The 144179-nt window shown below is 31.6% G+C and overlaps 9 protein-coding genes across 12 annotated transcripts; 7 read left to right on the top strand and 2 right to left on the bottom strand.

The window, feature by feature from the left end:
- Positions 1-947: 947 nt before the first annotated feature.
- LOC118045746 (subtilisin-like protease SBT1.7) lies at positions 948-4354 on the bottom strand. Of its 2 annotated transcripts, none has more exons than XM_073409437.1 (2): positions 4008-4354; positions 948-3861 (listed from the first exon to the last, which is right to left on the bottom strand). In XM_073409437.1, the coding sequence occupies exon 2, from the start codon at positions 3598-3600 to the stop codon at positions 1300-1302; it is 2301 nt and encodes a 766-aa protein (XP_073265538.1). In that variant the 5' UTR covers positions 3601-3861; positions 4008-4354; the 3' UTR covers positions 948-1299. The 2 variants fall into 2 exon arrangements, with proteins under 2 accessions (XP_073265538.1, XP_034910339.1); XM_035054448.2 differs by having other exon boundaries at positions 3963-4354.
- A 5176-nt stretch (positions 4355-9530) lies between these two features.
- LOC118045747 (uncharacterized) lies at positions 9531-13729 on the bottom strand. Of its 2 annotated transcripts, none has more exons than XM_035054449.2 (7): positions 13386-13729; positions 11989-12226; positions 11669-11859; positions 11172-11407; positions 10577-10820; positions 10321-10428; positions 9531-9873 (listed from the first exon to the last, which is right to left on the bottom strand). In XM_035054449.2, the coding sequence occupies exons 1-7, from the start codon at positions 13602-13604 to the stop codon at positions 9754-9756; spliced, it is 1356 nt and encodes a 451-aa protein (XP_034910340.1). In that variant the 5' UTR covers positions 13605-13729; the 3' UTR covers positions 9531-9753. The 2 variants fall into 2 exon arrangements, with proteins under 2 accessions (XP_034910340.1, XP_034910341.1); XM_035054450.2 differs by lacking the exon at positions 13386-13729 and adding an exon at positions 12541-13299.
- Positions 13730-21691: 7962 nt separating this feature from the next.
- On the top strand, positions 21692-23010 carry LOC118045748 (LOB domain-containing protein 37). The gene is made up of 2 exons (XM_035054451.2): positions 21692-22060; positions 22165-23010. Exons 1-2 carry the CDS (start codon positions 21877-21879, stop codon positions 22713-22715), a joined length of 735 nt encoding a protein of 244 aa, XP_034910342.1. The 5' UTR covers positions 21692-21876; the 3' UTR covers positions 22716-23010.
- A 24408-nt stretch (positions 23011-47418) lies between these two features.
- Positions 47419-48356, top strand: LOC118045749 (putative scarecrow-like protein 16). Its single transcript, XM_035054452.2, has one exon. The coding sequence runs from the start codon at positions 47419-47421 to the stop codon at positions 48262-48264; it is 846 nt and encodes a 281-aa protein (XP_034910343.2). The 3' UTR covers positions 48265-48356.
- A 4133-nt stretch (positions 48357-52489) lies between these two features.
- LOC140955623 (uncharacterized) lies at positions 52490-61107 on the top strand. The gene is made up of 9 exons (XM_073409401.1): positions 52490-52698; positions 52840-52911; positions 57580-57736; positions 57811-57952; positions 58184-58452; positions 58534-59493; positions 59627-59717; positions 59816-60086; positions 60225-61107. Exons 1-9 carry the CDS (start codon positions 52490-52492, stop codon positions 61105-61107), a joined length of 3054 nt encoding a protein of 1017 aa, XP_073265502.1.
- Positions 61108-66690: 5583 nt separating this feature from the next.
- On the top strand, positions 66691-69164 carry LOC118045750 (uncharacterized). 2 transcript variants are annotated; one of them, XM_035054453.2, is made up of 3 exons: positions 66691-67069; positions 68086-68316; positions 68404-69164. In XM_035054453.2, exons 2-3 carry the CDS (start codon positions 68236-68238, stop codon positions 68968-68970), a joined length of 648 nt encoding a protein of 215 aa, XP_034910344.1. In that variant the 5' UTR covers positions 66691-67069; positions 68086-68235; the 3' UTR covers positions 68971-69164. The 2 variants fall into 2 exon arrangements, with proteins under 2 accessions (XP_034910344.1, XP_034910345.1); XM_035054454.2 differs by lacking the exon at positions 66691-67069 and having other exon boundaries at positions 67702-68316.
- A 3247-nt stretch (positions 69165-72411) lies between these two features.
- On the top strand, positions 72412-77319 carry LOC118045752 (casein kinase II subunit alpha-2). Its single transcript, XM_035054455.2, has 10 exons — positions 72412-72679; positions 73813-73942; positions 74075-74269; positions 74637-74794; positions 75448-75538; positions 75659-75724; positions 75861-75943; positions 76104-76167; positions 76269-76337; positions 76974-77319. The coding sequence occupies exons 1-10, from the start codon at positions 72594-72596 to the stop codon at positions 77031-77033; spliced, it is 1002 nt and encodes a 333-aa protein (XP_034910346.1). The 5' UTR covers positions 72412-72593; the 3' UTR covers positions 77034-77319.
- Positions 77320-83323: 6004 nt separating this feature from the next.
- LOC118045753 (casein kinase II subunit alpha) lies at positions 83324-88878 on the top strand. Its single transcript, XM_035054456.2, has 10 exons — positions 83324-83918; positions 84155-84284; positions 85157-85351; positions 86078-86235; positions 86941-87031; positions 87338-87403; positions 87967-88049; positions 88137-88200; positions 88291-88359; positions 88566-88878. Exons 1-10 carry the CDS (start codon positions 83500-83502, stop codon positions 88620-88622), a joined length of 1332 nt encoding a protein of 443 aa, XP_034910347.1. The 5' UTR covers positions 83324-83499; the 3' UTR covers positions 88623-88878.
- Positions 88879-106298: 17420 nt separating this feature from the next.
- On the top strand, positions 106299-108832 carry LOC118045754 (probable N-acetyltransferase HLS1-like). The gene is made up of 3 exons (XM_035054458.2): positions 106299-107037; positions 107277-107449; positions 107830-108832. Exons 1-3 carry the CDS (start codon positions 106870-106872, stop codon positions 108692-108694), a joined length of 1206 nt encoding a protein of 401 aa, XP_034910349.1. The 5' UTR covers positions 106299-106869; the 3' UTR covers positions 108695-108832.
- Positions 108833-144179: the final 35347 nt, after the last annotated feature.

The following is a 144179-nucleotide window of genomic DNA, read 5'->3' on the forward strand; positions in this document are numbered from 1 at the left end:
TCAATTGTTTTCCATCTTTCCATGTCAACTAGCTCAATGATTAGCTCAATGAATCTAACTAATGATCAATTTTAGTTTTATTTTTCTTGTTTGGTAGTAAACAACTATTGATCTTTTTTTCAAAAAAAAAAAAAAGGTCATCTAGAAACTAAAAAGAAAGGCCAATCCCGCATATACAATTTTTTTTATATAGCTTTATGCAATTTATTATTATTTTGTTTATTGCAATTTATAGTTTTCTTTTACAACTTTACTTTACAACATTCTTTCTTTGCAAGATTTTTGAAATAGTTATTTTCTTTTGTTTTTATCTATTTTTTTAGATTTTTCTAGTATTACTCTTTAACCTTTTGACTAGTTAAATCATATTAAAAACTTCATACTCAATTTGCTATACAAGATTATTAACGATCTCTACTCAAAATTACATAGATGGATTAACAAATTGGCAATCATATCAAGACAATTATGTTATTATACCAATGGTTTATCAAATCGATCAACACAATTAGTCTAGTACATGCTTATCTACTATCTAATCTAGTCCAATTTAATCTATTTCTATTTTTATTGTACACTCTAGTAAGCATACCAAACACATCTTGAATATTCTTATGAAAAATAATGTGTAGAATAATTGAAGAAAAAGAATAATCAAAAGTTGTTGAAAATGGAACACGTATTGGACCTGGTAACCATCCATGAGACCAAATATTTCTTTGCTAGTTTCCCTTTGTTTCTTCTCTTTAACTTGTACATGCTGCAAACTTGACTTGTTAGTTTTCCTGTCTAGATTTCTTTTTTATTTTTAAGTCATACTTATATTTTGATGAAAAAAAAATGTTTCCTTGCCAGTGAATTGGCAAAGAGAAGTAAAAATTTTCTTGTTTGTTCATCTAAATGCTAATGCCATAAAATATAAGCTATGTAAAATTTAGAAAATCACGTAACAAAATAAATATTAAAGGATAGGAGTTCTTGATATATAATGTTGTTTTTTTCCAATAAATAGCTATCCACTAGGCAAGCATACACATTGTGATAGCCACAAATTGTACATTGAGATGAAAACGCCATATCTGCCTTTGTACGAGTTCTTTCCCTCTTGCTTTCCTTCTCAAATAAGAACATCAAGCACCAGGTCCAGCCTTCCCTTATTTCCTGGGACTACGAAAACACAACATTCGGAGCACAAAAACTAGGATTCGGAGCACAAAAACTAAAAAGCATTGCAATTGTACTCTACTCTTCGAGCGGTACCGAATTTTGATTCTATTAATGAGATGCCATATCATGTTGCTAAGCCCAACTAACTGCTATTGGACTGCCGACAATTTGTTTCCCATCAGACCATTCTATCCGGCCGAAGCTATTAGTACCGGCAGGCATTGAGCTCCCAGTAAAAGTAACCGTGTAAGATTTCTTCTCATTTGCTTGCCGGAAACTCAATGTTTCTGGCTCGACTGCCACCTTCACACCTGGAGATTGCAATGATATCACCACCTTGTACGTCCCCGGCGCGCCCACATTGGTAAGTGTTCGTGAGTGCTTAATTACCGCATCAGCACCACCGCTACCAAAATTGACTGCAAAAGAAGGGTAGTTGAGATCGGTCACACTGTATTTCTTGGAGGCATCGCATGTGAATTTTCTTCTTGCGAGGCTGGTGATTTCTGTTGCAGAGTAGTTCAACGCACACAGGAAATTCAAGTAGTCATCCGCCGTGAGATCATAAACAAGCCCTGGGTTGAGTGCCGAAACCGGATCTACATGGCCGGCCCCATGATCAAACGGCGTCGAATCCTTTCCGGTAGCAACATCTTGCAATTTCTTGCCGTTCTTGTAAGTTACATAAGCTGTGGTCATTAGTGCTGATTTGATAGCTGCCGGGCTCCAGTCAGGATGAGCGGCTTTGATCAATGCAGCGAGGCCGCTCACATGCGGGCAGGACATTGAGGTTCCTGAGATGATGTTGAACTCCACCCGCCTGCCATCGGTAGCCAGCCCGGTAGGACCAACCGAACCCACCCAACCCGCCAAGATGTTGACACCTGGTGCGATCATGTCCGGCTTCAAGATGTCCGGTGTGATCGAATCAGGCCCTCTTGAGCTAAATGCTGCAACAACTGGAGATGGTTGGATCCCAACTTTGGTGCCTTCAAAAAGAATAGTCGCCGTTGGTTTTGGATCTGAAAACAAATAATGCTTGATTTCATCTCCACCTTTTTGACCAACTGCTGTAGCTGGTAGCAAGTGAGCATCAGCAACCAGTTCTTCACCATTGGCGTCAGTATTTGACAAAACCATGCCCAAGCCACCAGCTGCTTTGACTACAGCTCCTTTTTGCACTCTAGGATTCACTCCACGATCACACAGCACTATTTTACCTGCAACTTGTTCAGGGATCAAAGTACCCATCATGCACAAATTACCATTTGTTGCATTACTAGCATTACCAGCATAAACAAATGGCGAAAGCTTTCCTGGTAACATTGCATCCCCCTTGTAAAGAGAAACACCCGAGTAATTTTTCCCATTACCAAGAGTAACAAAAGCAGGGAAGTCACGATCCAAAGTGCCAGCCCCAATAGTAGTTATCCAAGGAGCAACATTGGACAAACTATACGAGCTTGGACCTGCATTCCCAGCTGAGCAAGAGACAAAAATCCCCTTCTCCATAGCTGCAAAAGCTCCAATCGCAACGCTATCTCTATAATAATTAGACATGCTTCCGCCAAGTGACATGGAAAGAACATTAACACCATCATCAATGGCTTTATCCATGGCCGCTAAAATATCAGAACTGAAACAACCACCGACCCAGCACACTTTATAGACAGCCACCCTTGCACGGGCAGCCATCCCACGCGCTGTTCCAGCTGCGTATCCAAATAGGCTTGCATCTGCCACAGACGATCCACCTGCCGTAGAAGAGGTGTGAGTACCATGGCCGTCGTCATCTCTTGGCGATTTTGATTCTTTTGATTCATCAACTGGGCCTAACGTGGCCTCATAGCCTCTAGCAAAGAATCTTGCACCGATTAATTTGCGGTTACAGTTTTTTGTTGTGAAGTTGGTGCCCGATTCACACTCGCCTTTCCAGGAACTTGGAACAGGACCAAAGCCGGTATCAAGAAAGCTCTTGCTCTCTGGCCAAACACCTGTATCCAACACACCAATGATCACTTCACTGACTGAGTCAGACTGGGGTAACAAATCAGCGCTTTTGTCGAGTCCAAGGAACTCTGGTGTACGAGTTGTGTGCAACTCGTATCTCAACTCAAGCATTACAGAGAGAATCCCGGGTTGGCTCTCGAGTAACTTTGCTTCTGCCAGTGTTAACCGAGTGGAAAACCCATGGATTGCATTCTCGTAGGTGTAGAGCATTTGGGCCGAGTCAGAGACCGATTTGAGTGAGGATTCGTACCAGTGAGTGTGGTGTTCAAAACTCGCCGGCATCTCGGGTTTGGACATGTGAACTATGTAAGTTGCTTTTTTCTCCTTGTTCGACGCTTGTGTTGCCCGGGACACGTGGCAAACACCCAGAAGGAGAATACTAAAAAGAGAGATGGTAAATGATTGCATCTTCAATGGCTTCATTTCTTTCAATGTCTGAAGATTTTGAGGACAGGAAGGGGCACGCAATTGCAGGGAGTTAATAGAGAGGAGACCTGGGCGACGCCTCTGGTTTAATAGAGGCCGTGCCTGTGAATCAAATGAGAGAGAGAGAGAGAGAGACACGGTGGATTGTTGTTTGTTTATAATTATGTGAATGAGTACATCAAGACAAAAACAAGAAAAGATGGAAATCAAAAAGGAGGAAAGAGATCAGCCAGTGAATACAGGCATACAGCTACAAACCTGTAAGAAAGAGAAAGGGCAAGAAAATACCAGCTTTCGTCACGTGAATTCTTTATTTTTAGCAATAAATTAATTTTACTTTTGCAGGGAGAAGTGTGAACCTAAAACCCCAATAATACTAATTTGAACACAATCGAGACTGGTACCGGCAAGGAGAAAAGATCTCGGCCCCTGTAATTTGAACACCTACGAGACTAATGGCAAGGAGAATAGATCCTGGCCCCTTGATCCGTCGATGCTCCTCCTATACATGAAGGCTTGATGAATCGCATCATATTTCCATTTCCCACTTCCAAGAATGGCGGATTTGTATTTTTATTATTGTTAATTTCTTGGAGTTAGATAAATGGTGGGTAGCATCGAAAAGACATTGAATCTTTACGTGTTCCGGTTCACGGACACTTGTATCTAGCGAGCACCTAAGGTTAAAGCTTGTTCGCTGAGGTGGTGATGTGTGGAAAGAGAAGGTTTACCCTCCAACCACCTTCCCCTTTTCTTTTCTTTTTTCTTTTTATTTTCTCTCCTATACTAAATATAGATCGGTCCAAATATTTATTTCATCGTGAAATTGAGGAATGCTCCCAATGCATGAGAGGCGTCCAATTTATATTTTAGATCTTTACTTCTGGATTGATGAAATGGTGGGTCATGGGTTCACATGGACCCTTTCGACGGTGGATTTGTATTTTAATTATTTAAGTAATTAATTATGGTTAACCATCATCATCAATCTTTATATAGTGGTCTCTGTTAACCCGAAGGACTACATGATTTTGATTATGCAGGTATTTAATAGTGTGATAATGGTTTTTTTTTAAAAAAGTATTTTTTGTTTAAAAATATATAAAATAATATTTTTTTATTTTAAAAAAATTATTTTTAATATTAATACATCAAAATAATTTTTAAAAATTAAAAAAATATTAATTTAAAATTAAAAAATATATTTTTAATTTTTTTTAAAGAAAACACAAAATCAACCATACCTGTAAAGGCTGTAATGGTACTTGAAAGCACTTACCAACCACCTGATGACAACGATTAATTAAAATTGAAATTGAAATTGAAATTATCCTCATCTATTATTTGTTTTTTCTACTTTGAATACTTACAAAAATATTTGTGAACTGCATGCTTTAAAAAAATATAGGAGAATTAGATTGACTATATTGTAATTAAGTTTTTTTTTTAATTTAATCTTCATTTTTTAAGAAACTATAATCTATATTCTATAGTTTATATGTCATAACAATTTATGTCTTAGTTGATATAAATAAAAAAATAATTACTAAAAAGTTCTTGTACTAGATATTACAACTTTGACATTGAATTGTTTTTTTTTATAAAAAAAAAAAAAAAAAAAACCAAAATAAATTGAAAAAAACACGGCAGGGAAATCTCTCAGGTTTGAACATTATGGGTCTTCCCATACCATTGCATCCCACCCCATCTCAGGAACCATGAAACTCACACTACGGCGAAGCAGATATGGCATCTTTTGCAAATCATCTTCTTTATAAACAATGCCTCCATGGACGGTGAAGAGAGGAGTAGCGGCGGCGGTTGGGAAAAAAGTGAACGGCGAGGAAGGTAAAGCGTCAGCAACAGCAAGGAAGCGGCTGGGATTGGAGGGGGAGGAGGACTGGGCTTTTCCGTGTCCATGTGATGCAAACGACAATTAATCATTCAATTATGATGCAAACGACACTCTAGACTTCCTTATTTAGTGAAAAAAGAAAAAAAAAAAAGTAATTTATATAATGAAGCCAAGCTAGCTCCAACTGGAAAATAGACAAATGGTTTTTGCTGTTTTTGGGTATATCTGCAAGTCAAGAAAGTTGTTCGATCTAGTTGAAGATGAGGTTCCTTCACGCCAGGGTCCCTTCCGCGCGGTGCCATCCATGGAGTGTCGGTGCCTGCATCAAGAAAAACTCTCTTATTATTATTATTATTATTTCGATTTTTAATTGTAAAGAAAATATTTTCATATCAACATTTGCAATTCAAAAAAAAATCTTTTTATATACTTTAGGTAGTCTTTTTTTAGAGATATAGCATGATCCACTAATGTTGTAAACGTTTCCATAAATTTAATTTATTTATTTTCCTTATACGGAAGTGTTTAGAAACTCCTTTATAAACAAGAAAATTAGTATTCTTGTATTTTTAAAAAATATTTTTAGAGGATAACATACTTATGTAATCAAATCAAATCAAATTTGTTTATATTGTAATATATTTAAGTAGCATCATAAATAAAAGGACATTTAAAAACTGAACAATTTCAGTACGCTACAACGTTAAACATTCAAATCGAAATTTTTAACAAAAGAAAAAGGAAAAAAAAACTTAAAAAAACTTATAATAATAATAATAATAATAATACATTTTAGTAGTGAATGCAATCCATTCCGTTTTATTATTTAAAAAAAAAATAGTTTTTCTTGTAAAATCTGTTTCAAGGAAAATAAAAATAAAAAAAAAAGGCTTTTATTTTCTTGTGAAGCTTGTTCAAGCAAAAAAAAAAAAAAAAAGCCATTTGGCGAAAAGAGCCAGCAGAGGATCCCTCGACATAAATTATTTTAAAAAAAAAACGCGTATTGGTGCTTTTTAGGTTAGTTCTGAGCGTTGTGAATCAAAGGGTCCATGTGCCGTTTGCTTACCTTCAAAACTGTCGTTTTGACTTATTCCAAATTCGTGATAGTTATTGGATTACATTTTGAAGATGAAAATGTCGAGTTCTTTCCACCTCATAAGAACAAACGTTGCGTATTGCTCAACTGGATTTCTTTTTTCCTTTTTTCTTCATAAAATGCATATATCCAGGCTGTGTGAAAGATAAACCACACATGCTCTATATAAAGATTTTTTTTTGCTATGTTCATCCCTTGCCCATGCCTTTTTCACATCACCAAAACATGAAAATCTTGCCAAGTGGCAATAGTTTTTAAATTCATAAGAAATTATAAGAAAGCAAGAGTATAGTGATGAAGTTGTAAAAACTTCATTTTAAATTTGTGCTTCTCACAACTATGTTTTGGGCTGAAGTGTTTAGGATGGGTGATTCTATGCTCTACTAGGAGAAAAAATGTTTAATGGTGATTAGCGACAAAGGTCGGCACTCATGGAGAAGACATGTTGACAAGAAATTACCATTGATAAAAAATTAGCAGGAAAGGTTGGTACTCAAAAAGGAAACATGTTGGCAAGAGATAACCATTGGCGAGAAAGGTAAGTCTCGCAATGACAATTCATATATTTGTAAGCATAAGAGATTCTAGTGTCGTATTTATTTCTTGGAAGTCATAACATAACATTGTGGCATGTGCCAATCATTAGGCTTCCTAGAAATTTGTATGAGTTAGGATTTAGTCCTATGATGGTGGGGATGAGGCATAATTTTTTGTTGAGAGCCTAAAGGACAAGGTTTTTATTTGGGTCTGACCCAACTAAAAAAATTGTTTATTTGGTCTGGCCTAAACAGATAAGTTGTCATAAACAAATAGGCATTCTTATCATTTGAAATGAGCCCAAATGACAAGTTATCCATTCTTATTTGTTTGGGTCAAGGCCAAAACAAATGACGAGCTTTAATTTTTATATATCATCACATGCCCCTAATCTTTTAAATACTTATATTTAAAAGACTTAACTACTAGAAGTAAAAAGAAAATAAAACACTTATTGTCTAATATATGTCATGTTGCCTTCTCATGGCTTTTATTTCCATGTCTGCATGCCATAACTTTTTTTTTGGTCAACATTTCAAGCATGATAGATGAGAGTTCTAGCATGCTGGAGAATTTGGCTTATTTGTTCCTCCTAAGGTGGAGAAAATTTTCACTTGAAGTGACATAATTTTAGAGTCTTTTTTATGATATCATTGTATGTGAACCCTATGGATATAGAGATCCATAAACTCATAATCTATTTGATCCTTTCCAATAAAGATAAATCTAGGCTTGTAATTGAACTTGATATAATAATAATAATATATATCAAGCACCAAAACTTTAAATAATCAAACCCTCATTCAACATGAATGAAAAGTATAAAAAATATTACAAAGCTTAGTTAATTCCTTGATAAGTCATAATAGTTTAATGAAAAACCAAAATATAAGAATCCTCTCACAATCACATAATAAAATACTACAATCAATGTATAATCCAACTTTTAAAAAATAATACATTACAAAATAATATTTATACATGAAATAGGTAAACCCTAAATGATCTAATAGGCCAACATTAATCCAAATTAAAATAAGTCTCAAAGTATCTCAAATAAGGCCACAAACATTAATAATAATAAACAATAATGCTAGGTTGCCACGTATGATAAATTAAAAAAACAATTGTTAAATGAAATTCTTGCTTGAAAATAACCCTTAGCTGAAATATGTGTTGTGTTGACTCATGGAATCCAAAACAAATAATAATAAAAAACTCTTGGAATTAATTATTCCTTAACCACTTATATGTCCACACATGATAAAGAATCTTCTCATAACTTGGAATCTATAAAACATATGAAAACAAATAAGCTTATGGTTGTTGAAATTAATTAAGCTTATAAAGTAGATGAACCAGATCCTTTGTGAATGGATTAAATTGATTAAGGTATCTTATTATTACTTATTAAAAAAATATAGCTTTTTTAAAATATATTTTAATTTAAATATTTTAGATAAACCCATTAAATGTATCTTTGATTTTGTAATTGGTCTAACTAAAATTTTTAATGAATCATCTGATATAATCTAGATCGCATCAAATAAATATCCTCGTCTTTTTTTATTAAGCTAGTGCTTATTCTAATTAAATTCAATGATAAATTTATTTTAACAACGGAGCAATTGTGAGGCCCACATGTTTATTTCTTCGTTCACCATTTCTCTCCTTCACCTGAGCTGCCTTTCTTCCACATACTCTATGCATAAAAGCTCTTTTCATTTTGTATACTATAAAATCATTCCCTTCTTAATGCAAAATTTCTGCGAAACCTTAACTTACAAATTAGAGTTCATGTGATGTTAGTTGACATGTTAATGGGTTGGATTGAAGTTAACTCACGTGTGAAGTAATATATGCATATGAATATAAATTAAATTAAAGTAGAAATAAATTGAAATGTAATTTTGTTGAGTTGATGTATTTTGAGTTAAAGACTTTAAGAAGTTTTAATATTAAAAAGAAAATGGAAAAATAGAGAAGAAATTGTAAGTAATTAAATATTGAATTTTGGAAAAGTTGTTTTGATATTTTATTAGCAAAAATTATTTATGATTTGACCTCTTATTATAAAAAGACTGTTTCTTTTAGCTCTCAACATTTGTAATTGCTTCAATTTGAAATTGAAATTAACTCTACTTTGCCTTGAAATATGTTTAGGTAGGTATTTTGAGGGCTAACACATAGTAAGAAAAGTGATTGGAGACAACGATTTGTATACTCGTATAATTATGAGTAATCGATCAAGAATATATACACACACACATATTTTACTCTGCGTTACAAACGCAATAAATAATGGGGTCATGAACAATAAATCCCATTTTTTTCTTTACCAAACATGTAGGAGCTGCGTTTTGAAGATAAGTATTTACTCTATTAAGTGTAAATGGTGTGATGGGTTATTGTTCAGCATATTTGTAGTGGCATACCAAAAGCATAAAATTTAGATAAAATAGATTTAATGCAAAAGGCCAACATCACCTCATGAAATGATGCTCCATGCCTCTTCATTATTACAAAGAGCTGATGAACATAACCCGGACATGGAAGGGTTTGTGCAGCCATGTTTTATCTCATCCATATAGACATTGATATGATTATTAGGCATAAAAGGTTTAGCCAAAACCTTCTGTTTCCATGAAGCACCTGGTTCTGTTCAAGTCATGGCGCTAGGGTTCTTAGTTATGGGCAAGTTTCCATCATAAGTGCACTTTAGCACATCTGGTGTCCTCACCAGTCGGGGCCCAACTGGCACCTTCGTTTTTGGACGAATATCCTGCACAGGGCATCAAACACCATTTCAGAACCCACGAGAAATACAAAGGTGATAAGACCAGCAAACGTAAAGTGATGACATTTTCCTGTCTTCATCAAATGTTTGCTGCTGATAAATACCACTCCTTGCTATTCCTTTTACGAGAATTCTTGTTTGTCCTGAAGATATTTGAGGTTCATGCAGGTTACGTGATTGTTTGAATAGTTAAACAATTCTGTCAACTGAGGCTAGACCAGGTATTAGGGGATGTGGGATTAAGATTATGAATAAATAGCGTAGCTGTTCAATTCAATTCTCCCTTGGGTTCCAGAGAAAAGAAAAGACATTATGTTTGTCAAGCTTCTGGTTGTATGAATATGCATGTGAATTAGGATTATAATAGGCATTTCACTGCCTGAACAGCATAAGCTTTAATTTCTGGAGATAGGATGTGAGTTATTTAACTACCTGGTCAAAGATAGATGTTGGGATTGCAAAGGTGGCAACAGCATTAGGAGAATCGACTATTCCAGAAATCCTTCCTTCACATGGGCAACATGATAGCAGAAGATACATCTGAAAAACATTACCATATCCTCTATATGAGTTAACATCAAATAAACTTGTATTTTATCTCACTTGATGCTTCCTTTTCTGCATGGGCTATGGATATGGCCATTGCCATGCAAGAACGGAAATATTTTGGTGTTGGGAGATCACAAACCTGTTCTTTGGAGTAGCCAAATTTAGAGAGGTAGTCGATGGCATTGAGCACTGCTCGCTTGTATGCAACACTTGCATCAAGGAAGTGCTGCCTTCCGCTCTCATCTACACTGATGCCTTCAAATACCAACCACTCTGAAAATCTTGGCTCCACAGGGCCAATCTCAAAGATTGGGTTCACATGAAGAAGAGTCGGCCCCATTGGGGTAAGGTACTCTTTCATTCCACCCTTTATGATTTCACATCTGATACAGAAATCACAAGTGCTATACAGTATATACATTGGATAAACTTTGAATATACTAAACATATAAGAAATTGAGGACGATAGAACTTCAACGAATTGCCACCCAAAACTGAGTGATGTTAGATAGGATAATAGTAGACCAGGCGTTAACTAGAACATGATCTGCAATAAACGAAAGTAAGTGGTACTTATGTGTGCGTGTGTGTATATCTTGTGATGTTAATTACAAATGTACTTGCATGTTTTGTTGCATAAGCTAAATAGAATAAGATTGAAGAATCATAATACTTGTTCCTAGCAATGTAAGCAAAAAGAGACAAAATCATAGGATAGGTAACAAGAGACGTACTTGAGCTCCAAGAACCCACTCATCTCAATCGCCCCACAGAAGGCAATTTCACCATCGCCCTGAGAGAAGTGCATGTCACCAGTGCTAACATTTGCTCCTTCTATGAATACTGGAAGATACACTTTCGAACCTCTACTAAGATTTTTGATGTCACAATTTCCTCCATTTTCTCTTCCTGGAATTGTTCTTGCTGCCTCAGTAGCAATCTTTTCCCATTCAGGCGTGCCCTTTTGGATCTACACATGACTATCACCAGTTAGAATAGCGACTTTCGGCAAGAAAACATAGTTTAGTTACCACCCTAGCGGTCCATGCTTTGTTAGCATAAAAATACTGATGCAAGTTAACAACAATATCAGCATCGTTGGGCTTTTACTGATCAAAGTTTTAGAAATATTTACTTCTGTAATCTGCTTGGACACCAGAGGCTTTTATAACCAGAAGTCGTTTGTGGTGTTTTACATACCCATAGCATTAATTGATGTCATTATATGTACCTTTCCTAGGTGGCAACCTTTTGTTGATGGTAGATTTGCCAGTGGTCTTGAATGCAAAACTTCGCATAGCTTCAGATGTTTGAGCCCAGTTTCCTCTACTTCTCTCTCCCTTTCATTCCATATGTTCAGGAGTTCCCTTGATGGTGCAGTACCAACTATTCCAGGGTGAGTCAGACCTGGAAACCGAACCCCTGATGTGAAAAAGAAAAACAAAATCATGCAATTACCATATATAGACTACTTTTCATCTTATGGCTCCGGTTGTATAATTTCGTGCCTGGTCTTATGAAGACGGGAGATTTTAAGCCCAGTCCAAATACCTGGTATTTGAGGCGAATAAGCATAGATTCCTTCAAAATACCAAATAGCTTTGGTTGCACAAGGAAAGTGGTCAGTCAAGAAACCACCTCCATTTTCTCTGTCAAATGATGCTGTAAAACCCCATTCATCTCCAGGGAGAGGACCCAAGTTGCATATTTCAACAGCAAGTAGATCACCTGGCTGTGCTGGCTTCCCTTCCTCGTCCAAAACTCTAATTGGGCCACTGAGATAGTGAACCTAAACCAGTTTCCAAGCAAAACGATCATCAAATAAATCTAGTTCACAAAGTGATTGATTAGTCTAATCATGTGGGTTCTTCTAATGAAGTTAATTATTTGCAGTTCCTTAATTTCTACACATGTTTTCTACCAGGCACTAATTTGTTCTCCTGCTTCCTCGTATATAAAAAAACAGAGGTAGGTGACCAATTTTTTATTTTATTATTGTTGTTGTTCATATCTGCTTGAGAATTAGTTTACAGGTGACATTTGTCTGAAATCTAGAGTTAATTAAGAATAATGGAGAAGTTAAGAAAATAGATTCGTACTTACAGATGATAAGTCTATGGTTTTCACATCAATTGCAGAATCATTATCTTTGATCATACCTCCAGTCCAGTCAACCATCTCCACTCTAAACACCTCACCGACTTTAACCTCAGCAACTGGTGGTATTCCTGGATGCCACCGGTTGTGGAGAGGGAGTATCTGCTCCCAAGGCTTCTTCTTCAAGTCTATTGGCACTACTAATCTTGGGGTTGAAGGAGCCATGGTGGAAACGCAGAGAGAGCGCGGGGGAATATGGAATCTTTTGTTGTAAAATTACCTCACTAATGGAAGAGGAGTTAACTAGTACAGTTAGGACCGTTGTTTGTTCATGCTGTGATTTTAAAAAAAATTAATTTTTTTTAGTTTAAATTAAAATTTTTTAGGTTTGTTTTGATGGGATAATGCTAAAAATAAATTAATATATTCCTAAATAAAAAATAATTACGGCTACAATGTCAAAATCGTATTAGTAAATAACAAAGGAGTACAAATTTTTTTCCTATGGTCCCCCGTACTCCTTCCAACAAAGGACGAACAATAAATCATAGCCAAAACCTGACAAACCCAGCTACATGATTCAGGTTCTGCAGCTGCAAAACGATTAAGCGGCGAACCCAGGTCTGTATTTGTTGGCTTGGATTTATGGCCAGTGCTACATATGTTTGAAGTTCATACGTCTGATTACCAATTTCCTCGCATATTGTTGTATCAAAGCGCTATGCATATATATATATATATATATATATATATATGGTTATGGATCCGTAAAGCAGATATTGGAATAGAAAACTAATGAATGATAGCTGGACTGGAACACACAAACAGTAAGGGAGGTAGCTACAACTCACAATAGAGGGATCAGCGTTCTTGATGTCCTCTGCGGAGTATTCTTTCGTGATACGGCCTCCACTGAAGTCCACCATCTCAACTCTGAAAAGCTCTCCGACTGTCACCTCTGCGACCGGCGGTATGTCTGGGTGCCACCGGTTGTGAAGTGGAAGTTTCTGTTCCCATGGCTTCTTTTTGACATCTATGGGAAAGACCAGCCGTGCACCATGTTGTTCCATGCCTCCTTTCTCTCTTAACTTTCAATCTTGATGCAGTTGAAGGGAGAAAAAGAGAGTTATAAATCCTGTATCTTTCTTGGAGTTGTTCATGAAGTAGTGCTGCAGCTTCAACCTTCACTTTCAGTTGAAGCTTGACACCCATGATTGACACCGTAGAGTTTGATTTCTCTTTCTTCCTTTTTAGATGCTTGTTGGTGTGGAGTGGTTGTTTTTTAAATAATTTTTTATATTAAAATATATATTAATGATATTTTTTTTTAGTTTTTAAAAATTATTTTTAATATTAATATATCAAAACGATTCAAAAATATAAATTATATTGAATTTTAGTAAATAAAAAAAAAAATTGAATTTTTTAAGAATATAATTTCACCTCTTTTCCGAACACTACCTTAGTGGGATGGACCACTTCGAGAATTGATTGAGCTTTTGACACATGGACTATTGCTGACTACATGCGTTGTCTCAGAAACATTTACTGAAACAATATATAAATCAAGTTTGTTCTTGGGTGAGGTGATAACAAAAGTTAGCCAATGATATAGAAGTATTGTTTGCTTGGAAATTTTTTTTTTTTTAAAAGTAAATTTTAAGAAGTTAAATTCTGAAAAAATGAAATTATTTTTTGATATTCGATAGTATAATAAAAAATAAGTTGGAAAACACTTTTTCAGTATTTGGTTATGTCATGAAAAATAAGCTGGAAAATAATTTATTAATGTTTTATTTTTTTTCAATTTTATTAAAATAATGAGAAACAAATCTTACAAATCAAAAGGTTGAACAGGAATGAAATTGAAAAAAAATATAATTTTATAAATTATCTCAAATAAAATAAATAATAATCAAAATAATAGAGATCAAATCTAAAAAATAAAAAACAATTGAAAGATGAAGAAATTAAAATAATAATAATTAACATTTCATAAATTATTTCAAATAAAATAAGTAACAATCAAAAGAATGAGAACCAAATTTGATAAATAAAAAATTTCAATTAAAAAATGATAAGGGAAAAGCAAATAATAATTATAAAAATAAAAACCAAAATTTATATATATAATATATACCAAAACATTATAGGGCTCTGGTTTATTTTTTTTATTGCTACAGTGAAACTATCTTTTTATTTTTGAGTTAAAAAAAAAAAGTCTTTAAGATGGGGTGCTTAAGTATTTTTTTTTTTTACTAGCTTATTGGTTATTAAAAATTATTTGAAGTGTTTAGATTTTTTTTTTTTTATTTAGTAAAAATATTTTTTTGACTAAAAAATCAACAATTCTTAAGAGTTATTGATCAAAGGTTTCTTTTTCTTTTCATAAAATTTTAAATGATAAAAATATTTTTTTACCTCGATAACCAAAAAATTCTTATGATGTTGGACAAGGGTTTTTTTAAATTATTTTTCATCATTCGTGTACATTTAAAGTATGTTTTTGGCCTTGAAAAAGATTTAAAAAAAAAAGTCTGTATTTGAGGGTATTTTTATACTTTCTTATCAATTTTTTGGATAATTACCACAATTAGATGAGATGTTTTGGTATTTTTTTCGTTGATTTTTTTTTTTTTTAATCAATAAAAATATTGTTGTGTGCTTAGCAAATAAGTTGCATTTACATCATTCAGGCCGCACGTGACGCTATCTAGTTGTCAAACATGATTTTCCATCATCTTTTTGTGTGTCTTATCGTCTTTTTATCAAATCATATGAAAATCGTGTTGCACTATAAAAAAAAAATTCAAATAAACCCCCTAAACTATCGTTCATCTTAATTTACATCTTTTTGCATATTTCAATTTATACTCCTTTATTAAATCATGTTAATAAGTTTTTGAAAATCACTTGTATAAAGAAAAAAAGAAGTTAAAATAATTGATGGATGAAAAATAAATCACCAAACAATATTTAAACCAAATGAAGGAAGAAATAATTGAAATAAAAATCCTACTCTTTTTAGAATCTCATAACCCAGCAATAAAGAAGAAATCAAATATGATGCAAGTCATTACATAGCCTTTTGTTGTAAAAATAGAAAACACTCATATAAAAAGTTCAAGAATTATCAACTTTAAAAATAAAAATAAAATCAGTTCTCTTTTTCTATTACTTTTTTTTAGGATTCTTATTTCAATTATAATATATTAATACAATTCAAAAATATTAAAAATAAAATAAATAAATTTTAATAAAAAATAAATTAAACTCAATACCAAACATATGTATCTCGTTTTCACCTATCCTTCGCACTTTACAATAGGGACTAAAAGATGCCATTGAATCCGAAAGAACAAGACGACCCCACCTATTATTTAGTGATGGAAAACAGGCTTGAAGCTAATCCAAGTTCCAGGATGCCCCCACAAATTGGAATCTTAGAGATATTGCTTGAATTTCACCATGATTTGAGCTCTTGTTTTTCTTATTATACAAAACTGCTATGGTTATATATTTTTTAAAAAAATTATATGTATTAAAATAATATTTTTTTTATTTTAAAAAAAATTATTTTTAATATCTGTATATTAAAATATTAAAAAAATAAAAATATAATTTTAAATAAAAAATAAAATGAATTTAATTTTTCAAAAAAACTATTTTTAAAACAAAAAATAAACAAATTCTTGATGCAATGGTCCCAACAGCCTTTTTATCATGCTTATCATATTGATAAATTTTGAATATTATTGTCTACCAACCACTATAGTTTTTTTTTTTTTTTGTCTAGGCCACGTGTAGAGGATATTTAAAAATATAGTAGTAATTACTTTTTAAAGTATTTTTTGTCTAAAAATATATTAAAATAAAATTTTATTTTTATTTTTAAAAAATATTTTTGACATCAGCATATTAAATGAATCTAAAAATATAAAAATTTTAAATTTTTATAAAAATAAATTTATATAAAATACGGTGTACAGAACCTGTGGCTAAAATGCTGATATGCTAGTGTAACTGTGTAGTACCGTTTTTGTTGCATCCTTTCTTTAGCATAAAAAGTATAACTGCAAGTACTTATCATTTTATTCAGAAATGCAATACATATGGTAAATGATATTCAAGCACTACCTTACTACTACGATATACTATTCAAGTACTACCTTATTTATTCTCCATAATCTATCTTTATTATTTTGATGGATAAAATACCCCTAGTTATATTTTTTAAAAAATATATATGATTCCTAATGTTAGTTATATAATTACATCTCAAAAATATATCTAAAAATAAAAATTATTTATTCTTATATTTAGAATAATCAAGATTTACCCTTTTTATCGTCACCTATCAATAAATTTAAAATCTTGGGCATTGTTTTTGGGTATTTAATTTTTTTATTTTATTTTGTAATCTGTTGCTAAAAAATTACCAAGAAATTATCAGGGGGTGAAAAATATTATAATGACTTGTTTGGTTGGTTTTTAGATACTTTTTGGAGATGGAATTTCATGAGGATTTAAAGTGAGTGAATATTACTGATTTCCGTATTGATACAAACTGATTAATTGAGGTAGAGAATCAAAGCAAAATAAAAATCCCAAACCACCTAAAATATTTTAAAAAAATCCGGCAAAATAAAATATTGCTAGGGATTTGCAACCAATCCGACGGTTGCAAGTGTGCACGAACACGCACGGGATGCTTGAATTATTACCAATCGTTTTTAACATTCCAAGCGCTAGGTGCCGTTGCCATTTTTACATCCACTTTATATATTGCAAACTTTTTAATACTATGATGATTATTAATATTTATATAAAATTTATTCTTGAAATATGTGAATATATGTTAAAATAGCTTATATATTCTTGTTATTTAAATTCTTTAACAATAATATTTTTTTAATATTTATTAATAGTTCTATCAATTGTCATTTTCATTTTAAAGTTCCACTTATTACCTAATAATTTCTTTCTAGATGGAAGATCTACTAATATATATATATAATTATTTATAATGAATTTAATTTTACTATTAACAACTTTCTTTTAATAGAAAGCTTCTAAATAGGTGGATGACCTTCAAGTCGCTCTAAGATTCATTTTCTAACAAATATGTTGGAAGATTAGAAACAAAAATTATGATTGTTTTCTTCCTTTTACTCTTTATTGACACAATTTCATTATGTTTTAATTGATAAGAGCTACGTTAACATTTCTCATAAATGAATAAATTTCCTATACTTTCTTAAATAGAAATAAATGTTCAAAGAATATGGTATCCTTTATTCCATTATAGTATTATGAATATCTTCAATACTTGATGTCCTAGGGAAACGTTGAATGATGAGTTGGCCTCTTGAGAGGTATTGGGACAAAATTGTTTTTGGATATAATTATAAAATTATGATTATAAGATTCAGGAGTTGTCATCTAGTAATAAAGCTATTAGAAAAAATTGTCTGTGAGAGTCCCGGTAAGGGATTGGTAGTGCAAGAAAAAGATGCATCACCTTTAGTGCACCTTACCTGAGTTAAGATACATTATTATTTGATTATTTTTCTAGGTCAAGTTTCTATTTGTTGGTCTCATTTAATATTCAAAGTAGATCTTCTTTCGTGAAGAAGTTTCTACCTTATCGGGTTAAATACTAACCGTTCTAAAGTCTAAAGTCTAAATTTTAATATTGCATTTATTTTGTACTTTGTATCTTTAATACTTGAGAGTATACTCTATTGTGTAGTTTTACACCCTCCAAGTATTAAAGTTTACAACTAAACCCTAATACTTTAAATATAAAAGTGAACAAAATGATTGGTGAAGGATTTTTATTTTGATCAAACCCTAACGGATAATCATAAACTAGTTACGATATTCATTTTTGCATTTTAAAACATGAAAAAGATGAATTTTTGTTATCATCCCTTAAACATTCTACTTGAAATAGATTGCATTGCTGATTTTGTTTAAAATTGCTAAGAATTTGTTCTTCTCTCTCTCTCTTTTTTCTTCCTATCATGTTCATGTCTCTAGCGTCAGTGAGCCGTACCCACGAATATTTTCAACTTTGGCGTTTGTAAAAACTACACAAACCTAAAAAATTATTATATTCCTGACTCTTATACTAGTGAATAAGCTCATAAAATTTTAAATTTTAATGTAGAAGAAACAATTTTTCTATGCCATTTTATTTTTATTTACCTTTTTAATTATTTACTGTTTTTAGACAAAAATAAATAAATAAATAACATTGCAAAATAGATTAGCATTTAATAGTAATGATCCACAGATTGAGCATATAGTAAAAAAAAAACCACCAAGAAAAAAATAAAACAAAGTGTGAGGGGCCCACAAATAAATCAACAAAAATCTCCAAATATTTCTAAAATTTTATGATATCGAAAAGGAACTTGTTTAACTAGATATCAAAATAGAAGATGAATAAAACACATGGACAAGGTATAAGGGTGCGTTTTGCCGAACACACCCTTAGCCAACACAATTTGGGCCAAAAGTTCATAACCAACCCACTTTTTTTTTTAAACTAGGCTAGATTTAGCTTAGTCATATGAGCTGGACTAGATCCAGCCAACCCGGCCCGACCTAGTTATTGGTTTGACTAGTAGCCTGGCACGCACGCCTGCTACAATAAAGGTTTAATTGAATTAGAGAGGGGAAGTTTCTGTCATGGGTTCCTCTTTTGTACTCTATGTCTTTTCTTTTCTTGTTCCTTTCGCTTCTTGTTTTTCCTTGTCTCTTTATCTCTCTCTCCTCCTCTAGACTTTCTTCCCTGTTTTTTTTCTCCTCTAATCCCCTAGCGATGGTTGCTTTGTTGGGTATTTATAGGGGACCGTGCGTGGTAGTCTTTTAGCCCGCTGCTTCCTTCCTGGGAGGAGGATAAGGCTTCGCTCGGCATTGGTGTTTGACAAGGACTCGGACTCCTAGAGTCCTTTCATTGCAAGGGTCTAGGTGGTGTTGTTTTTCCCGTCTTTATGGTATTTCAGTATTTTCACTTTTTAAACAATCAAATTAAACATGTGCTCCTGAATCTCATAAAAGTAAGTAATTAGGGTTAGGGGTTTTAAGCCTTGTTTTTTGTTGTTGTTAATTATAGGTTTGATTAATGGTAATAACCTAATTTAATAATTTGATAATATTTTTAAATTTGAAAAAACTACTGACATTTTGGGGACGCCACGTAGTTTGGACAGTGTGTGTAGTCGCTTCTGGTGGTAAAAAATAGGCCTTTATTGTATAATTTTATTCCTCGTTATCTTCTTTTCTATTATGAATATTGTGTGTTGTCAATATTATTTTAGCTTTAATTAGCATTATTACATATTTATCATAACAATTTTTTTATATTTTTCTAACTTCATTTTAACTTTAAATATTACTTTTTTTACAAAAAAAAAAAATCCAACCTCACTCGCAGTAAAAAACACGAATACCAATGCTAGCATGCACCTAAATGACTAGCATAAGATGTACAAAGAAGATTCATGTTCATATTTTTGAAAGAATTACGCTCTCCAAAGTTACACCACACTTTTTCATAAAATAAAGTAAAAGAAGAGAAAAACACCTTGCATTTAAATAAAGTTTAGATAATTTTAAGGGATGTAATTCAACTAATCATATTCTAAATTTATTTTCTATAGGTCACTAGTTCGAGTTCCACAAATCTCAGGGTCACTAAATATTTACATAATCATTAACTTTAGAGCTTATAAGATTAGTTGAGATATACGATACTAACTCGAATATTAATATTAATGATAAAAAAAAAAAAGTCTAGATAACCATTTAATATCTCTAATCTATATATAAACAGCACCGCCTAACCATGGGCGTGTTTCCTAATCTTTTGCCAAGATTCTTCTCAATGATTGGTCACTAAAAATAAAAATACCATGTTGTTCTCTGCATTATAAAATATCAGATTAACCCCACAATAACTATACTAATATTTTCCATTTCTCCATACCATGTGCATGCCATGACCAGTGACCGCTGCCCCACGGTAGCAGTACTACTTCTATTAATAAAAATAGAAACACCAACTCTTCTTCTTCACACCATCTTTCTCCTCTATTAAAACTTTGCTTGAACATGCGAGTTAATCTATGAATTTAAAAGAACAAGCTGACTCGAGTAGAGTTTTTAGTCAAGTTAAATAAGATAGTGACCTGGCAAATTTATTTCCAGATTTTTAATAATTTGATCAAATCTAATTCAAACTAAATCAAGTTAACATCTTAAAAAAAATTAAAACATTATCATCCTAATTGACCTAGCGACCTGCAAGTATAGAGAATATTATTACCATGTGAAACAAATTTAATGAGCATACACAAATGATATATTTTCTGTATTCTATAAAAAATCACAACAATTAGAAATTTTCTCTTTATGGCAGGGATATGCATGGATTACAATGAGTATTCATAAATTGAGTTTTTTTATATCTGTATCCTGTACATTACTTATCTGATATAAAATTTAGATATATAAAGTTTTGGATATTCATATAGGTATTTATTATTTGATCATTATTTAATACTTAACAAAAAAATAAAATATTTGAAGTATTTATAGATGTATTAAATGATTATTGTGTGTATCTTGAGTTAGGTTTGAGTTGGGTTTTGAGTCACTTTTAATAATATTTATATTTTATCCATTATCCATCAGTAAAATAGTATTAAAAAAAACTTATTTATTTAAATCGAGTCAGGTCATATCAATTGAGTTTAGATTAAATTATTATCAATAGGGATATATATTACAATTTCATAATCAAAATTATTTTTTTATTACATGATTTAGGTTGTGATTAAGTCATTCAACCATGGATAAAAAACTCGAAGCCAAAGAGAAAAAAAAAAATGATGATGAAAGGAACCATCAATTTGCCCTTTGATGAGCAGAACCTAAGAGCGAAGGAGCAGAACCTAAGAGCAAAGGAGAATCCGACGGTGGAGGATCAGGCATCCGCGGAAACACGGAACCGTTCACGCCCATGTCTTTGGAATCTTACATAACCACGCCCCAACAGCAATCCATTTTACGAACCCGTCAAACTGACTCAACCATAGTTAAAAATAAAACCTCTTCAAACCCAGCTTCTATCTTCTCCCCTCTATTAAATTAATAAATCCGTCCTCCAACATTATATATACCCCCTTCTCCTACCTCTCATAACCTTAGTTTATCCCTTTCCTTCCCTATCTAACATCTATCTGTCTCTACTCTTCTCTCAACACGTTCTTTTATTGCATCCAAAGCAACTAGCTGTGTTCATGTTCATGATTAATAACCAATTAGAGCAAGATGAGTTGCAACGGATGTAGAGTTCTTCGAAAGGGATGCAGTGAGAACTGTATTTTACGTCCGTGTTTACAATGGATTGAAAGCCCTGAAGCACAAGGCCATGCTACTGTCTTCGTTGCCAAGTTTTTTGGCCGTGCTGGTCTTATGTCCTTCATTTCTTCTGTTCCTGAAAACCAACGTCCTTGTTAGTAATCTATTCATTTGTTTCTGTTCTTCTTCTTCTTGTTTTTTTTGCAAATTTTATGATAGTTTCTATAAAAAATTGTTTCTCTCGATTTTGTGTTTCAGCTTTGTTTCAATCTTTGTTATTCGAAGCTTGTGGTAGAACAGTGAATCCAGTAAACGGCGCTGTAGGCCTTTTGTGGACTGGAAATTGGCACTTCTGCCAAGCTGCAGTGGAAACAGTCCTGCGAGGAGGTGCTTTACGGCCGATGCCTGACTTACTTACCGGCGGAGGATCTCCATCTTCATCTCCACCATCAGATGAGGCATCGGAGTTTGAAGTAGCCTGTACGGACATATGGAAGCTGCAGGATCCAAATCCAAATCCAAATCCAAATCATCATTCTAGATTCTCGAATTCGAGATCTAGAGTCTCACCGAAAAGGAAAAGGACGGAGGAGCCGATGGTAGTAAATATGCGGCATAACGATCTTGATCTTCTGTTAACCCCAAGTACTTCCCAAAAAGGGTTTGCCGAAATCTGTCGACCGGGTACTCCTTCCATGAATTCGGAGGAGTCGGTGACTACGAATGCAACTTGCTTCGATAGTGCTGGATTGGGAGATCAGTATGGAAATGGAGGAGGGGAAACAAAGTTATTGAACTTGTTTCTTTAGATTTGTAGCAAGAGAGAGGGGAGAAAGGTGGCGAAGCTCTATGTTCTGTTTAATTTTGAGAATCTGAAGTTCAAATTAATGACGGGAGAGGATAATTTGGTGTTATACAAGACTTCTTCTTCCTTGTACTGGGTTAGTTTTTTTTCTTACACTGAATTGGATTCCGGAGAGATTTTGTAGAAAAAAAATGAAATTGGTAATGAAGTACTGTTTTCTTCTTTCTTTCGTGTCTTCCACTCCATGACTGTATGACAGTGAATAAAACCAATCTAGTTTTCTCTTTTGTTCTACTTAATATTTATTGCTCGCTTTTTCCCCTACTCTCTTTTTCTTTCTGTTGAGCTTTGATAAATGAATATTAATTAGAGCCAGCATCTGTAAAGGGTGAGAACGCTTGGACTTAGTATTTCCTCCACCGAAATCAGTGTTTGTTCCGCCATGGCAACCAGACCCATCGCTGATCGCTCTAGCAGTACCAGAATCAGTGTTCTTGTTTTCACGGTTTCTGCTCTCTGATCTTCATCTCCCTCTTGCTGGAGAGGTCCGCCATATTCTTTTGGTTGTTTGGGCTGTCACCGGGTGCTGCCATACTTGTTTCTATAATTACAGCAACAACACCACCGGTGGTGGTTTGACCATTGAATTTACAGAGATTTTGGGAAACCAAAAGGAAACCTTAATGGATAAATTAGGCAGTAATTACAGATGTGACGTTAGGGATTTTGACTTGAATGATGAAATCATATATAGTAGTATCCAAGGGTTCAAGAGATAGATTATTGTATAGATCAAACATTAACGTATCCATTACGTGGCATTGACAAAGAGGGTAAGCATCCTCCAGATTTCATTGGAGAGAAGCGAGGAAAAGGGGAAGAGGCAGCCTTCGAGTGAGCGGAGAAAATAATAGCATTGGCTGCTCAAGGGCCTGACAGCGTTTCAGTTTTTTCTCCATAGCCATCCACGACTATTTAACAGGCAGTTGTGGGTCCCTCGGTGTCGTGGTAGTGACTGTGTGTAGCCTTTAAGACTTTCTCGGCTTAGCTGTATAATCTTATAATAAGGGTGTTTTTTGGGGGCTCTTGGAGGAGGAAAGAGGCGTATAAATTATGAGGACGGAGAAGGAATCGAGGAGGGCTTGCTTGGATTATGTTTCGAGAATAGTGACGACTAGTCTCTGTTTATTTTATTTTATTTTATTCGGGGCCCACAAGAGTTGCATTTCCTACGTCTCTTTATTGGCCAATGGGGAGCAAGTAGTTCGGCCCATGTCAGCGTCGATTTTGGCTGTCCATCCCTTTACTCTCTCTCTTTGTCCGAACGTTTTCAGGTCTCTCTTTCTCTTCTGTGCTTTTATTTTTTTTCCACCGCTTCGGGGCCATTATCTCCTCCTATCTTGGGGAGCAGTGGGATCCACGTCAAAACATCATTAATTAACAATGATTGAGATAAGGATGATAATTTAGTCTGAGTTTGGTCTCACACGCGGTGATGAATACATAACTCTTCAAAATTAAAAAAAAAGTTACCTAATAATTAACGTAACCTAGAAGTTCTAAAATAAATACTGGTTTTAGAAATTCATGTACTATATTTTAGTTATGTTTAAGAAAACATCAACACCCCTCTTATAATATTATTTCAAATTTTACTATGTATTTTTCTAAATTTATTCTATACATACTATTAATTATCTAAATTTATTTCTAAACTTATTCATGATTTATTTATTTTTTTATAAAAAAATATCATTGGTTCTTAAGAACATGAAACTCATTGATAAATTTGATATCAGTCATTAAAAATTGATGATTTCATCTATTTTAAGAAATTTTTTATATTAATCCCTAAAAAATAAAAGATTTCATAGATATATGATTTTAAAACTGACATTAGACCTAGAAAGATGATGAAAATTGGACTTTAATCCTTTTTTTTTTAATATATCCAAAATAGACTCTAAGAGTACTATTGATGCTCATTAAGTTTATGTGTGGTCACATTGATCTGACTCGGGTCCACTCACAATATTTAAGGATAATATGTTGCAATGCACAAAAATATATTTACAAATAAAGACAATAAAAAGAACATCATAATTTTTTATTTTAAAATCTTGTGTTTTCACTTTGAGAGTGACCATTGGTAAGATAATAATTTATTGTATAATGAAAAAGTAAATCGGCAAGGCATCGCTAAATACACTCTTTAACTCATCAATTCATATTCATGTTTTTTAAAAAAAAAAACACTCGTAATTCATCAAAATAGCAATTACTTTTTATATATTTTTTTTATGTTTTTTCTCTCTTGTTTTATATGAAAATGTACCTACAATTTTTTTTTAAAAAATGAAACAACATTTGTTAAGCACACATTCATACACCAACACATTATGTTGAATAATTAAACATTCATACACAATTATATTCGCATATAAAATTATTGGCACACACACTAATCAAACACGCAAGATCATCCAAACACAGATTCAATATTCTATAACATACTAAAATCATTCAAAAATTCATTTAGGAGGGTTGAATTTAACCTTTGAATGGTTGGGGCTAATTAGAGATAGCTAGAACATAGGATGATAGTGTTGGTAAAACAAACAATATTGACATTTGTGGTCCAAGCATCACCAATATCACCAGCATGTAGAACCACTCGCCATCACTATTTATAGCATTTTTCTTTGGGGATAAGGAGCGTTTTTTTCTCAATTTTTTTTTTTAATTTTTTTTCTCTCCATCCTTCTTTCTATATTTTTTTTCTCCAAAGCAAAACTTTCTCCCTAAAAATCTCTTCTCATCTGTTTCTCTTTCACTTTATTTTTTCTCAAAATTTTGCTCCTCCCTTTAATGGTGGCCAGAGTATTTATTTTGGTACCTCCCCCTTATCTCTAAAAAAATATCTTCTCTATTTATACTATTTCTTTGAGGAATATTTTTATTCTTGATCCTTTATTTTAAGAATATTTTTATTCTATGTTTTTTATCATTCAATTTTTACATGGTTATCATTATACTCATGTAACCTTTTTTCTTCTTTGTCTTTAATTTTCTTCTCTCTCTCTTTTTTTTTTTTGTGTTTTGGAAAATATTTTGGAAATGAAGGTTAAATCTCGGGTTATAACACATAGATCTATTTTTTTTTTAATACATATGTTTTTATAGTAATTATATTTGATGATTAATATTATCAAAACTAGATCTAGAACTTGATAGAGAAGTAAAGTAGTATTTCATAGTGGAGAAATTGGCTTGCGTCTCGCCGCATTTGGGAATTGTGGGCCCCAAATAACCTTCTACCTCGCTTCAATTTTAGGTTCTCCCACTCCCACCTCAGCACTCTTCCACTTGTTGTGGGTCTTTCGTTGTTTTCACCTTGTAAGACCCCACTTCTCATTGGCTCACCTGTAGATATTTTGTGAACAATTCTTAATACCTACCATTCATTTTAACATGCTACAGTTACTATAAATTTGGCATACGCTACAGCTGAGTCTGATTTTACAGTGTGTTTTACTTTGTATTTTAAAAATATTTTTAAAAAAAATTAATTTTTTTTATATTATTTATTTTAAATTAATATTTTTTAATGTTTTGAAATAATTTTGATTTGCTGATATCAAAAATAATTTTTTAAAAATAAAAAATATTATTTTAATATATTTTAGAATAAAAAACACTTTAAAAAATAACACTCACCACATTTTTAATATCAATAAAGTTGTCTTTGTTATAGATTTTTTTATTTTTGACTAAAATAACTGTGTGATTCTAATTTTGAGAATTGAATATTTGTAGTTTGATTCGATATGATATGTTTTTATTAGTTCATTTTGTGATGCTTTTAATATGGGATCCAGCTCCCCGTATTAGTTTTATTTTTGTAGAAATTAAAAATCGATACACGTGTTATTATCTAGTCCAAGTCCTGAAAAATCCAGAAGAATTTTTTTTAAAAAAATTAATGACAAAATTGGAACAGAAAACATTACCCAACTGTAAGCTATGCATGCTGAAGGAAGTGGTAATGAAAAGTTTTCGGAATAAAAAACCATTAATGGTGCTCTTATATGTAATTAATGGAGATCTTTTATATATATATATATATATATATATATATATATGCTACTTTAAGTGGGATGCTGCTGCTGCTGATATTCGTGGAAGGGCAAGAGACGTGATTAATGGTCTAAAAAATAATAAAAAGAGCAGACTACAACAAGAGAGTACTGAATATTATATGAATTTCATGGAGAGTTCAAAGTGCTGAAGATTCTATATGTTTCCGTTGTTCTTTCGGGCATTTTCAGTATAAAGAAAGTAATGGTAGTGTTGTGGACTTCAATAAAAGCTCAGATTGAAGATCCAACAGTTTCTGGGTTGTCGCCTCTTGAAATTGGTTTTTATATTTGTTGTTATTGTTATTGTATTTTTGGAATTGCTTTGAGATATGCCAAACTTTAATGGCGTGTTTAAAATTATGGTGCATGGTACTTTTCAAAATAGTTTTTTACTTGAAAATAGATTAAAATAATTTTTTTTCTGATTTTTTTTAATTTTTAATATTAGCATATTAAAATCATCAGAAAATACTAAAAAAATCATCAATTTAATGTTTAAAAACACCTAAAAGCATAAGCTGCCTAACACCCCCTAAATCGAATTGAAGAGCACAATTCAAGAAGTTACAGTAAAGGATATAAACAACTACCATTAGTTGATGGATGAGATTGAGGTCCTCCTGGAGAACACATCGATGCGCCAAAACTCGCCAATGACAAATGAGGCAGATGCGCCAAGTGAACAATGCAGGTGCACTATCAAGGGCAAAACTATTGTTTCACAGTCCTAACCAGGGCAAAACAATATTTCACTTAGAACAAAGGCATTTAGGTATCTCAAGTCCAAATTTTACTTTTTTAAAATTTATTTTACTAGTATTTGTAATAAAAAAAAATGCTTGTATGTGTCTTAGTGGATGTTTGATTAAACGAAATGTCTACAAGGCACTGTAGCATGTCATACCCGAAAGGCCTAAGATCCCCAGTTGTTTTGAGGAGAAATAATGATTATATCAATGTTCCATGATGGAACTAAGAGGATGGGATTGTAACTTGATTTTGGAGGATTATTTGAGATGAGTGTTGGTCATAATGTTTGTTGTTATTCATTTTTGGGTTCCCACATAAAAATACAATATATATATATATATATATATTCTCAAGAAATCTAAAAAAAGGATGTTAAATGCTCATAAAATAGCTAGAAATTGACTAAGGAGGTTCAAAAATACAAGAATTGAAATTTTACAGTATTTTTGTAATTGGTAAAAGCCTTGTTGACAATGAAAATTTAATTTGAGGAAGAAAAGTCCAAAATCAGATGTTTATCGATTCAATTAAATTTTATCTAAGGTTTAATTGAATTTATGGAGGGTTTGATTGCAAGAAAAATTGATTTTTAAGTAAATTTAGGCTTTTATTAGAAGAAATTAAAGTTTTGGGATCCAATTATAATTTTAAAGAGTTGATTTGGTCAAATCATGAGCTTAATTGCTTAATTATTGAAGTTTGATGGCCAATTAGGGACTAGATTGAAACAATCCGAAACCAAGGACTAAAATCAAGGGATTTAATACAATTTATCCCAGGGCTTGACTACAAAACTACAAAACATCCAATGATCACCAATCGAAAATATTCATTTTGAATTAAAAAACGATGTTGTTTCCTTAACAACTATTCAATGCCTTCTTCAACAACGGTTTCATGCAGCTGGTCGTGAGACATTATAACAGCAATAGTGATGGAGCTAGTGTCACGGTTGCCATCCTTATGCAAACCTTTACCAAGCTAGCCGTTACTAGCACAAGGCATCTAGTCTATACAAGCAGGAGAAAAAAATAGAACAAGAGAGAAAAACAGAGGAAGGGGGAACATAAAGAAGAGAAAAGGACGAGACAGAGAGGGAGGGAGAGAGCTGAAGAAAAAAAGAAAACACAGGGTGGGAAAGAAAAAAAAAATAGAGAGAGAAACCGGGAAAAAGAGTTGGTTGAACGAAGAACAAAGGCACACAGAAGGCAGGAGGAAGAAGAAAAAAATACAAAAAAATCAAAGCAGTGTCCCCTGTTTACCACTGCCCGTCTTCCTCTTCGCTTTAATAGTAGGGATTACTGGACTTATATGATCCTTGTATTTGGGTGGGATGTTGGATTTCAAAATAAAACTTACCTTTTTTATTTTTATTTTTTATAGGAAAACTCTCTTTTAGACACTTAGTTTTCTCGTTATGGTGTATAAGTCCTTTAAGAACTTTGCATAGATAAGAACTTGTTAGATAGAATCCAACAAAGGTATGTTGATATGCATATTTTTGAACAAATTAAAAAATTCATGTTGTTTAGATGAGACGTTAAACTTTTTCAATATTTGTTGTAATAAAGTAGGAACATGACTTTTCTCATTAGTTACATTTTTAATCTCATTTAGAGAGTCTTTTGCAACTTGTATAGGCACTTCAATTGATTCATGAGTTGAATCATTTGAGATGTCAATGGATTCATCTTGCAAGATAATATAGTTGTGAAGCAGAAACTTTTAGCTTCCCTAGGTGTCTTTATGGTTACACTTGATTCCTAATATTATGATTCTGAGTTTAGTTTAATTTAATGTCCAATCCCGAGCGTAGGATTGGAGTCCTTAATTTTTCATTATCAAGTATAATAAACTTAGGAGTACCAAGGTCATTCCACGTACATTATCTTAGAAGAATCCATTTCATTTATTAAAAATAATGTTTTACTTGGATTTTATGTTGATTATATATCAAATATTCAAGACTAATGCAAGCATTGAAATGCATATGAAAGCAAACAAGGTTGGATTCTGACACTTTCCATACTAAATCTTAACCATAGGTTAAAAAACATGATCTTGGCTTGCCTGCACTTGATCAAATCCCTAGATAATCATAGCTATAGATTCAATTTAAGATCATTAAGATTTGGACCATTAGATCAATTCAGGGCAGATCTAGACCGTCCAACTAAACAAGCTCACAAACATACCATGAACCATACCACACCTCCACCTAGCCCATGTCTCTTTCTCTTTTTCATTAGCGGTGGATCCATTTGCCATTTCTATTTCCGACCACCATTCACTTTGGGACCAACATAAAAAGGAGCGCTTTAAACTTGATAAAGTGAGCCCTTAGAGAAGATGTCCCACTTTGTTCGCTCATTGACCTACCAATCCTTGTCATCAAGTTATCGATAACAATGTTAAAAAGAAAAAATAACCAAATGGGTTACCCGAGTCTTCAATTCTATTGATCTCTTTCCCCACTTAGTTGTGAGATACACAACCACTATCAGTGGATGGATGAGATCACGATCCTTCTAGTGAACAAATCAATGTGTCAAAAGTTCAACTAACCATTGACTATGGTGGTCCGAAGGGCATAAATACCGAGTTTTAATTGAGTTTTTGTTAATTCTTAGTCAAGTTATCTTTAAGTTTAGTTTAAGCCTTTTAAATTGTTAGGCCGATAAGTCTTCTAATTTTAGGGACCAAAATGGACCAAATATATATATATATATATATATATATATATATATATTTTACCTTAAAATGAGTTAAAAAAAGGCATCAATGAGTTTTCATCAAATTAGTGATGTTTTTGTTAAACTTGGTTTTGATGACTAGGTCAATGAGTCTCATTATTCAAGGGACCAATATAGGTTTAACACGATGTTTGCAATACAAAAAACCAAAAACAATAATTAATAAAAAAAGTCATCCAGTTGCGAGACTCCTAATTTAGGGTCCGACACCAAGTCAGATAAACACCAATCAATAATAAATGAATTGCAAGTAAGCTTAGAAAAAAAATTAGACAATTAATGACATGTATAAAACAATATAGGAGAAAACACATAGTTAAGGTAACATTTTCTATTAAGAGATGCAGTAAAAGTGATGTCTATATTTCATTAAGCACAACAAACCTCTTATTTAGATCTTTAGAACTAGTCATATTTTAAGATTCTTAGTTTCCTTAAAAACTAAGTGGAAACTCCATTTCTATAATTTCTATTTTTATTGTCCATGCGACACATAGCATTCCCTGTATAATAACTTGGTGAACTAAAATAAAAGAATCACTACTGCCACATAAGTTTTTCTATATACATAATTTTTCATATGAAATCCTTATGCATGTCACTACATTGTACTTCTTATTTAACAATCATCTATATATCAATTTCAAGTATCTCTTATACCTCAAATCATGAGAGCAACTGCTTCCTTTCTTCAAAGAAAAAAAATAATAATATGTGGTAGTCCTAACAACCAATGTTGTCAAAATCATAAGTTGACTCGTAAAATCGTATGATTTTACAAGTCAACATAGATATAACATGTAAAATCGGGTTAAAAACAGTCAAACTCAACCAAACTTGATCAACTCGGTAAAAATAAATTGAGTTGACGAGTTTGACAAAAGTGAAAAAAAATAATTAATTGTCTCCCCTCCCCATCACACCGTCACTCTCCCATTTCCCCTTTCCCCTTTCTCAAATCTCAAGTTCTCAATCCTAGGGCTAGCAGACTAACACTAGTAGTTGGTTGCCTAGTTCCTCAACTTTCTCTTTCTCTAATATTGATTGATGTTGTTTGCGACAATCAAGGGTTCTTCAAGCATGCTCTCCCTCCACAACTCATCGAGTCTTGTCTCTACATAGGCAAAAGAGGTGTGTATTTTCCTTTTTTTAACATACTTGAAAAAATGATGGGTTCTTTTCAAGTTTTCATTTTTGTTCCTTTTTTTTTTTCTTGTTAGTGCATTTGTTTGTGGAAGATAATGGTGAAACCGTGTAAAAATACTATCACTTTGTCCTCATGTATGTTAAGCTTAGCTTTAGCTTGCTAGCTGGAAAGCAAAAACCCTAATGACAACACTAATTATAGATTGAAACCTCAAATCAGAAGAATATTTCAGCTATTTGTTTAGCTTTTACTAATTTCTTAAATTTTCTCATAGCTGGAGGTCGGTCTATATAATTGGTTAGACTGTTAGAATGTTTGAATTCTTGTTGGAGCAAAGTGTAGTAGATTATTATTACTAGGTTAGGTGTCATTATAGTAAAAGCAAAGTTTGGTAATCGAACTTGTGAGATGAGACCAATTTTGCTTATGATAATTTCTTTTGCAAAATCAGTATATAGGCCGATTTGAGGTAAATTTAGATTTTCTTGATAAGTGTGGTTTGTGGGTTTTGATGTGATTTGTTTTTCCTTTACAAGTTTTTTAACTATTTGGTGATTGAACATGAAGAATTTTACAACGGTGATGTGTAAACGTTTGAGTGTGAAGAAGCTGGTCACCAATATCCTTGTCTATGAAAGCATTACTGGTAATGCCTGTTTCCTTCTAGAAAATTGTTTTGTTTGTATTGACTTTCTTTGAATTTGTGAGCAACGTTGTTATGGTGTTGTTGTGATTATTGTTTAGATGGGTCCATTGGTGGATTAAGCTTGATGTTTAGACATTAGGCTACCCAAAAAAAATAGCTGGGTCCACAAAGAATAGACGAGACTCAAAACCTAAGAACCTAGGGGTTAAGAAATTTGATGGAGAGGTTAGTACTTGACACTAATTTTTCTTGTTTTATTTCTCCTCTGATAACTGATACCGACTAGAGAATATTGAATTCTTATTTTGATGGCTTGATTTTATGTTGGGTTTTTAGTGGTATTTCTTCTCTTACCCTACCGATAATCAGGTCAGCTGGTTAGGTATGTATAAACAATTGTTATGGGCTCATCTCCAAAAAATAATATTGATTTTTAATTGTAATTCTTGGTTGAGATTCTAAATTCTTTATCCATATAGTTTGAATTGATATCCAGTAAGGAACCTTGATGAGAAGGGATAGATTCTAAACTCTGTCTTTGCGGGAATTGGCCTCCTCTCAGTTGATCACTTATAAGTTCACGCCTCTCCTAAAGCAACCTGAACCAGCATTGGAAATGCGTCAAAAAATTTGAAGAAAGAGTGTCAATTCAATTCAAAATATTTCTCTTTCTTCCCTGATATTGATAATTTGCAAGGCTGCAGAACTCTTAACAAGTAAAGGAAAACATTTAAATAGCATAGACACAAACAACATATTATATTGCATCACCATACAAAAATTCAACTCACCTTGCGACACTTCTTGCACAAACTTTCCTACGTTGTCTATCTTCTTTCGAACTTTCAATACAAAAGGCTAAATAAAAACCAAACCCACTTTTCTCAATTAAAACACACTTAAGGAGACGCATATAAAGGGTTATTAAGAGTATTAGATGATCCTTTTTTCATGAAAAACTAGAGGGACAATAGGCTTCTCTTGAAAAAATTCCTTACGATTTTATGATTTCATGATCTGTTATTTCACAATCCGTTTTTACGATCTGAGTTTATTTTATATTTTCTGTGTTGACAACCTTGCTAACATCTTTAATTAATATTCGGTCTCAATAGAGCATTAACTGAAATATTTAGGAACAATATTTTGATATAATAAGAATTCTTATAATTATAACCATTTATAATTTATTTTGCAAAGCATTTTTATCACAAGAATCTTATATTTACTCTATACTCATTAATAAAATTTAATTAAATATTAAAGATAAAAAAATATCTTTTTTTAAAAAATATATATATATTTTACATGAATAAAATCAGTAAATATATTATGTTGGTTTGAACAAGATTGTGATAGTTATTTCATGGTTAATTTAGACTCGTTGTGGTTAAATCAAAATAAAACCAATTACATGGGAGTATATTTAATGATATGATATGATGGTTAAATAAAACCAATTACATGGGAGTATATAAGCTCAATTTTAATCGATTAAAATATATTTTTGGTGTACAGACAGACAACTTCATGAGATTCCTGGTGCATCAATTTGGAACAGAGGTTGACAAAAATAAAGTAACGACAATCATGCAGCACAACCTCTGTAAAATCAATTTTCTTCAAAGGTGCATGATAAACACTATAGAAAATATCAGATCATCTACTGTACTTCTGGAAAGAAATGACACCAGTTTCTATAAGATAAAAAACAAAGAGCACTAGCCACTGGAAACTTTATATAATAGTTAATTTCAGGTTTATATAGTTAGTTGAAGTGCATTTAAATTGACCTAGATATCCACTTTAATAATAATAATATATAAAAAAAAAACAAGGAGCACCAGTTGCTTCTGAAAAAATAAATATTTAGCAATATTAGAATTTGAAAAGCCTATTTTTAATTCAATTTTAAAGGAGGTAACAAGCAAATATATAATTGTTATGAATTTATTGGATCCAAAATAAATAATTTACTTAAAACTTCTTTCAGAAAGTAAATACTCTGACGACACGCAAAACTACTAATATTAATTTTTTTTTTATTAAAAGTCGAGATTATTACCAAGAGAAAGAAAGATAAAATAGCTAATAATTCATCATTTCTAACTAAACTCTCCTTAGCTGGCAAATCAGCCACCCTATTCCCTTGCTAGGAACATGATTAAAGGTCATTCTTTTGGAAGATTGTTTAGGAATTAAATAAAATGTCATTATCAGATGAAGTCCCCCACCCCCTATCTATAAAGAATCATAGGGGTAAAATGTCATTATCGCTTAGTAATAAAAACTTATTTTTTTTTTTATTTCAAGATTTTTGTTTGTTAATAAAATGGTTACCAGAAATTCTTATAATTATTAACTTCAAGATTCATGGGATTAGTCCAAATGTACATAAACTGATCTAAATACTTACTTTGACAAAGAAAAAGAAAAAAGAAGAGGATGTTAGGGGTAAACAACTGCTGGAATTAATCTGACTGAATATAATTAGTTTATGAGCATAAATATTTTTCTGCTTAAAATATTAATTTTAGACGTTTTAAAAAAGTAAAAAATTAAGTTTCAATTTAGAACCAAAACTTTCAAGGAATTAAATAAAATATAATTGATCTTACCGATATATTCATGTATTGGAAAAGTAAATTATCATGGATTGACCAAAATAATTTTCCATGCTAGAAAAATGTTTTACAATTAACTCAAACGAACCCGAGTCTTCTGAGTATTTATTTACATATTAATTCTTTGCTTTTGCCGGTCTTGAACGGGTGGCTAGAACAATAACCTTCATTGGAGGGTTGCTAGACTTTGGTCCCTTTATAAATTTTAAAGTCATATATGACGTGGCCATATTATTGTATCGTAAATAAAAAAAGATAAAATATGCAAAGGTTAGTTTAAGACCTCGGCAGGAATAAACATATATGTCAAAAATTGGGGGTTGTTCAATCGTGGATATATACTCCATTTTTCCAAAAATTGGGGGAAAAAAAGCTTTTTTCCTTCAAAATTTTCTGATTGAAAAACTTGAAAAACCATTTTTTTCCGGTTTTTCACTCTTATTTTTAACAACATAATATATATAAAAATATTGTCAACCATCATGCAAGAGGAGTCAGATATCTTCGAAAGGGTTTATTGTATTTAATTTAGTCCTTATGATTGTACTAGCAAAAAAAAAGTATTTAAAACATGTTTTCAAGTTTTTTAAACTTTTATTAGAATATTATGAAACTATAAAAAATGAATTATTTTATATTTTTTCATTACAATATAAGAATTAGAAATGGAGTGAAAAATTGGAGCCGGAGAATGGAATGATTTCCAACCGTTGATTTTCAGAAATAAATTTCAAATTAATTTGAAACAATCATAGAGGTGCTAAAGGTTGTGACTTTATGATTCGATTCCTCTTTAAAACCTTCTGAGAATTGGCAAAATTTATGCTAAAATGTGAATTATAATTGAATATATAATTTGAATTATTTTTTCTCTGTGCTCTGTATAAAACTAGTTATATGACCCGCGCAATGCCGCGGGTCATTTTTTTTTGTATAAAAAAATATAAAAAATTAAAATTTAAAAGTTTTGAGTTTTTTGCAAAGCTATATATTCAAGAGTTTTGGGTTTGGTTACAACACCTGATCTAAGAGTAATATTAATAATATTATTAAACTTGCATGACCCAAATTTAAATGAGCCTAACTGCAACACCGAACCCAAGAATATTGGATGTGGGTCTGGTTATAAGGTCGTGTCATAAAAATATGATAATTAAATAGATTAATTAAAAAAAAACAAAGAAAAAAACCAATAGGAAAAAAAAACTAATGAAGAAAAAAAAATTAAATTAATTGGGTTAACTCTTTAAACCAGGTTATCCCGTAAGACCTGGAATTCGCGCAATGAAAATTTGATAACTAAATAGGAAAAAAAATTGACGGGTTTACCTAGAATTAACTGGATTAACCCATCAAGCCTAGGATACGTGTTATGAAAGTCTAATAATTAAATAAATAAAAATTTAACATTAACAAACTAAACTAAATGAAAAAAATTAATTAAGAAAAATCCGGGTTAACTCGTCAAATCAGGTTAACCCATCAAATCCGGGATTCATATTATGAAAATCTGATAACTAAATAAAAAAAAATTAACGTTATTAAACTAAATCAAACAAAAACAATTCATTAAAAAAACAAAAAAAAAAAAAAAAAAAGTTATATAATATAATTATAATTATAATATATTAATATATTAATAAGTGAAAGGCGTGGGGAAGCTACAGTGCTTTCCCACGCCTTTTAGTATATTGTGTTAATAATATAATAATATAATAATATATTAATAAGTGAAAGGCGTGGGGAAGCTACAGTGCTTTCCCACGCCTTTTAGTATATTGTTAATAATGATCGAATGCGCATATAACCACAAATTCAGCCTTGCAACTTGTGTGAAAAAATGTAGCGATGAATCTAACCTTTTAATTAGATTTCTAGCTAGGCAGCTAACCAGTTATAGCTGAGACCTTTCCGCGTTTACTTGATTTGCTTCCCGTTGAATAATTTGATCTTTGTATGACCATGCTTGCACGGCGGAGGAGGACGGTTGAAATTCTATCATGCCTCCTCTCTTTATCATCCATTGCATATTGGCTACAGCTGTTGTGCATCAAATAGCAAAACGTACCATCCGGCAAGTTTTTGCCCTTTTCGATGCATTTGTCGCATTATACAAGAGTTTCCATCTCTCTGCCTTTTCGGTTTTCTGATACATATAAACATAACTTTCAACCGAATGGAGGTAAAATTTTTACTAGAGTTTTTAAATATAATTTTTTAATGGCGGATTACGGCTGGATTTGGCCAGAACGTAGCCAAACATTTAGAAAAAAGCATGAGAGAAAAAACTAATTTTGAAAAACTAATTTTTGCATATAAAATTAATTTGAAATTAACACTAATAATAATTAAAACATACAAACAACAAAAACCTTAATTATTTAACTATGACTCTAATACTACTGTTAAGTTTCTCAAAACACATGCATACAACAAAAACTATAAATTTAATTTTTTTTTCCCTAGAAGACCTGAGATCCTATTATAGATAGATCTAAGGTATTTTATAGTTTATATGAAGATTATCTAATGATCAGATGTTTTTTTTGGCTTTGAATTATTGCTTCAAGGATTAGTTGTCATAAATTACATGCCGTCCAAGTATCTGGTCTCTAATGGTAATTCATATAAACTACCAATGAGAAATTTCCTTAATTGTTTTAGGATAGAGAAATTGCTATACCTTTAAGAGCTAGCTTCTTTTTTTTTTTTTTTTTTTTTTTTTTTTTTTGTTGAGGTAGTTCTGTCCTATACTTTACTCATATTAAAAAATAAGAGGCATAACTTTCAATTTATAGGAAAACTTAAAAACCCTATAATGGAGAAAATATCACTTTCCCCTTAAATAATATCACATATATTATTTTAGTTCAATTTTAGAAATTTATTCAATTAAGTTCACAGTTGATTGTTTATAGGTCTAGAATTATAATTCCCTATATTAATTACATTCTAGTGCTCAATTTCTAAAATTTATTTACAATCAAGTCACACTTGATTAATCATTTCATTTTAATTTCTAATAAATTGCTCTTACATGTTTGATTTATTAAGTTTCCTAATAAGTTGACTCTAATATAAATTACAATCCTAAATAAAATAGAACTAAATAAATTAATTTATTATCAATTCAACAATTGATTGATTTATATCTGAATATCAAATGCAATATTTAATAACTTGTCATGATCCCTCAAATATTAAAAAAATCGTATATGGTTTGACTTAACTTTTTAGTAATCAGTTTCTCGGTATAACTATTATTCCTTCATCAACAATGTTCTAATTTAGATATTATAGCATGGAGTATGTCTACTTTATCAAAACATATTTGTTCTCAACACCATAGTCATTAATTATATGAATAAGATTTGAAATTCTTTTCATATCTTATTTTACTTTGCGCAAGGATTTATAATCAATACTATTTAAGAACAAATATATAATTTTTGTTATTGACTTAGGGTGATGAATCATCAGTTGATTAATTAAATACCTTTATAAAGTTTATGTTATACCCAACATCTGCTTATTTGTTATCTTTGAATAGGACATGATCAAAACATAACACTCTTTATATAAGATAACTTAATGTTATCAAGTCTAAAAATCATTTAAACAACTGTCACGTGAGTTTTTCCACAAATATAGATGATTTTTTTATATGAAATTATAATGTGGGTCAGTTCAATGTTCATATTATCTAGCAAACATCTACATATTAATTCTAGATATCTTTCATATCTCAAATTATGAGAACAATTGCTATCTTTTATAAAGAAAATAACATAATATATATTAGCCTCAATAACTCTAATTAATATTTAGTCTTAATATAGCATTGACTTAGAACATTTAAAAATGATTTTTTGATGCAATATGAATCTCATAACTTTATCAACTTTATAATTTTGTTTACAAAGTTTTTTTTATTTCGAGGACTTTATCTTGACTCTAAATTCATTAATTAAATATTAAATTCATTAAATGTAACCAATTGATTGAGAATAAAACATATACACTAACAATACTTACTCATCATTGGAAAAAAAAAAAAAAAAAACAGTAGATATGTTAATATTGCATGAACTAGAGCTTTCCGGTCATTCTTAGATGAGTGTGGTTAATTTGATTGAATATCTCCTCACTGGTTATCGATACACATGGTGTCGTGGGGGATATATGAGTTGAATTGAACGTGCTCTCTCTTCCTCAGCTTGCCATTTGTAGTTTTTTTGGTTTGATGCTAAGTCGCCTGCCTAGGGGATTATCTGATCACTGCCAACTTCTTTTAGGTAATCAATAAAGAAGTTGGGGATGGAAACCTTTTCGCTTTCTGGACTCCTGGTTAACACATCCAGATTTTATGAAGTGGGTGGACATCATTTGGCATTCTAGCTGTTCATAATTTGCAGGAAGGTTTAAACTAATGAAGACACTGAGCCATCTAGCTAAGCAGATGTAGAGCTGGAATCATGAATCCTACTTTAATCAAGAACATAAGTTACACTTATTGCAAAAGAAAATTTCTGACATCGAAAAATCCAATGCGGGCCGTGAGCTATCAGTAAGCAAGACTGTAGAGGCTATTTGGCCATACAAGCCAACACAAACTTGGTGTAAGCTTGGTGATCGTAATACGAAATATTTTCATTTAGTAGCAAATATGAGAATAAGGCGTAAAAGTATATCTGAAATTAGTTATAATGGTGCTTCTTTCTCTTCAATAGCTGACATCAAGGAAGCTGCAGTCTCCTTTTTATTTTTTCTACATTATTTTAGTAGTCGTGTGTCGAAAGGGCATCCATGGATGTGTTCGGTTATAAAAAGCTTTGTAGGGAGAGGGCAGATTGGCTTGAAAAGGAGGTGTCAATGGAAGAATTGAAAAATGCGGTTTGGGATTGTAATGTTTCTAAATCTCCGGGTCCAGACGATGGTTTTAACTTCAAATTTTACAGAAAGGCATGGAGTTTCATTTGCAATGATATGCTGGACATGGTGTCTGAATTTTTCAGAACGGAGAGACTTCAAGAAGGTGTAAATCGGACATAATTTTTCAGAACGGCTTTTCTTAATTCCATGCTCTTTGCAAAGAGGATACTCAGATGACTTGTGATGTGTTCAGGACTTCGCATTAGTTTTTATAAAAGCTCAGTTGTGGGATTAAATGTTGGCGAGGCTCATATTGCTTTTCTAGCAGATGCAATTCATTGCAAGCATGATTCCTTAGGAGCAAATCCTAAAAGAATATCTACTTGGAAGCCTGTTATTACAAGATTTTATAATTGTCCAACTTTATGGAAGGGTAAGGTGTTGAGTATGGCTGGTGGAATTTGTTTGATCAAGAGCGTACTGAACTCACCACCTCTTTATTGTATGTCCATTTTTTTAATGCCAAAGGGGGTTGCTAGATTGCTTGCTTCAATTCAAAGAAGATTATTGTGGGCAGGAGTATCAAAGCAAAGGAAGATTTGCAAGATTCAATAGAGTATTGTAACAAGGGAAAAGAGTAGAAGTGGTTCGGGGATCGGATCTCTGATGGGAAGATTAAAGCAATGTTATTCAAATGGCTATGGCGCCGGATCAGTTCTGAAAATTCAGCTAGGTGGAAAGAATTCATTTTAAAAAAGTATCAGCCTACTTTTAAAAATGGATTACCAGTATTTGACAAGCCTTTATCAGGAATTTGAAAAGGAATAATGTTCATCATAAAACCTGGAAATGCTTCTTCTGACACATAGCTGCGGGATTCACCATTTAAGGTTCAGTTTTATAGACTTCATAAGATTTCTTCTTCTCCCTATGCAAAAATTTTAGATATGGGGAACTGGATTCAAGGATCTTGGAATATCAGGGTGCTTGCCCTTTTGTCTCTGGAATTTGGATAACATCTGCTCCTCAAAAAATTCAAACTTTCATATGATTGGCAGTTCAGAATCGTCTATGTACCAGAATGTTCTTATAAAACCGACAGTTGATTCCTCTAGATCAGTTACTATGTCCATTCCGTGTAGCTGCAGTGGAAACAACAGAGCATCATCTACTCTAGTGCATTCATGCTTGGAAATTTTGGGCCAGGTTTCTTCAGTGGTGGGAGTTTTGTGGTGTTGTCCTCAGAATATAGATCATCTGCTATTCCAATGGAAAAAATCTGGCTAAAGGAAAGCATAGGAGTTACATTCAACATGGTTAAGATCTTGTGAAGAATAACCATGTATATTAATATTTAGATTAATTAGATGTAAGATTGCATGAAGATAACGACTATAGAACTTTTTGATTATATTATTTATGTATACTAGGCATATAAAATAAAGATAAATGGCTAAAAGTTAGTTTAACCAATTTACCTAAAAATGTTTTAGCCTTATAGAGAAAGCATGCATAAAAGAATGTATGTTATATAGGATGTTTTTAAAATAATGCCAAGTATGTTTTCTTAGAAAGAAATGCAGATTACATTCTTTAAAGTTTTATTATTCATCTCTTGGTACAAATAAATTGATTGCAATAACCCTTCCAATATTCTAGCAATACCATCTTATAGTTGCATTACTAAACAAAGTTCATAAACTAGAAAAACTGACACAAAAACCTCTCTACAGAATACTTGAGCTTAAGCTATAGAAGGATCAAAGGAATAAAGAACAGAAAAGCTGGGAAAAACAAAGAAGAGAAGGGTAACGAGTGATGGGGAACTGCAGGATAATGGGTAGCTGCAACCAAACCAAGAACTGCAGGAAGATGGGGAGTAATCTGAAGCCAGCCAACATTAATAAAGTCTTCAGAAACTTTAAATCTGACCATTAAAATCTACTGCAATTAATAGAGTGAATCTGGTCATTGATCGAATCTAGATATTCTATCTATATTCATGCATTTTAATTACTATATTATCTGGAGTTTTAATTGTAGCTTTAATGGTTTGTTGCTATATTTAGTTTGCTATAACCTCAGAAGAGAAGACTACAATTTGCTTAATTATTCAGTTCAGAATTCCTCTTAAGTTCTAGGTTTAACGATTGTCTTGTTGAATGATATCAACAATCTTCATCTTCGTGAACAAAATCACAATCCATCAGTGTTTTGTGCTGCGTCAAAGAGCTACTACTTAGTATGCATAACACCTCCCTTTCAACCATATATATGTATATATTTTTGGAACAAAAAATAAATTACCATAATTAATTTTAGTTGTTTTGCCTTAATTGTCCACTATAAAAGGAATAAGAAACTTGATAGTTTTTACCTTAAAAATCAGACCATATCTTCAAGCCCAAGCTTGAGTCAATTTACACATGTAGCTTAAGCTTAAAGCCCACTTCATTTAAGGTCTCTTTCTTTCTAAAAGTTTTATTGCCCTACGATTTTATTTTTAACTTTTAAACTTCTCACTATAAAAAAAAATGTGAATAGCAACATGAGAAATATGAACGAGATGAAGATACCAAAAAAAATTATAAATTATAAAAATTAATGAAATAAGACTCAAATAACCCAAACTATGCAAATACACTATTATTTTTTTACTTTTGCCTAAACTAAAAAAGAAAGAAAAATATTGATGCAAAACTATGCAAACTATGCAAGTTATGAATTATTTTTTTTTGTAATTTTTAGAAATAACCCAACAAATTATGTCTAAAATAATCCCAAAATTAAGATGTAACATTAAGATATCTCAAGAACCAGAAATTTTTAGATTTGAGTTGTCAATTTCAAAATTTGATGAAACCTTATTTTACCCTTTTGCGATTTCTTTGATCTTTATTTATTTTCTTTTATTATCTAAATGGTAATAAGTAGATCACTAATAATCTTTTTCTTTAAAAATAAAAAACATTTCCTGCAACTAGGTGTTAAATTATGACGATGAAAAAATAACGTGGAAGCAAAATAATAAAGGAATATAACCTGATTTTAGAGTCTTACTGTGATACTAACTAATATGAATCCTATGGATATAATGATTTAGAAATTCACAGTCAAATTGACTCTTCTCAAGAGAGTTAAATTATGACTTGTAATTAAGTTTGATATAATAGTAATTTGTATTGAGGTATCAAGACTATAGAAACCGAACCCCTAACCAATACCTATGAAGACACATGAACAAAAAATATAGAAGATGCCACGAAATTTGATTAATTATTTGATAAGTCAATGTAGTTTAATGTAGAATCAAAACAAAAGAATCTTATCACAATACACATAAGATATGTAGCAATAATGCATTATCCAACTTTTTTTAAAAAAAGATTATGTCTTACAAAAGTATTTATAATTAAAAAAAACTAAACCCTAGTTGACCTAATAGTCTACCATCAATCTAAATTATAATAAGGTCAAAAATATCTCAAATAAGACCAAAAAAAAAAATTCTAAAAAATAATGCTAAATTGCCGCATATTATGGATAAGAAGAAATAATTATTAAATGAAATCCTTGCTTAAAAAAAAATCCTTAGCCAAATAGGTTGTGGCGCCACCCTTTGGGATCCAAAACAAACAAGCAAATAATTATTCCTTAGCTTCCTATGTTTTCACATATAATAAAGAATCTAATCATAGTTTGGAATTCATAAAATACATGAAAACACATAACCTTATAGTTGTCGAATGCTCGCCTTATGGATAGCCCATAATGCCAAAATTAATTAAGCTTAGGAGTTAGATGCATCAAGCCTATCTTATACATAGATTAAGTTGATTATAGTCTAATAATTTCTTATTGAAGCTATAACCTCTTTGAAATTTACCTTGGTTCAAATACTTTGAATAAAACCATTAAATATTTCTTTGAATTTCTTTGCCCTTAATCTTGTAATTATCCTATAACAAAGCACAATTCTAGTAAAAAAAAAAAATTTGAGCTTCATCATGGCTTTAAATTTCATATTTCTTTCTCACAAGTCATTCCCTAACTCTTATTGTTCTTTTCTTTAATAATATTTTTGGGTCTTATTAGAAAACAGTATAGAAATACTACCTTCATTCGTAAGAACTAAGAACTTAATTTATTAAAAAGAATTGGAAACATATTAAAAAAAATTGGTTAATTAAGGTTGGCATATTTAAATTTATTTTATTTTGTTAAAGAGTTAGTATAAACTATTTTTAGAATCTCAATTAATATAAAAAAAATTTCTGTTGAGAAGATTCTTTTATATAGTATTAAAATCTTAATTAAGACCAAATGATTATAATTTAAATTTTATTATCTTTATTGTTTGAAATTAAAGTTAAAAATTAAACACAAAGGAGTAGCAAGATTGTATAATTTTGAAGTCCAAGTAGCTTAAAATTAAAGTTTTAAACATGAAAAATATTAATATAGAACCAGTAGTAAAACTTCAATCAATTTATAGCTTAAATTTTTTAGTTAAAATGATTTTTTGATGCATTTAGTGTAAAAGAAAAAACATGACATGGAAATAAGTAGGCTTCAGTGTATATATATATATATATATATTGGGCAAAAGCATGTTGGCACATGTGCCTCAGTTAAATCTTACGACATCGATAAAATACTTTGGCCAATGATAAAAAAAAAAAGAAATAACAAAGAATAAGTCTTTTTCCATTAATTAAATATTTTTCTAAGGGCACTTGTAATGAATAAATCTTATTCCCATAAATCAAATACTGCAAATTTATTCCATTGGCTCTCCAAGTCCTCGTAAAGACACTCTAAAAAGAGGGATAATTGAGTTCTCTTCGAGGCATAAAAGCTTTGTAACATGCAAATATTTTCTATCCACGTTTGAAGTCTTCAAACATTGATGAATCGGATCCAACACCCTGTAGAACTTCAATTTAACACCAGGAGAAGATATTAAAAATATCATCAAAGTGTTTATATAACAATCAATTAATTACTAAAAATAGTATATATAGAACAATATTAATATTGAGTTTCCTTAAATACATACATGCAGTAAAAACAATAAATTTAAATATTTTTCAGGAGTTTTAAGCATCTCGTTCGACAGATCTAGAGTTATTTAGGGTTTATGCGAAAATTACTTGAAGATCTAAACTTATTTTCGACTTTGAATATATACTTCAAAACTGGATTATCACAAATCACAAGTCGTTTAATTGTTTGATCTTTAACGATAATCCACACGAAACCTCTAGTCATAAATCTCCTAAATCTTTTTAGGAGAGAGAGATTATTATATGTTAAAGTGTTAGCTCTTTTCTTTTGAGTTTTAGGTATTTTAATATTGTACTCTACTCATCTTTTTTACCATCCATAAAAAATAAAAGGTATAACTTTCTATTTATAGGAAAATCTAAAAATCCTATAAATAACAAAATATTAATTTTTCCCTTAAATAATATCATATATATTATTTTAGGCTAATTTTAGAAATTTATTCATTCAAGTCACTACTTGATTTTTTTAGTTCTAGAATTGTAATTCTCTGTATAAATTACAATCTAGTTCTTAATTTCTAAAATTTATTTACAATCAAATCACACTTGATTAATCATTTCATTTTAATTTCTGACCAATGGTTCTTGTGTATGTGAACCATTAAGGTTTCTTAATAAGTTGATTAAATATAAATCACAATTCTAAATAAAATATGATTAAATAAATTAATCTATTATCAATTCAACAATTTATTAATTTATATTTGAAGATCAAGTGCAATGTCTAGTAATATATCATGATCCCCTAAATATTAGAAAAATTATAAATGATTTGACTTCACCTTTCAATGACTAGTCTTTTAGTGTAATTATTATATATTCATCAACAATGTTTTGATTTGAATACTATAGCATAAAGTATGTATGTTATGTCATGTCAAATCATGTTTGTTCTCAACATTATAGTCATTGATTATTTGAATAAAATTTGAAACTTTTTACAAATTTTATTCTACATTACACAAGGATTTATTTTTGTTTTTTAAGCCATGTCAAGATACATTCTAATAAGGAACTAAGCATTCACACTGGCATGAGAGAGAGACAGAGACCAAATGAAATTACCAACAAGAAGCAATTCATTTTTCTTTTTCTTTTTTTTTAATTATTAATGTGGATGTCCAGGTTAACTTATGTGCACCTCGACTAATCCCACGGACCCTGAAGTTAATGATCATATAAACCTTCAATAACCATTATATTAGTAATCACGAGGCTCGAACTTGAGATAATAAGAAAAACAAACTTTCTAATTTTAAATTCTTATGGTTGGCGTGGACAATGACTATCCCTTTTCTAAGAAAAATAATTGTCTTATCAAAGCGCGCACATGCACATTCGAGGGATTTGGCTGTCTTGCACGAGTCATGCGAGGGACCCTAGGCTTTTTGAACCTCAATTAGTGATCACATATGTCCCTATAGTCGAACCCCACCTAGACGGAGATATGAAAATAAAAATAAATATGGTGAGATTTGAGACATGTGAAAACGATCAGACGCCCTTAGAGAGGGAAAACTTAACAAAAATGATTTGTTCATGATAGCATGGTGGCCCGTGAGTGAGTGAGCCAAGCCGTAACAGCCTTATATCGTCACCCTCCTCATTGCATGACAAAATCCCAACTCCCACGTACGGACAAAACCCTGAAGAAAAATTCACCGGAAGTAGCCCACTCTCTTCCTCTCCTTTACATCACATCTCTTACATTGCCTCTCCCCTATATCGATCCACCTGAAGAAAATGGCAGAACAAGGGGACATCAAGGGAGGATTAGACCTTTTTGTAGCTATGAAAGAGGTTGTTTAATCATTGATTGTATTGCTCTTTATCAATGACAACTGATAAAAAAAGAAAAAGGCCTATATGTCAAAAGGAAGAGTCTCTCTCGCACAATTTGACTTCAGCTTATAAGTTTTTTGGGGATGAGAGTTCAAACCTCTTGATCAGTCCTTTTACTCCCTTTCAATAAATCACTAGAAAAAGCTGAGATGTCTATTTTCTTTGATTTTCTTGCAGAATTTTCCCAGGCACTCTCACCACTATTGGATCGTTTCCCGATGCCAAGGTACCCACTATCAGTCTGGTCTCTTTCTCTCCACTGATTTTCTGATTCCTATTGCTCTCTCCTTTTTGTTCACTCTTTCTCGACTTCATTTGTACACATCCTTTTTCTTTCACTCAATTCACTGAAACCCCACTACCGCACTGGCACCAAATCATCACTCCATCTTCAAATCCCACCATGAACATAAACCAAACTCAAAGGACCCGTCCCTGGCCTGGATTCCCTACATCAAGATCCTCAGGAAGCTTTGGAGATGCTAATTGCATGGAGCAGCTTTTAGTCCACTGTGCAAATGCAATTGAGAGTAACAATGCCACTTTATCCCAACAGATCCTATGGGTCCTAAACAACATTGCACCACCAGATGGAGATTCAAATCAACGCCTAACTTTTGCTTTCCTAAGAGCCCTTATCGCACGTGCATGCAAAAGTGGTACATGCAAACTTCTTGCTGCGATGGCAAATGCTCACTACAACCTAGCCTTACACACACATAAATTCTCTGTCATTGAGCTTGCTAGCTTTGTTGACGTAACCCCGTGGCATCGTTTCGGTTTCACGGCAGCAAATGCTGCAATTTTAGAAGCTGTTGAAGGGTATTTAGTTATTCACATTGTAGATTTAAGCTCGACACATTGCATGCAAATTCCAACTCTTATCGATGCTATTGCTAATCGGTTCGAGGTGCCCCCATTGATTAAGCTTACTGTTGCTGGTGTCACTGAGGATGTACCGCCTATGCTTGATCTTTCTTATGAAGAGTTGGGGTCAAAGCTGGTCAACTTTGCTTGGTCACGAAACGTAATAATGGAATTTAGAATCATTCCTTCAAGTTATGCTGATGGGTTCTCTTCCTTGATCGAGCAGCTTCGAGTGCAACATTTAGTGTATGCAGAAAGTGGTGAGGCACTAGTCATAAACTGTCATATGATGCTTCATTACATACCTGAAGAAACCCTTTCTGATTTTCCTGGTTCAAAATCAAATCCTTATTCTTACGAATCTTCATGTTCCTCTATGTCCTCTTTTAGGACAACGTTTCTCAAGTCTCTAAGGAGTTTAGACCCTACAATTGTTGTCTTAGTAGATGAAGATGCAGATTTAACATCAAACAGTTTGGAGAGTAGACTAAGGTCAGCTTTCAATTATCTATGGATACCTTTTGATGCAGTGGACACATTTCTTCCAAGGGGTAGTAAGCAAAGACAGTGGTATGAAGCTGATGTATGCTGGAAGATTATGAATTTAATAGCACATGAGGGTCTGCAAAGAGTGGAGCGACTTGAACCGAAAATCCAGTGGATTCAGCGGATGAGAAATGCAGACTTTCGAGGCATTTCATTCGCAGAAGATGCGATTTCTGAAGTTAAGACCATGCTTGATGAGCATGCAGCAGGATGGGGACTGAAGAAGGAAGATGATGATCTTGTACTCACCTGGAAAGGACATAATGTTGTATTTGCTAGTGCTTGGTTGCCTGTTTAAATCTCCTTCATATCGGTTCTATAAATAATTTGTTATCTGATGCTTTCTATAATCTTACTGGAGGTAGTCTCTAATTTAACTTTCTTAGCTATATCATGATCATATTGGGACCTGATTTAATTTCAATAATTGATTATTGGTTGATATATTCTGGTTATTGATATGTTATAATTCATTAGATGGCTTTGTAACATTTTTAACAATCTATAAAAAAAACTAAAATCTTAACTTAGGTTTTTAACCGGATAAGATAAGGACATTCTTACCGAGAATAACTTTTTTTAAAACTTAGACAAACACATACCGGCTAGAAAATACAACATCTTAGTTTATATTAGACAAACAAACAATGCATCTTATATTAGGTAAGGTGTGTTAGGGGTGATACGTCCTCCTTATACACAACCAGTCCCTTTATCCAGACTTTGAGACCGGTTAAGGTTTTTAGTGATCAAAATACTAAATGACGATTTCATTTTTTTTTTACTGATAAAAAACAAGAATTTCTTGTTCTTTCCCCCATCATTAGAGATATCCTGACCTAGGAGGATAACCATCACAACGCCGCACACATACGACAATGCTTCCTAGATCGAGGGGTTTTAAATGTATTAGGATAAATCATAAAATTATGATTTAAAAGGGTTTAGAAGTCATCACCTAATATTATGGTCACTAGAAAATTTAATGGTCTTTGAGAGTTTAGGTAAGGGGTCTGGTTATGCAATGGGGAGATATATCACCCTCATTGCACCCTAACTATGGTAAGCTGCATTGTTGATTGCTCAAAGTCATGTTTCAATTCATTAGTTAGTCTAAAGCTTAAGAAATTTTTTTAGTAAGGAAATCGTTATCTCATCATGTTAAAACTCAGCTATTCTAAAGCTCACAAAAAAGTTTATTTAAGGTTTTAAAAAAATCCTCATTAGTAAAGAGATTTTTATCTTATAAAGTTAAACCCTAATTATTCTAAAGTCCAAGAAATAATTCTGGTTTTTTATTTGAAATTTTGACTAAATCCTAAAGGATAATTGCAAACTTTTTATGATACCCATTAAGATTTTTTTGTATTTTTCAATGATAAAATGCAATATATATATATATGCTTGAAAAGTTTAGAATTTGGTAATATGCGAACAAAATAAAACATGTTTTGGTATTTTTAAGATGAGGAAAAATGTTTTATAATTTTTGGATTTTTTAAAAAAAAAAATTTTAGAGAAAAAATATTTTTAATATCAACTTAATATTGTACTTATAAGTTTATAACTTCAATATTAAATGAAATAGTTGGAAAAATATACGATAAACTCATAAATAATTCTTGAAATGTTTTAGAATTTTCAGAAATTATATAAGGATTTATTTGATAAAATCTCTAATAATTCAACAAACAAAACTGTAAAAAATTTGTTATCAATTGTTTGCCAAACCGTTCTTCTGGTAAAAAAAATTATATTTTTTAATAAAATTTTGACAAAAAAAAAAAAAACAATTTTAAGCCTTGAAGGGCTTAACCCAACCACATGGATGAGACAAATTCAAAATCCAAAAATTTATAAAACCCAAAACTCAAAACAGTCCATGAAGTTTTTGCAATTATCTTGTATTGAAGCCCAGCCCATTCAAAACCGGAAAAAAAAAAAAAAATCAACCATAGCATTCATATTTAAACCCAGATGCATGCATTTTCAAAACAAACGGAAACGGCACCATTTATAACCAACATATGTTAACTAAAGAGAACCTAGTCCATCAACACAACAAATAAAAATGCAAGCCCATCGTAACAATAAAAAGAGGGGGTTATACCTGTATTAAAGATGATGTTGAAGGCTCAAGGGTGCACTTTTAGATCTAGAGAAAACACTGCACGCTACTGCTGCTGGAATGAGTCACGGTGGTGGTGTAGAGGAGGTACTTGTTGCTTGAGGAGCTGGACTGCGATGCTGCTGGAGCTGAAGTCGTCGTTCACTACGCTGAGAAGAGATCAACAATAGCAGGTGCAGAGGATGATGTTGGACTATTGCTGATTTGCTGTTTCCATGAGATACCGTTATGGCTGCTGCTGGAAGGAGGATCTTCTATAGCTGTTCATGGTTGAAGATGAGAGATGCTAGAATGGTTGTGAGAGACGTTGCTCACGGTGACAGCTTGCTGAGAGGAAGCCTTCTGCCGCTTACTTTGGCAACTTGCTGGCGTGCTTGAGGTTACAGCTAGACTGAGAAGATGACCTAAACTTCTGAGAGAAGTTGTTGAGAAGATGCTCACGTCGCTAGCCTAGGAATGCAGAGGATCTATTGGAGTTTGTGTTTGTTGATGATGGCGTGACTTGTGTCGAAACCAGTGTTTCACGACATAAATTAATTATTCTAAGTTAAACAAATAAGAAAGTATAAAAGAAGTAAATAATCAATCCCATTAAAGAGATTCAGAGTTCGGGTCTTAATGCTAAATAACTGAAAGTTCGAGAGTTTTGAGGATATCTAGACTAAATTATGCTATGATAAATGAAATAAAATAATCAAACTAAATTAAATAAACTGAAATTTATCAAGAAAAAAACTTTGGTCTTAAATAAATATTTATTTACATAAATCAAAATTAATCATTTAAACGATATGTCAATTTATATTCTGAATATCTATTTATCATTAATATTAGTTAGTTAATTAATCTGCAGTGGAATTAACCCTAACTATTAAACAACTATAGTGTTCGCACTAATAATTTAATTTAATGGCAGTGTAACACTCCACCTCACAAACAAGATATTATCCGCTTGGAGCCTACTAGTCCACCCAAATCCAGAGCTTCCACCGAGGTCCCCCTCACGGTTTTATTCTTGGCAGCCACGCATGACCCCAAAACACGTCTTACTAGTCAAAGAGAGCATGCACTCATAAGACCCTAACTCTAGACGCTCACTTTCGATGTGGGATCTTACAGGCAGCTTTAAGAACTAGATAGGTTAATAAATTTATACAACATAATTGTCTACAATCTATGTTCGATTTAGTTGAATGTTTTCTCTAAAATTAACAACATAGATCTGTCATAATTATTAAACTTAGTCGTTTCACAAGTTTAAACACAACTCCGGTTTTGATAGCAAACTTATCAATAGATTGGTTAAAATGATAATTTAGAGTCCACGCTAACAATCAAACTAAACAATTATAGGAAATAATCATAGGAAAACATTCATACTTATCATATAAATTGAAAAGAAAAGATAAAATAGATTTTTTTAAATCTAAAAGTTTCTATATCCTTTCAACCAAGAAAAAATTTAGCCTAGCATGTCTATCAAAAAATTAAGGAAGAGAAAGGATGAAAATATAATTTCGGGTAGAGAAGAAAATGTTGAGAATTTTCTTCTTTTTTTTTTGTTGCCCCCATTCTCTTTCTTTCTCTTTCTCTTTTTTATTTTTATTTGATAGGAAACATAATCCTCACATCCCTCCAATCTGTTTGTATCATTCAAAAATAAAAATAGTCTTTTTCAAAGTAAACAATCTATATTTAAGTAGTACAATAATTATTTTTCTAAAAAGAAGAAAAATAGTCTTGCATAAAATCTTCAAGCTTTGATTTTGAACTTAAAGATGTTAAATTGCCCAAATAAAGACATTTTCCATACGAATAAATAATTTTAATATCGGTTTGGATGCTTTGGAAGTAAGTTGAACTTGTTTCTTCATAAAACCTGTCTATGGGTAGAATTTATGGGTTGTCTTAGAAAACTCATATCTTTCTCATATGAACTTTTTAGTTGCTGAAATTTAGGTAGGTTGATAGTTCTTTGCGTCGAAAATCCAAAAAAAAAATTGCATCAAATGGACTTCTCTAAATCAAGATATTTATGTTGGAATGGCCAAATGTCAAAACTCGCAAAATGTGAGACTTGTTTTTAAAGGCTGTGATTTTCATATTCTTTATTTTTTATTTTTCTTAACATATATGTATGGAAAGGTATGGATTATCTTCTAATGTCATTCGAATCACTTCATTTCGACTTCTACATCTTATGTTCTACATAAAATATCGATCATATATATATATAATTGATATGAACTATTTGATCTGAATTTTAATTTCAATTTTTTTTTTAATCTTACATGTAAAATTATCTTTAAAAAATAAAATAAAGATTATCAAAGCATTTTATATATAAAACATGATTAAAATACTAAATAAATATTATGATTATCATTGCTGTTGCATGGCTGAGGAGAGAGCTACTGATGAAGTAGGTCACGGTGGAACCAGTGATGTTGATGTAAAGGAGATGTTGTTGACGATTGCTGAAGAGATGTTGTTAGAGCTAGAAGTACCTGCGCTGGATCTAGAGGAGAGGTCACCGGTGCGTGCAGAATGGCTCCCGAGTGGCTATGCTGATGTAGTTGATAGTTGTGCACGGCGAAGGCAAAGGTGATGTCAGGTGCTGAGGAGAGACTGTTGCTGGGGGAACTTGGCTAACGGAGCTGCTATGACCGGTTGTTGGTTGGAGGAGATAAGGACACCGACTTTTGTGTTTATTTCTTTATCCTCCCTGTGTGGTGTGCTGGTCAGGAAGAATGAGATGGGTTTAGGGAAGGTTGAAGATGATGGGTGTATGGAAGATGGAATGGGTGAAGGTCACAGGTTGGTCTTTTTTGTTAGGAGATGGTGTTTTTTTGTGTGTGTGTGAGCTATTTCAACTCTAGCTAATTCTTTTCTTTTCTTTTTTTTGCTCATACGTCTCTAAAATTCCCCCTCCCCTTTTTGTTTGTGTTTGTTCACTAATTTATTTATAGGAAAAATAAATTTGTTATTTTTTTCTCAATTGTTTGGTCCCAAGAAACTAAAAACACTTTGATTCCTCTTGTTTTTTTTTTTTTTTTTTGATATTTTGGTTCCCTTATCCAAATATTTTTTATTTTGATATTTTTAAAAAAAGATAACATCAACGTCGACTTGATGAGAAAAATAAATAATAATTTTGAAACAGACGCATTGAAAGCTGGATGCATTGAAAACAATTTTTTGAATTTTAAATTTTTTTAAAAGACATTTAAAATACCAAAAAAGACACAAATAAATCAAAAAACATTTCTTTGGGTTTTTTGTTTTTTTACAATTTTTGGATTTAAAAAAAATATTAATAAAATGAGATTAAAAATCAGGTTATGATAACTTTTAAAGGCTTGATTATTAAATAATTTATGGTTTATAATAACTCAGCTATAAAGAATTTATCAAACTCTAAAAAGAAGAATTAGTCTTCAAATCATCTTTACACAAATTCTAAACAATCGTGCTAGATAGTATAAATTATTATTTTCACAATATTTATGTATTTTAGAAAGCTCAATAATACGAATCTTTATAATTATAATAATTTTATAATTTTTTTTTACAAAACAATTTTATTCTAGAGACGATTTGTTAATCAAACTCGGCTGAATATTAAAAATAAAAATAATAGATTTTATTAATAAAACAAATATATATTGCATAAATAATATTAATATGTGCAACCAACTAATTATACATGGATACATTTCCAGTTACAATATTTAAAAGTATCCCCTGGGCCCTAGGGATGTACACGGGAAGGCAAATCCCTCGAACGACACAAGAAAACATGCAGTATGGCAGCGATTGTTACATCAATTTGGTTTTTGTTGAAAACCGATGATTAAAAAAATTGTGTACTGTTTCTTTTGGAAAAGACATGCACCTCAAAGTTAGCTTAATTAAGCGAACGTGTTCTTATGGTTTCTTGTTTCACTCAACAAGAATAGCATCAAAAACTTTTAATTTTTAAATTATTAGGAGTTAGGAGGGAGCTTTTGGTCATATCCAATTACACCTCTTAACTTTTAATTTTTCTAATTTTGATCACTTAAACTACGAGTTGAAGGTAGTTCACAGCCTCTGTTAAGATTCCCTTAAGCTTACATACATGAAAATTGAGAGCGTGTAATAACACATTGTCCTGATTTGTAATTAGACGGAAAAAAAAATTAGAGGACCTATTTGGATTTGACAAAAACTTCAGGGGATGGTGAAAGTGCTAATAAACAGAAGAGATGTACTAATACACAAAAACTTCATAATTATCAATCTCTTTTTACGTGTATAATTCCATATTTTGTTTTTTATAATTGTATATTGATCACCTAAATGCCAACATGTCAGTTTTTTAATATTTTCAAATATTACGCAGGATATCAAAGTTAAAAAGTAAATAAATTTCTAACTCCCTTATTGCCTCTTAGTTTTTAGTTTTATAATACTAATATTGATGCAAGTATCTAAACCCCTACCCCGAAAATTGATAAGGTAATTTTTAACTGAAAAAATAAGAAATTAAGAGAAAAATGATTGTGATTTGGGATATTAAATAACCCCACTAAATTAACTTGAATTTCAGATAAGATAAAATAATGAATTAGTATGTGAAATGTCAACTCAATAATAAAGAGTATAAATTTTCCAATCGTGTGAAATAATTATTTAAAGAAAGATTTTTATAAATTGGGGTGAAAATAATTAGATGATGATGATAGAGTGGAATTATAAATAAGATAATATATGATTTTATGTGTGAAAAATGTTAATCTTCGGTATAAGTCTTGTGTATAATTGTGTTATTTTGATAAAAAGTTGTGAAAACTTTGATGAAAATTTTATTATAATTATGGATGGGAGTATTCAATGAATTAGTTTGAAAATATTGATGATTAAACTAAATAAAATAGTATATAAATTTAGTTGTTGATATAAAATTATCTATTATCTCTCAATCTCATTCTGACCGTTAAATTAGAATGAAAAATTTACTTATAGCTTAGGTTAAAGTGTCAGGTTAATAGAAGTTTAAAAATGCCTCACGAGAGTGTCGGTGGTTGAAAAAAATAAAAAAACACAAGTGAAAAATAGTGGCAGTTTTGTAATTATTACAAAAACTCCTTCTCTCTTTTTATTTAAATGACCGGCAACCATGGGAGATAGAGGGGAGCTTGATTTTCTTTCTTCTCTTCAAAAATTATTTTAGTTTTCTTTAAAGGATGGCATGGGAGAGTGTTGGGAGTGATTGTTAGTAAAAAAGAACAAATCAAAGAAGAGATTAGTGAGAAAAAACGAGATATAGAAGTAAGATTCTAGTTAGAGAAAGTTGGGATTTTTGAAAGAGGAAGAGCAAAAGTGGTGGGGGATGGGAAAGCACTCAATTGAGTTATCCTAGCTAAAGTAAAGGACTTTTCTCAACTCAATTCATGTCATTTGTTGTTTTATAAAGGAAGGGGAAGAAGCCCCCACTTTTTTAAAATTTGTTAGGGTTTGTAGAATTTGGAGGAAATTTTTATAATTCTGGGCATTTTTGTGTTGGGTGATATGAATTAATAAGCAAGAAACAAAAAAATTAAAAGAAATCAAAGGAAATTTTGGACTCCAAGCCTTAATGGTGACCGGCCATATGTGTACAAGTTATGAGATTTGGGAGACTTGTGTTATTTATGCAAACTCTTTTGTTGTTTGAATGGTGGAGGGTTAATTGATATATGTAGGGGGAGATAATAAAAGAAATTGAGTAAATTACTTGGTAATTGATACGGGGGGAGGATTTGAAGATTGAGAAAACTTGTTGAAATTTAGAGAAAAATATATGAGGAATGGATGTGTATGCGTAGGAAATTGGATGTCGAATAAGTTTTGGGTTTGATTACGCAAAGTTAAGTTATAACATGTGTAAGCATAGAAATTTTGTGTTGAAAAGTACTGGGTAGAGATATTATAATTGTATATATGATTGTTAATTTGGGTTGGGTGTGTATTGAATTTGGTTTAGAAAAATAAAAAGGAGTAGAATCTAATATGGAATACTTTGCAAAAGTTACAAAATAATTGTTTTGCATGACTAGGTGCTTGATTTTGTTAAAAAAAAAAATTGTTTGAATTGTGTGTGATTGTATGTTTAAGTGAAGAATTGATATGAGATATGGGTTAGGAAAAGATTTTGATAAGGCATGTGAGGAAAGGAATTCTTAGTTCTTTTAAAGTAGTTTTTTTTTAAAAAATAAAGTTTAGAAAATGAGAAATTCTTGATAAAATTCTTTAATTGACACAAATTAGGTGTTGATTAGAATTAAATGATGGGGAAAAATTAACAATAGAGAAACTGACATCTTAGGCCATCTATATAGGAAATCTTGAAAAATGGTATAATTGATTTTCAGGTTGTGGAATTATATGTTTATTTAATATGTTGATATGAATAATTGTGTTTTAGAAAATAATTTATATAGAAATATGAACTTTGTGATACTGAATGTTGACAGGCTAATGTAATGGTTTTAAAATTAGTGATTAAAGTAAATTATTTATGTAAATACATGTTGGTATGATGTAAAATGGGCTTGAAAAGAGTGAAAGTAAATATTAAGGACTTGGGTGTGGAAAGAAGTAATGGAACCAATTAGAATTTTAGACTAGAGGTGTTGAAAATTGTGGATTAAATGGGATGGATTTGGAGGAGAACCAAAACATGGAAATTTTACTTTTAAATGGTTAGACAACTATATATATATATATATATAAAGATTTGAGTAGGTAGTGTAGGGTTTCCTAGTTAATATCAAAGTTGAGGATTTTTTAATTGTATATGAAATTGATGAATTATATTTAGTGATGTGTTTGATATTAAAATAACAAGTTGAAAATAAATGGATTGAGAGAGTTATGAAAAAAATTATAAAATTTTGTTAAAAATTGATCAAATTGTTAATTTAGAGAATTTTGGGAAATTTAAGAAGTTAACTATGTAAATGGTCAAATCACATTGTCTTAAATAATTTGGATGCTTGAGGGTGGTTGTAAAAAAAATTCAAGTGGGTTATTAAAAATAAAATATTTGAATACACAGGAATAATTGAAACAAAAAATATATAAATATGCTATAAATGGGCAAAAAAAATATTTGAATACAAAAAATATAAAAAATTAAGGATGAATATTAGACAAATAAGCTCTGAATAAGTATGATGTAATAATGAAAAAATAAACCTCTAAATTAATTTGGATTATGAACACAGGGTGTTGTGATGATTGCATGGAAGTGATATGAGATGAATGTGTATGAGATAGAATCAATGATATAATGGTATGAATTAAATATAATCAAATAGGGTTTGAATTGCATGGATGCTATCGCCCCTGTCTCTCCTTCATCCCCTATATGTCCAGAAACTGTTTGGCCTATCCCCCCTTCTATACCTGATCCATTGGTGGTTCCATCATGTGATGGAGATGATCTGGCTTCCCCCCTAGTGTAGTACCGGTGGTAGCACAAGCCAGTGTTGCTGAGACTAGCCATCATGTTATTGTAGCTATGGCTGGAAAGACTGATATTGCTCCTTCATTGGATGTGTCTGCCAGGAATGGGGTCAGAACCCGTAATCAGAAGAATCGTGACCGTGGTGGAAGGGTTTCCCCTTCTCCTACACTCCCATGATAATTCACAGTTGGAACATCAGGGGACTCAACAATCCCCTGAAACAGCATGAGGTTGTACGCCTCATGCAGAAGCAAAGGATGGATGTGTGTGGCTTGCTTGAAACCAAACTGCTCCCCTTTCGAGTAGTTGCACTGCATAAATTTCGTCTCAAGCACTGGCAATATTTTACAAATGCTGATACGGCAGGTACTGCCAGAATAGTGGTGTTTTATAATCCTGCATCGGTTAAACTAAACTTGCTTGCCTCATCAGCACAGTCTCTTTACTTTTCTGTAACCAGCTTGATATCTCAGGTTAGCTTTATGCTTACTTTTGTGTATGGGTTTAATACCATTGCTGCTAGACGATCGCTGTGGGGGGAATTGAGGCAATATAGCTCTAACTCTCCATGAATGGTTCCTGGAGATTTTAATTCAGTGCTTTCATCAACAGACAAACACAACGGTGAGGATGTTTCTTTGTATGAAACCTCTGATTTTCATGCTTGTTGTTTTGATCTTGGTCTGCATGATGTAAACTTCACTGGTTGCCATTTTAGTTGGACTAATGGTTCTGTTTGGAGTAAGCTGGATCGAGTTATGATTAATCCATTGTGGTCTTCTCTAAATCATTCCACTCATGTTCATTTTAGTCCTCCTGGAGCATTTACAGATCACTCTCCAGCAGCAGTCCGTTTGGGTCCTCTTGTGCAGGATAGACGTTGCTTTAAATTCTTTGACATGTGGGCATCCCACGTTGAATTCATGTCCTTGGTCTCTTCTCATTAGCCCTCTCATGTATATGGCACTCCTATGTACATCTTATGTCGCCGTCTCAAACTACTAAAAGTGCATTTGAAGGAGCTCAATCGTCTACACTTCAGTCATATATCTGAACATGTAGCTCGGCTAGAATCTGACCTGGAGCAGCATCAGCATGCATTACACCGAGACATGGATAACCAGCTCTTGCATGCCCATGACAGCCTCCTTCGCTCCAAGTTGTCAACTTTAAAATTTACGGAGAAACAATTCTTTAGTCAGAAGACCAAATGCACTTCTCTTCAACACAGTGACAGGGGCTCAAAGTTCTTTCACGCCCTAATGGGCCACAACCATCAGAGGAATTTCATCTCTGCTATTACGTGCAGCCATGGTGGTCTTAGCAATTCTTTACAGCAGGTTGGCGATGAATTTGTTGCCTACTACCAGCAGCTCTTAGGCACATCCAAAGCCATCATTCCCATTGACAGTGCAGTAATAAGCTGTGGCCCATGTCTTCCTTCTAGTTCTTTTGATTTTCTCTTAGCCCCAGTGACTCAAGAGGACATACGCAAGGCAGTCTTCAGTATTAGCAATGACAAGGCCCCGGGGCCAGATGGATACTTTTCTTTCTTCTACAAGCAAGCATGGTCTGTGGTGGGTGGTGATTTTTGTTCAGCAGTGCAGGACTTCTTCCATTCGGGCAGTCTCCTAAAACAGGTCAATCACTCTATTATCTCCTTGGTCCCCAAGTCTGTGAATACCTCTTCTCCCTCAGACGTCAGACCTATATCTTGCTGCAATGTCATCTATAAGGTGATAGCCAAAATCTTAGCTGGTCGTCTAGCTCATGTGCTTAAGGAGATTGTCAGCCCCATGCAAAATGCCTTTCTAGGTGGCAGATTTATGAGTGACAATATCAATCTGGTGCAGGAGCTCCTTCATCAATATGGCAGGAAAAGATCATCCTCCCGCTGTTTGTTGAAGGTAGATTTTAAGAAAGCATTTGACTCTGTCTAGTGGGGATTTATAGAAAACCTTCTCTGCCACCTTGGTTTTCCAGCAAAGTTTGTTGGCCTTGTCATGCAATGTGTGTCTACTGCTTCCTTCTCTGTTGCAGTTAATGGTGACATCCATGGGTTCTTCCTGGGGAAAAGTGGCGTTAGACAGGGGGACCCCCTTTCCCCATACATATTCATTTGTTGTATGGAGTATTTCTCCAGAATGCTCAAGCTGGCCACCCAACAGGATGGATTTCGGTTTCATCCCAAATGTGAGCTGTAAGGAATTAGTCACCTTGCATTCGCAGATGACGTCCTGCTCCTTTCTCGTGGTGACCCTTCCTCAGTTCAATGCCTCCTCAACCAACTATCACTTTTTGGGCAGACTTCTGGGCTGGACATAAACCCGCAGAAATCATCCATTTTCTTTGGTGGGGTAGCCGGTGCCCAAAAACAAGTCATTCTCTCTATGTCGGGCTTCAAAGAAGGCAGCTTCCCTTTCACATATCTGGGGGTCCCTTTGAGTCCCCATAGACTGCTTGCCAGCCAGTTCTCGCCTCTTCTAATGGACTTGAAGTAGTCAGTTCAAGGTTGGATTGGAAAATATCTTACATATACGGGGCGTTTAGAACTCCTTCGGTCCGTCTTGTTTGGGAAAGTCCAGTTCTGGCTCAACATTTTTCCTATCCCTGACATTGTACTGAAGAATATTATCAGCATATGCAGAAACTTTTTATGGACCGGAGATGTTACTAGGAGCCACCCAGCTTTAGTTTCCTGGAAGACCATTTGTATGCCTAAAACTGAAGGTGGCCTTGGCTTATTTGATCTCAAAGCTCACAACCAAAGCTTCATTGGTAAACAGCTCTGGAATATCCACCTCAAAACAGATTCGGTATGGATTTGCTGGATTCACCATTATTATTTGAGGGATAGCAATGTGTGGCTTGTTCAAGCACATCCATCTTCATCTCCATTATGGAAAGCCATCATCTCTGTCAGGGATATCATTTCTCAAAGTTGTGGGGACTCAGATGAGAGCATTTCATTGATGTGCCGGTGGTCCTCTGCTGCTGGCCCATTCCTTAGCCATGCATACAACTTCTTTCGGCCGGTTGGTCCAGTCGTCTCCTGGCATCGGGTGGTTTGGGAAACGTGGTCCCTTCCCAAATACAACTTCATTTTCTGGTTGGCTATCATGGGCAAACTTCGAACACGGGACCGATTGTCGTTCATCCTTCTTGACCTGGCTTGTGTTTTCTGCAGGCATGGCATGGAATCTCATAGTCATCTGTTTTTTGCTTGCGTCTGGTCGGGTGGGTTGTGGGCTAAGATCAAATCTTGGTTGCGAATTGGCAGGAGAATGTCTACTTTGAACAGTGCAATTTGTGGATTGTCTGCTCAACATTGTAACATGGAGTTAAGGATGCGTAGAGTTGCCCTGGCTATCACAATATATCTTCTCTGGGAGGAAAGAAACAGGAGGATCTTTGAGGGGAAAACTAGGGAAGTTGATACTGTGTTCAGACGGTTTCAAATCATGTTCTACACTATTTATTATTTTCATGAGACAGACCCCCTCAACTTACAGCTTGGTTGATCATCTTTGCATGGGCGCCTTGGAGTTGGTTCTTCTCGTGTTTGCATGGGGTTTTACCATGCATGGTCTCCTTTACGGGGTGCAGCCCGCTGGTGGGGCTGAAATTACAACTGGTTCCTATAATGCATCTCTGTGTAGTTCTCCTCTGCTTTGGGTTCTTCGGTGCAGCTCTCCTTCAATTGGCTGTCATGCTCTCTTCAAGGTTGATTGGCTGTGTCTCAACCAGTCACTTTCCTCTTTTTTGCTCCTTGTCAGTTTCGATTTTTGGGTGTGCATGGGGAAGGCTTTTTTTTGCATGTCTTTCTCCTATATTAATTGTTGGGCCTGCCACTGTTGATTGGTGCTCACTCTATTGCTGGTTTGTGGTTGCATGGCACATGCATATCTTCATCTTTTGAGGGCTACGTGATCCTTTGAGAATTGCTTTATTTGTGTTCTTTTTATGTCACTTCCTTTATGGCTGGTTCTGTTGGTCTTCCCGGTCCTGTTGGTTTGTTGTATGCTCTTGCTTTATTCGGCTATCCTTGGCACCTACAACCGTGGGGTTCCTCAAATAATCGATCGCTTGTTTCTTTTCTTTGTATGTCTCCTTTGTGCTAGTTGAGAGCATGTTCCCCTAGCTTGTTGGTTTGTTGTTTATGTGGCTTGCTAGTTTCCTTTTTTGTTTTTCAGTTTTCCACTGATTTCTGTTTCTGGTTCTTATGGGATATTTATTCCCTATTTGAGCTATTGTATATATTTTGTACTTTGTTGGTTTCCAGCTTGTATTGCAAGCTTGCCTTGCTCTTTTTGATCTAATATACTTCTTACATTTGATAAAAAAAAAAAATAGGGTTTGAATTGAATATATTTGTGATATGAAACCTTTGTTTAAATATGTTTAAGGAAATTAATGATGGTATGAGTTAAATGTATTATGAACAAGAGTTACTACAATGCAATTATGATAGTTTAATGCATATGATGATGAATAAAGAGTTCATTGAAGCCGTATGAAAGAGTATAAAATTAAAAATTGTCATAAATTTGATGTATTTACATAGAGATTGAAGGATAATGACTTTGCTTGTATAATTACCAAATGATAGTAACTAAAATAGTGAAAATGTTTATTAAGATTTCATGATTTTACATGTCTTACAGTTATGATAGGGCTTTTCAAATCGTTCTATAAAGCTACCTCGTCTTTTATATTAGTTAGGTCATGGTATTGTCCGATGAATGAATATTATGTAAATATGTTATTTGTATGAAATTTTAAAAGGGTTGTAATCTCAATAGTATGTAAAATGAAATAGTGTATTATAGAACTTATAAATAAAAATTATTGAGTGATGAGCTTGTGACTATTCTTATGTTGTAAAGGAAAGAAAAATTACTCTTAAATTTCATGAACATGACGACTAATAAAATATTAATTGCATAAAAAATTTAGGGCGTTACAGCAAACCACCCCTTAATGTGGAGTATTTTGATTAGTTATTGAAAGGATAGCAGTCAAAAACTGATTTTTTTATCAACAATAATTTAGTCCTTTATTTTAAAAAAAAAAATTCCAAATGAGATCTCTAACCTCCACCTCCTCCTCCTCCTTCTTGTTTTTTTTTTTTTTTTTTTGCAACACCCCCGTCCATGTCACCGTCCAATTTATTAAGTTTGACCACATATACACCCTTTTGTAACAATACACGTGGATTAAAACCTAAAATTAAAAATCTGAAAACTTAATCAAACTTAACATGTTGGATGAAGGATGGCATTGTAGATATATATAAAAAAGGCCTAATCAGATTAAAAAAAGAAGATTAGGGACTAAGTTTCCCTTGATATAAAGTTCAAATCATTCTTTGACCAATTAGACTTGTATAAAAATATCATGTTAGCTGAAAAACAAAAAAATAAAAGATCATGTTAAATCTTACCTCAAAGAAAAGGGAGAATGCTGAAGAATCGTGTTCGTTGGCAAGAGATTCTTGAACAAGATTTAATCCAAATTCCCATGATTGGAGAAATCCAATAAAAGAATTCGGGAGGAAACACCAAAGTAGCAGCCAACAAGATTTGTCAATGGCATTGAGATCTGGTGTGAAGGTGCCATAAAAATACTTTATACAGCACTCCTCCTTGATCATTCTCCTGTAAAGGAAATAAATTTTGACTTTGCCTTTGTTTCTGCTTTGGGAGTCTCCCTCTCAATGGATGGTTTTTTTTTTTTTTTTAATTATTATTATTTTTAAAAGGGGGGACCAGACGACACCCACAACAAGCACCCAGCCACTCCCATGGCTCAGCCTTTTACAGCAAGCCCGATGGACCCACCTCCCCATACGGCTGTACCTTCCCTGGTCGGCAAGGCGTGCTTAAGTGTCACTCTCTAGCCTTTCTCTCTCAAGGCTGGTTCACCTTTCTTTCTTCTAAATTCTTGCGGTGCATTGTTTTTGGAATAAGTTTATATAAGGCCTAGATTTGCATGTGAGTGTGATTATGATTCTTGATAAGCACGAGCAGACAGATGGGATTTTATTTTTTTGGTTTTCTTGCAGTATAATTTGTCTTATCATGACATATATAGACATAAATCTCTGTCTGCCTTTCTCGTTATAATTTGTAGTATTTAGATCCATTTTTATGGTCACAACATAACTATGACATGCAGTTCCAGCTCATTCACTCCCACTAAAATATATATATATATATATAGTTTAATTTGAGGTTTTTGTATGTACGTTTAACATATACAGTTTTTTGTTAGATGGGATAATGATTATACATATACTAAATAGTGTTTTCATGTAGAAATTATATAATTGTAAATTTTGCTAATTTTCAAGTTTTTTTATTTTTTTTTTTATTTTCTCTCTCTTTATACTTAGTATTTTTATTATTTTCACTTATATTTTTCTTATCTTCCTTTTTTTTTTTTTCCTTAATTTTTCCTATTTTTTTCTTTATACTTTCTTTAAGGAGTTAAAAAGCGAGTCTTAGAGATTCATAATGATAATCATATAGAGAACTTAATTATGAGAGGGTGAACAAATAATAAGAGTTTAAATAGTAAAGGTAGATATATATAAAAATAGAAGTCTAGTAATATTAAATGCTTTGAATGTCATTGAATTTGACACTTTAGGATTCTCTTATTATCTCTCACCCATGGAGTAGACCTAAACTACCAAATCAAGGAATAATGTGGGTTCTTTTACATGATTGATTATATATATATATTCTCAATTGGTTTAAGAGTTTAGGGCTATTTCCAATATGGTAATACACTAGATTGGCGGCCTGTGTGATGCAGGCTAAACCAAAATGAAAATTTAACCTAAAAATAGGAGACGATTATGTTTTTAAAGAAACAAGAAAAATTCAATAACTATGTTAAATCTTGATTAATTTAATAATACGATAAAAAAAAAGTAACAACAACAACAAAATGAAAAAATATTGCCATGAGCAAAGTTGGACTAACATGTGAACCTCGTGATCATACATGAGACATGTTCAGATTATATATCTATCGATGTGAGGTCATAAGGTCGGGATAATTCAATAACAAAAGAAATTGATGATAAATAAAAATGAAACTGGAAAAATTAAGACATAAATATAGATCAAGATATTTAATATTGCAGCACAAATCATTTACCCGGTTGTGTTTAATGAATTTGTTTATTAAAATCAATTTATAACATAAATCCACAAACACATAAAATTTATTGAATAAAATAAAGAGAAAAAAAACTATGTAAGACTGCACTTATTAAAAATATTATAAAAAATAAAACATTTTTAATTTTTAAAAATAAATTTAATCTATATAAATATAAAAAATAAAAATGAATCATACTAACCTCCTCATAACTTAAATACACCCAATATAATTAAAAAATTAATGTCATTTAAAAAAAAATGCTAAATAAGCCAAAAAAATCATAGAGAAAATGTATTAATTAAAACATAAACTTAAGAATTATGTTAAAAGACATAAAAAAAAAGGTATTAGTTAGAAAATCAATTTTTTTTTAAAAGGAAAGAATGAGGTCAAACGTTGTTGGGCCTAGTAAGCCAAGCCAAGCCAAACGCCTAGCCTATCAAGAAATAGCTCTCATGCAGACTTGCAAGGCAGGTCCAAGCATGCAGGCCTTTTATTTTTATTTTTAAGTTAATGAGACAAATGACATGTCATCCGCTCCAATTTAATTGGGAAAAAAAAGAGACGAGGTGTCGTCTGGATTCCTAGATTTTCAACCCAGTTTTACCTATCTATTTTTTTTTTGCAAAAGAAATTGGGGTGGATGACGTCTTCTAGTCTATTAACTTAAAAATAAAAATAAAAGGCCTACGCGCTTGGGTCTGACCTTGCAAGTTTGGGTTCCCATTTTCACCCTAAATGCGTTGTCTGGTTAAATATAGTTTGTGTTTTTTCACTCGAAAATCTATTTTGAACCTATTTTTACCCAAAACTCCTAGAAAACACCCTAGAAATCTTATTAAATCAATTCATGACCTCAAAAAACATAAAAAAAAAAAAAAAAAAACCTCAAAACTTGAAACCAAAATCTTCTCGAGCTTATAATTGAGTTTTAGGCACTTTGAAGGTTAGAAAACACCTAATTCAAACTCCTCTTATTATATGAAACCATTTGACACAAAAATCAACCGTTTTAGTGGCAGAATCGTTGCCAATGACTTTCTCTTTCTTCACTGGAATCCAATTAGTCCTTCTCTCTCCTCTCATCGATAAAAGAACTAGAAAATGAGAAAAATGAAGTTTGGTATCAAGATTGATTTTTTTTTTAAAATTAAAAGACCAATCACCTAGAAGCCAAAAATATAGGGGGTAAAAATGAACTTTTAAGATAAATTTCAAAGTCGCTATTTATTTCACTCGTTTTTTTTACTTCAGTTCTTTGTCTTAATTAATTCAACCCTTCCTCCCCAAAAAATATGCAATTGAGTGTTAATTTGAGTTTAAAAAGACTAAATCATGCAAAATAAAAGTTTAATGATCAAATTAAAAAATTTAAAAAAATCACCTATTCAATTCAGAATTATCCATGAAACAATGAAAAGTATTTATGCTACAGTAAAAGAGATCATAATATCAAGGTACATGGAAAAACAGTGCTGTGGAAGGACCCTTCTGTGAATGATGAAATGGACACCTTACATACCCTCCATGTCCTCGTTGTCCTGTATGGTAATTCAATGAATTCAGCAGTATTGGTTTTGCTGGAATTGGATTTATGATTCTGTGGCCAGTCCCTTTTTATCTTTTGGACCGTGATCGAGAGGTACTCACTTAACGTACAGTCGAGATCTGTTTGTCGGCTGGACAAGAGATGTCACCTTAAGCTCCCTCGTATCAATGAGCATTAGTATAAAAAACATGGCGCCAGGTAATTGAGACAACTATTACTGGTAATAAAGAATTCTTGGTTGCATGTGACCATCTCAGCAGCCTAAGCTGTTGATTTTGTTGATTGTTTGGAGTAATGCGAAGCCCTTGTGATCCTCGACAGCTTTATTATAAAAATATAGATATATAACAGTTTCAAGTACTCCTCTATCCAATTTTATATAGCTGCATTGCTGGACATGTCTGAGGCATCTCCGTCACAAAACTTGAATCGCATTGGCTAACGCACTGGGATTTGTTTGGCATGCCTCAAACCACAAATGCGACGAATAATTTGGTTTGTGTGTGTGGGAGAGAGGGGGGGGGGGAGAGAGTCTTTAACTCTTCTCAAGTTATATTTATTCCTATCTTCTGCAGTATTTACTGATGGAGAATGTGAAGGCCAAGTCTTTCTCTTTCAAGGTTCGGGGGTGAAAGGTTTTTGGGGGATAAAGAACTTCTGGCCTTTTCCTAGAACGTGTTCTTTTTCCTGTTTTGCTTCTTATTCTTCTTAAAAACACAAGCTTTGATCGTCTTCTCAACTCTTGAAAACTCCACTTACAGGTCAGAAGATCATAAATCTTTAACCTTTCATGGCCATCTTTTTTTCTTTTTGCATGAATTATATGGTAGAGAATATTGAAAGGGACGGAGGTAGTAAAATTGTTAACATTTTCATTTCAATCATATTCCTGATGATGCAGTTCTGCTTAATTTGTAAGCTTTTGATCTCAAACTAAGAAAAGTTTACTTCTTTTCCGTCTCTATTCTGACTAGCAATAAGCTATATATACATATATGTCACTATCTACTCCTAAGACTATTCGCAAAGAATGCCATATCTCGTTTCGTCCTCATTCACTCATAAATTTGAAGGGGGGGGGGGGGGGAACTGATTTTGTATATAGATATTGCCAGTTTTATGATCTATGGAGTTTAATCTTGGATACATGGAGAAATTGTTTAATTACACTCAGAAATGGTTAATTGTCATTGCTAACGACATTGCGATTAATCTTGACTTTGTCTAGGATAACACGGAGTAATAGTTTAATATCCCTACGAATGGTTTATCCATTGTTTTACTGCATATTTCTTGTTCCAAGAGGGACTTCATTTCCATAATCTAAACATACATGCATACGCTTCTCTCGTTTTGAAAATGATTTCAGCTCAACTCATTTATTAATGAAAACTCAATTCAAATTCGTTGGATTAGTTATATGGATCTACCTTCTCCATTCAGTCTTGTTGTGAGATAAATTTTCTGTATGTTGTTGTGGTCAAATTCATAGTAGGAGCCACTCCTAAAGCAACAGTAGTATCGTCCATGGTGGTAGATTTTTGTATACGGAAATTATGATTGTGGCCCAGGAGGAGTGAATGGAGGAAAACACAAGCCAGCAAACAGACAAACTATACAACAAGTAGCTGACGTTATAACGATGAATTTATATTTAGTACTATTTGAAAGCAATAATGCCGGCTTCTATCTTACATCACTTCTTGATTGTTAAGCAATCTATTATCAATCAAGGAGCTTTAGCTTTAAATTGTTTCTTTTTATCCTCTTTTTGTAGATTCAAGCAGGAACTGCATGACCAAACTGAAAATGTGATTTAAACGCATTTCTGCTTGCAAGTTCTTGGAAAGTAGGCATTGCAGATTCAACCATATAAATATAATATCTTGAGGAGACAATTGAGCCAAGTCTAACACAAGCTAAAATCATGGGGAAATTTCTCAAGCCCTGCGACAAGGAATACATGAGAATGGCCATGTTAAAACACGAAGAAACATTCAAAGAGCAGGTGCTTTTTCTCCTCATGAATATGTCTTCTACTTAATTATATTTTCTTTCCTTGTAAGAGATTCCAAGTTTGTGAATAATGTTGCAGATATGTGAACTTCATCGTCTGTATCGAATCCAAAAGATAATGATGAGAAACACTGAAAGCAGCAGGCCAGATGAGCGCAGTCGAGAGTTATGGAGCTACAAGAATGGCTTTAGTTTTAATCAGCCTAATCATGCTCGCGATCTGCAGCAGAAGTCCATGGGGAGACTTGACTTAGTGTGGCCTTCCGAAGATTGTGTTGCAGAATCAAATGCAGATAGAGTATTAGAGCTAATAGAAGAGAGTGAGATTCAGCTAACATTGGGACCTTCGAGTTATAATGACAGAAGGAAGAAACCTGAAACACCACTAACTTCAGATTCAGGAACATGCCTCTCTTCGTCTTCCACGGGTTCCAGCCATATAAACAGGACAAGTTCCTTGAAACATCAAAAGACAAGCACCAAAAGAGAAGAATGCTGCGAATTGGGGATTTTCCAAGTTCCTGGCATGACCTTGGGGTACCAAAATGAAAGTAAAAAGGGTATTGGGGTTGAAGAACAACTGAGACAGGAGAGACAAAAACAACCCCCTTGGCTTTGCCAGGTTTTGAGTCTGAACATGGCTTGAAAAGTGTCTTTTAAGTCGATTTTAGACTGATTCTTATCGACTAATTCTGTCAATTATGTTTGTATTTATCTTTATGCACAGTTCCTACAATGCTGAGTGTCTTGTGTAAAGATGACGTTCTTCCCCTGTGGCTTTCAAAACCCATTGCAAGTTACCATCTAAAGATTGACCAGATATTTTCTTCTTTCAGTAAACAGATATAATTTTCTGTACCAGTCCAAATATATTATCTTGCAATTAGGCTTCATTCCAAGGCCTAAGTATCTCTATTGGTTGACGGATTTTACAAAACCCCAATATACCATTGAATCTGTTTGTAGTATGCTTGAAATTAATACTTGCTATCACTAGATATATCAAAATTTGTAGCTATATAGCACTTGAGGTCTTGGCCCAGCGGTTGAAGGGACTTGTTCCCTTCCTCTGCATCTTGGGTTTAAACCTTACCGTGCATGCCTGTCATCCCTGCGGTGCCTTACATGTTCATTGGGTTTGCAGGATGTTCAGTGAGCCGTGGGATTAGTCGTGGTGCGCACAAGCTGTCCCAGACACCCACGTAAATAAATAAATAAAAAATTTGTAGCTATATATCCATATATAACATATTTAATGTTAACAAATTCACTAGATCAAAATTTTTAGACTATGATGAATTGCAAACAATAATAAAATTTATATGTTCTTGAAAATCTAATTTCTTCTTTTTCTATTAGAGATGTTGATGAAGAAGTTGGGCGGAATATCAACATTATTATATATATATATATTATATATATATATATATATATATATATATATATACTTCAAAGAAAAATGAGGGATTAAAATAAAATTGAGTTATTTAGGGATTTTTGTTTTTGCACTTTAGCTCATTTTTCTCTCTATTTTGATTTTTTGATTTTTTTTAAATAACATCAATCGTTTGTTCTATACAAAAAATAATTAAGAAATATAAAATGGATGTGTTAGTGTTAGAATCATATTTTTTTGAATTTGTTTTTTTTTGAAATGACATCAAAAAGAGAAAAATAATTGAAAATTATAAAATGGGTGTAAGAATGATTGAAATGCGTCAAAAAAAAAATTAATTAATTTTTGGAACATATTTTGGAATTGGGGGTTAAATTTTGGGTTATGACATAAGTATACTTGATTGCCTTTTTCGCACCATTTTCTGCAGTGTTTCAAAAGGGTTAAAGTTGTGTATTTTTGGGTTGAGTAAATAATACACATGCATATAAGGGAAGTAATTTTGTTTTTCGGCATTCATTGGAGGCATGGAAAAGAGAAATAAGAGGTCAAAGTCCAATCAAAACTAAGAAGGATAAAGAAAGAAAACAAACATGCACAAAAAGCTATTTGAAGAAGAAGACCCTATATAAAATTCATTTATAAAAAAACAATCCCCAGTTTTCCACTTCTTCTAATTTCGTCTTTGGTTTTTTCAATTATTTTACTTTTAGTCAAGTTCGGCCCCTTTTCTTGTAATTATTTCAATTTCATTCCTCATTATATTAAAAAAGATCATTGCATTTGTTTTGTTTGTTACAACTTGGTATTTGGCTTTAAAATTTTCAGTTATTTAGCTAATTTCAACAATTTTATCTTGATTTGTTCTCAATTTCACCCCTAATTATATTATAAATGTCCCCTCAGCTCCTTCACCTTTTCTCATTCAATACTTGGCTTTTCAATAAGCCAATTTCAACCATTTTCTCTTTTTTTCTCTTCACTATTTCATCCTTATTGCACTTTTTACAATTCCCCTTCATATATATTGTAAACACCAGTTTGAAAATTTAAACCTATGAACTTAAAAAAAAAAAAAAAAGGATAAGTAATATAGATGAAATTTAATTAAGATGTGAAATTGCAATATACATAGCGAGGATACGCTAATGAATGATAATGAAAAACAACATGTAAATAAAATTCTCGCGATTTAAAATATAACTAGACTAAATTATAAAGAAATGAGAGAGGGGTGATTTTGTCAATATAAGAAAAATAATAACCCTTCTCCTTTTTGCACTAAAGCTGACAACAAAATAGGAAAATAGGGAGGAGAGTCTTCATTTTCTCCTTTCATCTTTTCTTGTTCTACCGAACAAAGGGGGCTAACATGGATTAGGCAAGTTCTAGCTTAGGTTAGGTAGTGTTTGGAAAAACGGTTGAAACTATGTTTCTAAAAAATTCAAAAGTTTTTTGTTTTTGTTAAAATTTAATGCGGTTTGTACTTTTTGGATCGTTTTGATGTGCTGATGTAAAAAAAAAATTTAAAAAAATAAAAAAACATCATTAGTATGCATTTCGACACAAAATGTTATTTGAAAAACAACCGCTACCACACTGTCAAACACGCTTTTAACAAACTAGGAGGACCCTAGAGAGAGAAGAAGTTGTTACCAGTAACATTAGAGAGGGAAATAATGATTTTTGGTTGGTGAGAAGAATATTTTTAGGATAAAAAGTTCAAGGAACAAGGAAAGCTTGATTAATTGGTCGTCGTAAAGTGTTTTACTTACTTTAAATTCATTTATATTGTGAAATTTCTAATAATGGTTGAAAACCTCAAATTTATGTAAGTTAGGGTTTATGTTGAATTTTAGTTGGTAGAGGAAATTTTCAAGGGGGGAGCTTATTACATTGGGTAAAATGATGTTAATGTTTTGATTTAGTTGTTGGGAAAATAAAATAAATATACATGCATATAAGTAAATTATAGTATGAAAAAGAAATGAAATGTTGATGATGAGTATGGAAGAAAAAGGAAATAATAAATATATAATTTTAAAAGAATGCTTAATACATAGAACGGCTTGATGGGCAAAATGGTAATTGACTTGTTGAAACGTTGGTGTTGATAAGAGGTTTGTTATACTCTCAGGAGCACGCATCTTAGAAGCTCCAAGTAAGGGATTTCCAAATTAATAAAAGACTATTGTTTATACATAAATTGTTAGTTTCAAAACAGTGAAAGTAGATATCAAAAGATTTAATTTGACTTTGAGACGGGATAATGAAATTCCAAGATTTAAATTGCCTTTGAGGTGGGGTAATAGAATTTCAGGATTAATTAAGATAAGGCATAGTTTTTGGATTGCCATAATAAACTGAGAAATATATTATTGCTATAAAATCGGATTAAGATCGAGTAAGTATGATTACTTCAGGTAATATTTTTTAAAAAATATAACTATCTACGATTTAAGGATGATAAGAAGGAGGCTACGACCTTATTTACATAATTTTTACATAATTCTTTCCATATAGAGAAACGATCTCTTCAAATGGAATGTTTTTTACGGTTCAATTTAGTGTAATTGTTATTTAATTTAAATGTCATTAACTCACTAAATTAACCAATAAGTTATTAATCTAATGAGGTGTACTACTCTACTTTGATATTTGTCAATTTTATATTTCCAGCTCATAAATGACGCGGTGGTACATAGCGTATAGAGTACTAGGCACTGCCTGGCACATGAAAAAAACATGAGCAAACCCAAAACCCAGCAGTAGCATCGCTCTGATTACCAAACCTTCGCATCACAACCACTGTCTCCAACGGCGAAGAAAGCAATACCGATTAGATCATCGAGATCTTGAATCGGCGGCGATCCATGTCGAAAGCGCGAGTTTATACCGATGTGAATGTTCTGCGTCCTAAGGAGTATTGGGATTACGAGTCGCTAGCTGTTCAGTGGGGGTAATTAAGTTTTAATCAAACCCTAATCGGTTTCTGAATCTCTCCTTTTAGTTGTTTTTCATTAATCTGTTTTTTTTTTTTTTTTTTTTGTGAGTTGGGGGACTCATGGGCTTGAGAATTTAAGATATTCATAGTGCTTGGGACATGAAGAGAATTTATCGGAGTTGTACTGAGCTAAGCAAATTTCTTTTTCTTTTTAGGTTTTGGGCATAGTAAATAATCAATTATTATTATTTGGTTAAATTGATTGCAATATTATGTTCCTTTTTTTATTATTGTTTTTGTTTTTATCTATTTTGGTGGATCTACTAGCCGCGAGAGAGAGGACTCTAAGATATATGTGATGTACTAGAAATGTTGCTAACAGACTAGAACGGTATCCAAATTGCTTGGTTGTCCATGTGGATGAGAGCCATTTCTTTTGGTTTGGATAATGCTATGCTTTCAAAAGCTATAGCATCCTAGGTACTGCAAGTATGGTTTTCATTGTGTTATTGTTTTCTGGTCATAAAGTTGCTGTCCAAGAATTGGATATATGGTGAAATGAGGAAGATTTTCCTCCTGTAAATGACAAAAGCGTAAAATCTCATTCAGTTAAGGGGAAGTGATTTTTATTAAGATTGTTCTTCTTTGTGAAGTTGGTTTGCTGTATATTCACTAAAAATGGATGCTTCTTTTTTATTTCAAGTATTTCTGAGATTCTAAGCAGGCTTATATTTGGTAATCACTGAGGACTGGCTTATGTGAAATGATATTATTGATACTAAGTTTCACTGGTTGATGCAGAATTTAAATCTGTAAATGAACGGGGACTCTTAAAGAATGCAAAATGTAGCAATTTTAAAAGCTAAAATAGATTTCGCTGAATACTTTCGTACCATTTAGCTCCTTCTCTGGTTATTCTATATTAAATTTTTGGCTTCCCATCTTTTTACCTGTCTCTAGCCATCTCTTGCAGCTTAGGCTTGATGTTTCAGTGTTCTGTAGTAAAATGCCAGATTAGTGGTATCAAGCTTTGTGTTATATATTAGCCGGCAGATCGGTTCATTCCTCCTTTTCTTATTTGTATCCTCTAGTGGTAGCTATGTTGTGTTTTCTTTCCTTTATATTTTAACTTTTCTAGATCTTTCCAGTGATCAAGATGATTATGAGGTTGTTCGGAAAGTTGGAAGGGGAAAGTACAGTGAGGTTTTTGAGGGCATAAATGTCAATAGCAATGAGCGGTGCATTATCAAGATCCTCAAACCTGTTAAGAAAAAGAAGGTGATTGTTAATATCTCTATATCTAACATTTCAGTGCTTTCTTTTTAAAAAAATAAATAAATGTTTTTCCCTTAAACTTAGCTAGAAATTTGTTTGAGGCATAGTGATTACCATTCTATGATCCTTTTGCAGATTAAAAGGGAAATAAAAATACTTCAGAACCTTTGTGGTGGCCCGAATGTAGTAAAGCTTCTTGACATTGTCAGAGATCAGCACTCAAAAACTCCTAGCCTCATATTTGAATATGTGAACAGTACAGACTTCAAAGTTTTGTACCCCACCTTGACTGATTATGACATACGCTACTACATATATGAGCTTCTCAAGGTATCTTATGCATGAGAATTTTCTCTTCCCCTCTTTCTTTAACCTTTATGTTGATGGGTCAGAAATTTCTGGTTTTGGGGAAGAATTTGTTATGGATGGAATTATGTTGCAAGTCATTGAAGAGTATACAATATGTTTGCTTTTATTCAAGTGCATGCATTGATATGATCTCTCATCTATTGACCTTTCCTATGGCTCATTAGTGTCACTGCTTGTAGGTCATCATCTCAGATCAAAGTATATCCTTCTTGTGTATGTGGGCCTGCTCCCTGTTGAAAAAGGGAAAATGTTTTTTTATTATGAAGCAAATGTGGTATGGTAATGACATCAAGGTTTCTGCTCAAATAAATATATCTTGAAAATGCAGGCGTTAGATTACTGCCACTCACAGGGAATAATGCATAGAGATGTTAAGCCTCACAATGTTATGATAGACCATGAGTTGCGAAAACTTCGCTTGATAGACTGGGGTCTTGCTGAATTTTATCATCCTGGAAAAGAGTATAATGTCCGGGTTGCTTCAAGGTAATGGTTGAAAGCATTATAGATCATCTTAATGACATTCTGCTTCTTTATCTTTTTGTTCAAGTTATTTACATTTAGCCCTTGAATATAGGATAAATTGTAGTGGACACCCCTCCTGCCCTTTATTGATGTGCTAAAATATTAAAAACATGCTAATAAAGCAATTTAACATTTTTTGTCCATAACTCAAAATTAGATCTTATGGACTATTCCACTCAGTGGTTGGTTATGCAATGTTCTGTCTAGCCTATACCTTTAATCAGTTGAGTATCTGAAAACTGAGTGGTTCTCATAATGATGCATTTTTTGTATCAAATTTATCTAAATTGCATTCAAACTCAAGCTGAGTGAGCTTCTGATAATGCATGTTTCCATGACCCGCATAGCAGATTGCATGAGTCAACCATCAAAATATTCCTTTTCTTTTTTCTATGTTTAGATTTGAGGTCAATTCCTTAATTTCCAAGGAGGTGGTGGTTCTTAACATACTGTAATTTTTGTTCCTGGACTTCAAGAATGGAACAGTTTTCTGAAAGGTCCAAGCAAAAGCAATATCACTTTGACCATTACCTTTTTTATTATAGCTTTGAATGGTGATAATGTTAAGGCTTCATCTTTGAATTAAAGAATAAAATATTTTCCTTGTTTCTCAGATATTTTAAGGGGCCTGAACTTCTTGTTGATTTACAAGACTATGACTATTCTTTAGACATGTGGAGCCTTGGTTGCATGTTTGCCGGAATGGTGAGAATCTCGCATGTGGAGTCTTCATGTGACTCTTTCTTCTTTATGAGATCTATCATGTGTGATTTGCTAATCCTTCATCATCTTTTGATTTGCTGATTGTTCCTATTCTTGATGCAGATATTTAGGAAGGAGCCATTCTTTTATGGCCATGACAACCATGATCAGCTTGTCAAAGTTGCCAAGGTAGTGCTGATTCAGATGTTCAGTAAAGTTTTGCGCATGTTATTTAAGCAATAGTTTTATGAAGATTATGAAGAAATGATTTTTCTTAACTAAACTGTTACCACTTGCCCAATGTCTGATTTTGAGCTGATTTCAGGTACTAGGGACTGATGAGCTAAATGCATATCTGAACAAATATCATTTAGAGCTTGATCCTCAACTAGATGCGCTCGTTGGGAGGTTTGTGAATCATGATTTTCTTTTCCATTTTACAAATTAGTTTTCCATTATTAATCAAATGTTTGATTACGCAATAATGTGACTTTCTTTTCAAATATTATGGCCATCTATAATTTGTTACTCAATTTGAATTAAGGTGTCATATTTTGTACTGCTGCAGGCACAGTAGGAAGCCCTGGTCAAGATTTATTAATCCAGATAATCAGCACCTTGTGTCTCCAGAGGTTAGTCATCTTACATAATTTGTCAAGTCAATTTAAGTTTATTCCACCTTTCATTATTAACCTGAAACTATTGATGATTCTTTTGAGGTGCTAATATGCAGGCCCTTGATTTTCTTGATAAGCTTCTTCGGTATGATCATCAAGATAGGCTAACTGCTAGAGAAGCAATGGTAATTCCATTTTTGGCTTGTCAGCTAGATTATTATTATTTCTTTTTCTTTTTCTTTTTGGAAGTGTGTTGTTCAATAACTGGGCGGGGACATCTTCCATCCAGTTTTTCCCTCAAGCATGTTGAATTTACCTGCAATGGGAAGGGGAGGGTGTGCACAAAATGCTTGTGTTAGAAATGTCACTCCAGGCATCTAGACACTAGTTTTTATAATCTGTACAGCATTGTTTTCTGCTTCCACTTTGGATGCGCATTAATATTTCAATATTGGCTTGAGAAAAGCTCAAACTTGCTATAGTTTTGCAAGTTGCATTCCATGGGGCTTGCTTTGTGTGTGTGTCAGAGAGTGATAGATCAAACTGGCAATAGGTTTAGTTAACATTCTTTTTGTTCCTTAAACTTAGTTTTTTAGTCTTACTTCCATGGCTAAAATGTGAGTAATGATCCAACTGGTTGGAATTCTCTGGTTTGGCGTTGTAGTTTCGGTAACTGGCAAGGGGACAGTGTAAGCTTTTGAACCTGCTAGCACATACTTGGCTGTAGCCATTTTTGGTTAATATCTGGCTGATACAAAACCTTCCGATTTTTGGATATGCTAACGTGCATCTAATTTTTTCCCCTGATGTTTTCTATAAAGGCACACCCATACTTCTCTCAAGTGAGAGCTGCAGAAAGTAGCAGGATGCGGACACAGTAACAGATTACTATGCTAGTATTCACATAGATTCTGTCAGTGGACTGGAGATCCACCCATATATTTCTCTCAAGTGAGGGCCACAGAATATAGCAGGATGCTGACACAGTAGCAGGTTGCGATGCTGATGTTTGTGTGGAGCGTGTCAGGCCGTTGCATTTGGGACAGTGTATGGTGCTTATGATTATTTGCCCTATCAACATTGTGACTGCTCTCTGTTATTTGCAGGCAGTTAAGAATTGTTTGGGAGAATATAATCGCATCATATTCACTTTGGGTTTTGTTTTTTGCCTCTCTTTTTTTTCCAAGTATTTACCTGCTTTGATTTTCACATTCCACCATCTGACATGAATCCCTGTCAATAACCAATGTTTGCGAGGACTGACTGGTGGAGGCACGATTGGCACTTGTATGACCGCCTCCAGGAGGCCAATTTGCATGCAATTTTTTTCACCGTGCCGGGATTCCCTTTCTGAACAGCCTGTTGCATAATCAAACAATATTTTAATTCGAGACTGGATCAAACCATGTCTCCGGATAACGTTGCCTGGTGTCATCGGCAATTTCACCATTGACTTGCTTGTGTAGCAGGCATATAAACTTAAAAAGAAATGAGCATAAAGATTTTTCTGTTTGTATTTTTGTTTTGAAAAAAATTAATTTTTTTTATTTTTTTTCTTTAAATTAATATATTTTTAATGTTTTTAAATTTTTTTAACATGCTGATATTAAAAATAATTTTAAAAAATTTTTTAAAAAAAAATTTTAATATTTTTTTTTAATAAAAAGCATTTTGAAAAGCAATTGTTATTTCACTTTCCAAATAGTTTAGAGTATGTTTGACAGTGTGGTAGTGGTTGTTTTTCAAATAACTTTTCATGTTGAGATGTATGTTAATAATATTTTTTTATTTTTTAAAAATTATTTTTAACATCAACATCAAAACGATTTAAAATAAACAAACCATATTAAATTTTAGTAAAAAAAAAATTAAACTTTTTGGGAGCGCGATGTAAACAGTTTCTTAATAACAAATGAGTGTTACTGAATGTTTTATAGCCTGTTTTCATGCCTAACATGTTAGACTTGTAAAACATGTTAGACTTGTGAAACTTTGAACTTGAAGCTTAACTTGTGAAGCTTGACTCAATTATATTTGAATAATCTAGTTCAAATGTGGATGGGTTTTTAATTGACTTAATTCTATTGATACTTGATCCAGGATTAACTTGTTTTTGTAGATATCTAAGAGCTGAATATATCTATTAAACTAAGTTCAACTAACCTAAAAAAATAAATTTGTGTTTTTTTAATTATGGATCATGGTTATCATTTGAGAATTTAAAATATTACATTTAGGTTGTATGTGTTTCAAGTTTAGTTTGTATTTGTGTTATTTGAATGATGTTTATCAATTCAAACTTTTAATGTAAACCCTAATATAAACATCAACGGAAGGTAATAAGACCATGTTGAGTAATAGAGCCTCGAGATGAAGAGAAATGAATAAATAATAATAATAATAATAATAATAATAATAATAATAAATATGAGGTGTAATGGAAATGATGATCTCCAAGGATAAATTTAAAGGTGTTGTTGAAGTTAAAATGAGGGTTATGAATTTTTAGTTTAAAATTTGTAACATTGGTGAAAACTAGTAACGAGTTTTGATGGAGAAAAGTATAATGAAAGTTTAAAATAAATATGTTTTAAGAAAGAGAAGATTCCAAGAAATTAGTTTATAAGGAATAAAAGTTAATGAAGAATTGTATGAAAAAGTGTTAGTGTAAGTTTCAATTAAAAATTGGTAATGTTACTATGAAACGGTAATAAATTCAAAAAAAAAAAATAATGAAAAGAAAAGGTTAATATATTTTAAAATGAGGAAAATGGTATTGAAGAGATAATGTGATAATTGAGAATGAACTTGGTAAAAAGATTGCGCGAAAAAGTGGATATGATGAAGTAAAATACATGGAAATTATCTAAAAGTATTAAGAGGGGTAGAATTGTAAAAAAAAAAAAGGGGCAAAAATATGTTTGTTCTTGAATCTTCCACCAAAATTGACAAAAAATCCATTATTTTGAAAAGTCTTGAGGAGATTTATCTAGTTTTCAAAAAAACAATATCATGTTAAGAGAGGTTTTAAAGGGGATAAAACAAAGGAAAAAAGATGGATTCAAGTGAGGAAAAGTGTAAACTCAAGAGAGAGAACAAAAGCTTTGGAAGAAAATGGCTATGAGAACATGTTCAAATCCATCTTCAAAACACTTGGGTAAGTGTTTTTTCTCTTAATTCTTTTGCTTATGATGAGTATTTAAAGAATTGAAAATTTAACTATGTTGAAATATGTGGGTAGGGTTTAGAAAGTTTGAGAAGAAGGAATTGTTGATTGAAATCATGTTATATGACCTTTATAATGTTGTTGATGCATAAAAATAAATTGAGAAATGATGAAAATGCTTGGAGGTGAGAGACCTTATTTGGCTCAAACTTTTTGTTTAAAAGTAGTTTTATTAATGCTTGGAAACATAATGAAAAATGAAGAAAATTCCAAGGGATGAAAATCCCTGCTGAAACTGTTGCCAATAAAAAAGATGGAAGTTGTTATTATTAAATGAGATTGTGTTAAGCATTCTCATTGAATTGTTGAAAGGCACGAATAGATGAGTTTGAGCTAGGAATTAAAAAACTCTCTATATCTTTGGAGAGATGATTAAACATTATAAGGGTTGAAAGTAATTTGTACATAATGATGAGTTTAAGTTAATAATATAGGTAGAAATGAGAATCAAGGTAAAACAACTCGTAAAGGGGTAAGGAAAAAAAGGGTGAATGAAGACTTTATGTGTTATAGGGAAAGAAATGTCTATTAAGGTAGGGCATGAAGGAATATGATTAATATGCATATAGATTCCTTATATACTATAGGAGATATGGTAATAGAAATCTTCTAGTTATGATTATAAGGCATGCTGATTTTGATTATTATTGAGCTTTTAATTGGAATGGAGTCAACTACTTGGCTAGTATTTGAGTAAAATTGTATTGTATTTAGTGTACTTGATATATATATATATATATATATATATATATATATATATATATATATATATAAGTGTGTTTTCAATAAATGTTATTAGAATGTAAGTAAATATGATATTGAAAACTATATATTTATATAATTGACCTTTAATGTAAACCATATGTTATAGTTTAGAATGTTTTATGAATATTACTATGTAATGACAAAGTGGCTGATTGGTTGAGAAGGCTAAGGCCTAATGTCTAGATGTTGTTGGAATGAATGTTAATTCATTTGAGTTGAGTTATGCAAGTGTTTTTAGATGAAAAGAGAAGAACTGTTTAAGAACTCAAATAAAGAAGATTATGCTGAAGTTTCGATAGGAATTATAATACATAAATTATGATTGTATGATTTGTGTAGTGTGATTTAGCTATGTAAATAAAATATATCTTGTTTTTGGGTTTAAAGAATCTTTTGATATTGTAAAATTTCAAAGTGTTACATCTAAGTTTTTAAATTGTTATTTGTTTTTTATTAATTAAAAACTCTGTTGAGATTGAGGTTAGAAGTTGTAATTAAATTAAGACATGTTTAAATTTAAGTACCTACTTTTATGCCACAAAACAAACTTGGAAATAGAGCTCGTCACGGCCACTCTTTCCAAACATGGATCGGCTATTTCCTACAAATTATTTTACATTTCAAGGGAATACAGTACAGCCTCAACTCCTTGAAGTTATATGATGCCAAAGAGAAGAAAGCATGACATGACATCAAAGCCACAAGGTTCTTTTGGAAAAGTAAGTTGGAACCATCGATTCCCATTCCACCCCTCCACGTCTAAAAACTCAAAACTCGAAAAAACCTGTTTCCTTCCTGTAAGGGGGGAGTAGAGAGAGCAGAGCAAAGACTCACCTGCTTTAATGCAATGCTAATCGAGCGATGATTGCGAATAAATTGGACGCAAAGAATATGTGATATTTAAAAGCTTTGCAAACATTGGTTCTGAGAGCATTGTATAGGCTAGAGCATGTGTTAAGATCCACAGCAACAGTGGCAGATTGCTAGCATAACATGTGTTTAAGCAAGCTAGAAACAGGGTCAGTAGGAGAAGGAGGGGGTGGAAGACAGCTGACAAAGAAGCTGCAGCTGAGGAGACAAACAGAGCTTCTTCAACATTGCAAAATTTCAGGCAGCCATCCGACATTTCGAAAGCTCTAAGGCACTGCTGGACAGCTACTGGCTGGCCCTATAGTGCAGTGATCATATAAGTTTCATCGATCTAGGAAAAATAGAAAAGTAAGAAACAGAGCTGCCAAAGCTGCCGACTGCAAGAGACAGCAAGTAAAATTAAATTGCATGGAAAGAGGCCTAAGCAAAACAGTAAGATGTGTAAGAAAAAGAGGGGAGATGAAAAAAGAAGAAAAAGAAAAGGAAAAAGAAATGAATAAACAAACAGAAACAGGGCAACAGAATCTGCTAACCAAACAATGCTTGTTACATCGCGAATCTGCTTGACCAAACCAGCTTGAAAGTGAAAGTGTGTAACTTTAATGAAGGGAAAAGCTAGGATAACCTTTAAACAACAAATATTTGAATTCATAGAAGATGCAAATAGTTAAGAGTAAATAAAAAGACGTTATGACATATCACTAAATTTGTTTTTAAAAACCTCACTACATTGAGAAGTATATAGCTCATGGAATGAATAACCCTCTTGCAAAGTTTGTTCGACATAATAATGGAAGTTCTGACAGCAACAAAGAAGATCATACGTACATGATAGGGTTTGACATTTGATGCGAAACAGTAACAAAGAACAAACGTAAAAGAAAAAGGATCATTAGCTCAAAATGCAGCAATGGATCTGTCAGCAAAATGAGGATAGCAGAGATATAGAAGGCCTTCATAAGCCATCTCACAAAACGAGGGGTTCAAAATGGATCCTCGACAAATGTTAATGCAAGGAACCTGCAAAGAGAAATTTTCCCATGTTATTAGGAATGCAAGAGGAAAAAAAACTAACTTTGAATGGGAACCAAGCATTCGAATTGAAAGGATGAACACTTGAAAAGCAAATTAAAGCTGGTTATACTATTGGGCATCCAAAGCAGCAAGTGAAAAGATTTGATAAGGTGGTTTGTGAACAAAATTTAGAGTAAAGGGCAACAAAATTTCAAAGAAGAATTAAAACTAAAATGCACAGTGCTAACTAGATGGAAGCATACCAACAATCATGCGCTTCCATTATTTCTCTTAAATAGTTACTTATATATCAATCAAGATCGATATTTATTTGATGTACATGAAATTATTTTTAAATTTCAAGGTTTCAAGCTATTTTTATAAATTAATATTAAATATTTCTTTTATATAATTGGTAAACCTATCAAAAAAAATTTAAAAAAAATCTATACTATCTTGTGTTTATTTTTTATAAAATAAATAGAAATATTAAGAATCGAACTCGTGATTGCTTAGTTATTAAAGCTCTAATACCATGTTAAAAAATCATCTTAACCCAATAGCTTAAGCTGTTAGGTGAAGTTTCATGATATAATTTATATTATTCTCTAATATCAAGTATAGACAATTTACTATTTTCAACTTTCATGAAAAGTTCATATATATTTGATGTATGATGTGACCTACTAGATCTATGAAGATCTTGTGTTTGAGCTTTAGGCTAAATATCTAATGTTATCTATTTATAAATTCTTTGAATATTTTAAATGATTACGACTTATATTTTATTAAATACGCATAATCATATCTAGAATAATTATTAGTAAATGTGATAAAATATTTATATTCACCTATTACATGAATAGTCAATTGGTCCACACACATATATATTAGACCTAATAATTCATTTCATAGGTTTACTATGATTCATAATTAAAAAAAAATAAAAATATCTATCTTTATATAATTTAATGAATCTTGTTTCATTGATGCTATTGCTATGTAGCTTATAATATCTTAAATAGAATTAATTAGCTATTATTTTTATTGTTCATATTGAATATGATCCTTTCTAAATTAAATATGTATAAATTATTTGTATAAATGCTAAATCTATAATAATATCACCATCATTATTATAAAAGTATAAAATAAAAATTATAAAAGAATTCATTCAAACCTAAGAAATGAATAATATAATTCTAGAAACTACTAGAATAAAATAATAATTAAAAATTTCTAGTTGTATTAAAAAGAAGGTGATATACAGAGAATTAAATTTGACAAGGGTGGTATTAGTGAGCTAAATCGAGAAAACACATATAGTTGGAGGAGTGATACAAGGCTTTGAAAAAAGAACAGAAAATGGAGGCAGAGAATGCGATTCCGTTGGCGGCTCACTAAAACAACGAAGATAAAAGGAGCACAATTTTTTTTATTACAACGACCTGTGCCTCAACGATTTTGATTTGATGGCCATAAGGCCTTTGCTACAGAAAAAAATCACAACAATCTTGAACCACCACCAGAAGGAGGACAGAACCCTCTTTTCTTCTCTTTCATTGATTTCCAATAATAATCCTCTTCTCTTTTCTTCTTCTCAATCATCCATTTCTACTTGCTTCCGTCAATTGGCCTTTTCAAGCACTGCTTTTTCTCGCCAACACCAAAGACAAAGACAACAAGAACAACCACCACCAGAACATCAGATACTGCACCGTTTTCCTCATCGATTTAGGTCCTCGGTGCCTCTTCCGGACACGCTGGCGCAGAAAATTGGCAAATCGTTTCGCCGACCTGGTGCCCCTTCCAAGGCTAGGGTTTATGCTGATGCCAATGTGATACGTCCTAAAGACTATTGGGACTATGAGTCTCTCACCGTTCAATGGGGGTATATTCGTCTTTTTCCCCTGCCCTATCATTACTCTCTTCGATTTTTTATTTTTTCTTCCTTCTTTTGTTTCGATTGATTGATTGTTGAACTTAAATATTTAGTTTTTATTATAGACAATAACGTGTTGTGAAGATTTGTTGAACCGAGACAGTTAAAATTGGTGATTGCCGCGTTGAGTTGATTGTTTCTATAGTGGTTATAATTTTTTTTTTTTTGGGTTTAATGGTGTGCAGGGAGCAGGATGATTATATGGTGGTAAAGAAGGTTGGGAGAGGGAAATACAGTGAGGTTTTCGAGGGGATGCATTGCACGGATAATGAGAAATGCATAATTAAGATTCTCAAACCAGTGAAGAAAAAGAAAGTGAGTTATAATAGATAGCATTGTTAATCGATCCTTTTCTTTTGTTAGTGGACTTGCTCTGTTGATTGATTCTTTTCTTCTTTAATTCTTAATCTTAGCTGTTTTTAGTGCTGTTAACTATTATTATTTAGCCTATACACATGAGTATTGGGCATTTTTTATTTATTTTATATATGAAATAAATATTTAATTTTGTCTGACCATTAGATTGGATTTATTTTGCTACTAGCAACTGCATGCGCATGTGCATATAAGGGAATTTCCATTCTTGAAAGATATCTATGCTTCTAGAATAATCTTGTTTCTCTCCTATGTATTGTTTATTTAGAAGTTATGGTGTGAAGGTCTTTCTATAATTTTATTTATTTATTTTATTTTGTGGATGTTTTCTACAATTATCTTTTATGATATTGTTGAGTTGTTTTTATCATTCATCAGCCAAAAAAGTATGGCTTTATTGCCATTTACCATCATTCTTACTCAGAGATGTTGTGACTCAGTATGTCTAGTGGATAATGTTTAATCATGTTACTTTAATCTAGATACTTCTTACACTTTCTCGATTTTCATCCCTTATTAGCTAATTGCTTTGCACTTTCTCAATTTTCATACCTTATTAGCAAGCCTCTTTGTAGCTTCATGGTGCCCTTGGATTATGACCCAAAGCAACCTTGAGATGTTTTTAGAGCGATAGCTTATGCCAGTAGCTTCATGGTGCCCCTGGATTATGACCCAAAGTGAAGTTTTCTTTGTGCATGTCATTTAGTAGACTCTATATCCATCCCTTTTCTTTTTTTATTCTTGCTAATTCCTGGCTTGTGGACCCAGCCTGTGCTTTTTAGGTTGACTTTGTTTTCTCCTACATGATGCAGATTAAAAGAGAGATTAAAATACTGCAGAATCTCTGTGGAGGACCGAATATTGTGAAGTTGCTTGATATTGTTAGAGATCAACAATCAAAGACTCCGAGTCTCATTTTTGAGCATGTGAAAAATACTGATTTTAAAGTGCTTTATCCGACACTTTCAGACTTTGATACTAGGTATTACATCTACGAGCTTCTGAAGGTAAGCACATCATTTACTTTTCTCTCCATTTTACAAGATCAGCATTAACAGCATACAAGGACATTGACACGCGCAGTTAAAAAGACAGAAAAGACATCTACAGTGACCTACTTAATGCTTTTTGCCCCCAATTTGTTTTAGTGTTGGAAGGTTGGAGTTTCTATATATTGTGTACATAGATTAGATAGCATTGCCAGGTAGGAAGTTAACTGTTGTCAATTGTATTGCTCTTGTTCTCTCCCCAATGCAATGGTGAAAGTGATTTTTGTTGGATGCTTCAGCAATGCAGTTCATCTTCTCTCTTTATTGTAATTCATTTTGATGGTGTTGAAAATATTATGCTATCGTAAATATTGTTTGAACAAAATCAATGTTGCTTCAGCAATGCAGTTCATCTTCTCTCATTATTGTAATTGATTTTGATGGTGTTGAAAATATTATGCTATCGAAAATATTGTTTGAACAAAATCAATATTGCATTTAGTTGTCATTCTATTGACATCTTCTGCTACTATGACAAATGCTGAGGCTGTGGATGATGTATCAAAAATAGTTTTTTTTTTTTAGTTTGGTTTTGGAAAATACCGGCCTAATTTTCAGATATAATTGATTGATTCATATTTGTAATAAAAATTATCTGAAATTGAAATTCTGTTGTTTAATGTTAGCATTGTGGAACATAAATTGTTTTGTTTAATGTTCAAGTACTATGTATACTTTTTGCAGGCTTTAGATTATTGCCACTCACAAGGTATCATGCATCGAGATGTGAAGCCTCATAATGTCATGATTGATCATGAGCAGAGGAAACTTCGTCTGATAGATTGGGGCCTTGCAGAATTTTATCACCCTGGGAAAGAATACAATGTTCGTGTTGCTTCAAGGTTTGTTTCCTATTCATTAGCTTTTAACAATTTCTGTTCCCAGGTATCGTTTTCTCTATTTGTCTTCAATATCGCATGTTGTTCTTTTGCTTCCCCAAGCTGTTTTAGTGAATTAATGTTCCCCGGTTTTGTTTGGGGTGAAGGCTTCGCTGTTGTTATTGCTGAAACGCTCCTTGGTTTTTCTCCTTTCAATCTGCCATGTACTTGGTAACCTCTAAAAATTTATTTATGACAAATGTACCAAGGCATGGTCCTAGCTACATATGTTCTATTACGACAGCTTGCTTATTGATGTAGAACCTAGTATGTCTTAAATTGCAGTCTTAATCATGGTTGTGATCATGGCTTCTGCTGTTGTAATCTAATGGTCATGGTGACAGAAGCCCCAAATCTTGAGCGACTTTCAGCATATTTTATGTAATGAACATGTTTGTTTAATAATCTTACTAAATAAACACAGTAGTAATCATATGACTAAGATAAATGCTACATGATATGAGTTTATGGCACTATATTAAAACTTGATGTTGTGTTTAATCATGCTCCTATGCTTCCTTGTGGTTATTGCTGGTTCTTAGATGATATATGAACTCATCTGTTTCTGAGTTGATTAAGCCCTCTTTAGATTTCGTCATTTTTCTTGATGGTGAACTGATATGGTAACTTTTTTTTTTTTTTTCCTGTTTTTCTATTTCTGATCTGCAGATACTTTAAAGGTCCAGAACTTCTTGTTGATCTGCAAGACTATGACTATTCTTTGGACTTGTGGAGCCTTGGTTGCATGTTTGCTGGAATGGTGAGTGTCCTCCCAAAATTCCACTTTCCTTGTCTTTCATGTTCCATGCCGTGCTTTCCAAGAACACATGTCCTTACCAGAATTGTGGGGCTGCCCAGAAGGAACTTGCTTCTCCGTGAACTTGCATGACTGGCCTGCTATTGCCCATTGTCCATGTATTAGTTTCTATGATAGTATTCTTCATAGAAAAATGGACCTTGGTCTGCTGGCATATTCTTGCTTGGATGGCAGATAGGTTACTATGAAGTTTGAGATGATGTCAAGATATACGTGGTATAATCTCTTTATTGATATTGTATTGTGCAGATATTCCGTAAGGAGCCATTCTTCTATGGGCATGATAATTATGATCAGCTGGTCAAAATAGCTAAGGTATGTGGAATAATTGGATAAAAGATTTGAGTAAAAAGCAACAGGCACACATATCTGATTCTGTAAATCATCTCGTCTAGATGACTATATATAAGCAAGTCATATTGGTCTTTGGGTATCTTTTGGTCCATGTGAATTTTTGTATTGTCCAGTTTGGTTTGGAAAGTTCATGTTGTGTACTGTCAGTCAAATTTCACCCCAGCCCTGTCATCTATCTGGACAGTAAGGACAACGTTACAGCAATTTGACAACCCATGGGGATCGAGAGTTGTAAAATTCTAAGGATGAAAGTTGCAAATTTGGAGAGCAATGGGGCACATACTTCATCCTGTGAGTGTGCATGTGCATGCATGCCTGCATGAGTGCTTGCCTTCTAAGGAATGTACGTCATTCTTGGAGAAGCCCCCCCCCCCCCCCCAACATGCTTGGCCTTGCCTGACAACTGATATGGCATAATTGCCATCTTACATCAAGTCCTCTGTATCTGTGAAATCTAGCTGTAATATGCCTATTAAGAGTGGAACAGGTGATGGAAATGTAATTATTCTTTCCCTTCCGCCCAGGTGCTTGGAACAGATGAGCTGAATGCATATTTGAATAAGTATCGCATAGAGTTAGATCCGCATCTTGCTGCCCTTGTTGGGAGGTTGGTCAAATGTGCTGATAACTCTATCAATTAATGATGTTTACTGATCCAGTTCTCCTGATTGAGAATTTTTATTTTATTTTAAAGGCATAGCCGCAAACCATGGTCCAGGTTTACTAATGTGGACAATCAACATTTGGCAGTTCCTGAGGTAGAATTTAATTTGCAAATGTAAAAGTATCATTTATTGTTAAATATAATTTTAAATTTTTTTTTATCTTGTTTTTTTTCCTCTTCAAAGGCTGTTGACTTCCTTGACAAGTTGTTGCGATATGATCACCTGGAAAGGCCAACCGCAAAAGAAGCTATGGTAAGCCTCTACTACTTATCCTTGACAAACACCCTTGAGTGGTGGTTTTTGCCTTGTCCTTTTGCTGTCGACTTCCCAGATTAGTGACCCCATGATTGAGTGGTGTATATTATTGAAGATTGTGTTGGTTTTTGTTTTTTTTCCTCCATAAACTCGTATCTTTGCCTTGTAAGTTATGACAGACCTTCATACCACATACCATGCAGGCTCATCCATACTTCTATCCAATTAGAAATGCAGAAAGCAGCAGAACTCATACCTAGTTTCAAATCTCAAGATGCTGTTTAGTCCTGGCATCTCATTGTTCTTTGTTGCGGCCTTCCTATGTAATGTGTCCTGGCATCTCAAGACTTTCCTTTGCATTTAGGAAAGTCTTCCATGTTTTTCTGTTATAAAGCCAGTCATATTTAAATTGCTCAATTTAAGCTTCTCCTGACTGAATATACTGTTTTTCTTTTTTCACTCTGAATTTATGTTCTCTTAATCTGGGAATGAAATACTGATTTCTGATTTTTTTTTTTTGGCTTTCCACTCTTTTTATGTTTAGAAGATACCTTTGAATTTTGACTTTGTCCTGGATTGTTTTTCATTAAGAAATTCGAGGTTTGGGGCGAGGCAACTCAATTTACCCCTCTTCTGTTGTAAAATGATACCAAATCCAACGAAACAAAGGTTTTTCGATCCCTATACTTGTGAAATTTGATAGTGTAGAATCTTCATTGGATCAAATATACATTTGCATTGTTTCACTTCATAAGAAGCAAACGAGGATCAAGAAACAGAAAATATAAATATAAATAAAATAATAATTAAAATATGCATCTAATGGGCTCATTAATTGAGATATGTTTATTTTTATTTTTATTTTTTCCATAATATTGTGATAAAAATTGTATGACTGAATTGCATGTACTGCATATCTAAATTTTATAAATTCTTTTATTTTTAGTATTTTTATCTCCTCAGATAAAGCTTAGCATCATATCCCGTGGGATGACATCGATTTATCAAAATGTATTTTATACTTGATTGTACTCTCGTAAACTTGTTAATAGTTTATTTATTTATTTTGCATTAGGTTTTTTAGGATGAGTGGTTTTAAGGATCTTATCTTTTGGATTTTAAAAAAAAAAAATTATATAGTTTGATAATTTGTTTTGGAGAATGATATAGTTTGGAAAAGTATTTGGATAATATGAATAGTTTAAATATAACTGTGTTTTTTAATATTGTTTTTATATACAATTGATATTTGTTTAGTCAAGTTTCAAAATGTCTTTTTTAAATTAATTAAACAAAAATTAATCTAAAATTTTATAAACATCTAATAGCTACAAGATAAGATTTAAGATCTAATGGTTATGAAAGTGAGATACTATAAGATTTAAGATCTAATGGTTATGAAAGTGAGATAAGATGATGTGGTAGAAAAGAAAAATAATGAAGAAAAAAAAAAACAAAAACGAAAGAATGAGTCAACATAAATACACTATAACATTTATTATTGTTAAAAAGATCTTGATGAAGATTATTAGATAATACCATAATTAACCCTGAACAAAACTTCTCATCAATTACAACTTTACTTTGGTTGATGGTTTTTTAAGTTATGGTTGAAATTGTTTCGTTAAGATATTTCTAATAGTATCAGGTGTGTCAAAAACAAAGTTTCATTTTGTTTCTAATGACCTATTATTTGTTTTCAATTTTTTTCTTTCATTTTTTGTTTTCTCTTAAGCCACATTATTTTATCTTATTTTTATTTCTTGTACATTGGATTTTTCATAAAATGATTTTTTGTGCATTTTGATTAATTTGAATGAGATATGAATTTTGAAACAATCGTTATTTCAAATAGAGGTTGTGTATAACTTCTATTCCTAATAACGGTTGTGTTCATACTATACTATTTTTTAAATAATTTTTTAATCTGTGTTATTTTTTCAAAACTTTATCAAATTGTGTTTAAATGATGAAAGACCCTATGTTTTGTGGGTATCTTAAATATTATTTTCTATTTTATTTGTATTTATATTTTGTTGAAGAAAAACATTTGTATGTCTATATGCAATTAATTTAATAATGTTTAAATATCAACAACAATAATCATCTAGTTTTGATTTGTTATTAATGATTTTGTTTTTACCAAATTTCAAATTATTTTATATTTTTTTTTTCTAAATATAGCAAAGGAAATAATTTTAATATTGGATGATATTTTTTTTTATCATAGATAATACACATTACGTGAAATTATAGTAAGATGATTCTATTTGATTAAATTTCAAAAGTACTTAACTACTGGAACTTTTAAGAATTCTTCTTTACTTACTGGTTTATTAACTTTATTATCCTTAGTCAACTTCTTTAACTACTTTTGATTTTGTTTTTTTTTTTTTTCATTATTTTTTGTTTTTCTACCTCATCGGGTGTGAAACACCTTTTACTTTTTATAGGACATTTAAATTACATAACTCATTTTATATCTTAGCTCATTTAAATTACCCATGAACTGATTTTTTTTGGTTACTAAAAAAGAAGAACACTGAGATATAGAACGAAGATGTTTAGAAACCTTTGTTTAAAAATAAAATATACAAATATGTTCAGTTCTTCAAGTACTAAGTCTTTGATTGAGATAGAGTTTAAGAAGGTTCTTGTTAGAATTGCTGCAAATGATCTTCAACTAACGATAAAATTGATGTTGTTTCTAGAGAAAATAAGCATGTAAAGGGTTGATAATTTTTTATTGGATATCCACAAAATCAAGGGAAATATAATTTGAACTAGAGGACATGATTTCTCCAACTCTAAAGATTGATGCATGAAAATTTTTATAAACAAGCAATTTTATGTTAATTAGCATAACTTTGAATCTGACTATAAGAATAAGCTGAAATTATTTTTGAATATTTTGGAGATCCTATTTCCTATTAAGGTTAAAACTTTATAGTTTATTAAGGTTAGAAAGGCCTTTAAATAAGGTTTGTAAGTTACTATTTAAGATTTACCATATTTTCTTATTAATTTAGGATTCTTTTTTATGTTTAGTTTATAACTCTTTTCTTATTTGAATAGCTTTGTTTAGAAAATTTTATTCTAGTATTATATGATTTTTTAGCTTGTATTTTAGTAAATAGCTTGAAAATAAAATATCCATTAATAAAATCTTGAATTAAGGTTTTGTGTTGGTGATCCCATTTGACAAAATTTTGTGTTGCTTGAGCTTATTGTATTTTTATGTTGTTTTCATTTGTGTCCCTAACTCTTTTAGAAATAGACTAATTAGTTGGCATGTGCTGAGGGTCAAATCAAATTTTTATTTAGTGTAAAAAAATAATCTATAGGCATTGTCAATGTGTTTTCTAGCTTTTAGAAAATAAATAATTCTAAACTAAAAATTTAATGTGTGTTTTAATAGAATAATTATAGAAGTATATGGGAAAATAAGTATAAAAAGAAATTGTTAACATTAACTAAAGACTAAGTTAAATGTCATGTATTACAAGACATCAAAATAAGATCTAGATAAAAGATTCATCTACGCGGCAAATGGGCTTTCATTAAATTAGACTTTCTTTAATATAAAAGAAAGAAAGAAACTTTCCAAGCTATGTTATTTACTTAATAAAAAACTAAAAGCAATTAGAATAAATATAAAACAAAATAAAAAATTTTAAATAGGATTAAAAAGTGTATCGCTTTAATTAAAATTCATTCATCTTCTTAATGCTCTCTTTTTTTAAATTGTTTTTATCAGAATAATGATTTTTTTTAAAATAGTTTATCAAAACCATAAAAAAAAGTTTTAAAAAAAAATATTATATTTTGATAATTATGACATGAATGTATTAGAAGAAAAAGATATATATATATATATATAAAAATGCTCATGCAATGCTAGTGCATATGAGGAGCATTTTAGAATCCATTTTTAATGATTTATACAATAAAAAAATTACTGGAAAAGACAATGAAAAAAATTATAAAGAAAAAATATAGTTTTTTTTTTCATCACGACATTTTTTATTCATTTAAGTTTTTATTTTTTTTAACCAAAAAAATTATAAGAAGCATAATTCATTGCATAAAAAGTAACACTAGTTCGAAAAAAAAAAATTGTGATAACTTTAATGACCTAAACTTCATTTCCATAAAATATTCATGACTACAAACATATAAAATGTCTGAATAGCAGGTTCATATATAATAATTAAAGAAATGATGGCTAAAATTACATATATAAAAAAGTAGAATCTTATTTGAGAATATATATATATATATATATATATATATATATATAATGATATGTAATGAAATAATATCTTAAATATTATTTTATTTATTTGATTATAATTAAATTTAATTAAACTCCTACGATTAAAAAAAATGATGAAGGGCTGTACAAAAAACCACTAGCTAATATATATAAAACAATATTATAACCTTATTAAAAAAAATTAAAATTGAATGGTATTTAATGAAATAATACCTTAAATATAAATTTAATTATTTTATTTGATATAATTTTAATTGAAATTTAAGTACAAAGTAAAAAAAAAAAAGACCTAGTAAAAAAGAGCCTATGTGTTTGAACCTAGATGGGCTAGCCCTTGCACAAAGCAGAGAAGGCCATACATACGTGAGTCTGCAAGGTGAGGTCCATGCGCTTAAACATTTTTTTTTATATATAATTAAATTTATAATACAACGTATCATTCTTCTAATTTTTTTAATTTTAAAAAAATAGGTGACATATCACCTATTAATTTATATTTTAACCATTTGAAAGGTGACAAAAAAGTTAGGGTCCCACTTCTAGGACTCAAAAAAACCTCATTTTCCAACTTTTTTTTTTTTACTTTAAAACATCTAAGAAATACCTTATAGACTTAAATAAACTCATTCCTAATTTTAAATCACCTTTTAATCTATCACAAAAGGAAAAATTAATTCAAATTAAAGAAATTATCGATGCATGATCTACTTATTCTAACAAGATGAAGGATTGAAAGCACTTAAATAGTATTCCTCTAGTCAAATAAAATTTATTAATATCAAAATTGTGTTTTTTTTTTTATTATTGAAAAGTGATCAACCAATAACTTTCTTTTTATTTCTCATATTCTATAACCTTCTTTCTCTTCTCTCAAATATAAAGATTAAAAAATGAACAAAATAAAATTTTTGATTAAAATTAAGAATTCAAAAAACAAAGGGACTAAAAATAAAAAATACAAAAACACTATAGACCAAAATTTTAAAAAGTGTGACTCATGACCAGTAAAAGAAAAAAAAGCTAGTTTTTTTTTTTATATATTTTTAATGTCAAACTTGGTCTCTAAAGTTTAAATTATTTTTAATCAATAAAATTGAATTTTATTTTATCAAATCTAGCATTAACTTAACATTGGAATGTTATTTTTAAGACCACAAGAACTCTATAGTAAGCTAATTAATACAAAGTATTAGTCTCTAAACTCCAATCAACGTATTATTTAAGGAAAAAATTAAAAACAATAAGTGAAGATTAAATAGAAAATTCTTCAATGTTTTTTTTTTATTTAAAAAAGGTGTCCTCGGAGTTTTAGTTTTTTTTCTTAATTGGCAACCACTCATATGGTTGTAAAGTGATAAAATATTGTTTTATTTTATTTTCTTGCAAAGCCCTGACAAATTACTTGCAAACACCTTATGTTTGGCTTTATTCATCAGCATGTACTGGAATATTTTAAACTTTCCTACAAGTTCTTCGACAAAAACCTATGAAAATTGATTTTCTTTTTCTTTTTTGTTAATTTGATTTTCCAATGGAATAGTGACAAACTTTCTGTCATTATTTCTCCTGTGAGGAAAGAAAAAAATGGATAGACCTTATGATGGGGTTTTTTGTGAAAAAATCTGCTAGGAATCTATTCCGATGGATTTGTGAATACCAACAGTGAAATTGCTGATAGAAACATGCCACTAGAGAATTCAATCGAGCATTTCAGACTGAAATCTGCATGAGGAAATACTTATTTTCTTAGGTGATTATACAATTAAGCTGGCCTTTTTTTGGATTTTTTGAATACATATTTTTGCCTCTAATATAACCTTAAGACACGAAGAGTATATAATATGGAGCAGTAGATGTTAAATTAAACCAGGTGATCCTCACACGCAATGTTCTGAAACAAGGAGGTGCTTGCTGATAGGATTGGTAAGAATTCACCCATAATGTAAAAATGTCTATTTTTTTTTTCATTTTCCATTTTGCGCACCTCCCTTTCTCTCTCACCGTCTGTGAGCATCCTTAGAAAGAGGAAAGAGGCAAGTGAAGAATCAAATGTAAGATGTAAACTGGTCAAGAGAAACGTGATCGTGATGAAAGGTCATTTCAGAAGTTTGTGCAGACAGTAATTAAGATTATATGAAATAGAGAATTAAGGAGGGATGGGAGATGAGACATGGGTGCATTGTCTTGGGGATTCGGCCGAGCCAGGGCAGCAACCATGTGTCGGTCTCTTAGCATACAAAAAGGCTCAAAACCAAACAAAATTAACGATTTGAGAGAAATGACAGCTCGTCAAATGCAGTCCCCTTGAGCTCGCAAGCTCTGTCATCGCAAAGTACACTACCAAGTTAACCCTATCCCTGCACTCTGTCTCCCTCCCTCTGTCAAACCCCAACATTCAAAGCTGTACTCCATTTGAACGTTTTTAAACAAATGTTTTCCTATAATTCGATAAATGTAAAAAGGGGATTTTACTCACCAAAGATCCAAATGGGTAACCGGGTAGTTTGTTCTCTCTCGTTCCTACATCAATACACACATGCATATGATTTTTGGCATGATATGATAGACGTTAAAAATACAGGTCAAAACTCAAAAGCTTCTCTCTTATGTCACCGAGCATGGAAACACTTCACGAGAAGGAAACAAACTAGCTAGGGTCTGTTTTCATCATCAGTAAGATATTAAATTTGCTATTTTTAAATGCCTTTTTCTTAACCATAAAATTATCAGTATATTACCGGGTCAAATTTGAAGGTCTCGATACCAAAAAGAACCTAGCTAGGTGGAGCCTGTGCAAGTAATGGCCACCTTTGTTTTTTATTTATTTTTCACAACAAAACAAAGCGGGAAAGAAGTGAGGAGAGATTAGCACTTAACTAAGACTTAACATATCATTTCTCGAGCCATGCTCTATCCGCTCGTATCATCTCTAATCTTTGGTGGGTGAACTTGTTCAAATCCCTACTTTCCAACTGTCTTGAGCAATATTTAATCATCCCCATTAACAACCCTGCTATTTCCTCGTTTGCACTGGGCAAGACAATTTGAAAAATGATTGTGAACATGTTACCTCCTTGCTGATTTTTCTAGGGTTCATGTTCGTTTCCCATACGACATGGATAGGGTTACAAACTATTCAACAACATGGATTAATTTTGATGATCATGTTCTCTAATTTCTCTGCATGCGATATCCAAGAAGAGACATAACCTAATATGAGGACTAATGTTTCGTTTTGACCCTACAATGTTGGTTTTGCATTGCGAGCATAGTTGATTAATGTATGATGGGGATAAAAAGCCATGCACGGATCATAAGCTGCATTACAGAAAAAGGGAACAGAATCCTTTCCGTTATCATTTCGAGGCAATTGTCCTGGCATTTGTCTCTAACTGTGCTTCGCTATCTGTGTTATTTATCATCCGGGTGAAACATGTTAACATGATACGTGTCGAGGACCCATGTTCTTCTTCTTGACTGAAACCATATTTTTATTACAAGTTTGACATCATATGTTACAATCGTCGTCTTGATATTAGGGTTTCTTATCAAATGAGTTGTGGAAATGTGGTCCTGGCTGGCTCAACATCATACATTAATATAGTTGATTGGCCAGTTCAGAGCAAAATCATATGGAAATATGCATCTGTTTCTTAATCCATCCATTATCAACATAAAAAACTGTTTCTATATAGCTTTAAAGCTTTGCCAAAGGAACAAAATGAAGCATGAAAACGGAACAAAAGCCAAAAACTTCACAAGAATCATGTGTTTATATATTATGATAAATGTGCCTGTCAACTCTTTCGTCACCATAATCTTCTCATTTTGATCCGATCAACACTATAACCAAGTTGATTAACTCATAAATAAGTAAGATTCCAAACCATATAATTTGAACAGAAGACACTCTTGCGGTAGTTTTTGTGGTTGTGGTTTAAAAAAAGTTGTTTTATAAAAAGTACTTTTAGTTGAGGTTGGTTTGAAAAAATAGGTGTTTGGTTAAAACTGTGGTTGAAGTTGAGGTTGAAGAAAAAGTAGTTTAATGTGTTTGGTTAAAAAAATGCTTTTCAAATTGAGGTTATAAAATAATATATATATATATATATATTAATACTAATGATTTTTAATTTAAATATTGTAAATTTAATTACTTATACTACATCATGAAATAAAAAATATTTTATATAAAATATTTTTTATTATTCCATTAAACTATTTATAATTCCATTATGTACAAAATTTATCTGATAAGAATTACAGTTTTCATAATTTTTTTAGCGTAGATAAAATATTATCAGGTATAAAATTGATATTACAGTGCGAGTGAATTTAATTCACTCTATACTAGTTTTTCGGGAAAAAAAATATTGTTCACATTACAGTACGAGTGAATTTAATTCACTTTAAACTAGTGTTTTTTTTTTAAAAAAAAAATGTTAAAAAATTTAATACCCTGAAAAAAAAAAGGTGAACAGTGCATTAGTGTGCACTGTTTAACTAGTGTTTTTTTTTTTTTGAAAAAAAAAAATGTTAAAAAATTTAATACACTAAATAAATAAATGAACTGTACATTAGTGTCCACTGTTTTACTAGTTTTTTTTTTTTAAAAAAATAAAAATGTTAAAAAATTTAATACACTAAAAAAACGTGAACAGTGCATTAGTGTGCACTGTTTAACTAGTGTTTTTTTTTTTTTTTTTATAAAAAAAATAAAAATATTAAAACATTTAATACACGTAAAAAAAAGTGAATAATGCATTAGTGTGCACTGTTCATGCTGATTGCACTGTTCAGTGAACAGTGCAATTAGCATGCACAGTGCGTGAAAAGCATGATTTCATTGCTTTTCCTTACCTGCGGTCCGAACGTTAAAAACATGTGGGACCCATAAACAGTAATTCGCTTTTTTTCATTACCAAACGGCTGCCAACTGCGTTTTAAGTAAAACGCAGCCGCAACCGCTTACCCAAACACCATCTTAATTAGCTCCTCTCCAGAGCACAATTCTCATTACGTTGACGTGAGTCAACAGATCTAGGTCGTCACTGACTTTTCATCCTTGTATTGAAATCGGCATCAAACAACACTCTCTTTGATCTAGGTCATCTAGTGGACCGTCGACAATCATCTAGACAAAGAATAATTTGATGACAAAAATGTTGGTGGATTCTTAGGATCTTCTAATTAAACCATATAGAAATTATTTAATGACGAGCAAGAACATATAGACAGCTGTTATTTCCATTCTCACTTTATTTTAATCCCAATATTGTCCATGAACCAAAAATGTTGTTCTCCACGTTACTATCAACATCAACATCATATATATCATTTCTCATCCAATGTCAATTATTTGTCATGAACATAAGAACTGTCATCATCAATTTCATTTTTCTTCCTTGTTAAACCGCTTCGTATCATCTTTTATATAAGATTTTCTTTCCTTTTTGGCATGTAATGTTTCCTATTGCTGAGAAGCACGACAAAGTGGCAGAAAGGCCATCATCATAACGTCTTGAAATATTCAGTATAATAGTCAGTATATATAGGTTTTTTCTGACACTACAGAAAATGGTCATAAACCTACGATAATACCAATAGAAACAATTTTGTCAATACACTGAGAGATAATATTTACCAATGAAAAATATCACTTTGTTATTTTTTTAGTAATAACTGAAGAAAAAAGTTTGTTTTTTTAATAAATATCGAGAAAATTATAAGAGGAATTCAAAGAATATAAAAAAACAGACAGACGCACACATCCTTCCAATACAACAATTAACAAATATTCTAATATGTTAACCGAAATTGATAACATAATCTAATTTCTTTCTAATAATTTCTAACGTAAAAACTTTACATTAATTCCTTATAATGTTAACACAAAAACATCAAAATAATACTTTCTTTTTTTTTCCCTGCACTTGACCAAACATGTTTTATTTTTAATAACACCAATTTCACATCTATAATACTCTTTTTCTATTTGTTTTAGCATTTCTAATACTAGTTTACAAAACCCCGCAAGTTCAAAACCATGAAGTTAACCCTAATTTATATAAGTAACAATTTCATTAAAAGAAATTAACCTTCCTCATAACTTGTTCAAATGAGCTTGGATCATCTTATGAAACAAGAATTTGCTCTCCAAATGATGGCCAAATGAAACTTTCCCAAGCTTTCCTCTTTTTTCTTTAATTTCTTCATTTTCTCTCTATAAAACCTTACTCTCTCTTCCTTAATCTCACTTAATCAATCCAAAAATATGGTTTATAAGAGATGATATAGAAAGTGGTGATCTCATAAGGTTTCTCTCTTTTTCTCACATACTTCTTCTTTTTTCTCACAAATGTCCTTCTATTTTTCCCTAAATGGCACAATAAAAATATAAATGACCAACAATTTGTTTAATTCTTATTATATCCCTACTTTTATACCTTTTATTTTTCCTAGGTAATATTTTTCAGATCCCCACGCCTATTTACACCAAGCTTAATGCTGGTGAAATCAAGTTTCATTAAACTTTATTTCATAACATTCCTCACTTGAAAAATTATTTTCATTTAGTTTATATTTGTGTTTTTATATTTTATTTTCCAGCTATTTTTCATATTTTTATTTTAAAAACTATCATGTAATCATATATATTTTTTTTAATTTCTAGAATTTGTTATCATCCTCTTAGTATAACTATTTTCCATTTACAAGCTTCATATAACATTTACTTAACTATCCTTAAAGATATTTTCCAGGGGTTTACAATGATGATATGAAAGAAATTCCAATTCAAATGTGTGAGTAATATTGAATATTATGTGGAGTTTGTAGAAGAAGCGTTTAGGGTAAGATTAGACTTCTCAAGAAATTGAATAGTAGAAGCTAGGGTAAAGAATTGACCCTCTCTTGCCCTTGTAATTATTTATACATGCCTTGATGAATTACAATGGTAATTAAATTGTATATTCTATTATTGTTGTTATTGTTAATGAATTACAATTTATACATGCCTTTAAGATAGAAATTGGTATGTAATTTATAGTTAATAGTATAGGCAATAATATGTAATATATTATAGGATGTGATTTACTACAATAACAGAATTACCATGCAAGAATTATTATCAATCACATTGGTGGGATTCAACGTAAGATCTATTATTGATTGAAACAGTGGAAATCATATGTAATTCGTGTTAGACCACCATGAAAGAAATTAATGTTGGATATATGTGTGTGTGTGTGTGTGAGAGAGAGAGAGAGAATTTAATAGTGTCTATTTTGGATATTCCTTGTCAGTTTTGGATATTCCTTGTTCGTTTGGACAAGCCCTATTTGTTAATGGTCCTCCACCCAAGTGAATCGCCTTGTTCACTAAGTTATGGACCTTTGCCCAACAACAAACAATAGAATGAATCCTAACCTTGTGCAAATTCCTAAGGAATTTAATAGTGTCACACACCACAATGCATTATTATGACCTTCTCGAGATTACTATGAAACTTAGTTTTTTCTCTAATAAATACAACCAATGATACATAGGATGCAAGCTTTGTTATTAGGTTGCCAACATTTCTCATCAATAACCCTTAAGCCCTAACATTTTCCATTAATGGCAAAGCAAGACACAACATCTAACAACTCATTTTACATGTTACTTGTTAGGAAAAATTATTATTCTTTATGATTACTCCTTCAACAACTCCACATTACACAAGGTAATTTCATATGATCAAGGTGTATAAATATCTCAGGTCATGATTCAAGCCCTATAGATTTAAAGATCCAAAAACTCATAGCCAAGTAAGACACTTCCTAAAAAAGTTAAGATTGGGTTTGAAATTGAGCTTTACACAATAATAACTTGTATCAAGTGACCCCTACCCAAAGATTATAAAGAATCACAAATAAAAAGGATGAAAGATTCCATGAAGATCAGTTAATTATTTGATACATCAAGAGAAGTTCTCTGAAGAACCAAAGCAAAAGAAATCTCTCATTACACACATATAAAAATATAACAAAAATATAATTGTTAACCTAAAAAAATAATGTCTTTACAATGCTATTTATAAGTAAGAAAATAAACCCTAATGAACATAATGGACTACCATCAATCCATAATAAAATAAAGCCTAAAGTTTCTTAAATAAGGCCCAAAACATTAAAATAAAATAAAAATAAAAATTCTAAATTAAAACCATAATTTCCACCCATGATAGATTAAGAAAATTAGATGTAGAATAAAATCATTGCTTGAAAAGAATTCTTGGTCAATGAAACAAGTTGTTGCCACTTGGTATTCTAATCAAATAAGAAAACTTCTTTAATTAATTTAAATAAGCATAAAAAATTATGGATCAGGCCCTAACACACTCTATTATGTGTCCACACTCAATACGTGTCACTCCTTTCTTGTTTCACATAAATTTATAGCTTTTCACTCTAATATGTTAACCTTCACCTTTATCTTAATGGATTAATCAAATAATATAAAAACTGAAGAAGTAATAAAGACTGAAAACTATCAATACAAAAACACGAGTATCAATATGAATTCATGCGAAATATGAACAATACGAAGATACAAAATAAAAGACTACGACTACTAAGAAACTAATGACATAAGATTTAAATGACTCCAAAAAAAAAATAGCACCTTCAACACACACACACACACACACACACACACACACACACATACATGGTGACCGAAACTAAAGAAAAGACATTGAAGCAAAAACTACCTATTTTTTTTCCAAGTAAACCTAAAATATCCCAAATTAAGATTTATCTCCAGAAAGCTTAATAAATCAGGATTTGTTTTTTTAGATTTAAAGTAAGTGGTTGAACTCTATGTTTCTTTGAATCAAGATTTGCTGCAAACCTTAAAAATATATTTTCTTATGATTTTCTTTATTTTCCTAACAAGACCTTATTTAATCAAAATCTCAAATAATTTCCTTTTTTGTTTAACTTGATGCCATAACTAATCTTTTAAAAGATAAAGAAACAATGGAGTATGCAAAACCTTGAAGATAAAAGGGATATAACTTGATTTAGAGCCTTGCTCTGATACTAATTAATGTAAATCTCATGGATATAAAGATCTAGAAATCTACAACCAAGTAATACACTTTTTTTTAAAAAAGCTAAGATCATGTTAGTAATTGTGCTTAATACAACGATAACATGTATTGAGACACTAGAATTATAAGTAATTGAACCCCCACCTAATGGTTATAAAGATAATATAAGGATTGGTTAATTCTTAGGTAAGTCAAAGGAAGTTCTTTAAAGAAACAAAGCAAGAGAAATCTCTCACAACACACATAAAAATGCAACAAGAATATAATTGATAACCTAAAAAATATTGTCTTCACAATGCTATTGATACTTAAAAATTAAACCATAGTGGAGTTTATAGACTACCATCAACTCATAATAAAATAAACCTCAAAGTTCCTTAAATAAAGCCCAAAACATAATAATAATAATAACAATAATAATAATAATAATAATTAAAACTTTAATTGCTACCCATGATAGGCTAGGAAGCATAGATGTCGAATAAAATTCTTGCTTAAAAAGAATTTTTTGCCAATTACACATGTTGTCACCACTTGATATTCCAATCAAATAAGAAAACTTCTTTAATTAAACTTCTTCAGTAATGTTGTAAGCCTCCACCAAGAAAAGCCCATGATATTGAATTAAATAAGCCTAGAAAGTGATGGATTAAGCTCCTTTTTGTGTATGAATTAAAATATTTTCAATAAGCCCATTAAATATATTTTTGAGTTTCTTTGCCTTTGATCTTGTAATTTGCCTTTGCCAATTGATTATTTAGTGTAGTCTTGATCTTACCAAGTCGCCAAGTAAATATACAAAATACAAGTTCATATAAGAACATTCAACCATCATAACATACACTCTCATACTTTCTTTTTTTTGTTGTTATACTTTCTTTTCCTTTTACAATTTAATGATTTAAGTATTATAGGTTCCTTATCCTAATATGAGGCTTGTTTTTGCAAGAGAGCATTGAATGACTAAGCTTAGAATCCTCAGCCTAATAAAGTTATAGAAAGTTTAAATCCAATTTGAAAGTTTTTAATACTTCATTAATTGTCAATATTATAAAAACAAATGCTATCTTATGATTTGAAAATAAATATCAAAATGAATGATATCTAATGAAATAATATCTTAAATATAATTTTATTTATTTAGTTATAATTAATTTTGATTAAACTTCAAGGAAAAGAAACATAAAAGGTTGTCTAAAAAGGAGCACTTGCTAATATTATATAAAAATATCATAATCTTATTTGAAATAAATTCAAAATTAAATGATATTTAATGGAATAATATCCTTAAAAAAATTCTAGTTATTTTATTTCAATGAACTAAAAAATATAATTTAATAATAATAAAAAAACTTAATAAAATAGATTAGGCCCCTAGTTAGGCTTTGGCGGGCTAGTTCTTGGCCCATAATAGAGAAGGGCAGGGCTTGTGGCTTTCAAGGTTAGGCCTGTGTGCTTGACACTCTTTTGTTTTTGTTAAGTTGGGCAGGCGACTTATTTGTTTTTTTTTTTTTAAATAACAGATAACGCTTCTTCTACTCATTGACTTTCAGAAAGTTAGGGTTTGACATTTAGGATCGAGAAAACTATTTTCACCTGAAAAAAACCTAAAAATATAAATACCATAAAGATCTCAAGAAACCAATTTCTAATCTTAATTTAGCATTGAATTGGTAAAAAAAAAAAAAAACAGAGAATAAACCTGAATCCTAAATATTTTCTAAGCCTCCATCCTTTTCTTTTGAGGTAAGACGAAGGTCATAAAATATCTCAAGGAAACTCATTTCATCAAATAAAATCTATTAATACAAAGGTCATGTTTTTTTGTTGTAGAAATGTGGTCAGCCAATAACTTTCTACTTTCTTTAACCGTTTTTATGTGATTTTATTTCTCATTTCTCAAATCCAAGAATTACAAAATAAAGTTTTGAATCAAAACTAAAATTCTAAAAACTTAAAGGATTGAAATGTAAGTTTTAAAAAAATAAGAGGATAAAAAGTATGTGTTGGAGCAAATTTAAAATTGGCCTAGCAATTTTATTCTGTTTGTTTGTTAAATATGTTCTTTTTCTTTGAATTAAATCCAAACTATATCTCATTAAATTGGTTTCAATAAAGTTTTAAATCATAAAAATATCTATAATACTCAAAGATAAGAAATCATCAACTCACAAAAATATCTTAAAACACTAAAAAATACAATTAAAAAATAATTAATGATTAAAATGAAAAAACAATATTGTAATTGATGATGAAAAATAAGAGCATGAACAACATTTAAAGTAAGATGGTGAGTTCTTTGAGAGCGTGTTTGAGAGTATGATTATGATTATTTTTTATTCAGAAATGCATTAAAATAATATTTTTTATTTTTTAAATATTATTTTTGATATAGCATATTAAATAATATAAAAATACTAAAAAATATTAATTTGAAGAAAAAAATAAAGTTTTTTAAAATATTTTTAAAATAAAAAAATATTATTTAATATTGTTAATTAATTGTAATTGTAACTGTAAAATAGGCATTGGGGAAAGAAGAAGCGAGAAGTCAAAGTGAACCTACTGTTGAACATGGCTACATTGTCAAGTTACATCATAATGATTTACAGAAAAAGATGATCTATCTATATATTGTAGAGTGTAGATTCAGCTACATGTAAAACGGCTGCATCGTATTGTGAAATGTGTTTGCCTTTTTCAAAAGGTGGATTGTGGCGGCACAGTATCAAAACCTGGTTCTAGATCATCATGCCCGGGATTTTTTATTTTTTTTTAAATATAGCATAGTTTGCTAAAAACTTTGATGCAATATCACAAGGTAAAAAAATATTTAAAAAATGATATAATATTATTTTATTTTAAAATATTATTTTTATACGTAACTGCTATTTAAAATAATAATTACATTTCAGAATATAATTTTCTACCCTACTAATATTTAAAATAGTAGTTATTTAGTGAAAGTTTCAAAATGACTTTCTTTTACAAATTAATTAACCTATGACTAAGAAAAAAAAAGTGAAGATAAGATGATGTGGAGAAAGAAATGTAAGAAGAAAAATCATAAAAGAAATAATGGGTCATTGGAGATATATTGGGGCTATATTTTTTACATATTTAATATTGTTAAAAGATTTTAATATGACAATTCTAACTATACACTAAAAATTTTTCAAATGAAATTGTAATTAACCATATATTAACTCTGAATAAAACCCTTAACAAATTACGATCATATTTGATAATTTTTTAAAATATAATTAGAGTTATTTTTTTAAGATCTTTCTAATGATACTGAGTGGATACAAAATAAAATTTTAATGCGTCTCAATAATCTATTTTTTCTTGATTATCGAATCTTAAAACTCATTTTTTAGTTGTAAGATCTTTATAAAATTTTAGATGAATTTTTTTATACATGTTAATTAAATTGAAAGGGATATAATTTTTACAACAACTATTATTGCTAATAACAATTGTATTCCACCATTATTAAAAATAATAGTTCTATTTAACTGCTATTCTCAAATGTGATTACGATTAAAATATATTATCATTTTTCTATCGTATATTACTTTCCCAGAATTTTTATTAGAATTCTAAAATTTCCTTATGGCCGTCCATCAAAGATTGTGGATAACCATGATCGGCAAATCCAAGCTATTGGTACTGTCATTTCAATTTCACTACTCACTGATTATTTACCATAAGCATAAAATTGTCTTTGATGGCAAAAGGAAACCTCTTTCTTAGACGGTATCGTGGTGTTTATTATTTTTTTAAATATTTTTTAATAAAAAATATAATAAAATAATATATTTTTTTATTTTTTAAAATTAATTTATTTTTAATATTATTATATTAAACAATTTTAAAATTATTTTTCTTAAAATATATTTTTTAAAACACACGGCATTACTGTGTAAATAAATACAACCAAAATGATCAACGGCCGAAACTCTGGCAGTTGCCCACCTGGCGACTTCCCATCTCTTCCGCTAACAAATTAATTCACCATACTAGAAGTTTTAAATTCTCCATTGGGTTTCAAAATACTTAAATAATCTCTATAATTAAATTAATCACATGAAATGCTTCTTTTTTCTTTTTTCTTTTTCCAAGGTACAAGTATTCTTGAGTCAGTGGAAAACTAAAAACAATCTATTTTACTAAAATTAAGAAGAAAATCATGGGAGATTTTTGTTAAAGCACATCTCTTAGAGAAAAGAGCCGGGTGGAAAAAACGAAAGGCGAGATATCAATGGATGGGTTCATTGATGATAAGATAATGATGATGTGACTGAACGGATGGGATGTGAAGGGGAGAGGGAGAGAAAAAAAAAAGTAATGATTACAAAGGGGATCATGATGGCAACGCCTCCTAAATGATTAAAATCCAATGCTTATGAGAGAGAGCTGCGCAGCCATAGCCGCCATTTCCTCTTCCATATATATATATATATATATTATGTGAAGATCAATATTTCTTATTTACTACCTCGCACTGCTGTATATTCATTATTCAATGGATAGCCATTTATTAATATTTAATAGTATTGTTTCCATCGCTAGAGAGAAAAAACATTAAGGAAATATAAACAGACAGATGGAAGAAGAAGAGATAGGGAAAAAAAAAAACCCTCCAAAATCCGGTATTTATAGGTGCCGTGCCATAGGAGAGAGTTATCTCTGCAATGATAGTTCTCCTCGCTGCCTAAAACAGCTATCATCACAGTTTGAAACTCCAAGGGCCTAACGACCCTTTTGATTTGCTCCCTCATCTTCTCTGTTTTGTTGTACGTTTGATCTATAATCTAATATCTTAGCTGTTCTCTTTTTTGAGTTTTCTGGGGTTTCTCTCGTTTCCAAGTTCTGCAGCTCCTGACTAGCTCCTTAATATGCCCTTTACTCCTTCCTTGCTTATTTCACACGTTATATAAACTACCTAGCCCTCGTCCTCCCTTCTTCACACACACACACACACACACACACACGTACAACCCTCGTTTCACTTCCTCGTCAATCTTACTGCTAAAGTTCTTGAAGCTGCTTCTTTTGGCTAGCTCTTCTCTTTCTCTAGTTGGATTTTGGTTACAAGTTACCAATACTAGACCCTATTTATATAGGAGAAGATAGAATGGATATGGTAGTGGTGAGAGAGTATGATCCAAGCAGAGATGTAGTTGCTGTCGAAGAAGTAGAGAGAAGATGTGAAGTTGGTTCCAGCGGCAAGCTCTCTCTCTTCACCGACCTCCTAGGTGACCCAATTTGCAGAATCCGCAATTCTCCTGCTTTCCTCATGCTGGTACTTACAATATTGATTACTACCCTCCTCTCCTTGAACATAAACTGTTAAGTTTGTCTCTAATTTACACATTACTCCCTTCACTTTTAAATTAAATATTTGTACCCCTTCCTACTTACCTTTTGAGCACCTCTCAAGGTGATTAAAGAAAAAGAAAAGCATGTGGCTCGATTAGTTAACAGTCCTTACACAATGTCATGTAATAGCCTAAGTTTTTGTGCTGTTGATTATATGAACAGGTGGCTGAGATGGGTGGAGAGATAGTGGGGATGATAAGAGGTTGCATCAAAACCGTCACATGTGGCAAGAGGATCTCACGAAAAGTGAACAACCACTCCATCTCCTACAACCCAGTCCCTGTTTACACCAAAGTGGCTTACATTCTAGGCCTTCGTGTCTCTCCTTCCCACCGGTAAGTGCTGCTGCCCTGCATCATCCTTACTACTGCTAGGGTAATGCTCTGTTTTGTCTTGTTGCATTTTGTCTTCAATTATTTATTTATTTAACCGGATCGGAAGAAATGTACTTGCTTTTGGAAGGATCTTGGTTCGTCACATGTAGTCCAGGGATTCTTCTAATTAAATGATATTTGATCCTCTAATTATTGGTTCCATAACGAACCCTGTTAATAGTGTGACTAAATAACATTTTTTCTTTTTTGGGTTTTGGTTTTTTCTCATTGGTTTTTAATTACCAATATAAAGTCATGTTAAAATATTTTAATTTAATTACTGCATGCATTTATATTATTCTGTTCTTCCATGAATCTTTTCCGTTTTCCTTCTTGCATAGGAGGATGGGTCTAGGGCCAAAACTGGTATGTCAAATGGAAGATTGGTTTCGTCAAAACGGCGCTGAATATTCATACATGGCTACTGAAAGCGACAACCACGCTTCCGTTAAGCTCTTCACCGGCAAATGCGGCTACTCGAGGTTCCGTACTCCTTCGATCCTGGTTAACCCGGTCTTCGCTCACCGAGTCACCGTGTCAAACCGAATTACAATCATCAAACTCACCCCACCGGACGCCGAGTTGCTGTACCGACGTCGCTTCGCCACTACTGAGTTTTTCCCCCGTGATATCGACTCCGTCCTCAAGAACAAGCTTAATGTAGGAACTTTTCTGGCTGTGCCACGTGACAGTTTAAGATTTGGGTTGTGGGCCGGGTCGGATCACTTCTTGTCCGACCCGCCGGAGTCATGGACTGTGCTTAGCGTGTGGAATTGCAAGGATGTTTTTAGACTTGAAGTGCGTGGCGCGTCACGCTTGAAGCGAACATTTGCTAAAACGACAAGAATCGTCGACAAGGCTTTTCCGTTTTTGAAGTTGCCTTCAGTGCCCGCGGTGTTCAGGCCTTTTGGGTTGTATTTTATGTATGGTCTGGGCGGTGAAGGGCCGCACGCGGCTAAAATGATGAAAGCGTTGTGCGGTCACGTGCATAACTTGGCTAGAGAGAGTGGGTGTGGAGTGGTGGCTACAGAGGTGGCAAATAGCGAGCCGCTTAAATTAGGGATACCACACTGGAAAATGCTATCGTGCGCAGAGGATTTATGGTGCATCAAAAGGCTCGGGGAGGACTACAGTGACGGGCCTGTTGGCGACTGGACAAAATCATCACCTGGCATGTCAATTTTTGTTGACCCTAGAGAGTTCTAAGACACTTTGTATCGTAGAAACACCATCAAAGAAAGAAAAATCCATAATTTTCTTCTTTTTTGAGGGGAGTTTTTAGACGTGGTGGAGAATCTCAGGGGATGGAAAGAAAATAATAAAGAAAAGGGTTTTGTTGTAGAAGGGGAATATCCTTACGTTCGATAATATTCTCAGCTTGTGTAAATGGATGCTAGATCCTCTTGTAGCCTTTGTTAATTTCTTGTGGTCATCTCTTCAACCTTTCAGCTTTATTTATATATTCCGAGGTGTGCCCGTGGAAGTGATTGATTCAGATGAGATCGATCACAGGTGGATCGGAATAAACCATTTGTAGCTGATATTTTCACATGCAAAAACCTATGTATCATCTGCCTTTACTTCGATTATATTTTGCTTTTGGCTCGTCCCATCTTTCTAGCAAAGCATGGCCTCCAGCCTATAGGGTCACCTGTGTCTCGATGAAGGGTGGTGTATATGGTCCTTAAACTGCCCAAAATATAATTTCATAATGGGCATCTATCTAATTCTGTGGGTGATCGTTGATGGTGGTGGGTGATTTCCTTTGTGGGTTTGCTTTTTGCCTTTTTATCCTCTTGTGCTATTGCATGATGGAAATTGACGGGAGATTTGGCTTTTAGCTGCTGTGGGTTTGCATTCTTTTTGCCTCGGGGAAGAGAGATGGTACAGTGCTAGTGGTAAGATATTTTCTCTTTTCCTCGTTTTTTTTGAGTTCTTGGAGCTACGGAGCACGGGCCAGACAGGTGGTTCTGAGATGCTGACGTTTTCGAACCCACCCAGACAAAATAACAAGTGTAGAATAGTGGGTCCCATGGCCATCCCAATATTTAATACAACAAAAGAAAACCCTACTAAAAGCGAAGACAAGCATGTTTTTTTTACTCTTTCTTTTATGTTTCTGTGATATTTGTCATCAGTGTGTTTTTAGTGACTTGATAGGGATACTGAGGCGTTTGTTTTTCCTTAAAGATTAAACTGGTGATGTTGGATTAGCTAGGGAGGTGCTTGATCAAGATCTTATTAAATAGGTTGAACATGCAATAAACGCTAGTCATTGGAAGCATGACCGACCAACTTCACGGAGTTTTGCACTAAGAAAATCAGATGAATCATGAGAGAAGGGCTATGGGCAAATTAATTAGTGTAGCTAGCTGCTAGTAAATTTGTTTAGGTGAAAAACCCCAAAGCCATCCAATCCAATAGGGGATGGATCGTGATCTTTAACGGTCTTGAATAAAACAAAGAGGGTCTTGTGATCTTTCCGTAAGCTTTGGTCCCTGTTCCATATTGTTTTTGTTGTTATTACTGTTACTATTCAAACAAAAACTAAAAGAGGCTAAGAAATTATTTTTTGCATACATTCATAATGGAATTCAACTCCTCCTTATTGAGATTTTGCTTCGGCAACCTATCCTGAATCAACAGAATTTCACCATATTATTAACCTATTAACAATTCCAATAACTTCTCTTGATTTAAAGTGCACATAAGAAAAACTCTTTAATTTGATTCAACATATAATTTTTCATTTAATCACCAAATCATTCTCATAATTTTATTCTTTTATTCTATTTCCTCCCAGAAACATTTCTTACATAGTTTCATATGTTAGTGAACTCTAAACAACTTTCTTTTCATAAACATTACATTAATAAACTCTCACCATGAATAACTAGTATTTATTTATTATGGCTTAGGTCAAGCAGTTTTTTGATTTTTTTGTTATTGGTTTTTTTTAATATCATGTAGGGTCAGAGCACTTAGGTCTTTTGATAAATTAAATAAAAAAAATAAAGAAACATTGTTAGCACATCTTACAACTTTTTTAAAAAAAAAAAAAAAAAAAAGCCAACTATCGCCTCTTTTAATGGATCACATGGAGGTACATCCAATGAGGCGGCGCATGTAAGATGTTTCGTGATGATTAGACGATAGTTGGATCCCCCCACTCATTTTCTTTCTCTTCACCTTGAAAAATGTGCTAGACCAGCTAAAATTAAATGATGTCCTTCATTTTCTATTTCAATTGTGACTTTTATTCTTTTGATTATTTTTTATTTGTATTAAATCCCTTTTTAATTATTATTTTTAATTTTATCTTTTAATATTTTTTTCTTATTTAGTATTTATATCAAATTTTTTCATCATTCTCTTGATTTTTAATTTTTTTAATTTGTTTTTTAATTTCATCCGTATCATTTGATTTAATATAATTGTTATACCATATTTAGCTCTTATTATTTTAATTTTTTTTTCTTGGTTCCTTTTTTTAAATTGGTTTTGGTTTTTTTCAATTTCATCATTCAATATTTGATTTGTTTAAAATTGAGATTCATTAATTTTTCAGTGTGGTGATTTCAATCTCATGACTTGAGCCACATGTATGAAAATTTAACCTAGATTGATATCGCCTTTTTTTTTTGTCTTTTATTTTCACTGATTCTATTTTTTAATTTCATCATTTAACATCGGATTTATTGAAGAGGAAGCTTCTTTATTTTTATTTTTTTGTTTCACTTTCTATGACAATAACTTGGCCTCGCGGTCTGGATCATATATTTTCCATGCTAACTTGGATTGACTCGGGGTTTTTACATCATTTTATTTATTTATTTTTTATGTCAAATTTTTTCATCATTCTTTTAATTGTTTTTTAAAACATTTTTAAATTTATTTTCTTTTCTTTTTATTTTTAGCCTTCAACATTAGATTATTGAGGATTGAGTTTTATTTTTTCTCAATGCCATCATTTTATTCTGATGACCCGGGTCACGACTATGAGATGTTAGTTCAGGTTGATATCAATTTTATTTTTTAATTTTTAAAAAACCTATTTTCTTTCTCAATCCCAACCTTTTACATTGTATTTATTAAATATTGAGTTTTTTTTTTTTCTATATGCTTTGTATAAGGATATTGATTAGTACTTAAAAGTACATGTTTATCAAGGTTTTATATCATCATTTTGCACTTGAAGTATCAATAACTCCTTAACTAAAGCATGTTTTATAATAACAAGTTTGATATTATAAGATACCTTAATTTATGGTAAATGCTCATTTTAAATGCAGGACTATCACATAAATAAAAGGATTGATTGATGAGTTTAAGCATTGAAAGTTAAAGGACAAAGAGGTGGCCAAACTTAGAAAAGAGATGTCGGTGCAGTCCAAACCGGAATATTGCTCGGTAATTGGATCATATCTGGAGCTCTAGATTTCGGATTTAGGTCCACTTTATATGGATGGAAAGGTAAGACAAAAGCCTACAACTTTCATGAGGAGGCCAAGATTTGAAAAGGTCGTTTTGAAGTCCAAATTGAAGGAACAACGAAGAAGTCCGAAGCTGTCCTGCAGCCCAAACACTATTTAGTGTTCAGCCCATATCTTGAGTTCTAGAAGTCCAAATGACCTCATCTTTTTTTTGTTGGAAAGCTGAGACAATTTCCTAGAACATTCTTGAGGATTCTGGGCAAATTATGATGTTAGCAATGACGTCTTGATCAGACAAGAAGATAAGGATTGTTATCTAGTCAAGATGTGGCCACCCACTCATCAATTAGTCAACAAATCAATAGTTCCAAATTTTGGCCTATAAAAGGAGGCACTTACCATGTATTGAGGCATCTTGGTTTCCAGATCAAGATCATGCTCTTGCTTTCTCTCTTTGTATTGCTTATGTCTTGCTTTCATTAATATCAAGTTTATGCACTTCATTTCCTTTCCTTTGTCTAGTTAACTTCTTTCTCATTTATGTTCTTGTCTTGCTCATTTATGTTTCTTTCTTTCATTATGTTTAGTTAAGTTAATTATGTCAAGGTGAAAAGGGTACACTAATGGTGTAAGAATAAGTATAATATAAACTTAACATGGACCTTAACGTTGGATACTAACATGTTTTATATTTGTTATCTTGTTCACTTTTAATACTTTGCTTGTTAAATGGTTAATCTAGATTTATGTTGTATAACACTTGGTACAACAAATACTTGGTACTTTCATAGCCCATACTGTATGGTATAACCGACACCTGAGCTATGAAAGGGACTTGATTTGTTGTTAACATAAGTTATAATCATGAATGCCTGCCAACATTTACAAGTATTAGCTTTATTCGAATAAGATAACTAATGTAATCATGTTAACAATTTATAATCTGATTGGAACCTCCTTTATGTGTGATTTCCAATTGAGTAATAAGAGTTTATATTATACTTGTTTGAAGTACCATTAGTGGATCCTCTAACCTTGACATTCGTTTTTATCATTGTTTAATCCTTACATTAATCTTCTAACTCAAAGTTCTCATTAATTTCTTCATCTACTTCTATTACTACTACTACTACTACTATTATTTTTATTATTATTGTTGTTGTTGTTATTTACATTCTGTAATATATCCCTTTGATCTTTTCATAACCTCAGTATATAGGCTGGAAACCTGTGACCCGATCTTTTGGATCATTCTCAGGTGTAACAACGCCACGTACTGAGTATTATAATTATTATTATTGTTATTGTTATTGTTGTTGTTGTTGTTGTTATCGTCTTGTTATTTATAATTTATACAATTAACCTCTCTGTGGTTCGACCCCGGTCTTGCCGGGTTATTTATTACTTCGACACTCCTGCACTTGGGAAAAGACATCAAGCTTTTGGTCGTGTCAAGTTTTTGGCGCCGTTGCCGGGGAGGTAAATTCTTGTATAAATTATAATATTTAATTTAGTTTCTCTTTTCACTTTTCATTTTATTTAACTTTTGTTTTCTTTGTTTTGTTTTGTTTCTTTTTCTTCTATTTTCTTTTCTTCCTTTTATTCTCTTCTTACACGTGCATGAGAGTTTGGTCACGTACATTAAGTGGTCGACTTTGTAGGGTATCTTCATCATTTTCGGAAAATATGGCCGAAGAAGATAATCAATCGCTTCATAATGAGAATAATGAGAATAACCGTATGAGAACACTTAGAGACCACATGAATCCCACAAGAACAAGTGCACCCTCATGCATAGTTTTCCCTCCTGATGCATCTCATTTTAATTTTAAGCCAGGCATTATTCAACTTTTACCATCTTTTCATGGCTTAGACTTAGAAAATCCATACTTGCATTTAAGGGAATTTGAGGAGGTCTGTAATACCTATAATGACTCAAATTGTAGCATGAACACACCATTCGATTAAAGCTTTTTCCTTTTTCATTAAAAGATAAAGCTAAAACATGGCTACAAAATTTGAGACCGGGATTCATTCGTGCTTGGGATGAAATGCAACAACAATTTTTAAAGAAGTTTTTTCCATCTCACAGAACAAACTCTTTCAAAAGACAAATCATCACTTTCACTCAAAAACCAGGAGAAACATTTTACCAATGTTGGGATAGGTATCGAGATTTGCTTAATACTTGCCCACATCATGGTTTTGAAACATGGAGATTGGTTTCACATTTTTATGAGGGTTTAACACCTAGAGATAGGCAAATGGTTGAATTGATGTGCAATGGAACTTTCGAAGATAAAGACCCTAATGAAGCAATGGAGTACCTAGACTTGCTAGCCGAAAATGCTCAAAATTGGGACACCACAGGTACTTATGAGGCACCAAGTAAAACTCAACCCCATACATCTAGTGGAGGTATGCACAACCTTAGGGAAGATCATGACCTCCAAGCCAAGTTTGCATCTTTAGCTAGAAAAGTCGAGGCACTAGAATTAAAAAAGAGTGGTCAATTAAAATCTGTTCAAGACATTGTGTGTCAAATCTGTGAAACAAATGAGCATGCAACCAATGATTGTCCAACTTTGCCTTCTTTTAAGGAATGCCTCCATGAACAAGCTCATGCTTTAAACAGTTTCCAAAGGCCCAACCATAACCCATACTCGCAAACATACAATCCTGGTTGGAGAAATCACCCAAATTTCAGTTGGAAGAGTGACAACAATAATGCACAAACTTCACAGCCACCATTTCAAGCACACCATAATTTCCAAAATTCTCATGGATATGCACCTCCTTATGCTCCACCTCCTAGAAGAAATCTTGAGGAAACATTGCATGCATTCATTAAAAAGCAGGAGACAATCAACACTCAACTTGCTCAAAGCATGACAGATTTTAAAGATGCTCTTGCAAAATTAACATCTGCTCTCAGTTTCCAAGAGAAAGGTAAGTTTCCTTCTCAACCACAGCAAAATCCAAAGGGGCAATACAATGCAAATGCAAGTAGTTCTGGAAGCCAACATATGGATCAAGTCAAATCAGTCATCACTCTTCGTAGTGGTAAGGTTATTGAAAAACCTATTCTTGAACCTTGTGAGAAAGATGATGAATCTATCTCTGAGGGTAAGGAAGGGGTTGAACCTGAACATTGCAAAGAAAAGGTTGATTCCCCGCCAGCACTTCCATTTCCTCATGCCATGACCAAACAAAGGAAAGTCAATCACAACTCTGAAATCTTTGAAATTTTCAAACAGGTAAGGATCAATATACCTTTGTTGGATGCTATTAAACAGGTACCTTCCTATGCTAAATTTTTGAAAGATCTGTGCACTGTGAAGAGAAAACTGAATGTGAAAAAGAAAGCCTTTTTACCCGAACAAGTAAGTGCCATTCTTCAGAACAATAATGCTTTGAAATATAAAGACCCTGGTTGTCCTACAATTTCTTGCTTTATTGGAGAACATAAAATTGAAAGAGCCTTACTTGATCTTGGAGCTAGTGTGAATTTACTTCCATATTCAGTTTTTCAAAGTCTCAATCTAGGTGAGTTAAAACCAACTTCTGTAACTCTTTTACTCGCCGATAGATCTGTAAAAGTGCCTAGAGGAATAATCGAAGATGTGTTAGTACAAGTCGATAAATTCATTTATCCTGTGGATTTTATTGTCTTGGACACGCAACCTATTGAAGCATGTAATTCATTTCCTATTATTTTAGGACGTCCGTTTCTTGCAACTTCTAATGCATTGATTAATTGTAGGAATGGACTCATGAAGTTATCTTTTGGAAACATGACATTGGAGATGAATATTTTCAACGTTTGCAAGCAGCCTGGAGATGATAATGATTTACAAGAAGTAGATCATATTGAAGAATTAGTTCATGATCAACTGGAATCTACTTTGAGTAAAATTGAGTTGGATGAATATGAAGATTTGCAAATGATTTATTCTCAGGAAGAAATCACGGATGAAAAAGGCAGCGAAAATATTAATGCTGATCTTTTGTCAGGAGTGACAACAGATTTGACATTTGACATCCCACCAATCGATGATTACTCTCCTGACGAATCCTTACTTTCTCATAGTTCAATGATTTGGTTTGCTAAAAATATCAATTTTCTTGCTATAGGACATTTGCCAGCTCACTGGAGTACCGAAGACAAAGGAAAGTTTTTGAACGAAGTGAAGAACTTTTACTTAGATGACCCTTACTTATTCAAAAATTGTCCTGATCAAATATTTCAAAAATGCATTCCCGACAATGAGGTAAGTAATGTCATTAAACTTTGTCATTCTAAAGCATGTGGGAGTCAATTCTCATCAAGAGAGACGACTGCAAAAATCTTACAAAATGGATTTTATTGGCCCACCATGTTCAAGGACACACATGCATTCTGCAAAACTTGTGAAAATTATCAAAAAGTTGATACTGGTCAAAAAGTTTTGCTTTATAATTCTCGACTCCATTTATTTCCTGAAAAACTGAGATTAAGATGGAGCGGTCCATTTATTTTGAAACACGTGTATCCTTATGGGGCCCTTGATATTGAGAATCCAAAGAATGACAATGTTTCGAAGGTAAATAGACATCGTTTGAAAGCTTACGTTGATGAGTTTCCTAGTGAAAATGAATCCATTAGTTTGAATAATCTTATTGATAAAGGTTGATTATTTTCTTTTTCTCACATTTTTTTGTTGCTTTTTAGTGTGACTTTTGTTTTGCTAGTCCCTCACCCCGGTCAAATGGCGGATAACGGTACTCCGTGACTCTTAAGTCGGTTCTTTCAGTTTCCCAAATAACTGATATTTATATATATTTGTACAAATCTCTGCTCTTTCTCCCTTCTTTGAATATTTTCCCCAATTCTAATTTTAAAATGGACACCACTCTTGAAAAGTTGAAAAGGTATTTTCCCGCTCTGCCTCAAAATTCGATTACAAAAATTTACCGTGCTAGGTGTGCAAGATTGAGGTTGTTAATGAATCATGGAATTCCTGAAGATATTCGCTGGTTAATTGAAGCAAAGGTCCGATTATCAGGTGAGTCCTCCAATTCTTTCATTTCACACATGTCTGGAACAGGTAAAAGCACTTTTGCAAAGAAACGTCGTGCAAAACGACTAAAAGTCTGTCACAGATGTGCCAGATGGACTTGTAATGCGACATGTCGTTCTTTAGGAATGGTATCTGTAAACCGTGAAGATAAGATACAATTCATTAAGGATGGTCTGAGTAAGGGGTCTTTAGATAATCTTTTGTTGACCCTTGAGACGCATCCTAGTGGAGATGTGCATCGTGTAATTCATGATTTATAGCCACAATTCCATAAAGAACATGATCGACTTAGTCTTGGGAATCTGACTAAAAAAGACCATGTTTGCCAGTTTTTAAGAAAACTGGATGGGAAGCCTATCCCCAACCCATAGAGGGCGTTTAAGCCGTTCTTGGACGTAAAACCAAGGGAAGATGTGAGCCACAATCACAACTACCTGTACATACATGCTTTTTCAAAATAAATAATTAATAAAGAGAGAGAGAGAGAGAGTTTGTGAGACTACAGCTGGCCTACATATAGGTGGTATGATTGCATTTTCACTTTTTCATCTATAAATTCTTCTCTTCCTTCCCTTCATTTCTACTCATCCCATATATTCATCAAATATAGAAGTGTGTAGAAATGGCAGGTTCCTCAAGTCATCATATAAGAAATATTTGTGTTTTCGGTGGATCCAGTTCTGGGAAAGAAAAAGAGTTTTTAGAATCAGCAAATTATCTTGGTCGGGTACTAGCTGAAAGAAAGATTCATTTAGTGTATGGGGGAGGCAGCCTTGGGTTAATGGGAGGTGTGTCAATGGCCGCATTTTTAGGAGGCAGTCAAGTTTTGGGGGTTGTCCCCAAAGCTTTAGCAAATGGGGACATCATTGGAAAAACAATTGGAGAAGAACTACAGGTCCCAACAATGTCTGATCGACTGAATACCATGTTTAACCATGTTGATGCCTTCATTGCCTTAGCAGATGGTCTGAGCACATTGGAAGAGATCTTTCATATTTCATCTTGGGCCCAACTGCACATTCACTATAAACCTATAGGTTTGTTAAATGTTAATGGTTTTTATGATAAGTTGCTATCTTTCCTTGATCAAGCTGTGGAACAGGAATTTCTAACATCTTCGGCACGACAAATCATAATCTCTGCTGCTACTGCTGAACAATTGATTGACCAACTACAATCTTTCATCCCTGTCATTGATCCCTGCATGAGTCGTCTAGATTGGTCAACTAAGGAAAGCCGTAAAAAGCTTAGATTAGATTTGAGCCTTCATCTGTGAAACCTTGTGTCTTTTGGTTTTATTAATAGCATATTATTTTGTTTTGTTACTTCTTATATTTGTTTAAGTGTGTTTCAGGTTTGTCATTGTTCATTGTTTCAGGTGATGTCTTCTATACTCTATCTTTCTACCTTAGGACATTGAGGACAATGTCTCGTTTTGGTTGGGGGGAGAGGGTAGTAGTTTTAAAAAAAAAAAAAAAAAAAAAAAAAAAAAAAAAACTAACCAAACTAACTGTTGTTGTTTTTAAAAAACCATTTGGCAAAACTGTTATTACTAGGATGACAGAGTAAAGAGGAATTATTCTTGAGACGTATCGTAGTAAAAAATTTTCTAATGGTTATTTGCAATATTCATAACAAGGCCTATTAGAATACTTCTTGAAATATTCAAGTTTACAAACTCTCGCATTGTTATCACTTGATTCTGCTCATATACTCATTTAACAAGTATTATTAAACCTTCATTTTCACACACACACTTTAACATATGATTATGGGTTGCACATTGGATTATTACATTATTTATGTTCTTTTGTTGAAGGTAACAACTAAGGGTAAGGGTTAGTATATAATTTGCAAAAAAAAAAAAAAAAAAAAAAAAGAAGATGATAATATTGATGATAATAAAAACGTAGATAAGTTTGGTTTCGTAGCCTCCTTAACCTAAGCAATTAAGCCCGAAGGGGTGTTTTAACACCTAATACCCTAAAGTCAACTGACTTGGGAGTTATTGGCCCAAAGCTTGTTACATGGGTTAAGGAGAAAAGCTTAAGGGAATCAAACATTGCACTATCTACGTATCAGTATCTGCAACCCGAGTTGTTAAGCTCGTAGGGGTGTCTCAACACCTAATGCCCTAAGACCAACTGGTCTGGGAGTCATTAGCCTAAAACTCGTTACATGGGTTAAAGATACATTGTGTTTTAAGTTGTATGTGTATATAAATAAAAAGAAAAAAAAAAAAAAAAAACAAGAAGAAAAAAATCCCAACCCAAGGAAGTTCACCTTAAACATTTGAACATAATATTGTTTTCTTCCAACAAAAGCCCCATCATCTATGTTTTCATTGAGCACACAAAAAGAAGGTTTATTAATATCTTGTTTACGAAGTATGAAGCAGGAATATAAATTTAATGAGAGTTTGTTTATCTGGATAGATTAATGGAAGTTGAATGATGAATGCCTTGCTTTGTGGAACTTGCAAATTGTTTCTCTATTTTAACGCTTTAGATTACTAGGGACTAGTAATAAGCTGGTTGGGGGGTGTGATTAGTACTTAAAAGTACATGTTTATCAAGGTTTTATATCATCATTTTGCACTTGAAGTATCAATAACTCCTTAACTAAAGCATGTTTTATAATAACAAGTTTGATATTATAAGATACCTTAATTTATGGTAAATGCTCATTTTAAATGCAGGACTATCACATAAATAAAAGGATTGATTGATGAGTTTAAGCATTGAAAGTTAAAGGACAAAGAGATGGCCAAACTTAGAAAAGAGATGTCGGTGCAGTCCAAACCGGAATATTGCTCGGTAATTGGATCATATCTGGAGCTCTAGATTTCGGATTTAGGTCCACTTTATATGGATGGAAAGGTAAGACAAAAGCCTACAACTTTCATGAGGAGGCCAAGATTTGAAAAGGTCGTTTTGAAGTCCAAATTGAAGGAACAACGAAGAAGTCCGAAGCTGTCCTGCAGCCCAAACACTATTTAGTGTTCAACCCATATCTTGAGTTCTAGAAGTCCAAATGACCTCATCTTTTTTTTGTTGGAAAGCTGAGACAATTTCCTAGAACATTCTTGAGGATTCTGGGCAAATTATGATGTTAGCAATGACGTCTTGATCAGACAAGAAGATAAGATTGTTATCTAGTCAAGATGTGGCCACCCACTCATCAATTAGTCAACAAATCAATAGTTCCAAATTTTGGCCTATAAAAGGAGGCACTTACCATGTATTGAGGCATCTTGGTTTCCAGATCAAGATCATGCTCTTGCTTTCTCTCTTTGTATTGCTTATGTCTTGCTTTCATTAATATCAAGTTTATGCACTTCATTTCCTTTTCCTTTGTCTAGTTAACTTCTTTCTCATTTATGTTCTTGTCTTGCTCATTTATGTTTCTTTCTTTCATTATGTTTAGTTAAGTTAATTATGTCAAGGTGAAAAGGGTACACTAATGGTGTAAGAATAAGTATAATATAAACTTAACATGGACCTTAACGTTGGATACTAACATGTTTTATATTTGTTATCTTGTTCACTTTTAATACTTTGCTTGTTAAATGGTTAATCTAGATTTATGTTGTATAACACTTGGTACAACAAATACTTGGTACTTTCATAGCCCATACTGTATGGTATAACCGACACCTGAGCTATGAAAGGGACTTGATTTGTTGTTAACATAAGTTATAATCATGAATGCCTGCCAACATTTACAAGTATTAGCTTTATTCGAATAAGATAACTAATGTAATCATGTTAACAATTTATAATCTGATTGGAACCTCCTTTATGTGTGGTTTCCAATTGAGTAATAAGAGTTTATATTATACTTGTTTGAAGTACCATTAGTGGATCCTCTAACCTTGACATTTGTTTTTATCATTGTTTAATCCTTACATTAATCTTCTAACTCAAAGTTCTCATTAATTTCTTCATCTACTTCTATTACTACTACTACTACTACTACTATTTTTATTATTATTGTTGTTGTTGTTATTTACATTCTGTAATATATCCCTTTGATCTTTTCATAACCTCAGTATATAGGCTGGAAACCTGTGACCCGATCTTTTGGATCATTCTCAGGTGTAACAACGCCACGTACTGAGTATTATAATTATAATTATTGTTATTGTTATTGTTGTTGTTGTTGTTGTTATCATCTTGTTATTTATAATTTATACAATTAACCTCTCTGTGGTTCGACCCCGGTTTTGCCGGGTTATTTATTACTTCGACACTCCTGCACTTGGGAAAAGACATCAAGCTTTTGGTCGTGTCAGATATCCTGAACTCATGATCTGAATTACAAGTTTTCCATGTTCACTTGAATTGGGTTGGGGCTTTTTTTTTTTCAATTTATTTCATCCTTTTCCTTTATTATTAATGTTTATAACTTGATTAGTACTTAAAAGTGCATGTTTATCAAGGTTTTATATCATCATTTTGCACTTGAAGTATCAATAACTCCTTAACTAAAGCATGTTTTATAATAACAAGTTTGATACTATAAGATACCTTAATTTATGGTAAATGCTCATCTTAAATGCAAGCTTATTACATAAATAAAAGGATTGATTGATGAGTTTAAGTATTGAAAGTGAAAGGATAAAGAGATGGCCAAACTTAGAAAAGAGATGTCGCTGCAGTCCAAACCGGAACATTGCTCGGTAATTGGATCATATCTGAAGCTCTAGATCTCGGATTTAGGTCTATTTTATATGGATGGAAAGGTAAGACAAAGGCCTACAACTTTCATGCAGAGCCCAAGATTTAAAAAGGCCGTTTTGAAGTCCAAATTGAAGGAACAAAGAAGAAGTCCGAAGCTGTCCTGCAGCCCAAACACTATTTAGTGTTCAGCCCATATCTTGAGTTTTAGAAGTCCAAATGACCTCATCTTTTTTTTGTTGGAAAGCTGAGACAATTTACTAGAACATTCCTGAGGATTCTGGGCAAATTATGATGTTAGCAATGACGTCTTGTTCAGACAAGAAGATAAGGATTGTCACCAAGTCAAGATGTGGCCACCCACTCATCAATTAATTAACAAATCAATAGTTCCAAATTTTGGCCTATAAAAGGAGGCTCTTACCATGTATTGAGGCATCTTGGTTTCCAGATCAAGATCATGCTCTTGCTTTCTCTCTTTGTATTGCTTATGTTTTGCTTTCATTAATATCAAGTTTATGCACTTCATTTCCTTTCCTTTACTTAGTTAACTTCTTTCTCATTTATGTTCTTATCTTGTTCATCTATGTTTCTTTCTTTCATTATGTTTAGTTAAGTTAATTATGTCAAGGTGAAAAGGGTACACTAATGGTGTAAGAATAAGTATAATATAAACTTAACATGGACCTTAACGTTGGATACTAACATGTTTTATATTTGTTATCTTGTTCACTTTTAATACTTTGCTTGTTAAATGGTTAATCTAGATTTATGTTGTATAACACTTGGTACAACAAATACTTGGTACTTTCATAGCCCATACTGTATGGTATAACCGACACCTGAGCTATGAAAGGGACTTGATTTGTTGTTAACATAAGTTATAATCATGAATGCCTGCCAACATTTACAAGTATTAGCTTTATTCGAATAAGATAACTAATGTAATCATGTTAACAATTTATAATCTGATTGGAACCTCCTTTATGTGTGGTTTCCAATTGAGTAATAAGAGTTTATACTATACTTGTTTGAAGTACCATTAGTGGATCCTCTAACCTTGACATTTATTTTTATCGTTGTTTAATCCTTACATTAATCTTTCAACTCAAAGTTCTCATTAATTTCTTCCTTCTCTTCTTTATTATTGTTGTTGTTGTTGTTGTTATTATTATTATTATTATTATTATTTGTTCATAAACTCAGTATATAGGCTGAAACCTGTGACCCGATCTTTTAGATCATTCTCAGGTATAACAACGCCACGTACTAAGTATTATTATTATTATTATTATTATTATTATTATTATTATTATTATTACTATTACTAGTACTACTTTTGTTATTATTATCGTTATTATCGTTACGTTGTTATTTATAATTTATACAATTAACCTCTCTGTGGTTCGACCCCGGTCTTGCCGGGTTATTTATTACTTCGACACTCCTGCACTTGGGAGAAGACATCAAGCTTTTGGTCGTGTCATAACTCAAGCCATGATGTTTTTTTTTTTCCGCTTTAAAAACACATTGGCAATGCTTTAAGATCATTATTTAGGTTACAAAAAGAAATTGACTAGGCTCATGGTGAAGTACTAACCACCTATCTAGTTAAATAACTACAACCCTACCACTTCTTTATGCATCATTTTCTCAACTAATTGAGATGGTGCATGAAAACTCGTGTAATATCTATTTGATATTGTTGTAATTATAGTAATATTGGATTGTGTTATATTGAATAATTATAAAAAACTAAGATGTGAGGCACTTTCATTGTTCAATATGTATTATGCACTCTCTCACAAATCATCGTGAATTGAAATAATTAATTTTCTCACAATTGTCCATTTTTAATCTATAAAAAGGGATAATATCAGTGTCAATTAGTTTCACTTAATGAGTGTAGTTTCACCAAGTGTTTGACCCATACATTTGGCCTATTTTTTAATGCCTAGGCATGCTGGCCAATCAAACCTACACACCTAAACTCCTTTTTTTTTATTTTTCTATTTTATATTTGGCTCAAAAAATAATTGATAAAATACTATTGTGCAGTTGACAAGTTGAAGTAGCAGCTTTCGTATTATTGTTTGATTTATTAAATCCCGAAATTAAAGAATTAAAAACCATCAAGAATTTGACAGGATGCTATTGATCAACGGTTTGTCTTCGCCATTAAGAAGATTGAATATTCTAATATACCAACGAGGACATAATAAATTGTGAATAAGGTCGATAGGTGTCAAAGTGCATGTGTTAGGCAAGTTTTGACTAGGGTTTTCTTCACCCTTTACGTGCTAAACATAACCTAATGTAATTAATTAGCATATTAAGGTAAGGAAGCTGACTCTTCAACTCGTGCTGCCCAGTTTCTAAGGGAATGGTGTCTCCTAAAAAAATGATTAGTATAACTATGAAGAAATAATAACCCTCCTCCTTTTGTTCTCGTCATTATTGGGGGTTAAATTGAAAATATCATGAGTGGATTAGATAAAAGCAACGGTCGGGAGATGCCATTAGTTACAAATAATAGTAAATTTGATGTGGTCGGCCTTTGGCCTCCTTGCCTTTACAAGTTAATGAATGAAGAAGATGATGTTTGGTGGTGTGTGACGTGCGGATTTCCATAATTATATGGACGAGAAAAGAAGATGTTATCAAGAGCTAAACATTTTATTTCACTCCAAATGTAATTGACTAGAGTTAATTATTTCGTGGAGAGACATGGATAAAAAAGAAGAGAGATGAAGATGAGAAAAAATTAAAATATTATTTTTAAACCTAGATATTACTACTCTTATCATTATTTTTATAGGATGGAACTTGAGTTTTTTTCCCCATACTTGCGCATAATAGGCTTTTAAAACAACTAAAGGTATCTACTCTGAAAATAATATAAAATTTCTCTATCAAAAGCATCATTTTATGCAATCCACTTATAATCTTTTTCATCTTTATAATTCAAATAAAGAATGTAATGAGCAACCACTAAATAAATAAAGTTTGGTATTGGAGCTAGGTTTTGATTAATGCTTATGAGCAACCACTAAATAAATAAAGTTCTTGTTCCAATGCTAGACACAGGTTTAATTTATCTTGTGCCTTTAGATTTGATCAAATTAGTACATCAATATAAAAGCATAATTGATCCTTTAACCATAATTGGATGTCATACTTTCATACCCCTTCATCCATCTTTATGTCTCGTTTTTGTTATTTTAACTAACCCTCCTTGGTTGATCAAATAACAACCAATAAATTGATGACAAGTGTCATTAAGTCTCACCACCCTAAAAATGAGCTAATTATGATATTTTTAAGAAATAAAAAAACATATTAAAAAAAAAAGCACTTGATTTTTTGAATGAATAACTCTAATCCTAATATAATAATTGGCTTTCATCTTTTTAAAATCTCTAAAACCCTCAAAATCAATATCAAAGATGTCTCTTGTTTCTCAATCTCATCATCTAGTATGTCATCATCAATTGAGTTGAAGGTATGCTTTGTTATTCATTAGTCACCAATATAGGATTATAATGGTCCAGGAATAAGGTGTGGATTTAATTTGAAGACACCTAGAAAGACATCATGGACCATTAATAACCTAGATGCATGCTATGTTGTCTTACCCAGATATAAATGAGACTCCCTAAAATAAAATGGGAGAATATATGTTGAAAATTAAAGTCACCACCTAGTAATTAGAGGAAACTAGAAATTCTAAATATTAACACTAGCTTTAAAGATTCAGGTAAGGAGTTAGTTATGTTAAAGGAAAGAATGATGTCACCCTTATTGCATTATTTTTTAAGAAAGATAACCTCATTGTGTGTTTTCTCTTAAATCTATCTTTTAATTGCCATTAAATATAATAATTATTCTATAAACTTATTTATAGTTTATTTTAATTACTTAAAAAAAATATGATGTTGGTCCCTTAGAAAAGAAGACTCATCAATTAAATTACTTTAAAAATTTTTAATGTAGGTCCTTTAAAATATAAAATCTTTGGTTAGGTTATTGGCAGACAAAAATTAGGATCAATTTTTTTTTTCTCTTTTTAGAACAAGCTTTCTCTTTTTAATTTTCCACAATACTACTGCACTTCACTCGAACTCTGTTGACCAAGTTTTTTTTTTTTCTCATCGTTCACCTTTCTCTCTATGTTTCTTCTTAGAATTCTTTCTCACACACTCTCTCTCCTTGTCTCTATATATTTCTTGGTAGGGGAAGGGATATCTATAAAAGGGAATTTATGGTTGTTGAGGGTGTCAAGAATTGAAATAGAAATGGTTGAAAATCTAAGGATTGAAAAGCTAATATTCTATGATTGAGGGTTGACTATGAGCATGTATTTGGCTTATATTTTAGGGTTGATTCAAGGGATCAAAAGATGATTTCTCGATCCAAAATCATAGTTGGTATGTTAATGAGCAAGGTTCATGCGTTTTCATGATTCTAGAGAATCAATCATGGTCTAGAATTAAAGCTAAAGATCAGGATTCAAGCTATAATCATTGGACTTAATGGGATTTTCAAAAATAAAAACAGTATCTAAACAATGTGTCGTTCCATTCAAAGTGGAATGACATGTTAATTCAGATTCTATACAACGTGTCATTTCATTTAAAATGGAATGACATGTCGTTTACAATTATAATTAAGGTTGGGTGATTATAAAAATGATATCATTACAAAGGTGTCCAAATCCAATTTAGTCCCTTAATATTGACTCCTTTTTTGTTTTAATCCTTGGTTTTTTAGATTTATAAATTAACCTAATTAAGAGATTTATCTTCAGATTTTATTTCAAATAAGCCCTTAATTAACCTAATTATGAATCCTATATCTTGACATTTTATTTAATTTGGTCCCTAGTTTCCAAAATTGTGCATTTTTAGCCAATTTAACTTTTGACTTTTATTTTCTTATTCAATTAAGTCCTTTATGGACTTTTTAATTTGGTAATTTATTTCAAATTCATCCCCAATTCTTTAATTTTTCTAATCATAGCCAAATTAAACCCTTTTTTTCTACATTTTCTCTTCAATTGATTCCCTAATTGCAAACCAAACCATTCATGGATTTTTAAAAAAAATTCCCTAACTCAATCCTTGGCTTGTTAAATTCAATTATTTGTCCATATTTTTCCTCAACTATATTATTTATTCCTCTCTTTTTTTTTTGTTAATCATTTATATTTTTCGGATATTTCTTGATACTCTAAATTAAACAAACTTATTAAAAAGATGTTTTCGAAATATTTATTTAGAAAATAGAGGGGGGTAAAATTTCAGGTTATTACACTAGGTATAAGGTTTCATGCTTGTTCAAAACCTAAAATAAAAGTTATGATTTCTTTACTTTTTGTTGATCCTTTGCTTAAGGAACAAGTTAATAAAGTGTTAGTGTATATGCATTATAGCCAATCGGTTAGTTAAATATGGCACTGACTTTGTTCATATAAAACATATTTATTAGTAATTAAACATGCTTTATCTTTAATATTTATTATGTTTGATTAATGAGTTTAGTGTAAAGATAAAGTACATAAAATAAAAATGTTTTGCAAAGAAAATTATGAAGTTGCTAAAATTATAAAATTCTTATTACATCATAACATCATTTCTAAATATTCTTAGTTGGTGTTTTATTAAGATTTCACATTACTTAGAGTTGTTTAGACTAATATATATTATGTTATCTTCTTTATGGAAAAAAAACGGTTGTTTTTATAAGTTGAGATATGAAGGATACTTGAAATTAATATATTATTGTTTGTCAAATGACATGTAGACTGAACTAACCAATATAAGGATTGCATATAGAGATATCTATATCTAGAAAAGGCTCATGTGATAGTTTTATAAGTAATATTTATACTTGAGATCACCAATTTATCTTATATAAGAAATGTTATGCATTGATCCTAACTATATGTTGTTCAAATCAAAAAGGCTCATGTGATAGTTTTATAAGTGATATTTATACTTGAGATCACCAATTTATCTTATATAAGAAATGTTATGCATTGATCCTAACTACATGTTGTTCAAATCAAAGGTAACAAACAAGTATAAATTGAGTATAACATGAATTGTATGAAGGTATTTTGAGTGATCAAGAGAGGATTCATGACGCTAAATGAATTAAGGATAGTGTTTCATTTGTTATAAAAAAAGTTATAATTGTGAAATCCTTGAACAATGTGAATTAAGATTTGAAAGAGTTTCAAATCTTATTCAAAAAATAATTACTAAGGTGTTCAGAATAAATATGATCTGACAAAAGCAAACACACTTTATACTATAATATTTAAATCAAAATATTCTTGATGAAAGGATACTAAATACACCGAGAAATAATTACTAAAAGATTAAGTAAAACAAGAAAATTGGTTATCATTCCCAATTCTTTTTTAACAGTTTTGAGATGATTGTCCACATGCTTAGGCTCGCATTATACATTGAACTTTTGATTAATTTTTGTAGCCACCTAAACAAAAGATTCTACTTTAAAGGTGGAAGAATGCTTGTTTCCTTTAAGTGTCTCCTCGGCTAATATCTCAAGTAAAATGTAAGATATAAGCTTAGACCATGTGAAGTGCTTACCCTTTCATTTTTCATTCTTCGTGGTACTCATTTCTATAAAAAAATCACAAATTGAGACAAAATAATGCCTCATCGGCTAATATCTCAAGTAGCATGTGAGACATAAGCTTAGACCATGTGAAGTGCTTACCATTGCATTTTTCATTCTTCGTGGTACTCATTTCTACAAAAAAAAAATCACAAATAAAAAAAAATAGAATTAATATTTAAAAAAAAACATGAAATACATGAGAAATTATAATAAAGTCAATAAGCAATCCAAATATATAACAAAGTTAATACAAACTCAAGAAAAACATAATAAAAACAAACACATATAATTAATACTCAATTACTAGTTTCTTTGAATGTTATAAATCATTCTACATGGTTGATGCAATTATTTCTCTTTTTTGTTATCCAATCCTTATTCTCCTCCCTCTCTTCTCATTGCTTAAGTTGATTGTTCTTCTAATTGGTTCACTTTCTAAACATATTTCTTTCATAAAAAAGTCATAAGAATCCACTTTCATTATGTGATTATGAATAACACAACATACAAGCACAACATTCATTTATATTTCATAAGACCAAAAAGGTTTTCCATAAATTGATTTAAAACAACTCTTCAAAATACCAAGCCCTCGCTCAATAACAGTTCTCAATAAAAAGTGTCGAAGATTAAATAGCTTCTTTTTATTTTCTGGTGAATGTTTTGTAAACTCATTCAAGTGGTATCAAACTCCACAAAAAGGAGAAATGATTCCTTTTCGAATACCGTAACCAGCATCACCAAGATAATATTTTTCTACAAATAAAAAATAAAACCTATTACTATCTTTATCTAATTAGACAATTTGTTTGTTTATTGCATATAATAAATATTTAATTTATACCTTCTAGAACTTTTAGACCACTAGGTCTTGATAATAAATCGCCCAAAACCCGAGAATCATGTGCACTTCCTTCTCATCCAGCTAAAACGTATATAAACTTCAAATTAAAAGTTATAGTTGCTAAAATATTTTATGGTATTCCCTCTTTTCTACCTCGAAACTTTTCTTGAATTTCAATAGGAACATGGGTAGCATCAATTGCTCCCACACAATCCTATATAAATATGAAAAAATAATTTATAACCTTTTTTTTATAGATGTAATTAATTAATATATACAAATATTGGTATTGTTCTCATACGTTAAAATAAGGATAGAATCTACGATTATTCATTATCTCTGCAGAAACTGTACTCATGGGTCTTTAATAAGGTGTTTTGTATAATTTAAGAATTGATTTTAATACATATCTAAAGCAACGATATATGGTTTCAACAGACATATAGTATATATATAACACTAATAAAATGAAATCTTTGGTTTCGGCCTGTAATTTGTAAGAAGACAATTACTTGCTTCCTAATAGATACATTTTGAGTTAATCATAATAGGTCACAACTTGTGAGAACATCACACAAATTATATAATACAATTGGTTTCATACGAATTTGTTCGATGTAATGTCTATCACCTAAATTCAAAATGCTATCAGTATAGAATTCTCGTTGAGAAATTACATTTATACGTGATTATCTTGGTATATAAATTATTTTTCTTTCTTGTTCAATAATATATAACCCTGCAGCTATAACAATTACAACTACTCTCATATATGTTGTATGAATAATCTTATTATTCATAATAAGAAAGTGAAGTTTTCTGACAACAGAACCTAAAAGTTTTAGGGAAATAAACATTCAAAAAGCAGATCAAATACTTACGCAAGCAATATAAGAAATTATAATCAAACCGACACACATTATAAATTAAAAAGTTAGAAATAAAAGGAGATGACAATGTATCATAATTATTGCAATGATATTTGATTCTATAAACAAACAAGGCCTTAAAGTGGATTACTAGTTTGGCAGTAGATACTGAATGGTCAAGTTGGTGGTAAAGTTTGGCAGTAGTTGGTGTGCACACATATGCAAACAACATGGCTCAATACCATAATATGGTAAGAGTTCTCAATCCTTATATTTTATGGTTTGAAAATATAATTTTCTTGGAAAATTCATTCAATCTATTTACAGTTTCATAGTAACAAATTGTTTGTGCCCTTACTTGTTATCATTTATTGGTATAGACCGAGATTAGTTTACTAGGAAGGGTGTCTCATTCAAACATTATAAAGCTTTTGGGTTTTTTTATCTTGAAAATGAAGAGAAGATCCATGTCTATGAATACATGTAAAAAAAGAGCTTTCAGACTACCAAATATTTTATGTAGACTACCATTTATTTTCCAGTAAAGAGAAATCAATTATTCTTAATTTGGAGTTATTTATTGCAATATTAATCTCAACATTGTATAACTTTATTTTTTTCTCCTAACATGCATGTTTCTCCTGGTACATAGAAACCTAATCGAGTATTGTCATGGAAAATTAGGCTTAAAATTGCGATAGAAATTATTGAAGGGTTGTTTTACTTGCATTCATTAGAGCACCCAATAATTTTCAAATATATGAAGAGTCTATCGCATAAATAATTCCAAACAATAGCATTTGAGATTTATAAAAGCAAAGACCATTCCATTTCTTATAAGCATCTAAGATTGAATTAACAAGAAAATTAAGCAAGATCCTGTACCAAACAAAGGGTGGGAAATGTTATGTTTTTTTTCCCCCAAAAATCAAACAAAAACATGAAAAACATAGCAAATTAACAAGATCACAAGATTTATGCCACAATCACAACTACAAATCCAAACAAAGAAGAGGAAAACAAAAGACAGATAATAGAGAGACTTTTGAGGAAAAGGGTTATCAGAAATAAGATGATGTAATGCTTCAATGGAGATTGTTACATATAATAGAGCATAAAAAATAAATTATTATGATGATTTTTTGTTTCTGGTAAAGAGATTTAAGAGAGAGAGATTTGCAACAACCACGTAAAAGTATTTTTTTATAGAGATTTTCAATAAAACTATTTGAGACAGAGAAAGAGGGAGAGATTATGTTCCAATATTCCTGAGTTAAAATGAGATGTTTTTTTTGTAAAGAAAGGAAAGTGTTTTTCAAGGATAAGAAAAGAAAAACACTTTCCAGGCATTAAAGTTTAACTTTTTCTTTAATTAAAATTTAGTTTTCTTTGACTAATTTTTTATAAATTTACTACACATAGAAAAGTGAGAAAAATAGTTTACAGGAAAGTGTTTTTCTTAAAACAAACAAGATTCTAGTTAATATAGAAATTTTTTATGAAAAAAGAATTGTAATAAACTAGTTTATTACCATCCTTGTTTAAATAGAATATTAAATTTCTTATTAGATTAGAATTTTTTTTGAATAATTTAATTTCTTTATTAGCTAGGATTTGACACCTATCTTTGTAATCTTAAGCAGAGCACCGGTCTAGAGTTCTCATCCAGCAACAGACAGCAGCAGCAGCCTTGAGCGGTAGTAGCTGCACTTCCTCTCCTCTATTTCAGCCGTGGACAACAGCAGCGCAGTTTCTCTCCTCCGCACTGTGAGCAGTTCTTCAGCAACAGCAGTAGTGGTTGTCCTCCCAGTTGCAGCAGCACCAGAGTTTTCTGTTCCTCTCGGTCACGACAGCAGCAAACTCCAGTTGCTTCTCTGCTGTTCAAGGCCAGCAACGTGAGCAGCAGCAGCAGTCTCTCTACAGTGGCTAAGCAACGTCCACTCCCTATCCTTCTCTTTTCACAGCAGCTTCGTTTTTCTTGTTCCAACCGAGAGATTCCAGTAGCCAGCAGCACTGTGAACAGCAGCAGAAGAATCAATCGAAAGTAGCAGGCCGTGAGCAGGAGTTCTAAGCTTCAGCAGGCCAGCAACCTCCGCCGTGGTTTTCCACCAACAGCCACCCCACACCAGCAACTTTCCCTTCATACCGTGAGCAGCAGCCTTCAATCCATTCCCAACCATTTCGATAACTCAGACGCAGGTAAGTTTCTCTTCCAGCCTTCACGTTAAAGAGTTATGTCCAGTAAATGTTTCATTCTTGCTGTAGTAATGGGTTGGTGAAGATAGGTTAATCTTGGGACCTGGCTTAATAAGTTTCATGGCTGATGATTTTGCTAAAGCCACTTTCCATGGGCTTAAATATGTGTGATATGGGCTTATGAATGTTTTGTTTGGACTTAGATCTTAGCATAAGTTTTGGGCTTGGTTTATGTTGGTTTTGGTTTCAGCTAGAAAGCATACCTCATGTGGTTGGGCTAAGCTTATGAAGAGCCTTAAGGCCAAGTTAGGCTTGATAAAAATTTTGTAAAAAAAAAGAAGCAATTTTTGGGTTGCGTAAGGTTTATTTAGCAAATACATTCCAAGAAAAATTTCAAGCCTTGTATTTTTATTTTTTATAGTGTTTTGCCAAACACGGCTTCAGCTATCTTTTAATAAATTTTCAAAGTTTTGGAGAAATAATTTTACAATTAATTTTGTGTTCCTCACCTTTTTTACCTTGTATTTAATATTTGGAATTGTGACCTCCAAATGAGATGTTTTTCTAGTATTAAATAAATTAGTTTCCTTCTACAAAACAACAAAAACTTTTATTCAAAAAGTCAATTTTTATTTTTATTTTTCATATAGGGCCAAGTCTCTCAATTTTTTTTTTTTTTTTTTACATATTTTAGCATATTAAAAAATCACAAAAATAATCTTTTTATTTTTTACATGTATTTTTAGATTTAGTAACTAATTTATTAAAGTCATGAGAACTTGGCCTACATTTCAAAAATACCAAAAATATTATTTTATTTGTTCCAATATCAAGGATTACAAACTTTTACATAAGATATGTTCTTGATATTAAAAGAAAAAATACAAAAATATGTTTCGACTTTAGAATGGATAGGTTTTAACCTGATAAGATAAGAAACTTCTTATTGAAGAAGACTTTTCTTAAACCTTAGACATACCAACAACTAGAAAACACATCAATAGCTTAATTTATATCAGTCAAACAAAAAATACAACTTACTATAGGTAAGGTGTGCTAGGGATAATACGTTCTCTCTATATACAACCAGTCCATTTATCCAAACTGTGAACCCAATTATGGTTCCTAGTGATAAAAAATACTAAGTGACGACTCCATCCTTTTTTTACCGATAAGAAACAAGAATTTCTTGTTCTTTTTCTTATCACCAAAGAGACCTCGATCCGGGAAGATGATTGACGCGACACCGCATATGTGCGACAATAACAGGACTAAATGGTTGGCCATATGTAAAGATGATGGATTAAAGGCTTGTTGTCAGATAAATATTCAAAATGGGATCTTGATTATACATGTTTAATACAAACTTTTTGATTAAATATAAATGTTTATTTATGTTAATGTATATTATGTTTCAAGTACGTCACATACCATACATTAGCAATAGATTATTTGTTTGCATTTATAGATTAAGCATCTACCTTGTATGTAAATGTCTTAAAAAACTCATTTTGGTTGTAATGTTTAATACAAACTTTTTGATTAAATATAAATGTTTATTTATGTTAATGTATATTATGTTTCAGGTACGTCGCATGCTATACATGAGTAATAGATTATTTGTTTGCATTTATAGATTAAGTATCTACCTTGTATGTAAATGTCTTAAAAATCTTATTTTGGTTGTATAACAAATAATGTAACTAAATGAATATCTAATTTGAAACTAGATTTATCATGCATGTAATTTTAAATTAATAATTACTTTTATTATGTGTATTGAAATTGTAATGTGTGTGTGTGTGTGTGTGTATGGAATGAAGGGGTAAGCTTAAGGCTACCTTATATGTTGAAATTGATGTGGTGATCCAAGATGGCTGGATCTAATGTATATGAAGAGTTGATGTATCAATTGCAGGATGTGAGATTTTTGGGAGGCTTCTTTTCATGGGAAAACTCTACTGAAATTTTGTTAAAATTATTTCTAACGTAAAAGGACTGCATGAAATTAATCAAATGAAAAAAGTTATTGAATAACCAATGAAAGACAAATCTTTATATTTTTCATGCAAAGTATTTTTATGAAATGTACAACTTGGTTGAACAATTTGGGGTTGTTAAATAAAAAGTGTATACTTGTTTATATTCTTATAAATAGAATACCATACCTTATATTTATTAGTTGTTTTTTTATAGAACATACAATATAGAAAAACTTCTAAAAATATAAAAGGAAAGAGTTAGCACTCAAAAGCATAACAATCTCTCTTCTAAAAGTGTAATAGAATTTTTCTCATTAGTGGTTCATATAGATTACTATTTTGCAACAATCTAGCCTTGAAAAAGTTGACCAAATCATAGAAAGAAGATCTAATCTTCAAGCAATCTTGCTCAAACCCTAAATGACCTTATATTATCAAACAAGAACCTTGAAACTCCTGATAAAATTTAAAATTATCATTTCTATTGTGTCGAAGAGTTTGGAAAACCTAACAAAAAAATATTTCTTAAATTAAATAGATGTGAGAGAGAGCTGTTTGAAACTATTTTTCAATTAGAACTCGAGAAAAACATGTTGGAAGAAGAGTTAAATCTTTTGATCTTTTAACTATTGAAATTCAATGTCAATAAGAAGAAAAAATAATTGATGACTAAAATAGAAGAAGAGGAACTACTTGGGATTAATGTTTATCATGTCAAGTTTTATTTTGTTGTTATTTTAATGAATGAACAATGAGATCGGGATATAACACATTTTAGTCATGAATGAAAAAGGTGGTTTCTAAATTTTAATTTGAGTATTTTATTATGATTTGCAATAAATTATTTAATCAACTACATTAAAAAAAAGGCAATAATTTTTTTTGATAAAATTAATATCCATTATATAATTTAAAATCAAAATCTAGAATTCAAAATGAAATAATATGAAGGTGAACAATATAAGAATTAGTATACCAATAGAAAGTAATCTCCAATGTTAATTTCAATCACTCACAACATCAAAATTAGTAATTAATTTTATTTTCAAATATAAAGTCATATTTTCTACAAGTATATTGTTTTTCTTTAATTGATCTATTGAAAAACAATTATGGCTACGCCATTAAGCCAAACAAATTGTTTTTCTACTTCAAAGTAAAATGCAACATTTCTTTATTTTCCAAGGGCAAGGATATGCATGTTGTTGTTGGACTCCTTATATACTCTCTTGGGTTTCACATTCTTTATGCATGTAAGTTTTATTTCAAGGTAATGTCTTAGTGGACGTCTAATTTGTATCACATAATGTATAAAAGAATCATTAGTTTAATTTTTAAATATTATAATATACACTCAATGTTTATAAGCATGCTTTCTAATTTTAGATAGATGTTACGTACATTTAAGTATAATAGGACTTTTATTTTTATTTAGCTCCGGTCACTCCTCCTTAATTGGTTGGAATATCCATTCCTATTTATAAAAGGTGGAGATGGTGTTTGAGATTTCTTTCACGCTCGAATCTTAGCTTTTGATTTGCTTGGAATGGATCACAAATATTGGTAACAAGCCAACAACTTGGTACTATAAAACCAAGTTGTTAAGGTTTATTGGGTCAGTCTCTATAGACTAGCGTTGTAGAAACTCTATGGGCAACCATTTGGTGGGAATCATATAGAGGTGTGGTACAATGTCAGGGTGTGAAGGAGGTGTGTTTGTTGTCTTGTTTGGCAAGGCTATATGAGAAGAAAAAACTGTAGCAAAGTGGCCTCAAAAGCAAGCATCTTCGGGATTTTTAAAGGAAGATGATGAATAGTGCCAAACAACATGTCATTTGGCCTTTATTATTATTTTTTGTCTTAATATTAAGTAAAATGACATCGTTTTATTTAAATAAATTGAAACCCTAGATTAAATTAGGTCATAAATTTCCTTTTTGATTTCAGTCCTCGATCTCCAATTTGTTCAATTGAATCTAAATTTAAGAATCAATTCTATTTCACTCCTACTGTATTTCAAAAGGACCTTTTGATTTTAGTGTTTTTTTCAACATTGATCTTGTATATTTTTAATTTCATCCTTAATTAACCTTTAAATTTCTAATTTCTTTAAATTCACCCCCTATTTATTCTATATGTTTTCACATCTTTTGCATCTTGATCCTCAATCCTAAATTTCTTCAATTAGACCTTAACCCCTAAACTTTTATTTTCTTGTAATTTCGCTCTTGGTTTTATCCAATTAAGCTTCTAAAAGTTTAATTTGGTCCTTCAAAATTCTAATATTCTCAATCAATCCCAAATTAGGCTTTTAAATTTAATTTTTCACCAAGTAAGTCCTTAATAAAATTAATTTAGCCCACATAAAAGTCTAAGAAGTCCTTGCACTTAATTAATTCTTTTAAATTTGGCCCAAATTATTTCTTAACCTTAATTAGGCCTATGACTAAAACAAATTAGCCATTTAAAAGTCTAATTAAATCTTCAAACTTAATTTTTATGCAAATTCATCTAATTTTCACTTTAAGTTAACCTTGATTTTACATTCTTCTAATATTCTCAATCAATCCCAAATTAGGCTTTCAAATTTAAATTTTCACCAATTAAGTCCTTAATAAAATTAATTTAGCCCACATAAAAGTCTAATCAAGTCCTTGCACTTAATTAATTCTTTTAAATTTGACCCAAATTATTTCTTAACCTTAATTAGGCCTATGATTAAATCAAATCAGCCATTTAAAAATCTAATTAAGTCTTCAAACTTAATTTTTATGCAAATTCATCTAATTTTCACTTTAAGTTAACCTTGATTTTACATTCTTCTTAAGGTGGCTCACTTAATTTTCCAACACTTTGCACTGTCACTGTCCCCCCCTCTCTTGTTTTAGCCAATGCACCATCTGCCTTGGTGTTGGACTTGTTTTCTTTCCAATTATTTTAGATCTCTACATGCTATTGAATCTCTTTTCATCCATTTAATTTTTCCTTACTTACCTGAACATTTTGGATGTGTTTGTGCGGCTTTTCAAAGGGAATTAATGGCTTAAACAACCCAAACTCTTAGAAAGCTTTTCATTCAGTCTTCTTAACTAAGTAGATCAATGGATTGATGAATATAGAGAAAAGGAGCTAATAAATTAGTTAATTGTTTTATATTTTCAAGTCATCTATGCTATATATTTAACAATTCCATTTTCCTTTTTAATAAAGGAACCTTAACATATAGGTTTTACCAAAATGCAGCGACCTCCTTTTTTGAACTACATAGACAACCCTCCACTGCTATTCTAAACTCCAATGATTTCATATTTAAAACTTCATTTATGTCAAGTGCAGTACATTTTCGCCTAATTAATTCAACTGTTGAAACATAGGGTTAACTTCTCTCAAACATTTGTTTGTTGTACATGCATGTGTTGTTGAGACATAAGGCTGCCTTCTTAGATTTTAGGTCTGCCCTCTTTTTTACTAGATGGACAAGCCTCTTTTGCTATTTTCTTACTGCAATTGTAACATGTCTAAAGTTTTGGTGGTGTAAATTGCACTACCATGTCATCTAATTAATGAAATTGTTGAAACATAGGGTAATGCTCTCTTAGCATTTTCATTGCCAACCATGCATGTATTGTTGCATCATATTATTAGCTTCTTACAAGTTTCCTAGCTTTGTGATTTTTTATTTCATTTTAATTTTTCATAACATGCTTGAGAAGATAGGCTTCCCAATTAGTCTTCTTAAAAAAAACCTCAGCTTTAGGATTCCCATCTTAGTTGCTTGTACTTTAGAGGTTGATATGTGATGTGCTCTTTGCATAACTACTTCTTCTTTTTTTCTTTTTCTTTTTTTCATTTAGATGCATGTTTTTTTATAGCATATTTCTTGCATTTTATGTCAAAAAAGCATTATTGCATGGAATCTACCACTCAATAAATCATAGGAAGATAGGTCTTCTTTTTTTTTTTGCATAATTACTACTTGCGCACTGTCAATTTATATGTACGATATTTGTTCAGAACTTCTTTCTCCACCTTATTGTTTTGTACAACACATTCCTACCCTTTTCTTGATCAATCTAGAACTAACAACTGAAGAAGAAAAATCTTAACATGACTTTCTCACCTTTTCATTGTTCTTTTGATGCAAGATTAATAGCTTTTGAACTTCCACCATATTGATCAGGATATTGATGTGAATCTCATGGATATAAATATTTAAAAACCCATAGTTAAATTGATCATTACCAAGAAAGGTAAATTCATACTTATGATTGAGCTTGACACAACAATAACCTATATTGAGACACCAAGACTATAGAAACTGAACCCCCCCTGACACCTATAAAGAGATACAAACAAGTAGAAGATGTTGTGAAGCTTGGTTAATTCTTTGATAAGTCATAATAGTTTAATAAAGAACCAAATTAAGAGAATTTCCTCACATGTATAATAGATTATTCTAAAATCAAAGTCTATAAAAAAAATAATCTAAATACAAGCTAAATAACTCTATATATAATAGGTAAAAACATCATAAACAAGTTTGAAAAAATAACAAAAAATTTATAAATAAAATAGAAATAATAATAATAAATCAACTAGGAAACTAATACAATTTCTGCATAATAGCTTTTGGACCTTATTGCATAGCCTTTCCAATGTATGGCCACTATGAAATTTTAAATCTATATGAAATAAGGCCTTTACAATTATCTGAAAAAATTCCAGCATCATTCAACAATTGGATAAAAAAATTATACTAGTCAATGTAAGACTGTGCATTAAGAAATATAAGCCTAAAACACCTCTAGTGTCTTTGAATGATAAGGAAACCTCGTTAATGAGAAAATCTATAAAACAAAAGAAATCACAACTTGTTGACATGGGAACCCTTGCCAAAATAATCTTAATTGTTGTCATCTATATTGTCCTTGTAGAAAAGAAATCCTCACTAAATAAGAAGTGCATAAATCATAAGAAAACAAATAGCAAAACTTGTATAACAACTTTTAGATAGTATCATGATGTCTTCTTTTTTTTTTTTAAGTTTGATTAACCTAATAATAAAACAAGACCTCTCAAAACTTCTGATGAAATGTCAACTTAATCCAACAATCAAATTGAGAGTTATGCTTGTTAGAATAAAACTATAGATTAAAAAATATTAAGCCAAAAAACAAATTTGATTGTCTAACTCTTGCATGGATCGTATCATTCCCTTTTTTTTTTTTCAAAAGGATTCGTCATTGAATCACCAATTGAAACAATAGTAAGATTAAAAGAAACAGATGCACTCACTTCATTACCTTTAATGTAAGTCTTTCGAGCTTTGTTTTGCTAATTTTTACCTCCAATGATGATGTATTAATATAACAGCTTTTCTATCTCATTTTGCATCCTTTTAGCATGAAAATTCTCTCTCTCATTTTATATCCATCCACGCTGATTTTAGAGGGAGACTAAAATTATTGTTTGAAAAATGTGTAAATGTATGTTCATATGGTTTTATTAGTATAAGAAATTATTATTGGGATAGGTGTTTAGATAAGGATGTGACAAATTTCGTGTTGTGAATGTGTTTTAGGAAAGTAGTGAAATATGAAACTTATGATATTGAGTAATTAAAAACCAATGTCAAAGTATGAGGAAGAAAAATTATAGCAGCATTGTTAGTAAAAAAGTATAAATGAGCATGGTTGGTATATGTGGGAGTTAGGGATATGTTTGAAATATATGAGTAAGCATGATTTACATGTATAAAAGTAAAGATTTTATTTGAATTGTATAAATGATAGTTAGATTGGACTGTGTGTATGTGGTATTATATGCTAAGTAAATGTGAAGGTTTAAGAAATAACATTTAGATTAAGGTTGTGGTAATTGGTTAAAGGAAATTGTGCATTTGTACAAAGTCATGTATTATTAGTTTATTAATTATTATGATTAGGAAAATTAAAATAGAATTATAGGTTGAGTATATAATTATCATGTGTGGAAGTTTAAAATTTTATAAACAGTAAGCAAAATTGTTGAATTGAATTTTTATTATGTCTTGGATATTTCACAATAGGAATTGAATATTTTGCAAGGTAAATGGATCATAACAGTGAAGTGTTATATATAAAAAATTGAATTGACTGCAATGAAAAATTTTAATATGATAAATGAAAATAAACCATAATGAATAGTGAGAATTTAATTAAATTGACCGCAATGGTAGAATTTAATATGAAAATTTTGATTTGGTCACAACAACGACCCTAGATAAAAGAAATATATAAAATGAAAAAAAATATTTTACAGTGTCAAAATTGGCATAAGAACTTTTTAAGATGGGAAAATATTTGAATATGCTAAGATAATGGACATAAGGGATATTTGAGACTTGAAATATATGTTTCAGCCAAAATTTTGGTTATAATGGAATAAATGAATATTTATGTATGAAAATTATATAGATGGTCAATATATATATATATATATATATAGGACAAAAAAAATATTTGAATATAAAAATATAAATAAGTCACAAAATGGCATGATGAAAATTCGAGATGAGAATTGGATAAATAAGCCATGAATGAGCATGAGTAATAGGGGGGAATGAAAAAATAATATGGATGAGCTTTGATTGAGATATTATATGTGGGAATTGAAAAGCGATACTAACAAGCAAGTTATAAGTGACACAAGGAATATCAAAATATACAAATAGAAGTAAGTGGGCCGGAAACACACAATAGATGATTAGATTAACATACAAAATCAATTGGTTAAAAAATAATTTATAAACGTGAAAATAAGTGAAGCGAATGATAAATCGAGGTAATAACCTTAAATGTTAAGGGTGTTATGATAGACTAATGAAATAAATGATTAAGTCAAGATGTGATCACGATTAAATAAGGGGGAAATGAGATTTTAAACTATTTGGTACTATTAACTAAATGTATTTGTGATGATTTTATAGAAATAATTGAATTAGATTGTAAGTGGAGATTGTAATGGATATATTCATGGTATCGACATGAAATTTTGTGAAAGAAATACTTGTGTTATGTTATTTTTAGAGTTGATAAAGTAATCAATTGAAATGAATATTTGTATATTGAAAATCTTATTTTATGTTCCTATGTCTTCTACAGGTGTTTTTCTATTTGTCCAAGGTATCTCGAGATCGTGTTCAGATCTTCAAGGATTATTTTATTTTAAGAAAAAGTTTGTAAAATTAGTTAATATTATATAATAAATTATTGTATGTTTATTAAATAGAAATGATGTATAGATTGTACAAATAATGAAAATGAATTATGAAAGAAAATACTCTTTCATGTACATGATAATTGGAAAGATGAAAAATTGCATAAAAAGTTCATAGTGTTAATGGCTGACATAGAAACCCTTGCCAAAATAATTTCAACTGTTTCCACCTAAATCGTCCTTAAAGAAAAAGAATCCTTACTAAATAAGAAGTTCAAAAATAACAAGGAAACAATTAGCAAAACTCATATAGCAACTTCTAGTCTGTATCGTGATGCTTTTCTGAACTTCGATTAATTTGAAATGAATTCAATATAAAATAAGATCTCTAGAATTTTTTAGTGAAATTTTAATCTGATCCAATAATCAAATTGAAAATTATAATTGTTAGAGTAAAACTATATATTAGAAAACATTACGCCAAAAAATAAATTTGATTGTTCAGCCCTTACATGGATTATGTCATTATCTATCTCTTCAAAAGATTCATCCTTAAATCATCAATAGAAACAATGGTAAGATATAGAGCAATTGTAGCACCCACTTTATTAGCATCTTGTTTAAGCCTTCATAACTTTTTTTGTAATTTTTTACCTCCAATGACATTGTATGAATATGAGAGCTTCTCTCTTGTTTTGCTTCTTTTCATAATGCAACTTCTCCTTCTTGTTTTGCATCATTTTGGCACTAATTTGAAGTTTTCCAATCATCAATAAGTTTCTTTGTTTATGCAAATAGCATTGTAAGTTTCTTGCACTCATTTACTAAGCTGATAGAAGCCCTTTCACCATTAACATTTATAGCTTGGAACCTCAGTTTCTCTTGCCTCCTAGCAATAGCAACCCTTGGGAATTGTCCCTTTTGCAATTTAGCATCTCTTTTATTTACTCGTTCAAACCACTCATCAAATCTCATATTAGTCCTTTCAAGTTGATATTATATAGCCTATAACATAAAAGCTTAGTTTTTTTTTCTTTTTTTTATGGAGATGTATCATTTTTAAAGGATATCATCAAAATCTAAAAATCAAGTTAGTAATAAAATATTCTTATACACTTTTTCATATGTTTTCACTCTATAAAATATCACCCCACTCGTATTTGATTTAAATTTAGTTTTTCAAGATAATAAATCCACATTTTCATATTTTACCTCTTATATTCACTCTTTTAGTTCTTTAAGAAATTAATTATAAGAGATAACGACCTTATTTGTTTTTACGTTTTAAAAAAGCTTTTAAAAAATTTAAATTTTTTTATTTTTTTTTTGTTTCATATTAATATTTTGTTTTGTGTTTCAAATTATTTTGACACGTTAATGTCAAAAATAATTTTTTAAAAATAAAAAATATATTATTTTAATATATTTTAAAATAAAAAAATAATTTAAAAATTAACCACAATCGCACTCCAAAATATCCTTAGCAACCTGATGCAACTTCTTTGCTTGTTTGGCAGTGTAGTTGTAGTTGTAGTTGTTTTGAAATAACTTTTCATGCCAAAATATATATCAAAAAAATTTTATTTTTTAAAAAAATTATTTTTAACATCAGTAAATCAAAATGATTAGAAAATACTAAAAACATATTAATTTAAAATTAATAAAAATTAAAATAATTTTAAATTTTTTTAAAAATATTTTTAAACACATAAATTGATAAATTGCGTTGTCCATGATTTCAGTAATCTGTAGGAGGGTCACCTGCAGCATACTACGTGCCACACCTATACCTCTTGTTGTTTTTAAGAACAAAAAGCTGTCACTCGAGGTTCATTTCAGTATGGCCACCATTAAACACTGCTGAAGCATGGCACTTAATTATTCTTATCATCATGCAGCACTTAATTGGTACGTGGTCGTGATATTTATTTATTTTTTATTTTTTATTTTTTCTGGAGAGTTGATGCTTCATGTGACTATAAGAGAAGTTATAATGAGTATTTGTACTTTTGTTAGAAAAACAAAGAGTGGTCATGATTCCTTGTTGGTACTTTTGCACTTCAAGGAAAGCTGAGCTAAAGCCTAATTCTCTGGGCACGGACCGCGTAATTTCATGGCTTAAGGGCACGATTATTCGAAAGAAAATTTATGATGATCTCTAAAGCAATTATAAAGCAAAAAATAATATCTTAATTATTTTTATGTGAAGACATAAAAAATAAAAAATAATTAATTTGAGAAAATATTATAACACTCAACAATAAAGAACCTAATAAAATTTATATTTCATTTTCATTAAATATGTATGCACAATCACTTGAGATACACTTTAAATTATGGGTTACATTATACTAGTTACGTAGCTATACTAGAAAGATATAGTAATGAAAATTGAATATTTAATACTAAAAATTTAAAATTTACTAGTGGATATTTACACTCGATGGAGCAGCTTTTGTAATGGAAATCCTCTACAAAAATATATATCATTAAATTCATGATAGATTCAAAGTTTATTTTTCTTAATAAAATTAGTGAAACAATAGAGTGACTTCAAAGTTTCTTAAAGGATATTCTATATTAACCAAAATTATTGCTAGCAATTTTTGTCTATTATGATAGTTAGTTAACAATAAGAAGGGCATAAAATAGCATACTTTCAAATGAGATTATTTATGTTAACTATTTAAAGTCAAAGAAAAATATTGAGATCTGCTAACTAAAAATTTGTAAAGAGAGCTTATGTACAATTCATAAAGGAAAATGAGTTTAAAGCCTTAAAA

The sequence above is a fragment of the Populus alba genome, chromosome 5 (assembly GCF_005239225.2).
Source record: "Populus alba chromosome 5, ASM523922v2, whole genome shotgun sequence".
Lineage (NCBI taxonomy): Eukaryota > Viridiplantae > Streptophyta > Magnoliopsida > Malpighiales > Salicaceae > Populus > Populus alba.

Bases quoted from the DNA above. Each gene is read 5' to 3' on its own strand.
- LOC118045750 (XM_035054453.2), top strand. From the start codon at position 68,236: ATGGGGAAATTTCTCAAGCCCTGCGACAAGGAATACATGAGAATGGCC. The intron at 68,317-68,403 runs GTGCTTTTTCTC...ATAATGTTGCAG, and splicing joins AAGAAACATTCAAAGAGCAG to ATATGTGAACTTCATCGTCT.
- LOC118045748 (XM_035054451.2), top strand. From the start codon at position 21,877: ATGAGTTGCAACGGATGTAGAGTTCTTCGAAAGGGATGCAGTGAGAAC. The intron at 22,061-22,164 runs GTTAGTAATCTA...TTTGTGTTTCAG, and splicing joins TCCTGAAAACCAACGTCCTT to CTTTGTTTCAATCTTTGTTA.
- LOC118045747 (XM_035054449.2), bottom strand. From the start codon at position 13,604: ATGGAACAACATGGTGCACGGCTGGTCTTTCCCATAGATGTCAAAAAG. The intron at 11,408-11,668 runs GTACATATAATG...AGTCATGTGTAG, and splicing joins AAGGTTGCCACCTAGGAAAG to ATCCAAAAGGGCACGCCTGA. The intron at 10,429-10,576 runs GTTTGTGATCTC...AATGTTTTTCAG, and splicing joins TTGGCTACTCCAAAGAACAG to ATGTATCTTCTGCTATCATG.
- LOC118045752 (XM_035054455.2), top strand. From the start codon at position 72,594: ATGTCGAAAGCGCGAGTTTATACCGATGTGAATGTTCTGCGTCCTAAG. The intron at 75,539-75,658 runs GTGAGAATCTCG...TTCTTGATGCAG, and splicing joins GTTGCATGTTTGCCGGAATG to ATATTTAGGAAGGAGCCATT. The intron at 75,944-76,103 runs GTTTGTGAATCA...GTACTGCTGCAG, and splicing joins CTAGATGCGCTCGTTGGGAG to GCACAGTAGGAAGCCCTGGT.
- LOC118045753 (XM_035054456.2), top strand. From the start codon at position 83,500: ATGGCCATAAGGCCTTTGCTACAGAAAAAAATCACAACAATCTTGAAC. The intron at 87,032-87,337 runs GTGAGTGTCCTC...TGTATTGTGCAG, and splicing joins GTTGCATGTTTGCTGGAATG to ATATTCCGTAAGGAGCCATT. The intron at 88,360-88,565 runs GTAAGCCTCTAC...CATACCATGCAG, and splicing joins CAACCGCAAAAGAAGCTATG to GCTCATCCATACTTCTATCC.
- LOC118045746 (XM_073409437.1), bottom strand. From the start codon at position 3,600: ATGAAGCCATTGAAGATGCAATCATTTACCATCTCTCTTTTTAGTATT.
- LOC140955623 (XM_073409401.1), top strand. From the start codon at position 52,490: ATGGCTGAGGAGAGAGCTACTGATGAAGTAGGTCACGGTGGAACCAGT. The intron at 52,699-52,839 runs GTGATGTCAGGT...TGTGCTGGTCAG, and splicing joins TGTGCACGGCGAAGGCAAAG to GAAGAATGAGATGGGTTTAG. The intron at 59,494-59,626 runs GTAGATTTTAAG...TCTCTGTTGCAG, and splicing joins CCTCCCGCTGTTTGTTGAAG to TTAATGGTGACATCCATGGG.
- LOC118045754 (XM_035054458.2), top strand. From the start codon at position 106,870: ATGGATATGGTAGTGGTGAGAGAGTATGATCCAAGCAGAGATGTAGTT. The intron at 107,038-107,276 runs GTACTTACAATA...TTATATGAACAG, and splicing joins CTCCTGCTTTCCTCATGCTG to GTGGCTGAGATGGGTGGAGA. The intron at 107,450-107,829 runs GTAAGTGCTGCT...CTTCTTGCATAG, and splicing joins CGTGTCTCTCCTTCCCACCG to GAGGATGGGTCTAGGGCCAA.
- LOC118045749 (XM_035054452.2), top strand. From the start codon at position 47,419: ATGCAAATTCCAACTCTTATCGATGCTATTGCTAATCGGTTCGAGGTG.